Source organism: Synchiropus splendidus, chromosome 1, assembly GCF_027744825.2.
Source record: "Synchiropus splendidus isolate RoL2022-P1 chromosome 1, RoL_Sspl_1.0, whole genome shotgun sequence".
NCBI lineage: Eukaryota > Metazoa > Chordata > Actinopteri > Syngnathiformes > Callionymidae > Synchiropus > Synchiropus splendidus.
In genome coordinates this window covers 66,490,182-66,631,432 of record NC_071334.1, presented here as the reverse complement: position 1 = coordinate 66,631,432, position 141,251 = coordinate 66,490,182, and the positions used below count along the sequence as shown (strand labels likewise).

At 41.8% G+C, this 141,251-nt stretch overlaps 6 protein-coding genes, 1 long non-coding RNA gene and 23 other non-coding genes across 41 annotated transcripts; 13 read left to right on the top strand and 17 right to left on the bottom strand.

The window, feature by feature from the left end:
- Positions 1-29,305: 29,305 nt before the first annotated feature.
- Positions 29,306-31,000, top strand: LOC128752783 (uncharacterized). Its single transcript, XR_008413704.1, has 3 exons — positions 29,306-29,349; positions 30,783-30,836; positions 30,923-31,000. It is a non-coding gene; the product is annotated as an uncharacterized LOC128752783 (long non-coding RNA).
- Positions 31,001-50,898: 19,898 nt separating this feature from the next.
- LOC128746815 (homeobox protein engrailed-1-B-like) lies at positions 50,899-55,200 on the bottom strand. Its single transcript, XM_053844157.1, has 2 exons — positions 54,363-55,200; positions 50,899-51,501 (listed from the first exon to the last, which is right to left on the bottom strand). The coding sequence occupies exons 1-2, from the start codon at positions 54,838-54,840 to the stop codon at positions 51,182-51,184; spliced, it is 798 nt and encodes a 265-aa protein (XP_053700132.1). The 5' UTR covers positions 54,841-55,200; the 3' UTR covers positions 50,899-51,181.
- Positions 55,201-62,072: 6,872 nt separating this feature from the next.
- On the bottom strand, positions 62,073-62,145 carry trnat-cgu (transfer RNA threonine (anticodon CGU)). Its single transcript has one exon. It is a non-coding gene; the product is annotated as a tRNA-Thr (tRNA).
- Positions 62,146-62,589: 444 nt separating this feature from the next.
- Positions 62,590-62,662, bottom strand: trnat-ugu (transfer RNA threonine (anticodon UGU)). The gene has a single exon. It is a non-coding gene; the product is annotated as a tRNA-Thr (tRNA).
- Positions 62,663-62,779: 117 nt separating this feature from the next.
- On the top strand, positions 62,780-62,852 carry trnat-ugu (transfer RNA threonine (anticodon UGU)). The gene has a single exon. It is a non-coding gene; the product is annotated as a tRNA-Thr (tRNA).
- An 813-nt stretch (positions 62,853-63,665) lies between these two features.
- trnat-ugu (transfer RNA threonine (anticodon UGU)) lies at positions 63,666-63,738 on the bottom strand. Its single transcript has one exon. It is a non-coding gene; the product is annotated as a tRNA-Thr (tRNA).
- A 2,014-nt stretch (positions 63,739-65,752) lies between these two features.
- Positions 65,753-65,825, bottom strand: trnat-cgu (transfer RNA threonine (anticodon CGU)). The gene has a single exon. It is a non-coding gene; the product is annotated as a tRNA-Thr (tRNA).
- A 178-nt stretch (positions 65,826-66,003) lies between these two features.
- Positions 66,004-66,076, bottom strand: trnat-ugu (transfer RNA threonine (anticodon UGU)). The gene has a single exon. It is a non-coding gene; the product is annotated as a tRNA-Thr (tRNA).
- A 131-nt stretch (positions 66,077-66,207) lies between these two features.
- trnat-ugu (transfer RNA threonine (anticodon UGU)) lies at positions 66,208-66,280 on the top strand. The gene has a single exon. It is a non-coding gene; the product is annotated as a tRNA-Thr (tRNA).
- Positions 66,281-67,978: 1,698 nt separating this feature from the next.
- Positions 67,979-68,051, bottom strand: trnat-ugu (transfer RNA threonine (anticodon UGU)). The gene has a single exon. It is a non-coding gene; the product is annotated as a tRNA-Thr (tRNA).
- A 117-nt stretch (positions 68,052-68,168) lies between these two features.
- On the top strand, positions 68,169-68,241 carry trnat-ugu (transfer RNA threonine (anticodon UGU)). Its single transcript has one exon. It is a non-coding gene; the product is annotated as a tRNA-Thr (tRNA).
- An 849-nt stretch (positions 68,242-69,090) lies between these two features.
- trnat-ugu (transfer RNA threonine (anticodon UGU)) lies at positions 69,091-69,163 on the bottom strand. The gene has a single exon. It is a non-coding gene; the product is annotated as a tRNA-Thr (tRNA).
- Positions 69,164-69,279: 116 nt separating this feature from the next.
- On the top strand, positions 69,280-69,352 carry trnat-ugu (transfer RNA threonine (anticodon UGU)). Its single transcript has one exon. It is a non-coding gene; the product is annotated as a tRNA-Thr (tRNA).
- Positions 69,353-69,841: 489 nt separating this feature from the next.
- On the bottom strand, positions 69,842-69,914 carry trnat-cgu (transfer RNA threonine (anticodon CGU)). The gene has a single exon. It is a non-coding gene; the product is annotated as a tRNA-Thr (tRNA).
- A 576-nt stretch (positions 69,915-70,490) lies between these two features.
- Positions 70,491-70,563, bottom strand: trnat-ugu (transfer RNA threonine (anticodon UGU)). The gene has a single exon. It is a non-coding gene; the product is annotated as a tRNA-Thr (tRNA).
- A 117-nt stretch (positions 70,564-70,680) lies between these two features.
- Positions 70,681-70,753, top strand: trnat-ugu (transfer RNA threonine (anticodon UGU)). The gene has a single exon. It is a non-coding gene; the product is annotated as a tRNA-Thr (tRNA).
- An 849-nt stretch (positions 70,754-71,602) lies between these two features.
- On the bottom strand, positions 71,603-71,675 carry trnat-ugu (transfer RNA threonine (anticodon UGU)). The gene has a single exon. It is a non-coding gene; the product is annotated as a tRNA-Thr (tRNA).
- Positions 71,676-71,792: 117 nt separating this feature from the next.
- Positions 71,793-71,865, top strand: trnat-ugu (transfer RNA threonine (anticodon UGU)). The gene has a single exon. It is a non-coding gene; the product is annotated as a tRNA-Thr (tRNA).
- A 489-nt stretch (positions 71,866-72,354) lies between these two features.
- On the bottom strand, positions 72,355-72,427 carry trnat-cgu (transfer RNA threonine (anticodon CGU)). The gene has a single exon. It is a non-coding gene; the product is annotated as a tRNA-Thr (tRNA).
- Positions 72,428-72,993: 566 nt separating this feature from the next.
- On the bottom strand, positions 72,994-73,066 carry trnat-ugu (transfer RNA threonine (anticodon UGU)). The gene has a single exon. It is a non-coding gene; the product is annotated as a tRNA-Thr (tRNA).
- Positions 73,067-73,183: 117 nt separating this feature from the next.
- trnat-ugu (transfer RNA threonine (anticodon UGU)) lies at positions 73,184-73,256 on the top strand. Its single transcript has one exon. It is a non-coding gene; the product is annotated as a tRNA-Thr (tRNA).
- Positions 73,257-73,751: 495 nt separating this feature from the next.
- On the bottom strand, positions 73,752-73,824 carry trnat-cgu (transfer RNA threonine (anticodon CGU)). Its single transcript has one exon. It is a non-coding gene; the product is annotated as a tRNA-Thr (tRNA).
- A 578-nt stretch (positions 73,825-74,402) lies between these two features.
- Positions 74,403-74,475, bottom strand: trnat-ugu (transfer RNA threonine (anticodon UGU)). The gene has a single exon. It is a non-coding gene; the product is annotated as a tRNA-Thr (tRNA).
- Positions 74,476-74,592: 117 nt separating this feature from the next.
- Positions 74,593-74,665, top strand: trnat-ugu (transfer RNA threonine (anticodon UGU)). Its single transcript has one exon. It is a non-coding gene; the product is annotated as a tRNA-Thr (tRNA).
- Positions 74,666-74,846: 181 nt separating this feature from the next.
- Positions 74,847-74,919, top strand: trnat-ugu (transfer RNA threonine (anticodon UGU)). The gene has a single exon. It is a non-coding gene; the product is annotated as a tRNA-Thr (tRNA).
- Positions 74,920-80,470: 5,551 nt separating this feature from the next.
- Positions 80,471-83,775, bottom strand: LOC128765103 (complement C1q-like protein 2). The gene is made up of 2 exons (XM_053875561.1): positions 83,004-83,775; positions 80,471-82,129 (listed from the first exon to the last, which is right to left on the bottom strand). The coding sequence occupies exons 1-2, from the start codon at positions 83,601-83,603 to the stop codon at positions 81,950-81,952; spliced, it is 780 nt and encodes a 259-aa protein (XP_053731536.1). The 5' UTR covers positions 83,604-83,775; the 3' UTR covers positions 80,471-81,949.
- A 3,465-nt stretch (positions 83,776-87,240) lies between these two features.
- Positions 87,241-95,256, top strand: steap3 (STEAP family member 3, metalloreductase). 5 transcript variants are annotated; one of them, XM_053862377.1, is made up of 7 exons: positions 87,241-87,355; positions 87,904-88,137; positions 88,390-88,656; positions 89,178-89,705; positions 90,880-91,044; positions 94,042-94,328; positions 94,522-95,256. In XM_053862377.1, exons 2-7 carry the CDS (start codon positions 87,910-87,912, stop codon positions 94,550-94,552), a joined length of 1,506 nt encoding a protein of 501 aa, XP_053718352.1. In that variant the 5' UTR covers positions 87,241-87,355; positions 87,904-87,909; the 3' UTR covers positions 94,553-95,256. The 5 variants fall into 5 exon arrangements, with proteins under 5 accessions (XP_053718352.1, XP_053718332.1, XP_053718370.1 ...); XM_053862357.1 differs by lacking the exon at positions 87,241-87,355 and adding an exon at positions 87,362-87,516; XM_053862395.1 differs by lacking the exons at positions 87,241-87,355; positions 94,042-94,328 and adding an exon at positions 87,362-87,516.
- A 156-nt stretch (positions 95,257-95,412) lies between these two features.
- LOC128757277 (acyl-CoA-binding protein-like) lies at positions 95,413-98,366 on the top strand. The gene is made up of 4 exons (XM_053862445.1): positions 95,413-95,879; positions 96,004-96,121; positions 97,992-98,054; positions 98,127-98,366. The coding sequence occupies exons 1-4, from the start codon at positions 95,874-95,876 to the stop codon at positions 98,198-98,200; spliced, it is 261 nt and encodes an 86-aa protein (XP_053718420.1). The 5' UTR covers positions 95,413-95,873; the 3' UTR covers positions 98,201-98,366.
- LOC128757256 (secretin receptor) lies at positions 98,094-106,021 on the bottom strand. Of its 4 annotated transcripts, none has more exons than XM_053862416.1 (16): positions 105,559-106,021; positions 104,647-105,484; positions 101,822-104,589; positions 101,452-101,532; positions 101,284-101,371; positions 100,848-100,952; positions 100,657-100,763; positions 100,316-100,425; positions 100,116-100,248; positions 99,451-99,604; positions 99,323-99,383; positions 99,192-99,261; positions 99,029-99,120; positions 98,838-98,964; positions 98,731-98,772; positions 98,094-98,658 (listed from the first exon to the last, which is right to left on the bottom strand). In XM_053862416.1, exons 3-16 carry the CDS (start codon positions 101,933-101,935, stop codon positions 98,473-98,475), a joined length of 1,470 nt encoding a protein of 489 aa, XP_053718391.1. In that variant the 5' UTR covers positions 101,936-104,589; positions 104,647-105,484; positions 105,559-106,021; the 3' UTR covers positions 98,094-98,472. The 4 variants fall into 4 exon arrangements, with proteins under 4 accessions (XP_053718391.1, XP_053718399.1, XP_053718383.1 ...); XM_053862424.1 differs by having other exon boundaries at positions 101,822-102,378; XM_053862408.1 differs by having other exon boundaries at positions 101,822-101,942; positions 102,191-105,484; positions 105,559-106,020.
- On the top strand, positions 101,897-120,530 carry cfap221 (cilia and flagella associated protein 221). Of its 5 annotated transcripts, none has more exons than XM_053862344.1 (26): positions 101,897-101,969; positions 102,239-102,433; positions 103,791-103,888; positions 104,036-104,122; positions 104,228-104,323; positions 104,479-104,579; positions 104,711-104,814; positions 105,581-105,706; positions 106,332-106,494; positions 107,701-107,806; positions 107,917-108,043; positions 108,109-108,220; positions 108,277-108,364; positions 108,458-108,547; positions 108,699-108,794; positions 109,390-109,462; positions 109,627-109,724; positions 110,411-110,485; positions 110,562-110,669; positions 110,750-110,881; positions 110,953-111,038; positions 111,158-111,203; positions 111,286-111,386; positions 113,479-113,571; positions 113,645-113,743; positions 115,648-120,530. In XM_053862344.1, the coding sequence occupies exons 2-26, from the start codon at positions 102,298-102,300 to the stop codon at positions 115,781-115,783; spliced, it is 2,577 nt and encodes an 858-aa protein (XP_053718319.1). In that variant the 5' UTR covers positions 101,897-101,969; positions 102,239-102,297; the 3' UTR covers positions 115,784-120,530. The 5 variants fall into 5 exon arrangements, with proteins under 5 accessions (XP_053718319.1, XP_053718310.1, XP_053718307.1 ...); XM_053862335.1 differs by having other exon boundaries at positions 101,897-101,986; XM_053862332.1 differs by having other exon boundaries at positions 101,911-102,060.
- Positions 120,531-141,251: the final 20,721 nt, after the last annotated feature.

The following is a 141,251-nucleotide window of genomic DNA, read 5'->3' as shown; positions in this document are numbered from 1 at the left end:
GCGCGGCTCTGAGAGCGGGGTTTGTGCGCACGCTCCCCGCTCTTTGTCTCCATGAATGGCAACGCTCAAGGGCGGGAGAGGCGACAAGGCCCCCTTGACAACGCAGGCAGAAGGTTATTGCTGATATCAAACGCCCCGCATGCAATTATCTGTCACAACAAATAATTAAGAGGGCTGATAATGAGGAAATTAACATTTCCATTGTGCCCGGCTTTTATTGTCTGCTTGGGTCACTGCAGAGCCGGCGGAGAATAAATTATCCATCCAAGATACACGCGGGTGAGGGTCTCGTCTTCGGAGGATGATAAGCAGACACTGTGCTGCGCGGTGTTTGTGCGTTGGCATCTATGCAGAGCAGCATTGTGCAGGCTGGGGAGTCAAATGTGACGGAAACTTCATTGTGAGAGCAGCTGTGTCTCGCGCTTTGAGGAGGCTTGAAATTGCCCAAATAACAGTATGAAGCGGTGGTCTCCACGGCAACAGTGGGTTCTTATTCACATCAGAGGAGGAAGTGAGGCAAAGAGGAGCGATCTGGCTCCATCTGCAGATGAGCTCGGGGTGGAAGGTTGGGTGGGCACACGGGGGATCACTGGGTGGGATCGGTGTTTTCACAGGAACTTGACCCCCAGACGTACACACACTCACACTCGCACACACACACGCACATATGCAGAAAGACTCTGGTTGCCATGTGTTTTGACTGACACATCTTTGACACTCTGTGCGCAGCCAAATTTAACTCTCCTGTGCGTGTGTGTGGATGTGTGTGTGCGTGCATGTGTGAAGAAATATTTCCTGGCTTTTGAACTCCTCTTGATTGACACAAATGGGTTCTGGACAGACCCCCTATAGGTCAGAGAGAGTGTGTACGTACGCTTGTGTGTGCGTGTGTGTGTTGACACGAGAGACCCCCACTCCCCACCTACTTCACTCACTTGCACCCCTGCAGCTCATATTGAGGCTGATTTTAATACCCCAACATGTTTAGGAAGGAGCAGTGTCACCGCATTGTTCTTCCACAATGGAGGGCAGACAGACAGAGCTGGAGGTCGGGGGCCGCTGGACAAAAGGACATGGAGCACTCGCGGCTCGTCCTCTTTCGGACCGCCGTGTCTAGACTGCCATGTCCATGCAGGGTCTCAGAAAGAGACGGAAAAAGGGGAGAAAGAGAATAAGGAGAAAGGAAGTGTGAGGTGAAGGGAAGGTGGGCGGGGCCTTGTCTGGTGGTCTGAAGGCAGCCTTGACTCAGAACAAGACAGTTCAAAGGTCAAAGTATTAGATAAGAAGTGAAGGTAGGTGATGAAACAGGATGATTTCATGAAGTTATTATTTAATGCGGCTGCTGAACACTGGTGGTTTACTTTATTTATTGGCACTCTGCACTCAAATCAACGTAGTTTTTGCACATGTGGAATTGCAATAGTATTAATAGCATATTGCAATAGTATATTGTGCTAATGGAAGTGCGAATAGTGCTAATAGAAGCCATATTTCCTTCCTGTAATTTCCATTTGGAACCCAAAAGCTGCTGTGCACCTGCCTCAGGACAGGATTCCATTCATGTGCCGGTGTGTGTGACCAGTGCATGTGTGAGTAGATATTCAAGGCAGGTGGCAGCAGTTGCGGTATGGGGCGGACCCCCCAGCCGATCCTTATTTTAGCCCTGTACTAACCAGCACCCTCCCGTAAACCTTTCACCTCCATGGTCATAAATCGGCAAACAACTGGTGTGGTTGGTCCTGCCACCCACTGTGACTCACCAGCACTTGGGCACAGGGCGGCCACGTCGAATGCCATCACAAGGGAAACTCTAGAGTCTGTGGTCATCGTAGAAAAAGGAAGGGAGTTGAGCGGCTCAGAGGTTCAGCTTAAGACCAGCAGTGTTCTGTCAGAGAATCATTATGCCAATAGTCGGCTGTGGTTTGGCAAACATTAAGACTGTTTTAAAACTTAAATAAATAAAAAAATATATAAAATAAAATAAAATTATTGCTTTAACAATTGACATGTCGTAAAAAAAAACAAAACAAAAAACAAAAAACTTTCCAATAATATTTTTGGCATATTTTTATCATTTATTCATATCATTTTGGGGCAAAAAAATAATGAATTGACATGTGGGCATTTATGTGGATGTTTTCAAAATTACCAAATAAGCTGTCTGAGAAGTGTTTTGTCACTAAATAGAACAGCAATGTAATTGGATTATAATAAATGATTTGACATTTGAATCAAAGAAAGAAACCTATTGTAATTATTATATTGAGCTTTAAAAAAGTCTGTGGAAAGTTTTGTTATTAGTAATAACGGTAACATAACACTAAGTGGGAATAATTACTAATAACTACAATGTATTTTCCATCACAAAAAAACAACAACATTGTATTCTTTTGACATGTAGAAAAATAATAATAATAATAATAATAATTTTTTTCCATTTTACGTGAAGATTCTCAATAAAACTGATTGATGAAATTACTGTTTTAATATTATATTTAAGGGATTTAAGGATATTTAAGCCCACATCTGGTTTGTGATGTGTTCTGTTTTGCAAAACATTTCTTATATTGTTTTTTTGTTAAATGCTTTTATAATAATAATAATAATCGTCATCATCACATGGCGATCAAACTGAGGTGAACATCATGAAATAGTAGGGCGTTTCATCCATGAGGTTGAGATCTACCCTGAATGTTTCATATCCAGTAGTCCTGACCCCTGATGGAAACAATGACATCTTACTTTCAACTTTTCCAACGATTCAGTCAAGGTGCCAATCCAATAACAATCAAAATGCGGTCTACTGTTTGAGTCAAAGCTGCTCTCTTCCTGCCATCCTGGCTCTTCTCTCTTTCACACTGTGTCTGCGAGGCCTCTCATTTCCATATGAAAGTGCGAGTGGAGGCCCAATGGTCCCCAGAGCCTTGCAACCAAACTCCATATCCCCCACATTGCACTCTGATTTCCTCATAGACTCCAATCTCTGGCTGAATGGGACGAGACACAGTACACGCTGCCCAACTTTACCTGACCTCCACATCAGTCACCCCTCATGTTATCAGCTCTTATTAGAAGCCAAAAAAGAAGAACGTATCTGAGGCCACTGAAGTGTCTGCTGATCCACGCACACTCACGCTGTTGCCATCTGTCAATAAATAGACGACACTTAGAGAACTCATTCACCTAATTAGCAATCAATTAGCTTGTTACCACCAGCAGTAATTACCTTTTATAGAACCAGAGAGCAGTGCAGCTGCTACCACTAATAAAACCTGGACCCTCCTCCCGTACCCTCCGCTCCTAACAAGGCCTGTCTGACAGAGTTATGGTCACACGCACACACACACAGACTGGCTGCTCTGTGAAAAGGAGAAAGTGTGTGTTTCAGGCAGGGGGCCCGGCAGAGCAAACACAGTCCCCAAGGGGCCCCCTCTTTCTCCCATTCTAACAGGCTCAAATCCTCTTTTAATGAATATAGGGTCAAGCTAAATGGGAAATCCATCGTGATAATAAAAGACGGGTCGACGGGACATTTTGGATCTCATTTATCAGTTTTTGTTTTTATTGAGGTGCTGAGTCGTCCTCATTTTGACATTTTGAGAGGCCCGGTGATGATCCACTCTGAACATTTTTTAGCATCTTATATTCATAGATTATCGTCTTTTTTCACCAGAATCCAGATAAACTTTGCGGCGCCGCAACACCCCTCTGCTCACCATCATATTCCTCAACATCTGCTCTTCAGATTGTCATATATCATCACCATGGCCCCCAGAGGACGAATCACTGACCTTAATAGTAGAAAATTTCAATTTGTCTGTTGTTCATGACTCTAAACCTAATCCTGGAATCCCCCAAGGTGCTGTTTCCAACCAGTTAGCGTTCTGTCGCCTCAGCTATAACTCTCCTCTGTCGTAGGACTATGAAGTGACTATCTGCTGTGTTGCTCATTCGATGAAAAAGAGCTTACTCATTTCACTACAGCTCAGCCAGGTCCGAATGTAATGCTTTGTGAAGAAGAATAAACATCGCTGTGCACAAAAAAATTATTCTCAGAAGAGAATATTTACTTCAGTATATTCTGAAGTATATATTCATAACCAGCATGAGTTGAATTATATCCTATATTATATCATGCATGGTTGCGGTTGGTTGCTTGTCAGATGGAGTCAACTCTGACTGAGCTAATCCTGACTGTCGGTGTGGACAGTTAGTTGTGCTGGCTTGCTGTACTCCTACTTACGCCTCTGCACACCAACATGAAAGCATTTAACAAACAACAATATAAGAAATGTTTTCCAAAACAGAAGATATCACAAACCAATGTGAAATCCAAATGTGGGCAAAGTATGGCCCAGAGGCCACCTTCAGCCCTTTGCATTTGTTTATGCAGCCATTATGAACTCAGCTCAAAAGTGAAAAAATATTTCATTAAAATTGTTTTTTTATTTTACTTATTATTATTATTATTATTATTATTATTCTTATCTGTCTTCGTTGCCCATAGCTAGTAATTGTAATTGTAATACTGAAATTAATGTTGGATTAAATATCATGCAAAAATAATAATTTAATCTAACAATATTAATTGTCACTCAAAATGAATAAAATAAAGAAGAAAAAAATACCTTGAACAAAAGTGCTTTCATGATTTATACAGTATAATCTTCATATAAAATGAAACAATATATGATCAAACAACATATTTTCACTATTGAAATGACACATTTTCCTATTTTCTCCTGGTTTTATAACACTGTAGTCAAAAGTTAAGTTGAATGTAAGACTTTTCCGTCTGCTCTTTTGGCCCAGTGACCACCCACAACGGTCACAGTATGTAATGCGGCTCCTTAGCAAATTTAAATTTAAAATTTGGCCCAACTGTAGTCGAAACAAATGGACGTGACGATTAGAAAAAAAAAAAAGTACAAGCAAAGCAAACAGTTTATTGTGAACCCATGGTGTATGATAGCGCCGCTTCAATTTCCTTGTTGTGACAACCAACTAAAGCAATGATCTCTCGCCTGCTCTGGGTTCTCAACCATCCAGGTCACTTCTTTTTTTAAATTCATCTCTTTTAATCCACCTCAGCATGATTTCACCGCGCGACCATCCAGGCTTTTACTATTTATGAAAACTTTGAATCCTTTAATCCCGAATGCAGGGCTTTATCCCCTGAAGCAGCGGGGAAATAAATCAACACTTCTCGCGGCAGCACCTCTGCGCCGCTCCTGTTTACTTGTAGCAGCATGCGAGCTAACAAAGGCCCCCAGTGACAAGCAAGGTTAATCCTATATGTCGCCATTATGCGGGGTCAAGCTTCCTCGCTATACATTTAGCGTGTCATTAATTTCCAACCTGCTACTGCTGCAGCAAAGAGCAGGCTGCTCTGGTTCCACTCGCTCACACACACACACACACACACACACTCACAATGACTCGCTACATTAGCTAAATGGCCAGACCGGTCTCTCTCTTTCTCTCTCTCTAATGAGACGGGTCTCTGGATCGTGTAGTCTATTCATCATCCTGCTTGTTCCAATCCAGCTCTTCTTTTATCAGGGTTTTGTTCGAGGGCCGAAGTCTTCACAGACGACATAAATCACCTGTCAGCACTGGTCCCTGGGCTCCCATAATGCTCTATTAACGGCTCCACCACCATTATTGTCAAAGCGGCAGCCAGGTATCACAGCCAGTGTGGCAACTAGCTTCCTGCTGGTGTGTTTGTGAGCGCGCCGCGTAATTACCGCTGCTTGTTTCCCCTTGTAACAGTCCAAAGAAGAGCCTGCATCTGAAACTGCCCCAAATACGTGGTTTGGCCGTCAAAGCATTGCTGCTCTTCAAGGTGCAACTTTGGGCTTATAAGTATAAATGTTCAAATGGCCCTTCATCTATATTTCAGAGAGAGAAATAAACTAGTAGCTGATGATCCTGATGTACATATGAATGCACTTGTCATTTTATTAATCGCAAAAGATTTGAGACTCTACCTGAAAAAGCGAGAAACAGGAAAACGTCTTGTGCTGCATCTGATATGACGGAAAACCACCTCCTTTTTAACTCAAAATTCCACATTTCATTTCAGCTTTTCAGTTGGAAAACACAGTGACTCCAAAGCAGTGAGACTCTACTGGTCTTGTAGTCAAGACTAGTAGAGAGCATATGGAGACCCATGAGGTGGGACGAGACTAAGACCAAGACGGAGAACAAACCAGTTCCAATAAAAGGTTTTCAGTTCCAGATTTATATTGGAAAGATGACCGCATTTCTTTTGCAGTCAGAAATAAATGTGTGTGTGTCGATATGACTGATAGACGTGCGCGTCTGTCTTGTCTTGGACTTGGTCTCAGTGTGCTCTGGTCTTGACACAGTCCTGACTGCAACACTGGGCTTTGATTTACACGACAATCAGTGAACAGCACAGGTGCGCACAGCGTCACGGGAAACTGTAACACAGATGGACCTTAAGAAGGGAGAGTCAGAAATATTATTTAGCGGAAGATTATGGGGAATAAACAACCACGCTCGGACAGTGTATGAGGCTCTCCATTTACTAATGTCTTTTCCTCCTAGATTTTTGTTTTCCAAATGAGGTTTTAAACTGAGACTTACGCCTGTTGTAAAGACCCAGATGAGAGGCTGGGGACACCCTGGACCTCAGGAGCACTGTTGTGATTCTCCTCGATGTATTCATCAAATGGAATTCAGAATGTTTTGAGTGCAAGGGTCGGTGTGGAATCTATTTCCCTGAACATATTAATCCAATTTTGAACATTAACAATAAGAGCATTTAACCAGTAACTTAAGATCTGAACTGTAACGTCTGAAAGATGAGCTCAGTCTGGGCACAGCTGCTCAGAATAAACAAGACAGCATTGATTCATTTATTTGACACATGTTCACCCTAAAAGTAACTCAGAGCATTGATTCCAGAAGCGCTCATACCATCTTCCGTGCCGCTCTTCTCTGGATGAACTCTCATTTTCTGTTTGAAGCACTTCCTCAGGTCTCCGTGTCAGAGATGAGGTCATATCCTGTCTCTTCTGATCAGACCAGAGGGACTGGCTGCAGATGTGCGGGCAGAAAGGTCGAGATTCTCTCGAAAAAAAGGAAAGAAAAAAAGAGATAGTTGAGGCTTCCCTTCTTCTTTCTTAAAACTTTCTCAGGGTTGCAAAAGAGGTTAAGCGTTTCCTCGTACTGGTGCTTCTCTCCAAGGGTATGTTGCTGAGAGATGTGACCAAAATGAGACCTCACTTTGTCATGTGAGTTTTCCCTAATGCTAGGACATCTGTTTAATGTCCTGGTGACAGTTTTTAAACTGGCCGATACTGAGTCAAGTGTGGCACATATATATATACCTATGGTAGATAAGTAACAGATCTTCTTTGGCTTGAAAGGAGACTACATGAGTTCTAGAGGAAGCTGGTGATGCCACACACTGACACTGACTTCAGTCGTCAAATTAACACAAACAATTATTATTTATTTCAGACATCATAATGCATTTATATGACTATAGAAGGTTGTATGAATGTTAATAATCATTAACATGCTAATGTTAACAGCATCACTAACTCTAAACAAGCTCTCTTCATTATTTTAAGGTTAAAAAATTGCTGTTTGTAATAATATGTGCGTGCTGCGGCTGAGTTGAGGCAAACCTTAGGGCGCTTTGCTTATACAGCCCTCATGAAGTCCGTGTGAAACTATGAAACTGATCATCCAGAAATGCAGGTCTGATGACCCTCTGCTTCATGACTCTAAATATAAAAAACTATAAAGCTCATTGAATTATAAAACCCTTCAGTGTAACAAGTGAAAATGTGCTGTCCATCAAAATACATAAAAATGAGAATACATTTATTTATTATTCATTTCGCCTTGTTGTGACCAGACATTTACAACTAATACAGATTAGATAATATAATGCCTGATCACACACCTTGTACTGCATTTGATTATTATTCTTATATCAAATATGTATAAACATTTTTTGTGACGTCATGTTTGACAGCCCCTCACAACCCCAGGCCCCTGAAGAAATTGAATTGGTTGCAGACAGGGGCTTCTTAAGTCTTTATAACTACACAACACAACTTCCATTTCTACTCCATAAATTTATCACAAATCACAATACTTTATTATGAACATTTATATCATCTTAATGTAGCTTTATAGATGCATTACGATGCCTTACGAATGCACTAAAAATGCTCAATAGAAGAGAGCTTAAAGCAAAGCGTTTCTTTATCTCATCTTCTTATATAAAGGATCTATGCTCGATGAGTGTGCCTCCACCCTCCTCCTTGGTTTCTACCTGCAGAGGTAAATGCTGAAAATTGCTCCCTCAGAAGCATATTTGGTTCCGCTAACAGCTGCCATTCATCTTGGCTAAAGCCTCCTGTAATGATTGGGTAGTGGACACACACAGATACCTTCCGTTTCTGCAGAGTTATTACTCTGCTTTTATATTTAAATTGCTTTATCTACAGCTTTTTCATACTGTCGAAATAGAGTTTCACCTCAAACCACCTGTCTGTCATTCAGTCTAGTTTTCTTCATGCGTAGTTACACTCCCATCAGCCGCTCGCACTGAACACTGTTTGTCTGGTCATGCTTGGCTGTCTGCTGTGTGTCTGTGTACTTTTGTAGCTGTGTGTGTCATTGCTGCTCTCTAACCAAGACAAAGGAGGATGAATGGGGAATGGCAGAGACTCACAAGCATACACACACACGCACCACACAAATATGGAGTGCGCACACACACACACATTGGCTGGGAGGTAGAGAAGAAATGAGAGGACGGGGCAAAAGAAAGACGGTGTGCCTCGCCCATCAGTCGCTGGTCGGCAGCCAAGTGCACTGATCAGTCCGATGGGAACGCGCAGTCTGGAAACCTGTTCACGCCAGCTGCCCACCAATACCTGTCTCTACATCAGCGACACACACTCCTGCTCCTGAGGAAGAAATCATTTCAAGGGTTTTTTGGCGGCATATTGAATGAATAACAAGATACTTATTTGAACTGTATATAGATGGAGAAATACAATACAGACGGTAACAAATCCACCAACGCACAAATGCAGATTCAAGGTCTTTATATTGAGGTTGTTAGACCTTCCTCCTCTCTGGTTTACCACAGCTGCAATTCACCATACTACTCTTCGAAAGCCATAGCTGGGCATTACATTTGGTGACGTCGAGCTTGTTCAGTAACCAGGCGCCCCTCACAGTTGTACCACTGCTAGCTAATAGAACTTAAATAATATTGTAATAATTATGGGCGTAATGGCCAGACCTTTGGTATTGGTGCAGGGCGTTCGTTCTGGTCAGCACATAGACCGGATGAGTGTTAGAAATAAACTGTCCACACAACTGAGTACAAACGGCCTGGTGGATGCAACAGATCGAAACTGGAGGTGGATCCCACAGCGGCAGTGGCAACGAAGCACAACTGAGGTCCATTGTTTTGAACTGAATCCTCCCAACAGAGTGTGTGTTCCCTCAGACAGAAGAGTGACATCACTGCGGCATAACAGTGCTGAGACACGCAACATATATTAGTGAGTGAGGAGGCAGCGTTGTTCTGATATATTTTATTATTATTCTTGTTGTTTTCTTTTAATGCGTATAAATAATAGCTTTACCCTTTGCTGGATTTCTAGCTTCAAATGTCATATACTCCATGGAGAGCAGGTTTCCTAAATGCTGAACGAGGTTTGTGGTGTTGAACAATTTGATTGTGGACCTTCCTCATCTGATATAGGCTTTACACGAATTGCTGGAGCAACGTGACACTACCTGGAGATGAAGGAGACGGTGAGTGGCTTTGGGGAGGTTGGTAAGATCAGTGGAGACGACCAAATTAAGCTTGAATACTAGCCTGTGTGAGACTTGGATTTTCGAATGTTGCAGACTGGAGCGCAACCCACATCCTGGGAAAAGCCAAATAGTTGAAACACATCTTTCACAGGAAGAGTAATTTGCATACATTCGGTACTTATACATATGAAAGAATTGAGACTCTTATCAGGTCAGGAAAAAATGATGTTGGTCTTAGGTGAGTTGAGCTCATGAATTTTATTATTCTTATCCCTCAGTTATCTCCTAAACCTTACATCTGTGCTTTTGTCGATGATGCCTAATTTTGTTACTGGATAAATAGGATAAAAAGAATAAATGGGATTTGTTCTCTGAATACCTGGAAATAAAAATGAAGAATGGAAATGGGCATAGATTGAGCGGAATGAATGAACCTCCCTCCCCCTTGGCCCCTCCTGTACTCTCTGCACCACAGATGTGCATTTGGTGATAAACGCCAAACCAATTGAAGCGATACGACACCAGCCATCTTCAAAGGCCTAAAAGGCATTTGCATGGTGTAATTACAGCCGGCTGGCCACGTCTTTGTGTCCGCGGCCACCGGGGTCCTGTTCGCAGACGCTCCCTGAATGCATCTCGACCAAAACAAGCATGAAAGGTGAGCGCTGAGACATGTCTGTGCTCTCCATCTTTCCCATCGTATCCTCTGCACGGATGTTGACCCTACATATTCATGCTGCTCTCCTCTGTTCGTCCCCTCGCAGAGATAATAATGTTCTTGACACGGGCTCAGCTGACACTACAGCGTGACACCCACCGCCAAGGCCTGCGTGTGTAAATCAAACTAGATTAGAGGTTTGTGTGCATAAAAGACGGACAGATCAAGACACAGGGAGATGGTGTTTAAACATATTAAAGTGTGGGCTCTTTTAACTAGATTTCTCCGTCATCAGCCAGTTGTTTACTCACACACAATATTGTTCACTTTTTTTACCATGTAAATGATTGGATCGGTCATTTTTCTGGACCAAACAGTCGACTCCTTTCAGGACTTTTTTTTTTTTTTTTACGACAACAATCTGACGTGTCAATCTTAAAAACCGTCAGCTAAAAATGGCTTTATGGCAGATCCACCTGCCAGGCTTTCGCAGCTAAATGTAGTTTTTAATGCACAATGTAAACAACATCACTATTTCCCTGATCAGAGCAGCGATAGCACAGCAATCAGAATGTGTCTAAATGGGTTTTGGAGGATTAATGCAGAAGTCTGTGACAATATTGATCAGTGATGCGTGATATCTTATTTTCTCTGTGCCGTGCAATCTATAGGTTTATCCTTCAGATGTCTGACTCTTCATCAACATTCAGTTATGGTTGGTGGTTCGCAGTTGCAGGATTTGTCGCTCTCACTGATACTGAGCATCAAAAACATAAATTGATGTATCGCATAACTTGTACAGCTCGAAGTCACAACCGATACTGTATGAGGGTACAATAATACTCAAAAGAAGGCAGGCCTACAAGCAAACCACAAACAAAATATCAAAACTGAAGAAAATGACCAGAAGATGATTCATAATAATAATAATAATAATAATAACAATAATAATAATACTACAGTTTAGTTATTACTAATAACAATAATATATTTTCCAACATTTGTAAGTAAAACGCTATAAAAAATATTACTGTAATACAGTTATTACAGTAGGATTGGCTTTCCTTTTGTTTATTTTCCTAGTACTAGCACTAGCACTACTTGCTAGTAATGTAAGAAACCAAAATAAAAAGGCCAATGTTTTGACAATTGAAGAAAAAAAAAATCCAAAGAAAATAAACAAAAAGGAAAGCCAATTCTACTGTAATAACTGTATTACAGTAATAAAAAAATCTATCGTAATTATTTTTAAGTTATTTTTAAACAAAGTTAAGTCTTTGTTTAAAAGAAAAAAAGTACTATTATATTTCTGATTTTTTTTTCTCTCATAATTACCAACTTTGTTTCAATCTTATCACCATTTGTATGATGCTATTCCCCCTAGATCAGTTTGTGATTCTATTTTAGTTATTTCAGTGAGGCCTCATTCTAATAATCTGGTCTGAAGTAGGAAGTCAGCTTGAGGCAACAACTGTCTCTGGATTGTGGGTGTGGCCACATTGCCTCTCTTGAGTGATCTTATCTCAAACTGAATGCTAGTAGACATCAGTTTAGTGATGGATGATGACAGCTTGATGACAATTCTCACATGTAACGCACCTCATGACTTCTGTCGATTGAAGTTCATTACAGAAGATCAACAAGAAGAAGAAGTTTATTTTGATGCCATGTCAAATATACAACAACTGCCATTTCAATGTGGTTCCAGGGATCAGTCAGGTTGTCAGAGTCTTTCCTCTGTTCATTTTTCTGGCGCACGTCACAGGGCATGAGGTCCTGCAATTTGGTGCCAAACTATTGCATCATTTCTTTATTCTTATGGCTTTGATTCAGCCTGCCTTGTGACTGGACTCCATGCAGTCGGGTGTCGGGAAGTAGCCAAACAGAACTGGGTTGCTGCTGGTACAAATGGCTCGTACCTCAGGAGGAAGGTGCGTGAGTGCGTTTATCAAAGTAAATTTTTATGTGACGCGTCCTTCCCTAGCATGCGTGTGTGTGTGTATATAACTACAGTATGTGCAAGTGTCAGCATCATCGCTCCATCTCCCCCAGCGTCTCCTGGAAGCTGACAACTGGATAATAGCTTTTTACTTTTCCAGAGCAGGACTCCGGAGAGAACTAATATGATTATAAATCATTATTCAAATAGAAAGGTGAGGCACGATGCTCAGCATAGCAAGAGAGCATGATAATAGCATCATTACTTTTTTTTTATATCTGCAATTCATAATTTTTAAACGTGGCAACTCGGCTTAACATGGAGCTAGAACGGATTTTTCAGTGTGATATGAGGAGGTGTGCTTGCATGAAACTGTCCTGGTGGAGACAGAGATGAAGATGGAGGGATAAGAGATCATTTTTAAAAGTTTCTCCAGCAAAAGTGTTGGCATTTATTTATTTAATCAGCCAAGTTAGGACACACACACACACACATATATATATATATATATATATATATATATATATATATATATATATATATATATATATATATATATATATATATATATATATATATATATATATATATATATATATATATATATATATACACACACACAATATGGCGCCTACAACTACAGGTGTTTGTCATCCTGTTAATCTGTTGCCTGCCTTTGTAACTTAAAGTTTTATCAGGTTCTGACTTGTAGCTCATAGCTGTAGGAATATTCTGGAGTGTGAGTGACTCACACAGCCTGCGTACAGAAACCAAAATGCTTGTATATGTGCAGCTTCTTGTTCACATCTATCATTGGGAACAAAATTTTGATCTTATGAACAAACTCGTTGTGGTACTTATCATTATTATGCACTTCTGCATTCAGCAGGGAGATATCCCAGTGGTAGTTTTTTTGGCATCTCCAACATAGTACACATACGTGTCATGACTACAAACCATTTAATCCTGGTATTTATAGTGTGGATAGGTTACAAGTCTTATCGTCTCTCAGGTTATAATAATTGTATTTCATATATCACTGTTTATCTGATGAAAAGCAACCAAGAAGACCAACACTACTTCTGACGGCCATCCAACGTGCTGGTCAGAATGAAGAATACTGACAGGTCTTGAGACCAATGAGGTCTGTCTCAGGTGTTGCTTGCTGATAGGACACCAGTGGAAGAGCTGAGTAGTTCATATGTGCATAGGAATAATAAATAAAGGTTGGCATGATAATTACAACAACGGTAGGCAAAGAAACTAACTGGAAAGGAAGTATGGCACAGAATATTTCAGATGGATTCAAGGTCAAGGTGTAGACAGCAAGAGAAATGGAGAGGGCATCATTTTGAAGGGAGAGTATTTGAACCTTGTGGAAGTGAAGATGGTGTTTGATAGTACTGACACTCCACAGAGTGAACAGGAGCAAGAGGAATTCGAGATGAGGAGTCTATTTCATTGGCCATGTTGATGAATGGAAAAGAGGAGATGAGAAAGTGTTGAGCAGGTTTGGCGTCAAGGACAGAAATGGGACTGTTGGTAGAAGATTTTCCAATAAGGACAGGCATGGTGGTGGTGAACACGTGCTTCCAGAAGAGAGGAACACAAGGTAGCTTACAAGAGTAAAGGTGGCTTCGTCTTTGTCAATAGTGCACAGTGTTGTGGTGCCAACCACCAAACCGGGGGCCGAGTCGGGACTGAGACCATTACATATAGAATCCAAGAGCAAAGACCAAGAGGGCTCGAGACCAAAGAATGGGCAAGATCAAGAGCAAGAACGAGACTAAACTGAATACATAAAAAGCACCCAGACATGATTTTATAGTGCATGTCACCCATTCAAATGGGCCTACTGTGCCTCCTATTCGGTAGAGTCGGGAGCGATCATGGTTTATGGGTTGCAAAACATTTTCTTTCTGTTTTAATGCAGCTCGGAAATATCATATTGTCACAAAACATACATTGCCAGATTGGCAACCCTGAATAAAGCGAATGGCTAAATGTGGTAGCATATGTAGCTACTGATACCAAATACATCACGAGTGTGCAAATAATTGAAAAGCACTGCTGTTAGCCTGATGACTGATTCAAACAAGCTCGGGAGCTTTGTACCCCTTTTGCTCCCAAACCCAACCTTAGACCCATGAAAAAGGATAGTAATAGCATTTTGAACCGACCAGGTGGCACTCATTGAATAGAACAGCCTTTTGTACCAACCAGTAGGTGCAGAAGGAACCTACTGGCCCATATGAATGATAAGTATTTTACAGTAAGTAATACATGGATGTGACTATATGACGAATAGACTTATGATTCTTTGTTCTTCAATTTAGTCTCAGTCTTGGTCTGCCACGTCTCACTGGGTTTGGTATCAATTGTTGATTCTTGAGGCGACAGTTGCTCAGGAGGGCGGGACGTCCAATGATCGGAGTCTTGATGCTTTGAATCCCGGCGCATCCCAGTTGCTGTCATGATGTCCTTCAATCTACACCAGAGCTGCTACAAATGGATTTTGGCTCCACTGGTGTGACCCAGGTATGACTGCATAATGGTTCCTGTGAAGCACTTTGGGTGTCTAAAAAATATGCATATGTAAATCTCAGCCATTATTATTATTATTATTATTATTGACTTGGATCAGGGCCCTCAAAGCCTTGGTCTTGGAATTGGCCCCTGCATGCTCTCGTCTCAGTCTCGACTTGGTCTTGGGTTAGGAGGTCTCGACACCAACACTCTTAGTTCGTACGTGCCTCTTCAAATCGGTGGCATTTTTGAGTGCTATATCATCTCTTTGTCTACAGCTGTTTGACCTCGGTTAACTGGTAAATGAGAGGATACGGCTGAGACAAAAGTATGAGCTTCAACTCAAACTATTAAAATCAATTTCATTCATCCTTACAGAAGTTTTTGTAGTTGGATGATGTAATTGGATTATGCACCATTTAGATGAGCAAGATACTGGTGTGTAATGGAAACCATCCTCCATCGTTCTTGTGTTCTTTGTTTCCTCAAAGCGAAGCAGACGCTTACATCCTCCGCAGATTCGTTTCCATTTGTTGTTTGAACTTGGCTGACCCTGACGTCGGAGTTGTTTTGTGTATCAAAATCATATTCTCTCACCCAAGAAATCTTCTCTACATTGTTTTGACTGTGATTTCGGGGATTAATCCGGTTCTGCACACACATATTCCCCATCACTTTGACAGGGATCCCCTCCTGTGACTTAACTAATCGCTTTATTATTCAGCTGCTGTTGAGGTACGCGCTCTCGATCAGCAGGCAGTGCATCAAATGTCACTAAAATTCAAATGATTTAGCAGCCGATTAGTCATGAAGCTTTGCTGGGAGAGGGAGAATGGAGCAAATCTGTCTTTGTCAGAGCACAAAGATGCGACTTCGCAATTCCCTCGCTGACAATTCAAATCGATGTAAATCAGAGGAAATGTGACGTTACTGAAACAATGTCATCTACACTTTCAGATAAGGATACCATTAAAGAGGACAGAGATTCCGATTTAAGTGCAGATTGAAGATGAGCGTTCCCTTTCAGTGCCAGACAGCTCTTCCGGGACAAAGATAGGTATCAACACATTGATGTGTGTGCCAACAAAAATGTTTCTGCTTAATCTGAGCATATAATGAGACTCTGCTTCTACTCGTGCATCTGCATGTTATGTGCTGGTTACACATCCAGGGGCATCTGGTGCTGTGCACAGTCAAATGTGTGGACAGTTCTCGGAGGCTTCCAACCGAGCAGGAATCTCTCCGTTTGTCTTCCAGCAGATCTCTGGAAGTTCGGGAAGCGAGCCCAGTCACTTTATTTTTAGCCATCTAAGGTCTAACAGATGTCAATCACAGTCCTGCTGCAAATGGGCCTTGACTGGGTTTATAGAATATAAACTGTAATGAGAATTGTGTGCAAAGTCGTTCCCAAAATTTGAAGGAATAACACAGCATGCCTTCAAGGTGTTGAGTTAATATTTGGACTTGGTTATTCCCAGACCTTCTTTTTGATGGAACCAGACTGTCTCTCATCACATCGGGAATCCATTCATGTACATGTGTGTCTTGCTTATTTTTCACAAATAAAATGACACCACATTTGTCGCAACTATTCTTTTTACCTGCCGTTTCCAAATTGGGCCAAAAAAAAAAAATGCTGGCCAATCCACAGAACAGTAGCATAACAAACCATACGTAGAAATGTTAAGGTTATTACAAGTAGGGCTGAGTGATATGGTTTTATATTACAACCCTGATATGTATATTGGCTGAACAGCGATATCCAATATAAAATATTATAGCAAAGCAGATGTACAACTGCATCACACACCATTTATTTTAAATAATCAAAATAAGATAGGAATAACCTACACTTTATTCCTGTTGTCAATAGTACAATTTAAAAATGTTGGAATCAACTTACAAGTATTATATATATATATATATAAATGGATCAGGGATATTGTGAATTTATGATTCAAGTCAAAAATGTATTTGTGTGAACTGCATGAGTGTGAGACAACGCTGCTCGCTGACGCTTGAAAGGAGCAGTGTTCTGAGATAAATTTGGAGTCTGGAGTTTTTTTATCTGCAACTATAACATCACACTGTTTTGCAGTCCCAAATATCACCAGCAAACGCAGCCATTGTTGTTGGAACAAGCTTCCTATCATGTCGTGCCCACTGTATTTTTTATTTGTGGTCAGTGTTCCAGAGAGGCCAGAGATCTTGTGTTAATATTTCCAATAAGCTCAACAGCTGCTGATGAACACTTCTCTGGACACCACCGTCACTGTTACCAGAGAGAGTCACTCAAAAGTTAAGACATCCTATACTGAGTTATAAAATGGGAAACACTGGTGGTTTTCACCGGAGAGACACCAAAAATATATATATATATGCTGCATCAAACAGTTAATTTTGTCATGTCACAGCTTTTCATTTGACTCACAGAATCGTGTCTAAATCGTTGTAGTGACCTCAAACCAGCTCTGCATTGCTCACACTTCTTGTTTTGACTGGCTGTGTCTCCTGACATTCAAGTCCATAATCTCACGTCAAGTTTGACGAATGCAGTTGTTTCTTTTTCAGCAAAATACTCCACCTGTCCTAGAAAGTTTGGACGGCGCAGTCCACCTTTCAATATTTACAGTTGCAATCTATGAAATTTACTGATCTTTATCGCCTGGTGAGGCAGACACTACATGACATGACAGAGGCTGCAATTTGCCCTCAAGCTGGCCCTTAGATTTACCTTCCTCAGACCAGTTTCTTTGGTCTACCAAACCCAAATGTTTCCACTTACCATCACAAGTTCACTTTGGGAGGATCTATAGTGTAAAGTTGCTTATTATATAGGTTTGCTGACCACTTTGTATGCTTCTTATCAGGTTCCCCAGAGCTCATTATTTACAAAATCTACTTCAGGTTTCTTAGCATTGAGGCCTTTTCTAATTACCTGGTTGAGAACAAAAGGTGCAGCTCTCTTTTGGTTGGTTTCTGGAAGAAAATGCAGATTCAGCACATGTTGGTTGAGCTGAGAGTATTTGGACTGGATTTCCTCAATCTTGGTCCTGCTGCTGCTGTCAGAGCTTCAGGCTTCTGCTCAGGAATGATAAAGCGATGTAGGCTGGGAGACTTGACCTTGTAGACCCGAAGAAGAGGGGGGGCATCATTAACGTGGCACCAGGAAGGTTGTACACATGATCTGACAGCGCTCGCTGTCCAGATAAGAGTGAAGGATGGTTCTCAGAGCTTCCTTCTCTTCCTCCTCCTTCCTATTTTTCCAAGTCAGCTGCCACGGTTTTCCACCAGGAACCAGCTACTGCATCTACACTGGAGGAGAAAAAAAGGCAACCAAACGTTATTGCTCACATCCTCGCCACTCTGGCTGCAAGCTTTCATTAACTCAACGTCAATTTTTTTTTTTTATCCTGCTCCTCCTCCACAACCTCCCTCTCCATCCCCGGCGACGCCACACAGCATTGTTAGAAGACTAATGTCTGCCCCAATTTTGCTAATTAATCTTTATCATGTCAGGTTTTTCCTGAAGCTAAGAAGATGCTGGAGTGATAAGGGCCCAGTTCTTGTTCAGGAGATAAGGAAACCGGTCAACAAACCAGAAGCCCCTTCATGAAGCTCAATTGCAGGAATCCTGGACGTTCCTACATGTCAATAACATTGTTTTTAAATGTTCTGAAAACTGTTATTGGTGCAGCACTTGTGATGTCAACATATTTGTGAAGGAAAGAAAAAAGTTTCCTTCAATATTTCATCAAGTAGATTTTGTAAGATAAGATTTCTTACGTTGTCTAAAACATTTTCTTCATAATATTGCATTTCTCCTTCTATTGCTACGCTTTTTTCGTTCTTAGCTTATCCTCTGCTGTAGCGCTAATAATTTCAATTTCAATTTTATTAAAATCATCATGTCTCAGTTGCCTTAATCATGTGACTTTCTTTCTATGTTACTTCTAGTACCATTACTGTGATTTTTTTAATCTTTGATTATCAGGCATTTCTTTTACCTTTTCTTCCTCCAACATGATGTTTGTCCCTAAAAGTACCCATAAAAATATCAATTATTCTGAGTTTAAAAAAAAAACAACAACACAATTTCTGAAATGTAAAATTCACCTTTAATGCTCAATTCTTATAAATAAATGAATAGAAAAAAAAAATAAATGGTTTGGTATCAAATTTAAGGGCGACACATGATTAAAAAAAAAATCAAATCATTTTTCTGTTAATCGGAAGTTTATAATTAAAAAAAAGCATTTGACACCAGAATGATCAGATTTAAGTTGAATCTGTCCACATGAGTTTAAATCACAGGGTGCAAGTTCTTCAGTGATGAGTGAACTCTTTGCAGGATGAAGTGCACAGAACATGGTTTGTACTTTCATCATGAAGTTTTTAAAACTCAACTTGTACAACCAATCTCATTCAGTCTCCTTCACTGTGGATGTTCACGACACGAGTATGACAACCCAATAATATGATGCACCAGGCATTGGTGACTTAAAACTGTTATTTTCGTTGAGGAATTATTTTAGTATGTAATTAATTCATCTAATAATCTCCTTAAGTCCCAGCTCTAATTATATGAAATGTTTTCTTTTGGCAAGCTCCCAACATGAGCCCCCAAATTTTACATGGACCCAGGAGAAAAGCACAAATTGAATAAGAAAGTTTATAATTACAGAAAGAAGATCCTGAATGAAAGGCAAGTGATTTCTCTGTGCAACCCATCCTCACTCCCATGGTGCAGTACAAGGACGTTGGGAAAGTGGACTGCCACCTATACTGATGTGTCCCAAGGCAGCTTTGCATGTTGATGCATAGACGTTTCAACAGGGTAAAATTATATTGGATATCAGTTGCTATATATGTGGTGCCATCAGACACACACAGCCGTTTGAGGGGCTTGAAATTTACACGTTGCTATGTGTAGAACAAAAGGAGCACCATACCATGCCATACTGAACCCTAACCTCTGTCTTTTTCATGTGAGGCGCTGCCCACCACATCAGGATTTGGCATGGAAGGCGTGACATGTGCTTCATTTGAAAGCCTAGCACGTCAACACGCAACACTGAAGGCTGCCTACAGCACAAATCCACTTCTCCAACATCAAAGGTGATAGGAACAAGCGTTTTGACACTTGAGAGAGTCACACAGAGTTTGCTGTAGCAGGTGCAGACTCTGTCCACAGTGGTTTCTGCTCAACCTTCTGCACCTGGAGCTTATGAGTCCTCCTCTTCTGCTCCACCTGCTGCTCTAGTTCAACAGAGAACCGTCTGTTCCTTCACTCAAATGTGATTATGGTGCTCTTGGTTACTGCAATCGCTTCCCATTATAATGTCCCACGATCGCGTATGTGACCAGCCTTCTCTGCTGGAAGGAATGGGCGGTCTCTCAGTGGGTAGCTCCTCCCATATTGGTTTCTTTTGAGTCATTTACTACTGAGATGCATCGTTTTTTTGATGCTCCTTTCAGATGATCCTCCATTGACTCTCGTCGTCTCTTCTTCCTGTCCCAAGATCCAAGGTCTGAATCAGACATTGGACAGCATTATCTAATGAAATTCAGGACCATTTTTTGACCAGATATGAGCCTGAGACACTGGAGGAATTTATTACCTTAGTTTTAAGGATAGATAACTGCATTCGCGAAACCCGCAGTCTGTATCATCCTTTCTACCTGTTGCTCCAAAAAGGCTGGTGCTTACCTTTACCATCATCGAGCCCAGAGGATGAGCAGCAACTCTGCATAATGACGGGACTCGCGCAAGGATGTGTCACTGTGTCTACAAGAGTCCAGCTCAGGCTTCGCTTGAAGCCTCCCCTTGCATGATTTGGTCAGAGATAAACCATAGATGTGAGTAGACAGGCGACAGGCCTGCCGGCCAAAATAGGTGGGGATCCTTTGTTTCAGCAATGAGAATACGGAGACTCCAAATCCCTCATGTTCATCCCGGTACTGTAAAAAAGAGAGGACAACAGTTTATCATGTGTGATTTGAAAACATAACCTTGGCAGGATGAATGTTATTTGAAGGACTTTTGGAAGTCACAGAAGTCCATGCTGAAATGGTTCCCATCTAATAGACCATATTGTCTCCACATGAACCCCTCAGGAATTATTCTCATTAGTTTTTATCACTGTACCCAGATCAGCCTGATAATTTGACTATGATATACAGACAGTATTTGCCACAAAGGCTGTAAAATATGACCGCCAGAACACTCTTCGTTCCCATACAGAAGTTACATTGATGTCTTGTTCATCATAAATCTATGCTGGCTATTTCTGCTCGGCTGTCTGGGCCAGGTAGAAGCGTCTGGCAGCAGGACAGCAGACTGTGAGCTCTTATGTCAAAGCTTCATTAAGTCCTAGTCCACTGATTGTAACCATGTGTCCCGCAGCATTGGGTGAATATGAGCTTCTTGGTTTTTAGGATCATGTAGTCAGCAGAGGTTGGCGGGTGAGAGGCTGTGAGTTATAAGCTGCGCTGATCTAATGAATGTCCTGGAGAGGAGGAAGACAAGATACCCTTCATATGCTCTGCATACCTCAGAAATGCGATGCCAAACAGTATTGCTAATGTTTTTTTGTTCTCTGTCTTGGAGAAGAAAAATGTGATATAGTGTGTGAGCGCTGAGTTTCCCAGGGCATTCAGAGAGGGACCTTTACATCAGTGAAGGTCAATCACAGATGAAAAATGTGCTTTCATGTGTGAGCTGAGCGCAAATGTCAACCATGTCAAGGAAAATAATTGATGTTATGTACATACAGCAATGATTAGTTATTAGCTACTGTCCGACATTTGGCTGCCGCTGATCGGATTTTATGGTATTCCATGTGTGTCTTTCTGTTTTATTTAATAACAATTATCATTTTAACATTGGTTGTTAAAGAGTCCACGCAGAAATATTCAGTATGACATGTCATCCTATGTTGTTTACAAAGTTGGTTCTGTTGAATTAGAACGCTAAACAAGAGTAAAACTGAATTTAGCACAGTGTTGCACCAAGAACCGGAGACATGCCTTGATGACATCATAAGAGTCAGATCATACGGATGCGTCCGTCAGATGCAGGTCAACCAGCTCCTCTCAGTATCAGAGAGAAGATGCCGAACCGTTGCGTGGCAGCTGGATGTTCTCATCGTGGCAGAGAGCATGGAAGCCTGTTCTCCCGTAAGATGGGGGAAACTACTAAGAAGACTGAGGGACAAGTGCCAGTTTGCAGAGTTCGTGTTTAGAAACCGACTGCAATACACAAAGGTTTCAAAGGTAAACAAACAGGAATGCATTATCAAAGCACCGGAGAGGAGCAGCGGTGTCAAAATTAATCTTGGAAAAGAGTCCCTATGTTTATCTACTAAGAGAGTATAACATCCAGTTCATCTTCATCCGACTATAACTCCTCAGTATCAGACCTCTAACAAGCACAAGTCCAGAACTACATGCTTTGAAAATAAACCCACAAACCTGCTCTTCTTCCTCACCGTTGCCAAATCGCCCAAATATTCGCTGTTGCTCAGGACTTCTTCTGCTTCCGTGCTTGTTTGCAGAGTTGGTACCTCCAGTTATGTCACAAGATGTGATTGACCCAGGTATGATGCTGCATCTGCATCACGGTGTAACTTATGACAGTATGCAAAAATGAAATTTTATTGACAGTTTTTCTTCTTTCTACTTATGTCTTTCTATATCAGTTAGATGTCTGTAAAATAATGGAAATGTATCAGGGAGTATATGAAGGGTAATACATTGTAATTGTAGGAATATGTGCCAAATATATAAAATATCATTAGAGTTTTTGGTTTGCATGCAGGTGGGACTAAGAGTCATTCTATAGGCCCTGTCCAACATCAGTCACATCATGTGAAAAGAAGAGGTAAAATGGATTAGAATAACTAATGACCTGTGACTGCCAGCACCACGTGACTGATAAAAATCATTGTTCCGAGGGGTGCATGATGAGCTTGACCTTTGCCCTGCTTCATAGACATTTTAATGGCCTCCCTTGCAGAAAATGAAATGAAGCTTTATTTTCAGTCTGCGACACCAACTGTCAGGCGAGATGGAACAATAGCAAATGTTGGAAATAAAAAGGTTTCTGGTGGAGGCCTTGATCGACGTTGACTGGCCCATGTTGATTTAATAAAAAAAAACACCCCGTCTTCAAGTGACTCTCTCATTTCTGACCCTTTTTTGACTTCCAAAGCCAATAAACAGCGATCACATGCTGATCAAGGAGAAGTGAAACTGTTACTTTTGGCTGGGTATTCCTCACTTTGATGTGAAATCGTGGAAGACCTTGTTCTGATAGACTAAATAAATACAGACATATTTCTGCGTTTTATGTTCCGGCAAGAATTTTTCTTTCTTTTTACCTCGAGAAAGTCTAATGAAAGTCTGCTGTCGACTTTGTGATTGATCGCACCGACAGCCAATTGGAACCCTGCTACTCCCAAAATTGATTTCATGTAAACCAACAGTGGCACTGCTGGTTCTTCATTCCATTAAAGTCCTGCCGCTTCAATCCTTTTCATCCATGACTGGGATCCAATGAAAGCGAGGCGGCCAGTGGAGCTGTGGATCCGAAACCATGTGTGCAACAGCGCAAATAAGGCCACTTTTCATCGCGAGGAACAAGTAAAGAAAAGAGGACCAGCAACCCGAAAACAAAGCATGTGCCAGAAGAATTAGTGGAGTATATATCATGGAAAATGACTTCTTTACAAAGCGGGGGTCATGTACCTGTATGGGATTTAAGAAGCTCCTATGAGTTATCATGTGATCATTCCATGCTGTCAGTGCCTTATTATTTGGAGGATCAGCCACGTTTGTATCATGTTTCACTCCTCTCTGTGTTTGGAACCTTCCACTGCAGCCCTGCTGGGCCCGCTCAGAACTGGGGCCGTTTTAGGACTTCATAAGTTTTCCCAGAGAGAAGCCGCAAGACTGATTTAGCTGTAATCTTATACTACGTCTTTATAAAAGCCAGATCTTGGTGCATCGTGAGCTGCTCAGCCTGCACACTCTGCAGATATAATATGAGCAAATGACAGAGTGCAGAGTTCTATAATAGGTACAATTGAGGAGGCGAGAAATTGAGGGCTTTGAACATATAAAAAGAAACACCTCAAACAAATCGTTTTATCAAAACACTCACACAAAACAGAGACATACTTTTTTATTTTTAACCAGAAATAGTGTTCTTGGCTATTGTAGGAAAAATATGTGCCCGTGAATGAGTGTGGTAATGAAAAGTTCAGAATCCTTTTGAATGGACAACAAAATGCTCCATATTTGACGACTATTTCTATCCTAATTTGTTCTCCAAATTTTTCTTCAAGAGTCATGGGAATGATGTTGATAGCTAAAGATATTGTTGTGTGAAATATTGGTCAACAAGTAGCGGTTGTGTGTTGTGTGTCTGTGTGTGTGTAGCTGCGTGTGTCTGTGTGAGACTCCCTTGAACTGGGAAATTCCTAACTCTGCCCCCTGATGACACTGACTCAGGTTTTCCCATACGGAAGCTGGCAGAGTCAACGGTGAGTAAAGCTCACACAATATTGCATATATTTGACTTCTATTTGTTTTGTTTTTTTCACTATGTCGGTCAAATGCATCATATTGTTTGATGCATATGTGTAGAAATGTTTCTGTGCTGTAACATTACATGCGGTTTATGCAAACAACAATGCAGACCATGTTAACAATGGCTTGCCCCGGTGACTTTGGAAACTGTCCCAGCGCCGAGGTCCGGGTTCCGAGGTAAATGGAACACACCATCAGTCACCTGCAACTGTCCTACTTTCAAACATGGCTGTCATAGCAACACCCCCCCACCCTTCTCTCTCCCTCATAAAGCGCCTGCTGGTTAATAACCCATTGATGCTCCCTTGACGTACGAAAATGTACCCGTCCTTTTCAAACGTTACGATCACATTCTTGCATGCATTCTTTGCACTGGTAGTGTTGTTTACCAACAAGTCCATCGGGAGGGCAGCCGAGGGTCAAAAGTCTGCAAACTCCAAAACCAACATGTCGATTGTGGAAGCAGTATTGATCATGTTCCTCTTGCACAAAAGACAAAAAAAGAAGCCGTGTTTATTGGAGGCAGTGGTCAATGAGGCCATAGAATATATATCGATATAAAATATATGGAGGAAGTAGAATTTCCACCACTGTTACGTCTTCCTCACGTGTCATTACAGCTACGTAAGGGTAGTAACATCAAAACTGACCCCACAGTCTTTGGTGGTACTTCTCCGTTTGGTACATATCCGTAAGCTTTGTGGAAACATGCAAAAATATGGACGAAATGAACGCAGACCACCGACAGAAGGTTCAGTCCGTATCTGGATTAAAGTCTGAAGCCTGAGTCAGACTTTCCAAATTGAGGCGATTCTTGAATTTTTATAGTGGAGGAGTGTGGATACGTCTTGAGCTCCACAGGTAACCTGAGGCCACCAAGCTCCACACTAGAAAATGGCGGCGACTTGGAATGGCAAATGCAGCGTTCTTGGTATCAGTATAACAAATGTGTGTCCAATTTGAGACTTGAAGAGTACATCTTTATTTATTTTCATTTATTCCCCAACATTGTCCATGAAAATAAGATCGGTCAATGTACTTTGGAAACATGTTTTATTTGAAATAAACCACTAAAACTGAACGATTAATAACATCATGGCTGCTTCGTGCCATCAGCGTGGCACATCTACTTATCCCAAACGCAGATGTCAGCGCAGACTTTTTGCCCATCTAATCCGACACAGAACATGGCAAATCCATCCGAGCACGGACCAAGGAATGAACATGATTCTAGCCTTTTCTTTTTTTTCGTTGAAATAGCATTGGTCTGGTCAGTGATCTGTGTTTTGCGGTGGTAAGAGAAGATGCTGAGCGTTGTGGTTTTGCAGTTTTTGAAGCCGGCGTATCCATAAAGGTCAAAATGTGGTTCACAATCCAGTGTAAACACAAAGATCATGTGAAATAAATTGGATGTAACCGCAGTAATGCTCACCATTGTTTTTGGGTGCTTGTTATGTCTCAGATTTGGGTTTTTAGCTGTCACTATATTGGTTTGTTTGGTGATCTGAAATAGGTTTTTGAGGATATTACAAAAATGGAATGGCAACAAAGTAGCTTTGTTGACAGGATTTGACTGTAAAAGCACTTTTAAATATTTTTGCGTCAATGTTTTTGTTTTGATCCACTATTGTTGAAAAACTTGAGTTGGCCTAAGAAATAAAGTGTCACACTGCATCACCTGGTGAACCATGGACTGTAGATGGCGGTACTTTTTTGCGAGTAAATACAATTTTAATGTCGTTGCAACATAGAAAATGTGATTCCATAAATAGAGAAAAATATCAGGTGCCAACTTCAATCCAACGCACGACCCAAATGTTTTTTTTTTTTGGGTTGCCTCGTGAAAATGGACATGATGATACCGTTCCAGACTTTAGAACCCCAGAAACTTGGGTTTGTTAATGTGTTCATATTTCAGGCACATGCTTTTCTCATTAGTAAGAACTTCTACAAAAATCCAGGATAATGTACAACAACTTTTCATATTTAGTTGGAAATAATATTTCAAATTTTACATGCGCCCCTCGGTTTCATCCAAGATGGATTTCAAACTTGGCTTGGGTTTCATTCATAATGCAGTAATTGCCATCTAATTTTATTGTTTCCTGACACAAGGAGGGTTGTAAACTTTTTGGCATTGCAGTCTGGATTCTCAGTAACCAGCTGTTGTGGTTTTTCGTGTTCTCCCCTTCAACCAAGGCCTCTCCCCCATCAGAGAAGGACTGCAGCTGATATGTATATTACCATGTATCTTATTTTATGAGGCAATAGTTATCACGGGGCGTTGAAACACATTTTTGGCTGCAGATGCTCATAGCTTCTCACAATGTAAACCTGAATTATTTGTAAGATGTCGCAAGGTTTAATCTGAAACGCCTTGGCCTGTGTATTTACAGGGGCCTCCTGAGGTCAGAGGGCAAGTGGTTGAAATCTTTTATTGTTTTGTGTTCTGAACATGTCTGTTGTCATATTTAAAAGTTCAGTTCATATTTTCTTATTAGTATTTTGCTGTATTTTCTATTACTATTTTTAATTATGCAGTGATTTTCCTGTAAACAATATATATAATTTAATCTCTTTAATTTATCGTTTTCTAATGAATTCATTTCTTCTTTTTTAAAGAGACAATATTAATTGTTAGTATCGGCATTGAGCTTCTCTCTGGTAGTGAAAACCAATATCACCATTATACGTTATTTGTATAAAAGTGATAATGTGATAATCGGAAAAGTGTAATTATGCTATGACTATGTGCTGAACATGTGATTTGATTATATGTTAAAGGTTCTCGATAAAAATGTTAAGATATTGTATAGTGATAAATATCTTGAGAACACAAAGGGTACAACTTGCTATGATATGACAGAACCTATTTTTTTTAATCCCCCAAATATATTCAATTCATTTATTTTGAGGAAGAAGACATACTGTTAAAATGGGTGTTACTCATTAAGATAATTTGAATTTTAAAGCAATAACATGTAGGGGGAAAATGAAGGCCTAAAAGTATGATAGTTACATATAAATGGGTTGATGAAAAAAATATAATGTTTGTCTCATTAATGCCTGAATGAAATTAAATATTATAAAGTAGGCACATATTTCCATTAAAGATTTAATGAATTGCATCCAAAACCCTCATTTTTATTTTTATTTTTTGAAATGTTTTAGTTAACATGTACCAGCCATAATAATACATCTTTACTGTTTTGTATTTTCCCAATATCATTTATTACATCAATGTTTCTTTTCCTTCTATCGTTATGTAGTTTCCCAAACAAAAGTGTTATTTTGGCAACATCACTCTCACACGGTAACGTGTACCACGGGATGAACTTGAGAAACAGTCACTGAACTCTATGCTTGATGTCCATGTAGAGTTTAGCTAAGTATTTGTGGGACACTTAGAATGGACGGGGTCATTCTGAGTGTCTGGTGCGGCTTGGTCTAAGCTTCAACAATGCAAAGATGCTTTGTATTTGATAAGAGGGAAAAGAGAAAGTCTGCAAGGCGGAAATAAGAAGTAAACAGAGGAGAGGCTGATGAAGCGAGAGCTGGTTAGTTGTTGGAGACATGAACTCTGGCTGAACCTTCTCACTCTGGCTGCCGCCAAAGGGATGAGGCATTTGGGTACGGCTCCGAGTGCCTGACATCAAACCGACAGCGAGACATGATATCTTATTTTCCTGAGCCACACTGACACAAATTCTGCTCTGCACTTATTATTCTCTCATGCTTGTAGTTGGGAGAGAACTTTTGCTCTCAAAGTAAACTCACTCACTCCCAGATGGGAATGTTGCCTCATTTTTAATCCAAATAATTTGCTGATTGCTCTCATGACGGGGGATGAAGACGTTTGACTTGTCAGGACTCTGTATGGAATCCTTGACCCTCAAGTGCCTTAAAATGAAGCTCGAGGAGCACCGCTGCATGTGTGTGCAATTGTGTCTGTCAATCTCTCTGTGAGCGTAATGCGTGTGGACCAGAGCTCAATTGTGCAAGATTCTCAACTTATGAAGATGGAACTCAGTGGGTGAAATGTGTGTATTTGTTTCCCATCTGTCAAGCATTTCGTGTCAGGATTTCTTGATCTGGTTGAGGCTATCTAAAAGTCCAAAAAGTCGGCGGTATCATGCTCGCCATCCAGCCATTCACCTTTAGCAGCTGCGCTTCTCCGCCTGGCTGACAGCAGCTTCAACAATTAAAGCTGAACAAATAAATGGCTATCATGCGACGCGGCGAGGTGAAATTGGCCCACTACAGGCGTATCAATCAGCGCAGATGCGTATTTAGATAATAGAAGGGCCGCAGCAGGGCCTGCATCTCTCAAGGAGCTCTACCTCGGAACAGCTGCTTTATATATCAAAGCAGCGCCAACTCAAAATGTCACAAATGCTTAACATGATTATTGGGGGAATTATCACCTTTTAAGTTAAGCTAAAGAAAAGATAAGATCATTCTGCGTTGGTACCAGCAGGCGAACATTTATGGAAAGATCTTTGTAGTAGTGCTGCAACAGAAAACTGGTTTAATCCAATCGAAGTTGCAATGAAAAAGGAAAAGAAAAAATTTATTTAGATTATTGTAAACATTTCGACTTATGTGTCCTTTGATGTGTCCCATACTTTTTGAGTCGCAATGGTCCCATAGCCAGCGACAGCTGATCATAGTCTACTAAGTCGACTATTCATTGAGGCCCTGCTTTATAGTTTCTTTTTGTTTTTGTCCCTTTTAAATCAAACACCCACTGCCAAGTTCAGACTGTGATAAAGTCTCTGCAGTCCAGCACAGAAAATAAGCACAACCAGTTCAGGTCAGACCCGCCGTATCTTGGAGCCTTCTTTTACTGCCACAACTGCACATTCCAAATACAGTCTCGTCTGGTTGAGAATGCGCAGGGTTCTGGCCAGAAAACCAGTCGAATTAGCATAAATGCCATGTTCGATCCATCAGCAGGGGACTTAAAGCCCTGTCTCGCTCTCTGCCTTGTTTGCGGAGGAAGTCATGAACTTGGAGAGAGACTGAGGGAGAGGCAGCCTGTTTAAGCTGATATTTGCTCTTGGAGTAATTTGGAGCAGATTTTTTGGAATCAGTGAAAGGGTTTCACTGTAATTCTCTTTCATGCTCATCTTCTATCTCTGAAGTCACCACGGGGCCTAAACAGCAGCATACGGATGCCAGATGGATTAGAGGGATTCGCTCTTTCTCCGCATCTCTCCATCTCCTTCAATCACTGCATGTTTTGTGAAGAGAGAACCAGAATGCACATGACAGAAGTCCAAATCACACTGGCTCTTTGTCACTCTCCACTTTCCTCACACTAACGTTCCCTGACGTGACTGGTTTTCTGCTCCTGCAAGAGCCTGCTGAACTGATTTTATCCTCCTCATAGCTACTTCCTTGAAACAGAGTTGGAAGGGGATGACTTGAATGTTTGAGGTGCTGATGTTGGTTCACATTAGGATTCATTTTTTGCTTTTCTGTCGTTCAGTTTTCGGTAGGTGGAATGGAAAGTTGTTTTTTTCCTTCTCACGTGGAAATAAAATGGAAATCTAAATCTGGTGAAATTACAGACACGATCTCTTCATACAAATCTTGGAATTGTGAAATATTTGCAGGATAAAGGCTTTATATTCTTGTGTTGTTGCGTTGAATCATAATCATCTTTTGGGTACAATGTAATATGTGTTGAACACGAATTGCGATTCTGTTGAGCACTTCATCAAGGTTGATCAAAAATATAAAAATAAAAAAAAATCAAAAATATATTCATTCAAGTTTTATTTATTTATCAATTTTTGTTTGTTTTAAGAAATGTTTTTATAAACATCTAGTTGTACTTCTTGTATAAAATGTTTATGTACTTTTTTCTCTAAATTCAAAACATGTTTTTGATTTAGGATTTTGTCTCAACTTTTGACGTATTGACATCAAACAAATAAAAAAATACACCCTGGCTCCTCCTAAGCTCAGTTACCATCTTGATGTTGGTTCTACTTTGATCCCACAGTCAGTTGAAGACGTGTGTGGCGAAAGTGAAGCGTTAATGTAGATCTATTAAATATGACTTTGACTGTGGCCAGATATGCTGTGAAATTGAGATGAAACATCACGCACTAGTGAGTGGAAGAGTGGAAACTGACGTTTGGGAGGTTATGAAAGGAATGATAAGGAGTCGTGTGAGAACAATTGTTTTGGAAACAGATGGTTTAACGGCCTGTTTTGTTTTGTTTCTTTTTGTCGCAGTTTTCAAGTGACAGAGGAAGGAGGAGAACAAGAAGACAGAATGATCTATGTTTTGTATGATGAATCTGTGCAGTGACATTGTTTTAACTGTTTTGATGGAAAAAAATCAAATTTAAATAAACATTTGCCTGCCTTTGTAGGCACTGTCCATGGACGGCTGAGGTATCTCTCAGATTATTTGCTGGGGACCACCAGCCTCTCTTCTCCAACTCTTGCAGGTATGCAATATTTTTATCATAACACACCTTTTTTTGTTTTTTCTACTAGACATACTGCATTCAGCACTTATCAAACTATTCATTTAAGTTAAGTATTGTCAGTTTTATTGTTACAAATGACAAAAAAAATGTCTCCTTTAAATTCCGGTAAATGTTAGATTGAAGAATTATTTCTAATGAAGTGTTTTTTAGTCTTAAGCCTCCTCGAACGACAGCGAGCGGTAACATGTTAAGTGCGATTGTGGAAAAAGCCGGGCTTCCCAGGTCGGCATCATCTCCGTGGGATCTGTCTGGCGGGTTAAGAGGATCCTCATAAATATCTCTCACCAGCTCATCAGCTACACACACTTTTCCAGGCTGAACTGTGGGCTGGCAAAGACGAGCCATGATGGATGCGGTGCAGCGGGGCCACTCACGTTGCTGAGGGCCACGCTGATAACACCAATGTCTGTGTGTGGGACCCCCAGAGATAATGCATTGAAAAACATTGTGCTCTATCCAAGCAGGCAGCCACCTCCTGTGCAGCATCACAGTTTCCTACCTCAAGCAAAATAAGAAGTAGTATCTTTTGACAACAATCTATTGCGCCGTTTTATAAGAGCAATTTTTTCTAAAGGATCACTTGACTAAAGCTCTATTTGCCAGCAAGTGATCACCCCATATGGACTGAATCTTTCAAGAGACTGAGAACCGGTCAAATAAAAAACATGCAAATTTTAAATTTTGCTCTTGACAAGTAACAGCCTGGAGTGTTGCCGCCTGAAATCTGTGAGGCCTTAGGGCGCCTTTGTTTGAATAAAGCATCACAGCTCTGTTCCCAAAGCATGTAGTGGAAACACCTAAATCAGGTCTGTTCTCCCACTGAATTCCCAGCGTAAATACGGATTTCAATTTCAGAATGTGAGAAGCACTACAAGCTAGTGCCAAATTGTATTTGCTGCCGTTATGTCTCTCCAGACAAACGTGAAATCCAGGCGTCGGTTGCCATTTCTGATGTCATGCACCTTGTAAAGACATTAGCCGCTCTTGTCCTTGGCTGCATACGTAGCCAATGCAATTATGACTGTTGACTGTTACATGGCCTTGAGGATCTGCATGACGCGTTATTAATACGATAAGATTTTTGTTTATTATTGTTGTTAACGGTTTTACGTTGAGTAACGACGATTGATGACCAGACAATGTTGAGTCCTGTTTGTGCGCTTATTTCAGAATATTGAAATCCCTTTTATGTAACAGTCAGAACGTAGTGTCTCACAAAACGTTTGGCAGCTCCTGCTCTTTCTGAGCTTTTGGTGTTTTTTGTTTGGTCGACTGTTGTTTTTTTGTTTTTGAGTGGATATGCTGGATCCAACATGGACAGTGACACCTTTGCGTCCGGAGACTCTGCTTGTTTCCATCGTACCACTGTCCGCACTTCAGATTGGCTAGGGTTCCAAAGGTTCTAAGCTGAGAGGGACAAACCAGCGAGTCGTGCCGGGGATGGGCACAGAGTGAGGAGGGGACCACATCATGGGGTCTCTCTCCAGCAAGGGCAGTGGGACGGTGGACGTGCTAGTGGCAGTGGTCCGGCATCGGTGGGAGAGTGTGGCATGATGGAGCCATGGCTCGCGGCGGTTGCGACGGCCGTGTTTCCGTGTCTCGTTCCAGACCTTCTGTCTCGCTCTGGTGACGCTGGGCAGCACCTCTGGAGACAGACTTGTCCAGCCTCGCTGCATAATGGAGCGATTGGAGTATTATGTATGAACAAGATCTATTTTCCTTCTTAAATTTAGTGGGTGCGGCTAACATTCCAGTGCACTCTATACTCCAGAAATTATGGTATATTTCATTATTTGTTCTGCTGTTAATTTTTCTGGTGTCTTTGTTTCTATCGTGTGAAGAGATGACTTTCCATTGCACGTGTTGCTTCTGTTGCTCAGTCGTCACCCAGTTATTATTGCAACGCCAACAAGTGCGAAGCTTTGCAGAAATAGTTGGGTCAAACACCACCGCCATATTGTGCTATAACCAGAGGTACCAACTCTGTGAGGAGTACCAGAGTACCGACAACAATACCGATGGTTACTGAAGTTGCTGATGCTGAAGCTGAAGTTACTGATGCTGAAGCTGAAGTCACTGATGCTGAAGCTGAAGAGCTTGTTTACCTGCACGGAGTCGACAGCAGCTGACTGTTGTGATGCCATCGAGGCACATTTGAATCATCTTAGACATAGTCTTACACTTATTGAGCGTTCAAATTCAACACAACCGACAAGACCAGAAGATCATTTCATACTGCTTCATTATGCACAGCTCAAGAGTCTCTAATAGACTTGTATTTGCATCTTGTCCTTTGTCAACATGCAAGTAGTAAGTAAGAAACAGCTTTATTTTAAGGCTGCACTAATCCAATCCACAGAGCAGGAAACAACAAAGAACAAAGCAGAATCAACAGCTGAGCTCTGGATTTAAGAAGTACCACATGAGCCTCCGCTTCGATCCCAGAACTCAATAATCGCTTCTCATTGGGGCCAACATTCGGAAGCTTGCCGCTGGATCCACTCCTCCGTAACGTGTTTGCGCAGTCACCTCCTCCAGTACCACCTAGCACCTCCTCTAAGACCCTGCCTCACCAGGTGGTTTGACTTTGCAGCCACTTTTCCACTTGAGGACTTAATGCAGTCACACGCAGGTCCAGCTGGAAGCCATTAGAGCCTGAGCTCAGCCACTTTCACCCAAAACATAACACCACCTCAATCAGCTGATACGAGAGGCCTCCATCAGCCACGACTAATACGTGCTGGGACTTCTGAAATAAAAGACAGTAGACAACATATTTAACTTTTTATTTTTTGTTTTTCTGTTGCTCAAAAGGCCCAAGTTTTTAGATTTCTTTTGCAGAACTGACTGGGATATCGATTTGTTAGTAAGGAATGTGTTAGCTCATGCTAATGCTAAATATTTTTTCTGGGTTTGACCTGTTGGGATGACTAGTATAATACCATGAGAGGAGTGTCATATATATATATATATATATATATATATATATATATATATATATATATATATATATATATATATATATATATATATATATATATATATATATATATATATATATGTCGAAGTGGGTGGAGCCTGAATTCTGGGTGGCTGTTATGAAATACCGGCCACGGTCTGGTCTGTGTTTTGGGGTGCAGTGTCTGCTCCAAGGGTCTACAGAGGTCTGTGAGGTCGCTGAAGGCAGTGCTGAGCTGAACAGAAAGACATCTGTCTGGGCCTGGAAGGATTTCACGCTTCTGGCCGTCCAGATGATTTAGGCCCTTGTGGACTACCTGCTGGGAGACGCTCCCAGTGGGTTAACTCGACACAGATGGATCCCCACGCCATCACTGAACACACACATGGAGTCACCCAAATATAATTTCACGGACCAATTAACAGACTTATTTATTTGTTGTTATCACGTCAGCCGCCAATCACAGAGTCTGTATCAGACTCGGAACTTTACCAGCTCAAAATATGACAACCACGATGATGGTTTTGCTTGAATTACGCTTATTACAGCTTGACGTGTTAACAATTCATTGGAAATGTGATTTGCTCTCGTGTTGTGAGAGCTTTCTTTTCTTTGGAATGTTTCACTGTTGATCTTATCTTGTGCAGAGCTCTGAGTACGGGATGATGGGATCAGCAACATCTGGCCAGAACATCAGGAAGCGGCCGTAAAAACACACAACACAGGTACTCCAACTTCGAACCATCTGTTCCTCCAGAGCTTCTTCTACTAGTTGTTTTTGACTCACTGTCTATCATAGCATGGCATGATCTTTATTAATAATTCATAGAGGTGTATTTACCTGATTCTTGATCTTAATCTCTGAAGTTAATCTGAATCGTCCATTTTAGATTTGTCTTTCATCAGTCGTCGCCATCATCAAACTGATCCTTATCATTTTTATTTTCACGTCTTGTAGCAATTGTTTTGAACATTTAGGAAACAAAAATGCAGCGTCCTTCTTTGCCATACTCAGTCTCCACATATGTGTTAAAAAAAAAATGTGTCCAACAGTGCCATTGATCTGGTTTCAATATGGCTGCTTCTATTTTGGCCTCTACTGTGGAACAAAGTGTGTTGAGGCCACTGGGGTCCTGATTCTACACACATTAGTGGTTCATTATTAGCATAATGAGCGCGCATCGACCTGTGGCTCCACAAGCTGCCGGAATATTAGTTAATGGAAAAACAATCAGACTGCTTCTCCCGCTGAGGCCATTTTGCATAGAGTCGATTATTTAGAAAGAAAATAGAAATTTATGTGCGTATTGTTGGGTGGATGTTAAAATCTACTTGTTTATATTTGATTCATTCATGCTCAAGGTCTGATAGAAAACAAATCAGCACTCAATCTAATCTCTTGGATATTATTTAAATTCTGAAATGATACCATAACAGTAATATTAGTCGCCTGAGAAGATTCCGTTTCTCTTGAGCTTGCCAAACTCCTGCCATCTTCAGTCGTCCCCCACAAATAGGTTGGAGACGTGGTCAATATGACGTCTTTTTACACCATCGACAGGAAATAGCGGTTCATAAAAATACTGACTAGGTATGGGCGATATGGACAAAAAAAGATATCGCGATAAATGTTGTAATTTCAGCAATAACAATAACTATCACGATAAATACATTTTTGTTCTATTGCGTGTGTTGGACACACTACTGTAGCTCTTCAAACTGTTTTATGGTGAAACATATTAGTGGACAACATTTTTGTTTATGTTAAAATATGATATTTACCTAAGTGTAGAGATGACAAATTCAATGTTTCACGTCTCTGGTAGAAGCCACTGGTGTCTGACAAACTGCTCTGCCAGCTTTATTTAGGGGTTAAATTTTACCGTCTGTCTGATGTAACTCATGTCTCTTAACAGTTGACTATGACTATGGACACATTTCCTAGATGTTATAGAAGAAATATTAGAAATAATGTGAATAAATTATCATTTAGTCAAATTCTATTCTGGAAATCTTTATACAACCTATCAGTCCTTTGTCTTGTCTGATGAAAAACCTTTTCACAGTTATCTGTCGTAAAATGGTTGTTTTTCATTGCCTTATTGAAGATTTTGCCAACACTTTAAGCGCTTTACAATTCGTTGATAGTCCCTAACTGATGCCGTGCTGTAGCATTAGTGCTGCCTGTGAGAGTGTGTCCACGATCAGTGAACCCTAATCAGGGACGCGGAGGAAGACGCCGCCACCAAAACCGGAGTGGATGTCCGTCCAATATCCAAGTACTTTCACTACGGTGTTTCGCCGAGGCGCCAGCGCAACGGCAGACTCTACATGTGTTGATATGAACCAAGGCCGGCGACCACGTCAGAGAACCTGCGAGGAAGACTCCATCTAATAAAATAAACACAGATCCAGAGACTCAGAGTCGACTAGTGTCATTATCAAATGTTTCCTGTATTAAAAATAAGTTTAAAACTATGATTGTGGACTGCAGTCCACACCAGGCTCCACAACTTTCACACACTGGTGTCGGCTGTCAAATGTCGCGGAGCTGGAGAGTGCGGCGCAAGGTCGCGGTCTCGTCATGTTCATGTATGCAGGTCCAATGCAGCGAGTGTGTCACTTGTTTATTGAATTCATTGTTAGATGCAGAATTGTCATCGTGGACATTGTGTTTGGCGGTATATCGTGTACGATAAGTTATCGCCCATCCCTAGTACTGACCATGTGAATCCATTTCCATTAGTCGCGCCCATCATTAGGCCATTCAAGTATTTTTTTTTTTTCCTCAAACTTACCATACCTGGAATAACTGGTGTATTGTATGTAATAACGTGTTTTGTACCCCCCAATAAATAAATATATTTGTGCAAATGTATTGTGAAGAAAAAACAATGCAACAAAATCACACATACATACATAGATGAAGTCTGTGTCTCTGGCCTGCGCCTGACAGCCACAGCGTGGTCCACTAGACAGGTGACAGTTGTGTCTTCCAAATCAAATCAAATTCAACTGGATTTACTGCAGAGGGCTCCAAGTACGCTGACTTCAATGCAGAAGTGGCAAAGTGTTCCCACGAATGGCGTCAATGTGGACGTCCTTTCTTGCCAGCGCTGATCGGAAGGATGATCAGTGGAAATGGAATGCACCAGTAAAGGTAAAGGTTGTGATGTCTTCTCAACGTGTTATTTTGTACATTTTCCATTTAAAACAGTTTGTAACGTGGGAAACGCCACAACATTCTTTTCATGATTTTACATGCTCATCCCTTTCTGAGTGCATGTGGGGAATGTCGATCGAACGGAAGTTCCATGAAACTTCAGGCTAGCATGTGGTTAGTTTGAAAAGGTGTCGAAAGAGCTCCTGTGCTGTTTACTGCCTGTTGTGAGGCAGGAACATCTGATCAACATGAGCGAACACACCCAAAGGTTACAAGATGGGTTGCTGAAGACAGAAATAAAAAACATCTTTTCAGCAATCGATAGAAAGCGCTGCACAATGGATTTTTTCCTCTTAAAGTCCAGATTATCTTCGTTCATGGTTACTTGCATCGTGCCATTTTTAAGCTTTGTCTTCAAGCTAGATTTCTTGTTTAAATGTCCAATATATAGTTCTGCAAAACAAAATCACCAATCCTGCTGAGTCAGACCTCTGCGAAGCTCCAAACGTGGCCCGACTTAACGTGAAAATGAAAAACTGCGGCTTTTCACATCTGTCTTTAGATACCACGCCGACTGGGAAAAAAGATCTCGACAGGAAAAGAAAACCAAACAGAAGATATCACATGTTGCTCCGCAGTTATGATGGTTATAGAATTTTAATTTGCACTGGATCAAGCTCTTCGCATGTCAGCAGTGATTATAGGAGTCAAAAGTGCACGTCCAAGTCAGATACAGGTTCATCACATGGGTTTATGAATGAGTTTAAATCAGACTTATCAATTTGAAGAGTTTGTCTTTTAGCGTTACAAACATTCTTTAGGTTTTGCTGGGTCATCATTACCTTTGTCTCAAGCGTGGGTGACTCATTCCACATTATGACTCCATGCCACCAAAACAATGTTGTATTCATCTTTTTAATAGTGCTATTGTTATTATATATTTATTATTATTTATTTAAGAAGAGGTTCAGAGACCTTTCATCTGTCTGATGGGAAATATTCAGGTGTGTTGAACTTTAACTGTTGAGCTTTATTTCAGCACCATGAGCAAAGAAATGATTTAAACCAAAAGCCTTTCAAACTAAACTCAGGCTGATGACATTTCTCACTTTTTATAAATGTGGGAGGTGTGACTCATGAGCTCTTCTTACAATAGAGCACAAACACGTGTAACACATGGAAGTGGACTTTCCACTCCGCTGACTGAAAATGTCTGTCATTTTGGGAACTTTGACAGTTGTAATTGGACGCTATTGGTTGTTTGCTCGCTTTTTTCAGCAAGAAATCAAAAAATTCCAATCGAAAAAGTTTGATTTTGAATCCTCAGTCCACTCTTGACCAATGTTGGTTTTATTATGTTCTACAGAATAGGGAAAATGAATTTGCACATTGTGACTGTTGTGAGGGTCTGTCAAGCCAAAAGTCAGGACAGAAGTACAGTCCTAGAATTTCTATCTTAAGTGAATTTAATATAAATGTTGTTAAAAACAAATTTTAAATCAACAAAGTGAACATGGGAAAATGTAGAATATGTAATTATGTATTACACTGGTTTCTGTTTATGTCCACTTTATTCTCAATATGAATACTGGAAGATCTTTTGAAGTGTGAATATCTCGGTCACAGAACTATGTGTAAAATGGGTCTGCTGGCCTGGGACTATTACGGACAGACTGGTGAAGAGAGGCTGCTCAGCACCATGCTCCTTTCTAGACCCACTGGAGGAGATGGGAGGCAGGAGGACTGTGGCCACGCTCTCATCCCTGATGGCCAACCTGTCTCCGGGAACTGCACTGGGCAGCACATTCAGTGGCAAACTGATCCACCCTCGCTGCACAAAAGAACAATTCCAACAACAGTAAACTCCAATGGGACTCTTTGTTCATTGTCAAGCATTTCTTTATTTATGTTTCATTGTCTATATTGGTTGTTTAAATATGCATGGTGGCAGCTTTGCATTTTATGTACAGTGTTCCTTTATGTACACAGTGTTGTTTTGTGTGTCTTCAATGTTGTTACTGTCTTCAGTGTTAGTGCTGCCGTGACATGTTGAGTTTCCCCACTGAGGAACAAATAAGGATATCGACTCTAATCTAGTCTATAACAGTCAAATAATTATGAAATAGGGGAAATTGTGTTTTATTTTATTATTATAATGTTTTTTTTCCCAGACCTAAGAATACTACTGCAACTACTACTACTAGTATTACTACTACTACTACAAATAATAATAATAATAATAATAATAATAATAATAATAATAATAATAATAATAATAATAATAATAATAATAATATATTAATAATAATGCAGTGTATTATTGTTGTTGTTGTTGTTGTTGTTGTTGTTGTTGTTGTTGTTATTTAGCAATTCATTTATTCTGTTCTGTACTGACGTCACAAGGGCCACCTAAATGAAGGTGAACGTCCCCATGTTTTCTAAATACACGAGTCTTTTAAAACAAAACTGCCATGAACATACTTAAATTTGTTCTGCACTAATCTCAGGAATATTACATTGTGACTGACTTTCATCTGACATCTGAACGCTCTGCTGAAATACTCATGATTGAATTGCAAACTAATGCCACACTGCCACTAAGGAATATACCCGACAAAGGTCATCACACAATAGAAGTCGCTTATGTTTTAAGACACTCCAGGATCTTAAGTTATTTGTACCAAACATTTCCATGAGGTCAGCCTTGCACTGACACAAATCTGATCCCAAACCAGCTGTTGAGGACGACTGCTCGTCTGCAAACATCTGTGCTTCCTCTCTCAGTTTGACATGCAGGACATCAGCTCCCTTCTGCTGTGTGTTCCCTCTCTGATGTTTGTTTTCTCCCATCTGCTGCTGAACTAATGTAAGGAAACAGAGGAGTGAAGAGCAGCAGAAACTACTGCTGGGACATCTTTCACGCCGCTCTGCTGACCTTTGACCCATGCGATTGGTCACAGCCAGCACACAGGTGTTTGAGAGGTGGAGAAAAAACAAGACTGGACTCTCCATGCTAACACCTGCAAAGACTGCACATTTCTATTCATAAAAGATCCGACGCTGCCGGCCAAAACGCCGCGGGGCACTTGATTGAAAGCGTCACACATTCTTTTCAAGTGTTAAGCAATATGGGGATTCAATATATGATCGTATTTTTTTTTATTCATCTGTAAGACCCTCTGAACCCAGAGCAGCACTTCTCAGGGGCTTTTCTCTTTTTCTTTTTTTACTGCAATATAAAGTTTTGGACCTCTATTAGAGGCCCCGCAGTATAACAGAGTTATAATGTCATAAATCGACAAGAAAGAAGTTGACAATTTATTTAAAAATGGAAAGATGCATCTGGAAAACTTCACAAGAGTTCAGAGTCCTGAGGAGAAAAAAGACTGGCAATGACACACAGAGCGATTTTTATTTATTTATTTATTTTCCATGCCTGTAAATGGAGCTTTGCAGCATGTTTGTCTGTCATGATGTGTTAAAAGAGTAAAATGTTCAACTGAGTGTAAGTCAGATGTCGCCTGAACAAGAGGAATTTGAACTTTTGGCTCATATTAGATTTGGATCATGGCATGACTTGGGGCAGTCCATTTTCGAATAAATGATTGACATTATTAAAAGATGTCTTGGCCATACATCACGTTTGATTTTGTTGGTGTAAAGGGACTGACTAGTTTACGATTGTCACGATACTAAAATTGCAAATTGGATATAGCTACACAGGGTGTTCCATACCGGATACCATTTTCGATTAAAAAACAAAAAAAGACTCCCCAGAATTAAAACAAAACAAAAAGTGAGGTTTCCATTTGCAAATAAATGCAAAATAAAGAGACAGTGTTGGGTTTAATACACTGATGTAAATGACCAACAGGTTGCTGACTAGCCTGTCAGAAGTAACTAGTATTGTATGGATACAGCTCTGATATCGATACCATGAAAACTATTGATATTTTTGACAACCTTACAATGAAACATGAGCTTCATTGGCTGCAGTTATCGTGACAACCTATTTGATTTAAATTTTAATGTTTCCATATTTTTGAAAACATGAAAGTTTAAACCATCTTACCTGGATTCCTCTTGTGAGATGAGTAACCTAATTCACATCATGAAAGTAACTTGCGGCACTTCATCGGTGTTTCTCACGTCCACTGGGTCGGTGATGAACCCAGTGTCCATGTGAAGGATGGTGACAGATTCATAAGCAACACATGTACACACTCAGATATGCAGACAGACAGCTATTCCTCTGATGGCATGTTACGGACCACACATTGTGCCAGCTGTGTGTTAAAACAGTTATTCACGCCCCGGTGTTCTGCTGCTCTGATCCAGAGATGAGCTGCACCCCGGACCAGAAATTCTTGCCTGTGTGGGTGTGTATCTTCTCACATGTGCTCACGATGCATCTTCAAGTATACAGTTGTCTGTCTTCTAATCAGATAATTCGACTGAGACTAGTGCTAGTGTACTGCAGGAGGCATGTTTCTCCTGGAGAAGGCTTTAGAAATGAGTGAGACTTCCTCTTCTGGGCCTCTGCCAGTGGCTCTTCAGTTTACACCCGAACCTTGGCAGCAAAGACAAATTGGACTGCTGGTCTCAACCCCACTGGGACCCCACCAGGATTAAGGTTCGGGTTTTGCTCTGTATTGGACTGAGAATAATAGTTGTTGCACAGTGTTTGGATAACATGATGTAGGCTCCAAAAACGGACTAGAGAAAACAGATAGATAGATAAGGTTAATGGCGTGAAATGATGCTTAGCAAAGCAGGATTTCAGGTTGTGTTGCGTGCTGTTGTCAGGAACCAGTTTGGTAATCTGTAACATTAAGCAATAGATTTTCTTCAGATAACTCTCTGCCTCTACGAGGGCATGGCAAAATGTCAAACATTCTTATCCCAGGGTGATTTGTGTACTTATTCCATCTGATTTAATTACAGCTTTCCTTGACTCTTGAGCGCATCTCTCACTGGTATTTACTATTATTTCACGCTCCTCCTTCAGAGCCGTCATATGACTTCACGGCACATGAGCCGACTTGCTGCTGGCAGTGCCCTCATTGTGACGTCGCAGCCACAACGCAAGTGAGAGACTTTTGTTCAAGGAAATTATCGTCATCATAAAACCTGCTTTCCTACCTGTTTTGTTTAATCTGATGTCTAAGTCACAACCCTGCACTGTCCTTATTATTATGTCCATGAAATTGGAATTAAACCCTGTGTTTGCTTCCGTTCTTCATAACCACTTGTAATGTGATATTGGCTCAATAATGTTATAAACATACATTTATTTGTCTATATGATTCAAGGCGTTTTCCTTAGCATTGGAAATTTAAAGTGGCTGATTTCAACAGCAGGTGGCAGTAGTGTTCGCGAACTCGCTTGAGCAACACACTCAGAAACAAGCAGTGAGGTGGTGGGGAACCCTTCAAAAAGGTTTTGGATCTAAATGGCTTGACAGTTATTTTGCTCACAGAGACACATAGATCAGACAAACCCCTTGGGAGATGTAGTGAACTATGAATATATTCAAGTCTCATCTTTAGAGCATTAAATATTCACCAGGTTTATAATGTGGAAAATAATATTTTAGCAATATAAATTGATGATAAATTAGAGACATTAATGATGTGGCATTATTTTTTTCAGCTTTTTAATTTCAGTAATCGAATATCTTTGGGTCATTTGTAACGTTTTTGTGCAGAAATCTTGCTTTTCTCTGGTGCATGTTTTGAAAAGCCACGTCTTATGACACATGGCTATAAAGGTGCGGGACTTGGTAAAAAAAAAAAAAAAATAGAAAGAAAGAATTAATGGTGATTTATCACATTTTTATGTTTGACACCAGAATGATCAAACTGGAGTTGAACATCAGGGTGGAAGCGCTCCGGAGGTGAGTGAACTCCGGGGCATTAAGTGCAACATTTAGCAACATTTTGGTGTTTTTTTACACTTGAATTTTCACTCCATCATTGCAGTCTCATTCAGTCTCCGTCAAGGTTTTGGTTATGACATCACATTGTATGATGCGGAGCACCTGGAAGTGAGACTGAGGAATTTTTCAATGTGATGGAGTCTGACTCGATTTTTTTCAGTGATCAATTAATCGAAATTAATCCCGCAAGTTTACAGTGCTGACCATACGAGCCTGTAACTTGACTCGGATCAGTCAGGTCTGAAGTTACAGTACGGCAGACAGGTGGCGCCAATAAAGCAATCTCACTTATCGAACTTGAAAGAGTAGAGAAGAGTAAGATATATAACCCTAGTGTACGGTTGAGTCGAATTAATTCCCAGCAAAGCTTGTGAAAGAACAAGGAAGTGGTGGAAAGGAGTCTGAGTGAGTGTCTGTGTGTGGTCACTGTGATGGGATCTGGTTCTGGGCCCTCACAGATGCAGCAGGAAAAGACAAGAAGAGAGTAGCTGCTCCTCTGAGACCGCAGGTGTGTCAGTCCTGCAGGCCGGTCAGAGATGTTTGGGGGCCACCCTTGTGTCCCGCCGCCTCCATCACTCCATCGCTTTGACTGAGCCAAAATCTGATCCTGCAGCTCTGGCGATGTTGAGGTGTTATTTATCATGTGTTTTTTTTTTTGAGAATCTCCTCTCCAAAGAAACGAATACTCAGATTTAACCTTTTGCGCAAACATGTGCGCACGTTTCACACCTCGTCCAAACACATGCAGACAAAAGTGTCGGTGGACATTAATCATCAGACTTGAGCGGTAATCGTGCCTCCATCAGGGGAAGGTTTTCTTCCCTTTGACAGCGAGAAGTCTTCCCATGTACGCCGGGTGGCCTCCCGGGGCCCCACGCACAGATGACATCAGCGCTCCGACCATGACAGCCATATGTAAATTGAATATGACTAATCGCTTTCCTGCATCACCTCCCGCCAACTGCGGGCCGCCGCGATGAAAGACGGATCAGGCCAATGAGAGAGACCAACGAGAGCTCCACAAGTACCGCCGCGTTTGAAGTTTTCCGGGCCGTGGGATGAGAGGCTTTCCAGATGAACTTACTAGTAATTCAACAACTGTAGCGGATGAAGATCCACCGGGTTATTTTAGAACAATCACAGGGAGCTGTCGCCATCGAAGCCACGGCTCTTTGCTAAATGTTAGCTTTGCACTTAGCCTGCGGTGGAGACTTGTTTACGCGTCGGCAACGATTTGACCAATGTGGAGGACCACAACTGTCCTGTGATTTATAAATGGAGCAGCAGATTGTGTTGCTGGTGTGAACACACACACATATTCAGAGAGAGGCAGCGTGAAGATAAAGTGCTTCCACATGTGGAAAGCATGAAGATCAAGAGGAGGTTCATGTGACCACCCATAGGACGGGGTAATCCCAGGTGTCCTCCCTGGGCTGCAGAGCCTGTGTGTGTCTGTGTGTTTACGAGCTCTATTATACTTTCTCTTTGACAAAGGGCTATTGATACCGAGAAGATTTGACTGGAGCCCTCACCGTGAAATACTGCAAGAATTCAGTTGATATTTGTCCTTTTATTGGGGTGAATTAGTTTAGTGACACATTGCAGTGGCAAAAGAGTGTGTGTCTGTTATTCATTTTTGAATTGTGTGTTTGAAAACAGACTAATAATAAAGGACTCTATATGACTCAGGTCAGTGGTTGTCACCTGGTGAATCGTTGCCACTATTCAAAGCTGCTGCTGCTCTGTGTGCTCACCTCATTAGTGCGTTTGCATGAGTAAATATGTCTGTTGTTTTTGACATGTTGTCATTTGAAGTCCAATATGGAGATTTTGTGGCCCCAAAGTTGCTCTTGTATGTTTGTGTGAAACAAATGAGCATTCATGACAATGACATGAATGCGTGTGTTGTTTGTGTCTATCATTTGTATCTTAGTTTGTGCTTCTTAACTTAGAAGTAGTGTGTGAGCCCACTGGATTAAATATTTAAATATTTAATATTGTATGTATCGTATCTTTAATATATAAATATTCACAAGCAATGGCTTCTTGCAATGCAAATGGTCATGTTCGTCTACTGCCATTGAATGTTAGGCTTTGGTGTTGTCTTATTGCATGATGGTTTTCATAAACACTTTTCCCCACATCAGTGTTTTAACCAGAGCTGACGAGAAATATAGCGTTTTTTTATTCTTGTTTGATGGCATAATAATCTATCTACATTAAATACGTAGAACTGTTTATATAATAATAATAATAATAATAATAATAATAATATATATTACTTAACTGTGAATTAAATCTGCTCCACGCTTTTGTTCCCACTATGATATTTTAAAATTTTAATCAAGAAAATAGGAACACTAATAATCGAAATAATAATAATAATTTTGTAAACGTCTTGTCATGGTTCTGTTTCTACATTTTTTTAAATCAATTTCTTAATCGTTTTAAAACACAACTAGATATTAGCTATATTTATAACTTAATGAACAATGGTTACTACAATGGTTATTACAGATGGTTTTTATTTCCAATATAAAATGTATAATATAATTTTCCAATATTTCCAATATTTAACATCGCAATGTAATATATGAAGTCTTTGAACTGCATTACAAAGATGATGGATTTGTTAATTAATAAATGAATTGATATATTTGTTTGTAATTATCAATAAACCACCTGACAAAATCTAAAATATACATATATATGTATATATATGTATATATATGTGTATGTATTATTTTGTGATCAACCCCTGAAAAAAAAATATATATAAAATATATATATATATATATATATATATATATATATATATATATATATATATATATATATATATAATGGCACATCTAAACAATAAAGAGCAATTAAACAGTGAAGCATTTCTTAACAACTTAACTACGGAAAATCACTTTACAATTCATAATACAAAAATAAATGTTACAATATCAAGCTATGTTGTCGTGGCTTTACAATCATATTATTGTATTTCTTGTGTGTTTGTAGGTCTGTGCGTGCGTGTGTGTGTGTGTGTGTGTGTGTGTGTGTGTGTGTGTGTGTGTGTGTGTGGCCTTCAGCATTTGTTACTGTTACAGACTAGACTTCTGGCTTCTTGTCTACAGCACCTTAAAATCACTCTGTGGAACTTAAAGTGTTTGTTTTTTTCTTCTTTTTTTAATCTTTTCGCTGAACACTATAAAAGAGCATTTTAAGTGAAGTGGTATCCGTTTCAATCCATCTCAGCGGCAAGGAAAGTAAACAGTCGAGCACTGGTGTAGCACATTCAAAGCAATTTAGCGCCCCATGTCTTTATCCTCGCTCTTCCTTCGTCTTGTTTTGAGTCTCCTGAAAAAACTCCTCGCTGTCCTGCTGTCAGTTGTTTGTCAGTCCGTGATGAATGTCCTGGACCTGACGGCTTGTTCTGACGCAGCACTTTCCAAATCACACGGCTGCAGTGGAGCCGACGTGCTTTTTTTGTCGCCATGTTTTGAGTGGAGGAGAGCCGACGTTTTTACTGACACTTCCTTTTTAATTAGCTCAAATTGATTTTCTCTTGGTGCCACACCTCCTCGGCACGTCAATTTAATTTCCACTTCCTTCGCTGCCCAACACACATTCACACTGTATTCGCTCGTGTCAATCGGAGCGGGGGTAGACCAAGGCTGATGTGTTCTCTTCTTATTATGAGTGGATGAAAAAGGCAACGGTGGAGAACTAGGATAAACTGGCGAGTTCCATCAATACTGTACCAATATCTATGTGTGTAAAAAGCACCTCAGGCTCAGATTTAATCATGTTTTGTTTAGTCCCATTCAAGCAGGCGTCGAGCGCCTGTTAATTGAATGTATTTTCAGAGTATAACCAGTACTAATAAAGTAAACACCTCCTTCTGGAAAGATGACTCATTATTAAGCTTTGTAGTCGACAATAATACTGAGGTTGTCGTTGCATGTATCAGTGTTGTGCTGCCTCAAGCAAAGTTCATTTCATCCAAAAGCACTGCGTTCAGTATTTAGCTAAGTGTTTTTGACGTCTGAGCTTAGTGTGTGTTGGTTCACAAAAATGCAGGCTTCCAAGGGGAGTACGGCTGTATGTGCCTTTGGAAAGGTGGCCCTGTTAATATTGCATTTTCATGGTCACTCATTGTTACTAAATGTCAGTTGCGGTTAGAGGTCACGCTGATGGCAGAGATGCCCCCTGTGCCGCCTCCTGACTGGCCCGGTGAGCAAGTGGCACTGCGTGTATCCTCCATGTAATCTGGATTTAGCTCGCTGAGATCATGGCTGCTGGAGCCCCCCTGGACGCTCAGCTGCATTGTGGGAGGTTCCCTCTCAATGCCACCTTTGTGTGTTTGCGTGGGTTGCTGTGATAGTCCCACTGACAGCCCATAATAAGTCATGAGTAAAAGTTCCCCTGTGGGGAGGCAATGGTAGTGGGGATGGGGTTCTGCTGGAACAATAAGATTCACACTAAATCCATCCAGAGTTGCTTTGAGTCTCTCTCTCTCTGACACACACACACACACACGCCATATGTTTTTGCAAGTCAAGTGTACGAAGTAGTACTTGACCTCTCAGTGCTTCACAGACAACAGAAGTGCTGGCTGCTCCTTCGCCCCTCTGTCAACTTGCTATTTTGAAATCCAGATTTTTGCTTCAATTTGTTCTTCTTCTAGTCCGTGTGTTCATCACAGATAATACGATCAGGTGACATCTAATGCTTGTTTCGATCAAAGAAAGCCTCCCTGCTGAAGCTGTGGGTCTGAATTTAGTCTTTTTTTTTTACACCGCTGCTAATAGTTTAAGAATCAGACAATGCACAGATGTATTTGTATCATGATGAAAAATACACTTCAACCTTTCCTGGGTGTCCCCAGCATTTCAACACTTAAGATTCTGAGAACACCACGCCGTCTCATCTTTTAACCGCTACAAATATTCTGACTTAGTGGTAGTTCCTGAACTAAATCATTTAAATTAATGTTGTACATGGAAGTAAACAGCCCATGTATACGAGCCATTCTGTGATTTAGATTTATCATTCAGAGTTCTAAATGGCTCAAGGACATAGGAATGAAAAGGATTTCGGCCGAGGGTTTTGATCAATAAACCCGCTGGTTTGTTTACTCCGCGCTTGTTATATCAAATTATATTCTTTGAGCTAACACTTGAAACTATGAAATGAGGGTAAACAAGCCTGAACGAGGCATGGAAATCCAAAATTCAGTCCCAAATATTTGTATTCTCTATAAAGCATTCTCTCGACCTTGACCTGATTCTAGTTTTGCTCTCTTGCCCTCTCACCCCACCAATGGCAACAAAATATTACCTTAACTGACGGGACAGTAGTAGAGTTAGATTGTAAATTGTTTTCTCAGTTTAACAAATCTGTTTTATATTTCAGGTTTTTCCTCTTCAGCAGTTAAGAGCTGCCTCAAAAAAACGTGTGTATTCAGAAAGTATATATGATGATAAAATGAATCATTTCACCTAAAAAAAATGTGATTCCGCAGAATCTTAAAGAAAATATAAAAATGATAAAATGCTTAAACAACTAGCATAAAACAGCATTATAAATAACCAAAAATCCAGGAGAATTTGAGAATAGAACAGCAATGAACAAAGAACACAGTGCTTCAACATGGAGCCAAGTAATATCCTGCAAACTCCCAAAAGTTGCTCGTGAGCACCTCATAAAGCGTGTTGTCATTGAGTTATGGGAGTTAAAAAGCACCATTTTTTTAAGTCTCAGTATTCCATATTAAATGAGTGTGTTGTGTTATATAACTACATTGTTGTTCGCCTACCTGCTCAGAATCCTGCTCGCCGTCTTTAAACGCTGAGATTTCCAGTGTGTATTCTCCTTTTATTGCCTCATTTGCATATAAATTAAATCCATATTGAGCCTTGGAGGCAGAGCGGCTATGCAAACCATCACAGGCTCTTCTTTGTTTTACAGATAAACCCTCCGCTTCCCTAAATGGCACGATGATCGGGGGGAGAGGAATCCTCTCACTGTTTCATAATTGTATGAATTTTAAATACACTGTCATAAGATGCTCTTCCGCATGCACGGCAGGGAGTCCTTCTCTTATTATCATATCAGGGCGGCGGGTCAGCTGACCATGAAGCCCCCTCATCACTCATGTGGGCCACGTGCAAACAAATTTTCAGAGACATCTGCTTGCTATGTTTCTACCCAACAATGTCAGAATAATCACTAGTCTTTTTAACCCACAAAATATATGTATTCGTTCACAACTGACATCAAGAACACTCGGTTATCTGAGTTGTAAAGATCTTTGTAAAGGGGACATCATATATCTGACATACGCTGTAAAACATTTCTGAATTTCTTTTCCATAGCAAACATCTATTGTTCTTTCAGCATTTTTCCCACTACAATTTCTGAAACATTCATGAGTAATAAAAGTGAATCTGAATAAAGGGGGGAATCAAAAAAAAGAGACTGTTTCAAAGTATTCATTTTAACAAATATTTCATGAAAATGTAGACTTGACAAAATACAAAATTATCACTGAAAAAATTAAAATAACTTTTTAAAAATATATGTTTAAACAAAATTGAACATATATCGATGTTACACCTGATTAAAATTAGCTGTTTATTTAAGAAAAAAGGTGGTATTTCCCCAAATTCCAGTTCTTATTAGACACTTCTAAAAAATCAAAATATATATTTTATGTATTGCAGTAGCTTGATAACAGTTGCCAGTGTGTGTATGTCTCCTGTTGGGATAAATCAGGCCTCTCAAACCATTATTTTTTTTACCACATCTGGCGCAGTTTGACTCCAACTTCTCCTCCACTTTTAATAAATGAATAGAAAAATAATGTGATTTGTTAATTGACACTTAAAACTTGAGCAAAGCGACACCACTCGTCATGACTGAAATCAATTAGGAGCAGCGTGCTCGGCCGAGGAGGCAGAGCAGAACACAATCCTGTGAAATAATTAAAAATTCCTCAGACGCGGAGGCCATGAACGCAGCCGCAGCAGTGCTCTGCAGGCTCGTTAGCTCTGAGCGGATCAGATTATTTAATTAAGAGCCAATACACAAGCAAGAAAGGCTTGGATTCTGCTCCTCATCGCCCCAAACTGTCGAGTTGGGAGAGGAGAGTATGTCTCCTCCTGTGAGTCAACAACGACTGACGCCTATAGACGTCTTCACCGGTCTCTTTTAGGTGGATTATTTTTCTTTTCACTTTGACTTTCTTCATCTTTTCCAGCAGTTATATGTTGAACTAACACTGCTCATGTATCTGAAGTGCCTAACTTCACTGTTTGAGACCAGCTGCAGCCACAAAAGACGAAAAATAATAACAATCACTGAATTATTGTGTCAATATTTGTGTGAAGCTGAACGTTACTGGGACAGCATGGGGCTGAGTTTATCAATAGTTGTTGAAAAAAGGTGCAAATAAAGTACAAATGCATGTATTTTATTGTACAAATGTTTCCTGGGCAGCCATTATCACCTTTGTGACCTCTCTGTGCATCTGAGCCACGTCGACATACAACCCTCGCTGGTGAATACATCAGACACAGAAACAAGCCGATTCCCCCTCTTTAAATATTTAAATATTATTTCAAAATGCTTAAAAACACAACAAACAGGATCACAGTTATCCAAATATAGCCTTTTTGTCCTCTGCTTCCTGTGTGTTTTATGACCAAAAATAATCATGTGAATATTTTGTCTTTTTATTTTGACAGTTATCACATTCACAACGATACTTTAGAATGCAGTTCTTTTTTTTGAAAAAAAAAAAAAAAAAAAAAAAAAAAAGAATTCCAGGGATCTAATGTTGCTTTGTTTATTTTTCTCCAACTACATGTGAACATATTAAAATCTTTGGCTTGGAGGAAAATGGGAAAATAGCACATGAGACGATGAGAAATTAAATATCTGTATACAACATGATAACTGCAGTGGTTATATAAATTTTAATAATGACTGTTTTATTTATAGAATCCAGTCCATAGAGTTCGTAAACAGAAATCTGTGTGTTTTTTTGTTGTTTTTTTTTTTTTTAAATACCCCGCTTGTCCCCGGTCACTCGCTGTCCTCCTTGTCCTCCTGCACGGTGGTGGTGGAGTGGTTGTACAGTCCTTGGGCCATCAGCTGCAGCGCCAGCCCGTTCTTGTAGCCTGTGGCCTTTTTAATCTTGGCCCGCTTGTTCTGGAACCAGATTTTGATCTGGGACTCGTTCAGGTTGAGTTCCTGGGCCAGAGACTGTCTCCGCTGCTCTGTGATGTAGCGGTTGGCCTGGAACTCAGTTTTGAGTCTCTGAAGCTGCTCGGCTGTGAAGGCGGTCCGCGGCCGCTTGTCCTCCTTGCTGCTCTTCTTCTTCTTCAGTTTGCGTGTCCTCGGGCCTGGTGTGCAAACAACAATGGAGACGAACACGTAAATGCCAGTGGGGACAACAGATATCTATTCATCCATGCTTTACAGATGCAACACCCCTGGATTTGAGATCCAGTCCGGCACATCTGGAGTCTGCGCCTGCAGGGCTGAGCCCGGACAGTGTGCAGGTGTCACCTGAAGCATGTATGTTGAAACAGCACAGGTAGTTAAAGTGCTCATCCAACGTTTGGTCCTGGTTCACGAGATACTGAAACTCCAGCTGTGTCACTGTCGCAGTAGGATCACGTTCTACTCCAACACACTCTGAGTGTGTCACAATCATGCTACAAGCACTTTTTATTGTTGTCTGTACACAAACTAGCTGTAGCTTTGTGTCTGATTTAATGCCAGAACAAGAACTATGCGCGTCTTGACCTGTTGTCGATCAAGTCACACGCTCACTCAAAACTCATATTTAGATGTCATCTGGTGTTCATGACCGCAGAGAAAAAAAGCACACTCTTTTTATCAGTTTTAGAAAACAAAGATCAGTTATTGTACAACCAGCTGTTACACACCATGGGTCAAGTCTGAGATTCCAAGAGGCCAGGAAAAGAAAGTCGCAGATTTTTTTTAAATGTCTGAATCAATTCCTCTGGTATTTCTGTGGTGTATTGTGGATCGCTGAGAATAACTGTTTTTCTTCAAACCTGACCTGAAGTAACGACTCCATTATGAAGCCTTTCGACAAAAAGATTGTATTTCTTTGAATACTTTTTCCAAGTCTTTCAATATTTTGTACGCCAGACATTCACGTTTTGGAGTAATGGCCGTTACATGTACACATTAAAATACAAAAGAGATGTGAAAATACAGTTAAAATACGCACAATGGATATATCTTTTTTTTTATATATATATATTTAAAAAATAGTTATCATTACAATATATAGTGATGTGTTTATTTGAAGAAGTTAAAACATGTAAACTATAATTAATTGAGGAAAAAATTAAAACGAATGGGTTTTATACATTTTGACACTTTAACATTCATGATCAGATATTTTACGGCACAGCTGAGACTGGTCATTGATTAAAAAAAAAAAAGGAAACTCAAACTAAAAAAAACAGTAACATCCGCTGATGCTCGTCGCTGGCTTTTGTGTCAGTTTATTTTGTGAATTTCATTTCTTTAAGTTGGATTCATATATCGTCTTTAAAACTCAAAAATGGTGTGGTAAATATGAAAATGAAGTGACGTTCTTACGATCCATTCTCATTCATGTGAAGCACTCGCTGGAATAATAATAATGCGATTTATCATTAAAACGGTATTTACACATATAACAAACGGACCAAAATCTAATCCAAATTAATACAATAAAACAAAACACAATATAAAATTTAGTGTTTTTCTCATTTCTGAAAAGCCTTGAGTAAATTTACAAGCCGAGATAGAATGAGGTATTTTCCGTCCTTTGCCTTCATATTAAATCGCCATTAAATTGCTCCATTTTAATTAATAATGTTGACAATACTAATACTAGCGATCCACAAAGCGTGAGCTAGTCACGACTGATTCTGACCCACTCATACATACAGTAATACCATGATCGTAAACACGGATGATGGCGGAATTGATGGCAATTACGGCATGAAGCAATAATAATTGGAGAAAAACATCGATGATTTGTGCATATTAGTATAAAATTGCTGAGAATATATCGCAATGTCTTTTTTGCGGGGCTATAAAACAAATATAGTGTGTGTTTGCGTGTGAATAAGTAGGTTTAACACACCGCAAAAATACAAACCTATTATTTTTCACACATATCAGTGTTATGTTTAATAAATTCCTTTGCTGATTAGGTGTATGTATTTCCCAAATGTTTCTGTTTGGGACGAGCGTCCGAATGTCAAACGTCGCACAACACGCGTGGGTTTTGCGCAAAACTCAATAAATAAAGGCATTTCACGCTTTTAAAACTGAAGTATCTGCAGCAACGCCACCAACAAATTCTGACTGTATTAAGCCGCCAAAGATTTAAAACAGAAAATCGTTGTGATAAAATCTGAACCCGAGTTCTTGGCGGAAAGTCAAACAGTGATTTTAAAGAAGAGATAAGGAGGCTGCAGACACAGGCACGCAGAGGCATTTAACTTCAGTTAGTGGCCCACTTCTCACGCCGGATTTTAAAGTCATGGTGTGTGTCTGTGAGAGGAAGAAAAGCGTCATATCACAGTAAATGAAAAATGATCTACAATTAGCATAACAAAGGCATCAGACTGGCTTCAAAGAGAAATTAAAAACACACTGGACTCAAACATAGACGCATCAAAAAGCACGTGGCTCCAGAATTAGCCGCTAAACCACAACAAAGTATCAGCTGTTTGTAATAAATAGGAATGTAAAAGACACTGCAGCACTCATGATGTCAAATACAATGTCTTTTTTGTTTTGGTTACATTTAATATAATAACGTCGGGAAAGAAAGGTAGAAGATCGGCCTCACGACCGTGCGGAATTATCAAAATAATGCAGGATATTTTAAGTGGTTTGTGGACCGTTTGGAATAATTGCTAAAATTGTATTTGATTTAAGCGAATCAATCATCGTATTTGCTTAGAGGTTTAATGGAATTGCTACAAAAAAAAAACCACACTTTGCACTACGATTGTCTTTGTACTTGTATTTAAGTGTTTTGTTTATCGATATACAGCTTATTTGATGTGACCGAAAAGAGAATCTGGAACCTCGAGTTCCAATCTAATGCGGACAGGTGTGGAGATGACGCTCGGGTGTAAAAATACATTTGGCAGGAAATATCTCATGTGATATCGAGTTCCCCCGCTCGGTATAACTTTAGTCGGGGACTTGATTAGCGCCTTACCAGATGAGGGCCGGTCCGAGTAGCGGGTGCAGTAGACCCAGGCGGGCCAGAGCAGCGGCTGGCTCTCTTTCGCCGCGGCCGGAGACGCGGCAGTGCCGCCGCTCATCACCATGATGGACGAGGGGCTGTCCGGGTACCGGCTAGTCCCGTTCCCCGCCGCCTCGCCCTGCTTGGACTGTTTGTTAGACGGCGACGACGATGACGACGACGAGGAGGAGGGTGAGGACGAGGTGCTGTCACTGCTGCAGTTCGAGTCCAGACACAGGCTGCCGGCGTGCGGCCGCGCCAGCGGAGCCTCCCGGCGGCAGCCGAAGTCCGGCCGCAGGATGTTGTCGATGAAAAAGTTGGTGGTTCGGTGTGCCTGCTGCGCCGCCTGGTGCGCTAGGATGACGGGCGGAGAGGGCAAGTTGGGAGACAGGGACATGCTTTCCTCCTCGGTCGAGTCCCGGCCACTGCTCGGCTCCTTCTGCTCTTCCATCGCCCGAGAGAAGCGCCTCCACGCCGGGGTCCACTTGTTGCTCCCTCCTGGTCCGTATCCGATTTAGACGAACCGCATGTAAACGGACACACGTGTGTTTATTTCAAATACACGCGGCGTGACGGCGCTCCGGTCATAAGTCCAGCTCTCTGTCCGAGGACCATAATAATGAGAGGGTTGCCGTCTCCACTAAGCTGCTGCCTCCCTCCTCTGTCTTCTTGTCTCCTCCTGCCCGCCGGAAGCACATGTGCAGGTGCACGCGCCCTCCGCGAGCCAATGAGAGGTCGCGACCGTCGTCGTCATCACTGATGGCAGCCAATGGCCACGCAGGATCACTCGCGTGCGCGCAGAGCGAAAAACAATAACAACCGGATGTGAAATATCTCGAGCAGAGAAACTTGCTACAATGTACCGCAATCTGGAGCCACATTACCCGAGATTGGAAACTCTCTGACGCTTCCTTCGTCTTTATTAGCAGTTCACCATTTTATTATAAATCGGCATTAACTTCCAACGTGACTTTTAAGTGGGTTTACTACCGTTATTTTCAATCGCAGCGCGAGCTTCACTATACACAGCAAAATAAACAACACTGTTTTAAAGGTGCTGTTAAAAGCCTCACTTGCGTCTGTTTGTCTTCATTCCTCCGTGGTGGATTTGCAAATCGTGAGTGATGAGACTGTTGAAAATAGGTATAAAGTCTTGGTCCAACGAAAACACATTGAGGATGACGTCACATTTTGTTATCTCACGGTAACGCACGTTCGGCTTCTCCTGTATTTCTTGCAATAATATTGTGTTTCGCCCACATCAGTCTTGTGCCTTGTCTTGTTTTACGAGACTGATATTTTCACACGAGCGGTTCTGCTTGACTTCAGTTCTGTTGTTGTGGACGTTTAATATTTAGATTTGTTTTAAATACATTTTTAACACAAAAAAAGTGTTTGTTTTTTCCTTCCGCTCCTTGCTGCTTTTTCCCCAGAATTGCACTTTGTACCATTTTTGGCTGCTTATATTTAATGCTCTACTTCTTTTTCATGTGTGTAATTGTGTATTCCCTTCTCATTTTCAACTTTGAAAACATTCTCGGGTTGCGTTTTGATTTTTTTTCCATTCATTATTTGGCCCATTATCTCAAACCGGCGGCTTTACTTTGTGTTTCCCCCCTTGGTAAACATGCGCTAATTTGAAGTCCGTCGTTTTCTTAATTTATTTCAGACATGAAATGTATTTTAAATTCTAAATGTTTTCATCCCAAACGACTGTGGACCATCAATCTGGTATCGTTTAACTCTTTTAACACCAACGCTGTCTTTCTCTCCACAGTTCGCGTTTTGCTCATTTCAAAATTTTACTTGTCTTCATGTATTTCCAGAGAAATATTGTGGCATAGTTGGCCCCGCGTTTGGTCGAATTCGTTCTGCCTGTTGAGCCCTGGAGCTCCATTTTTTTAAAAGTCAATTTCGTCGCCATTACGTTGAAACGCCGTCCTCTGTTTTACACTTCCCATTTTTGCCCGTGAACGTGGATCACTGACTCCACCTGAAAGTGCTCGTCATCTTTTGAGCATCTCCACTGCAATTAGGGGCCAATAAAGTTGCCTCCCGCCTTTAATTGGCGATTTAAAATAATAACATTATTAATGATCATAATGGCATGAAAAGTGTGGACGTGTTGATGTTGGATGCAGTGAAATCTTCATCCCACAGGCCGCAGCAGTGTGAAACCAAAGCTACTTAATTAAATTCCAATTAGGACACTATCAATATGCTGAGGAGCCGCGGCTCCATTGTGTTCCGCTCTTATCTGGAGCCGCCTGCAGAAGATAATTTATAGCTTTTAATTAGTCTTCATTCAGGCCTGCGTTCATCACCGGCACCGAGCCGAATAAAAGGCCGGTCAGAGGCGCTGTCAGCGGCTCCTGGCAGGGCCCTTCATCACAGGGGCCGCTACATGGAGCCTAATTTCCAAGGTGCTGATAAAGCTAGTTGAATAATGGCCGGAGCCCACGGAGACTCCATTTACAGAAATGACTTTATTGACGGTTTAACGTCCGTAATTCATTTCACCTCTCATGTATTGGGAGTCGGATTTGTCGCCGTAATAGGATGATAAATGCACTGAGGGATCGCAGCCTCGTTTTTATTGAGTAGCCACTATAGTGGGCGCGCACACACGCGTCCTCCCTCTCTCTCTCTCTCTCTCTCACACACACACACGCACACTCGGGGGCACCTGGCTGCAAGGCGCATGTTCTGATATAGTTTCTCCAATAAAGCAAAGGCTTTACCTTCAAAGGGAAACCACACAGTTGCTCAACTCTCTCCTCCATTTGTGCACTTCTTGGTCATTGTGAGAGTCTCTGTCTGAGTTGCGCAGTGCAGGCCTGTGAAGCGGCTCTCTGGAGGATCTATTGCACATCAGCGCGCACACGCAAGTTCATGATGAGCTGGAGCCGCGTCGCCTCTGAAGCACTTTCTCTGACTCACTCGTGTGTCGAACAATAGGCGCATTTGTTCCTTTCGTCATAATCATGTTTGGGTTTCTGGCCTTAATAACGTTATATGCGCGTGCCCGGGTTTGCTTTTCATTTAGACCGCAGCTTGTGGTCGTCTGGTCAGACACACAGTTCTGCGTTTGATTTGCATCTGCGCTCTTCAACTTTGGATTTAAAAAAAAAATGAAGTAGATTACTTAACCTAGAATATATATTCTACAGAGAAAATCTAAACATTATACTCTTCTGTCTAAGCTCCCCTCACTCCTTCACTCACCCCCTCCTAAATAACGCCTGTCCACGTTCTGGTCTGAACCAGATCACGTCCCCAAGAGAGTCATTTAAACGCTGCTCCGCGTCCATGCTTTGCTTTTCCAACGCAAACTTCTGTCTTCCGCGTCCTCATGTCCTCACTTGTGTTATTATCTGTCTCATGCATGTGTCTACACCGCCTCATGTCCCGACTTGAGTCTCTTTATATTCCCGCCGGTGCTGAAGACGCGTGTCTGGTCTCAGTGAAGATCATCAGTGAGCCGGTGCTGCCCTCTGGTGGTCAAAGTAGATAATATCAAGAACATATTTGTATGGTTTTACTCTGCTCTGAATTAAGGTTGCTTTTGGGAATGTCTGACAAAAATATACCCATGAGTATAAATTAACACTGTATGCCTGTTTTTAATGCACTGATTTATTTATATAGACATTTTTTGGGACAGGGAACTCCTGCTCCACATCCAAGTGGAAACTCAGTATTTTAAGTACTATTCTTAAGTATTATTTCCCCCTTTTCCTTTTAATTTTAATTCTTCCAATTGGTGATTGTAACTGCATTTTTGTCCCTCAAAAATAAATGAAAATGTTGTTCACCCACCGTTTCCAAGATATACAACCCTTAAAAGGATGCTCATATTTGTAATTTATATTGAGCATCTTCCAGGAAAATGTACATAAAATCAAACAATACTAGTCTCAGTACACATTGCGACGCTAAATAAATTTAATTGCGTGTCCATTTTCTATCTGAATTTCGCCATATGGGGATTAATAAAGTATCAATCAATTTATCTACATACTACCTACATGGTTTTAAGTGACGTGGTTCAGTTCGTTTTTCATTTTAGTTTGTTCCCAAACGGTTGAGCGCAAATACATCACATGACTCAACAAGACTCAACGCAATAAATTAAATAATAAATAATTTATTATTTATTATATATAATATATAATTTATTAAATAAATAATTTAAATCTTAAATCCTAAACAAATACTTAACAATTACAAATAAATTCTATTAAAATTCAAATAAAATTCTTTTCTTTTTTTTACTTTGAGGATGTCATCATTTGCAGTACTCTTCCATAAAATTTCAAATGTATTTGCTTCATGAAACAGGGTGCATGCGGGTGTGTTTGTGTCCAACTCGAGGACTGGAGGCCAGATCAGACATGCAAGGTCACTTAAAAGGTTACAGTTAAATTCAACACTCATTTAAAGAGTAACTGAGCGCGTTGATGTAATCTCCATAGATTATCAAGGAGTTGAATCTGTATCATTCATTTGAACATATTGAGGTTCCAGTGGTCAACAGTGATGGGTTGATGACATTTCATGAAACTGTGACCCCATTTTCCGAAGCCACTAGATGGCGCTCTTTGCCCCATACGCATTCATTTCCAACAGTCGCTCCAACTGAACCTCACGACATGTTTTAAACCATCTGGCTTTGGAAATGTGGACTAGGCGTCAACAGTTGTCGGAAAACTTGGGCAAACAACGGTGTCAAAGGAAGGGAATCTGAAGTATATTCGTCATTTAAACTATGAGTCAGTGATGGGGGAGGACTGTTTGTCAATTTTGACATGAATTTTGTAATCACCCAATGTGCCCACTAGATGTCCCCATTGACTCTGTGAACAATCCCTTGGATCAGCTGTGTCGACGCAACTTAATATTTTATTTATTTTTTATGTACACGGACGCAAACGCCGTTCGAATCGGGGCTGGGTGTTGATTTAAATCATATTCATGAATAAAAACAAGCGAAACATCAGGTAGGTTTTGAGCTTTGTCTCAAGCAAACCTATGGGAACAAGCACACATATATACTCCTCTTTGCCAAGCTCGCATTCAACACACGACTTGCTACTACCTGGTCACTGAACACACATTTGTCCATTATTCTTTGTCCATTAATCTTTCCTGGGACCAGAGTCTTTGAAAATTAAATTACATGAATGACATTTTATTAATATTGACTGCAACGTTAAAAAAAATCCTTCCAACCTGAAGGTTTTTTTGGGCTCATTATTTTATTAAATAATATATTATAGAATTGTGGTCTGATGTTTTCATTGTCTGACATTTAGCTAATTGGTCCCATGAATCATCTCTCCACATGAGGGATGATGACCGACCTGTCAAAATTAAAGATGTGTTTTTCACTCACACCTCATTGCTCTGCCATCCCTTTAACTGCCAAAACACCGGCGATGCTGTGAGGACGTGTTCTGCACGATTATCATTCCAAGTTTCCTCACACTCTCAGTGACAGTCTGCAACTGTCTGTCTGTCTCTTCCAGGTCCAGGCCTCAGCAGTAATAATACATGAAGGGCTCCAAAACTCATCCATTAGTCAGGAGGGAAGCACTGATCTTTGGCCTCCACACACACACACACACACACACACACACACACACACACACACACACACACACACACACACACACACACACAGCCGAACACACACACTTGCATGCTCTTGCCTGTCATCAATAAGTAAAGGGATATTAATGCAGATGAATAATTGAGTTTGGTAGGATTGCTCCAGAGCGCTAATGAGAGGTGGGCGACAGATTGTTCCCTCGTCTTATTGCGTCGTGGTGAGAAGTTGGTGAGAGTTTGAGGACAGATAAATGAGGCCATTTAGCAGTGAGCTGGTGTGATCAATGCACGCTTGTGTGAGGCAAAACACAGCAATGGTGACAGGTCTACAATGAGTTCAACAAGAAAAAGGCAACATTTGGGTCATCTTGGGCGCCCAAGCTTGGATCCAGAAGTCCCCCTCAGCCAGACTGACCTTGCTTTGGCTCCTCCTGAAGGATGCCGTGTCATGACCACCAGACTCAACTCTTCCCAGCGTCTGAGTGAAGCATCATGGACAAGCGCTGGAGTGACGAACGAGTCTCCTCATATCTGACTTTCGATGGAAGAGATTTGTCAACAAAACAGAAGTTTAGCCATAATCTGTCAACCAAATGGAACAAACAGTCACAATTCTACATTTGAGAGCTTAACTGAAGCATTGTTGCTGAACCACTTTTGTCTTGCCGTTTTAATATTAAACTCATCATACTCCTTTTACTCAGAAATGTCGTGTTGTGTGTGTTTTATTGAATTGTTTTATTTCTAATTGTCCCTGTGATTCCCACAGTTAATGGGACACACCAGGAACAACTGTGAACTCTGGGAACAGTTACATGTTTCTGTTTTCTGCTCTTGGTTCCGTGAGACCCTCAGTTCTCCTTGTCTGTCCATTGTTTGTAGTTGTGGCGGTGTAAGAAGAGCACCCTGATCCAGGATCCGATCGAGAATATTGACTCTTTGAGCCAGAGTCTGTCTGTTCCAGGACTTTTAGGACATGGCTCACCTGCAACCGAAGCAAGTCTCCACACCAACCTCCGACAACCTCTTCTCATGCCCAGCTGTCTCTTCTCCTTCTCAGCATCTCTAGGAATGATAGCCATCATGGTGGTGGTTGACCACTCTTCTAAGATGACACACTACCATCCGCCTCATTCTAAACATCATAAAAGAGGACTTTGTGTCAGATCATGGACCACAGTTCTTCTTGCAGGTATGACAGATATTCCGCAATGCCCTGAGGGACTTTGCCTTGTTTTGAGCAAGACCTCATGTTGAACATCATCCACATGCATGATTGTTTTGTCACTTTTTGTCACAGTCGACACCAACCTTAAACTAAAGTAGTTTTCCAAATGTTCAACCGTCTTAAAAGTTCACACACACAAGCATAATATCACGAACAGAAAATACCTTGGCCCGCTGAAGCAAACAACTCGAAACGGATTTGGCAGAAAGTGTACAGAAAAAAACACAATACCAAACCAGAGAGAGGGAGAGACGGCATCATGTGATGCTTAGAAACTTGTGGCATCCAATCATCGATTGGCAGCACAATAGACACGCCCCACCAAGTTTCCAGGAACCAGCCACGCCCACTCAAAACACACTAAAAGCAACTGCAAAAAAGAATACAATGCAAAGAAAAGAGACATCACTTGGTCACAACAAAGACCATAGTGATTTTGACAGCCCTATAAGTAAACTTCAGTGTAGACTGTTTGATACAGTAAGTGCACAACTGCTGATCACTTTAAGAGTGTGAGAGAATCATTCATCTTTAAGACTGTATCATGACACCTCTTTGTTCACTCAGTGTGTCAAAGAAACCTTTGGTGTGGTTGTTCCTTCTAAACGGTGTAGTCAGTCTGTCTATGCAGACAGAGTTTGAACTGTTCTATCATGACATCAAGTACGGCTTCCCTTGGAACCTAGGAGTATAGGACTGCCCTAGGGATTTCAAGTTCGACTTGTTGGTGGAAAACAAGGGATGTACAAAGTTCTGAACTTGTGGTCAAGCTGGAATGCTTTCTGATGAGAAGTGGCCACAACGTAAAATTGAGAAAAAAAAGAGAACTTAGCAGTTATGCAGGAAGGCCCCAACGAGAATTGAACTCGTGACCCCTGGTTTACGAGACCAGTGCTCTAACCACTGAGCTATGGAGCCCTGCTGGGGAGTCTTATTGGGGGAAAAAAACTGTCCAAGAAAGTGTGGTGGACCAGTTACTGGAGTTTGGCGTGAACGGAGTACACGCCTACATTTGGAGAGACACTTCCACCAATCCATCGGCTCCATAGCTCAGTGGTCAGATCACTGGTCTTGTAAACCAGGGGTCAGAGTTCAATTCTCGTTGGGTCCTCGACTATGGTTCTTCTCGGTTTCAACACCACATGTTGAATACAATAAAGAGGCCTGATTGGTGTGTCACTCGCTTGATGAACAAATGCCACTCACCCATTCACCATGTGAGGGATCATCAGATCAGTTAGCATCGGGGAAACTTGTGGCATCCAATCATCGAAAGAACACACCAGAGACGGCCCACCAAGTTTCCGGGAACCAGCCATGCCCACTTAAAACACAGTGAGAGCGCCAAGAAGTTATGCAAGAAGGCTCCAACGAGGATTGAACTCGTGACCCCTGGTTTACAAGACCAGTGCTCTAACCACTGAGCTATGGAGCCCTTTCTCTCCAAAGTCCATGTCAATGTGTGATGACAAACACTATCTGAGCAGTTGCACGATGCTGACATAAACGCCATCCACGCCTCAGTTTGGTTAGACACTAACATCCATGTGGAGGCTCCATAGCTCAGTGGTTAGAGCACTGGTCTTGTAAACCAGGGGTCACGAGTTCAATTCTCGTTGGGGCCTGGACTACGGTTCTTTTACGTTTCAACACCAAATGTTGTATACCATAAAGAAGCCTGATTGGTGTGAACAGAGGCCACTCACCCAGTCGCCATGTGAGGGATCATCAGATCAGTTAGCATCGGGGGATTGAATGATTAACCTTTCTTTCATTTTTCATATTGTATTGTAGTGACTGGATTTTATTGTACAAGCAACTGCATTTTTGGAGTGAACGGCGTACACGCCTAGGTTTGGAGAGACACTTTGACCTCGAGATAGGCTCCATAGCTCAGTGGTTAGAGCACTGGTCTTGTAAACCAGGGGTCACGAGTTCAATTTGCGTTGGTGACTGTATAGTTGGTGAGCAAAGACTCACCTGCAACGGAAACAAGTCTTCAGACCAAGCTCCTGTGGGACTTCCACAACATCTTCTCATCGTCAGCTGTCCCTTCTGCTTCTCTGAGTCTCTGGTGACCTGGATGCTATGGATCCTATCAGGCGACCCTTTATTGGAAAAAAAACTGTCCAAGAAAACTTACATTGACAAACCAGTTGCTGGGCGTTGGTGTATACACCTGGAAACAGGGATTCTTGGATTTAGCAGTGAGTGTACAGAAAAATAGCCACAATACCAAGACTACATGCCCATCAGACCAAACTAATGACTGGGGCTGGAGACAGACAGAGAGAGCACCGGCATCATGTGATGTTTAAAAACTTGCGGCATTCAATCATTGAAGAAACACACTAGAGACGGCACACCAAGTTTCCAGGAACCAGCCACGCCCACTTCAAACACACTGAGAGCACCAAGAACAAAGAACTTATGTAGGAAGGCCCCAACGAGAATTGAACTCGTGACCCCTGGTTTACAAGACCAGTGCTCTAACCACTGAGCTATGGAGCCCTGCTGGCGAGCAGTATTGGCTAGAGGGACAAAACTGACCGAGATAGAATGGTGGACAAACCAGTTACTTGATTTTTGGCGTGAATAGAGTACACGCCTACATTTGGAGAGACACTTCCACCTAGTCATTGGCTCCATAGCTCAGTGGTTAGAGCACTGGTCTTGTAAACGGCATGCACACCTTTGTTTGGAGAGACACTTCAGCCATGACATAGGCTCCATAGCTCAGTGGTTAGAGCACTGCTCTTATAAACCAGGAGTTGCACGTCCATTTCTTGTTGGAGCCTGGACTGTGATTCTTTCATGTTTCAAGGATGTGTTGTACATGCCCACAGAATGGTGTTTTGAGCAAGACCTCATGTTGTAAACTATCCACAGATGTGATTGCTTTGTCGCTTGCTTGATGAACAGAGGCCACTCAATTATCGCCGAGGACCTGCAAGGGCCCATGAAAGGAGCATTCGTGAACAAGTCACTCAAGCCTAGTGGTTAGCACTCATACCTTGCAACAATAAAGTTCTGGGTTTGATCCCGGGCTTGGACCACCTTTCAGCATGAAGTTTGCATGCGTGTGGGTGTTCTCCGGTTTCCTCCCAAAGCTCACTAGGTACATTTGTAAATGGAACACTCTAGAATTGCCCCAAGGTGTGTGTGCCCTGCGATGGTCCCTTTCATCTGTCCATACACCATCGGCGTCTCCTCTCTTCTGTGTAATCTCTCTTCTCACCTTGAAACTTTCCATCACTCCAACAACGCACCTCGCCTCTGTCTGTCCTCAAAGTGCCCCTCGCAACTCTCACATGCTTCTTCTTCTGAACCGCACTTTCTCTGTAGGAATTCCAGGAAGCTTCCAGGAAGATCAATGCAACCCCTTCTGACCGTCTCACGCTCACTCAGGTCTGGACTTGTGTGATGGCCAATGTTCTTGGCAGGTCATAAGGCAGTCTGGTCGGGACGAGTGAAGAGGCGGCCTCTCCTATTACACACAAAAATACGTAAGTTATCAAGCAATGGGAAATAATGGGGCTTTAACAAGGTTAACAGTCATAACTAGAATTACCTCTCTATTTCTCGAGCTTTCTTTCAGCATACTGTGAGAAGCATGAAGTCATCATGAAAATGCAGCAATTGATCAGCCTCACATGGGGCACCAATTTATGGTGAAAAGAGAGGATTGAACTGAAAGCACTGAATGTCAGCACTTTGGTGACAAGAAATTTGAGTTGTTTTAAAGACTTTATCTGGAAAAAAACGAAAAAAATTGGCCACCACCTGATTAAAATACAAAATTAGGCAAGTTAAAAAGAATCAAAGTTGGACAGAGATGAGAATTTAGACAGGCAGGTGCCAATGAGGGTAGAACTCATGACAGCTGGTTAGAAGAGCAAGGCTCAATCCACTGAGATGTGGAGCCATGCCTTGATCAAGTAATGCTATTATAAACACTGTCGACGTCTGCCTCCGGATGAGGACCAACCAGCCGATTGACACTGGTTTGGTGTCAACCACCTGGCTGGAATATTTGTCTTTTCCTAACGCTGATTTGAACATGCCCGAAATTTGGGATGTTCAACTCATCCTCCAGAGCTGCATGTTTTTTTTCGAACCCAAGTAACACACACAGCTTCGGCATTCAGGTTTTTTGATGAATGTTATCATCATCTGATTGTCAGTCTGGTGAAGGCTGTTGGGATTAGTTCCCTCCCAGCATGGCCCAAGAAAGAAACAAGACCATACCTTAGGAGCCAGGTGATTGACGTCCTACCGGCTCAGCCAGGGATGAAGATGCACCTCAGGACAGGACAGTATGGGCAACTGAGGTGTCCACCATGACCTTCAAGTGGGCTTGAGCGAAGGTCGATGCAGATGGCCAGGATGCTGCCTGGCAACTGTCCTCCATGGAGGCTCCGCCAGTGCTCTACAATTTATTACTATCTGGTTCAAAAGAGAACTCTCATTCAAGTCTTCACAGCAGCTTGTTGGAGATGCTCCAAAAACCAAAAGACACTTTGGAAGGCCCCAACGAGAATTGAACTCATCACCCCTGGTTTACGAAACCAGTGCTCTTACCACTGAGCTATGGAGCCATGAAATTGTGACTATATTGTCACATATGAAAAGAAAAAAAGCTGTAAAGGCAAAGTTTTGTGAGGATTAAGTCTGGAATCACTCACTTAATGCGTGTGACCTGACAATCAACTTGTTGCAGTTTTTTGGACAGGCTTATGAAAATGAACTCGGAGACAGCCAAAAAGGATATCAGAAAGGCCCCAACGAGGATTGAACTCGTGACCCCTGGTTTACAAGACCAGTGCTCTAACCACTGAGCTATGGAGCCGCTTCTCACTTAAGTCTATGTCAATGTATAATGACAAACAGCAGTTGCACGATCGCGCAACAGCAGTTGCACGATGTTGACATAAACGCCATCCACACCTCAGTTTGGTTAGACACTAACATCCTTGCGGAGGCTCCATAGCTCAGTGGTTAGAGCACTGGTCTTGTAAACCAGGGGTCACGAGTTCAATTCTCATTGGGGCTTGTACTGTTGCTGGATATCACTTTTTGTGTTTTATATTTTAAGGATAATTTGAACAGGCCGTAAATTCAGGATGTTTAACCCATCCTCCTCCACCATCTTTAATCCACCGTCCTCAGCAACTTGAGACCACGCCCTCACTTTGGCGACGTGTTTGAACTGGGCAGGTGACAACTAATCAGTTACGGCGACTAAAATAAAGCATATCACGTAGGCCCTCACGACCTCTGGTTCACAAGACCAGTGCTCCAACCACGGAGCAATAAAGGCCTACTTTACATCTGTCTCAACCTGAGACAGCCGTGGGCAAACCAAGCACTTCTTGTGTTATCGAACACACTGCACTAAGCGCAGGTGGGACTGTTGATAGTGTGCTCAAGTAAACAAGTTTTATAACCAAAGGAGTGACTTCTTCTCCAATGGATCACATGAAAAATGACTCAAACGTCTAAATCACTGTTCGCTACAACTGATCCAGGTGATGATGACGGTGGAATATCATCTTGTGCCAGCGAAGTGTAGACATGTCAGATGTACTGAAGACTTGAAGAAAGATTAGATCACAAGAACTGACTTGTTTTACAGCTTAAACAACTGATAAAAATGTGAACATACTATGTGGTGTATGGTACGTTAACATATATGACCATGTTACTAGTACTGAGAAACACATTTAAGCATCCTTTTCCATGAAACCAATTACACAACAACCAATAGGGTAGGTTGGAAGGCCCCAACGAGAATTGAACTCGTGACCCCTGGTTTACGAGACCAGTGCTCTCACCACTGGTGGGAATGAACCACCAACTTGAAAGACACTTCTTGCTTCACACCTCAGTGGTTGACAGCATTGCAGAACGGACATAGTTTGAGTTAGAGTTTCACTTCTTGTTGGGGCCTGGACTGTTGGTGTCCTTAAATTCTTTTACGTCTTAAGAATGATTTACACAAAATTGAACACCATCCATGCCGTCCAAGCGTCATCTGACTTCAACAGCACAGGAACATTTTACAGCTATTTTGGAGGTATGTTCACAACAAACAGCATGTGCAGTACATGAGTCAAAATGAGACTAATGTGTATATGCTTGTTTTTTGGATATAAGCGTAGTATATATGTTTGGAGGGAGCAGATGAACTGCAGTGCTAACACGGGTGCTAGATGGTGAAAATAGTTTTTCAATGAACTGACTGCCAGAGAAAATGACTTGTTATGACAGTTATGGATGTCTGCTGTTTTTTGTATTGCACTGTCGAGGCATACGGTGAACATATAGCTGGCCAAACTGATTAGCCACGATGCTAATAACTGCGCCAGTCATGTTAGTCAACATATTGTGGTGAAAAACAGTGTACGGCATTCTTTGTGCTTACCACGGGTCTTGGGTGTGTTATCAAATGTAGGGAACTTTTTTTTGAGATGATAACAAACATGCAAATGCCCGGTACCCATTTTATTGTTTATCACAGTATAGTGTAGATATAGCCTGCACAGCCGACAACGGCAGGTAGCTCACAGTGGTCCTGGTGACTGCTCAGAGAGTTTGTGTGTTTGTTCAGACACATGAAAAATGAGAGGGAACATTGAGGTGGACCAGCCATTTGACTTTAACACGTGTCTCCTGACAATCAACTTGTTGCAGTTTTTTGGACAAGCTTATGAAAGTGGAACTCAGAGACAGCCAAAAAAACTTATCAGAAAGGCCCCAACGAGGATTGAACTCGTGACCCCTGGTTTACAAGACCAGTGCTCTAACCACTGAGCTATGGAGCCCTTTCTCGCCAATGTCTATGTCAATGTGTGATGACAAACACTATCTGAACAGTTGCACGCTGTTCACATAAACGCCATCCACGCCTCAGTTTGGTTAGACACTAACATCCATGTGGAGGCTCCATAGCTCAGTGGTTAGAGCACTGGTCTTGTAAACCAGGGGTCACGAGTTCAATTCTCGTTGGAGCCTAGAATTTCTTTCTTTTCCTAAAGATGATTTGAACATGCCCTAAATTTGGGATGGAGGTTCACACAGGCCTTCTAGGACCACTGGCAGATTCCATCTCAGAGTTTATGCTCATTACGGGAGGCTAATCCGTCTGGCACAAAGCAGAAACCTCTTGATGATCAGGTGACTTCTCACAGAGAAACGGCCCAGGCCCTGGAGTCCCACACAGAGGGCGGCCATGAACACATTCAGTGTAGAGGCCGCCCGTCCTTTATCCAGCAACTCCTGGAGAAAGGAAAGCACACCAGAGGCAGGACAACTGGATGGTGTGAGACCTTTAGATCCACACGAGGGGTGTTTTACACAGTGAGGAGTGCCTTCCTGGGCAGAGTCAATCAACTGAGGTCTCAGGCCGAGGCCAGTGCCTCGATGTGGAATAACCAATAGCGGAGGCCGTTAGAGGAGGGAGCACATATGTCATAGAACCAAGTTTCAACAGAACAATCTCTCACCCTCAACCTGAGACAAGTAGTGTGCAGGATGAGGGGTTTCTGAGTCGCCACCGCCACCACCAACAAACATGCAAATGCCAGGTACTCATTTTATTGTGTTTATCACAGTATAGTGTAGATATAGCCTGCAAAATGGATGAGCTGTCACCACAGCCGACAACGACAGGTAGCTCACAATGGTCCTGGTGACTGCTCAGAGAGTTTGTGTGTTTGCTCAGAAACATGAAAAATGAGAGGGAACATTGAGGTGGACCAGCCATCTGACTTTAACACGTGTCTCCTGACAATCAACTTGTTGCAGTTTTTTGGACAAGCTTATGAAAGTGGAACTCAGAGACAGCCAAAAAACCTATCACCAAGGCCCCAACGAGAATTGAACTCGTGACCCCTGGTTTACAAGACCAGTGCTCTGACCACTGAGCTATGGAGCCTCCACATGGATGTTAGTGTCTAACCAAACTAAGGCGTGGATGGCGTTTATGTCAACATCGTGCAACTGCTCAGATAGTGTTTGTCATCACACATTGACATAGACGTTGCAGAAAAGGGCTCCATAGCTCAGTGGTTAGAGCACTGGTCTTGTAAACCAGGGGTCACGAGTTCAATTCTCGTTGGGACCTGGAATGTCTATCTTTTCCTAACGATGATTTGAACATGCCCTAAATTTGGGATGTTCAACTCATCCTCCAGAGCTGCATGTTTTTTTCAAACCCAAGTAACACACACAGCTTCGGCATTCAGGTTTTTTGATGAGTGCTATCAGTTGATTGTCAGTCTGGTGAAGGCCGTTGGGATTAGTTCCTTCCCAGCATGGCAGAGGAAAGAAACAAGACCATACCTTAGCAACCAGGTGATTGACGTCCTTCCGGCTCGGCCAGGGATGAAGATGCACCTCAGGACAGGACAGTATGGGCAACTGAGGTGTCCACCATGACCTTCAAGTGGGCTTGAGCGAAGGTCGATGCAGATGACCAGGATGCTGCCTGGCAACTGTCCTCCATGGAGGCTCCGCCAGTGCTCTACAATTTATTACTATCTGGTTCAAGTCTTTACAACAGCTTGTTGGAGATGCTCCAAAATACAAGTAACAAACCAAAAGAGACTTCGGAAGGCCCCAACGAGAATTGAACTCGTGACCCCTGGTTTACGAGACCAGTGCTCTCACCACTGAGCTATGGAGCCATGAATTTGTAAATGTATTGTCACATATGAAAAGAAAAAAAGCTGTTAATGCAAAGTTCTGTATGTGAGCAAACCAGGTGCTGGGTGTGGACCACACGCAGAAATAGAACTGCCTTGTGACTTTATTCAGAAAGACAAAGTTGTTGATTGTGTGTTGACAAAAATAATGAAGTGCAAGGAAAGATAACATGCAACACCTCTGCCGAACATGCATGTGGTCGTAACGTCACGGACTGTGCTATGTCAGGGTTTCCGTGCTGAATGTTTACGAGACAGGCTGCCTGACATTGTGCCAAGTCGTGGGCAGTTTTGATTGTGAACAGCATCAAGGGATGGGTCTGACAGAAAATGATGATGCCCCAGCCTGTCTCCTCCTGCGCCCCTCTTCAACCACTGAGTTACCTGGGGCGACTAAACTACATGTTTTGTGTCTCTTGATCATGAGAATCAGTTGCATGTCATCAAGTCTGGAATCACTCAGGACTTTAATGTGTGTGTCCTGACAATCAACTTGTTGCAGTTTTTTGGAAAAGCTTATGAAAACGAACTCGGAGACAGCCAAAAAGGATATCAGAAAGGCCCCAACGAGGATTGAACTCGTGACCCCTGGTTTACAAGACCAGTGCTCTAACCACTGAGCTATGGAGCCATTTCTCTGCAATGTCAATGTCAATGTGTGATGACAAACACTATCTGAGCAGTTGCACGATGTTGACATAAACGCCATCCACGCCTCAGTTTGGTTAGACACTAACATCCATGTGGAGGCTCCATAGCTCAGTGGTTAGAGCACTGGTCTTGTAAACCAGGGGTCATGAGTTCAATTCTCGTTGGGGCCTAGAGTTTCTTTTTTTTCCTCATGATGATTTGAACTTGCCCTAAATTTGGGATGGAGGTTCACACAGGCCTTCTAGGACCACTGGCAGATTCCATCTCAGAGTTTAGGCTCATTACGGGAGGCTAATCCGTCTGGCACAAAGCAGAAACCTCTTGATGATCAGGTGACTTCTCACAGAGAAACGGCCCAGGCCCTGGAGTCCCACAGAGATGGCTGCCATGAACACATTCAGTGTAGAGGCCGCCCGTCCTTTATCCAGCAACTCCTGGAGAAAGGAAAGCACACCAGAGGCAGGACAACTGGATGGTGTGAGACCTTTAGATCCACACGAGGGGTGTTTTACACAGTGAGGAGTGCCTTCCTGGGCAGAGTCAATCAACTGAGGTCTCAGGCCGAGGCCAGTGCCTCGATGTGGAATAACCAATAGCGGAGGCCGTTAGAGGAGGGAGCACATATGTCATAGAACCAAGTTTCAACAGAACAATCTCTCACCCTCAACCTGAGACAAGTAGTGTGCAGGATGAGGGGTTTCTGAGTCGCCACCGCCACCACCAACAAACATGCAAATGCCAGGTACTCATTTTATTGTGTTTATCACAGTATAGTGTAGATATAGCCTGCAAAATGGATGAGCTGTCACCACAGCCGACAACGACAGGTAGCTCATAGTGGTCCTGGTGACTGCTCAGAGAGTTTGTGTGTTTGCTCAGAAACATGAAAAATGAGAGGGAACATTGAGGTGGACCAGCCATTTGACTTTAACACGTGTCTCCTGACAATCAACTTGTTGCAGTTTTTTGGACAAGCTTATGAAAGTGGAACTCAGAGACAGCCAAAAAACCTATCACCAAGGCCCCAACGAGAATTGAACTCGTGACCCCTGGTTTACAAGACCAGTGCTCTGACCACTGAGCTATGGAGCCTGCGCATGGATGTTAGTGTCTAACCAAACTGAGGCGTGGATGGTGTTTATGTCAACATCGTGCAACTGCTCAGATAGTGTTTGTCATCACACATTGACATAGACGTTGCAGAGAAAGGGCTCCATAGCTCAGTGGTTAGAGCACTGGTCTTGTAAACCAGGGGTCACGAGTTCAATTCTCGTTGGGGCCTGGAATGTCTATCTTTTCCTAACGATGATTTGAACATGCCCTAAATTTGGGATGTTCAACTCATCCTCCAGAGCTGCATGTTTTTTTCAAACCCAAGTAACACACACAGCTTCGGCATTCAGGTTTTTTGATGAGTGCTATCAGTTGATTGTCAGTCTGGTGAAGGCCGTTGGGATTAGTTCCTTCCCAGCATGGCAGAGGAAAGAAACAACACCACACCTTAGGAACCAGGTGATTGACGTCCTACCGGCTCGGCCAGGGATGAAGATGCACCTCAGGACAGGACAGTATGGGCAACTGAGGTGTGCACCATGACCTTCAAGTGGGCTTGAGCGAAGGTCGATGCAGATGACCAGGATGCTGCCTGGCAACTGTCCTTCATGGAGGCTCTGCCAATGCTCTACAATTTATTACTATCTGGTTCAAGTCTTTACAGCAGCTTATTGGAAATGCTCCAAAATACAAGTAACAAACCAAAAGAGACTTCGGAAGGCCCCAACGAGAATTGAACTCGTGACCCCTGGTTTACGAGACCAGTGCTCTCACCACTGAGCTATGGAGCCAACAATTTGTAAATGTATTGTCACATATGAAAAGAAAAAAAGCTGTTAATGCAAAGTTCTGTATGTGAGCAAACCAGGTGCTGGGTGTGGACCACACGCAGAAATAGAACTGCCTTGTGACTTTATTCAGAAAGACAAAGTTGTAGATCGTGTGTTGACAAAAATAATGAAGTGCAAGTTAAAATAACATGCAGAACATGCATGTGGTCCTAACGTCACGGACTGTGTTATGTCAGGGTTTCCGTGGTGAATGTTTACGAGACAGTCTGTCTGACATTGTGCCAAGCCGTGTGCAGTTTTGATTGTGAACAGCATCAAGGGATGGGTCTGACAGAAAATGATGATGCCCCAGCCTGTCTCCTCCTGCGCCCCTCTTCAACCACTGAGTTACCTGGGGCGACTAAACTACATGTTTTGTGTCTCTTGATCATGAGAATCAGTTGCATGTCATCAAGTCTGGAATCACTCAGGACTTTAATGTGTGTGTCCCGACAATCAACTTGTTGCAGTTTTTTGGAAAAGCTTATGAAAGTGGAACTCGGAGACAGCCAACAAGGATATCAGAAAGTCCCCAACGAGGATTGAACTCGTGACCCCTGGTTTACAAGACCAGTGCTCTCACCACTGAGCTATGGAGCCCTTTCTCTCCAATGTCAATGTCAATGTGTGATGACAAACACTATCTGAGCAGTTGCACGATGTTGACATAAACGCCATCCACGCCTCAGTTTGGTTAGACACTAACATCCATGTGGAGGCTCCATAGCTCAGTGGTTAGAGCACTGGTCTTGTAAACCAGGGGTCACGAGTTCAATTCTCGTTGGGGCCTGGAATGTCTTTCTTTTCCTAACGATGATTTGAACATGCCCTAAATTTGGGATGTTCAACTCATCCTCCAGAGCTGCATGTTTTTTTCAAACCCAAGTAACACACACAGCTTCAACATTCAGGTTTTTGTTTTGTGTTTAGTGTCATCAGTTGATTGTCAGTCTGGTGAAGGCCGTTGGGATTAGTTCCTTCCCAGCATGGCAGAGGAAAGAAACAACACCATACCTTAGGAGCCAGGTGATTGACGTCCTACCGGCTCGGCCAGGGATGAAGATGCACCTCGGGACAGGACAGTATGGGCAACTGAGGTGTCCACCATGACCTTCAAGTGGGCTTGAGCGAAGGTCGATGCAGATGACCAGGATGCTGCCTGGCAACTGTCCTCCATGGAGGCTCCGCCAATGCTCTACAATTTATTACTATCTGGTTCAAGTCTTTACAACAGCTTGTTGGAGATGCTCCAAAATACAAGTGACAAAACAAAAGAGACTTCGGAAGGCCCCAACGAGAATTGAACTCGTGACCCCTGGTTTACGAGACCAGTGCTCTCACCACTGAGCTATGGAGCCATGAATTGGTAAATGTATTGTCACATATGAAAAGAAAAAAAAAGCTGTTAATGCAAAGTTCTGTATGTGAGCAAACCAGGTGCTGGGTGTGGACCACACGCAGAAATAGAACTGCCTTGTGACTTTATTCAGAAAGACAAAGTTGTTGATTGTGTGTTGACAAAAATAATGAAGTGCAAGGAAAGATAACATGCAACACCTCTGCCGAACATGCATGTGGTCGTAACGTCACGGACTGTGTTATGTCAGGGTTTCCGTGGTGAATGTTTACGAGAGAGTCTGTCTGACATTGTGCCAAGTCGTGTGCAGTTTTGATTGTGAACAGTATCAAGGGATGGGTCTGACAGAAAATGATGATGCCCCAGCCTGTCTCCTCCTGCGCCCCTCTTCAACCACTGAGTTACCTGGGGCGACTAAACTACATGTTTTGTGTCTCTTGATCATGAGAATCAGTTGCATGACATCACGTCTGGAATCACTCAGGACTTTAATGTGTGTGTCCCGACAATCAACTTGTTGCAGTTTTTTGGACAAGCTTATGAAAATGAACTCGGAGACAGCCAAAAAGGATATCAATAAGGCCCCAACGAGGATTGAACTCGTGACCCCTGGTTTACAAGACCAGTGCTCTAACCACTGAGCTATGGAGCCATTTCTCTGCAATGTCAATGTCAATGTGTGATGACAAACACTATCTGAGCAGTTGCACGATGTTCACATAAACGCCATCCACGCCTCAGTTTGGTTAGACACTAACATCCATGTGGAGGCTCCATAGCTCAGTGGTTAGAGCACTGGTCTTGTAAACCAGGGGTCACGAGTTCAATTCTCGTTGGGGCCTGGAATGTCTTTCTTTTCCTAACGATGATTTGAACTTGCCCTAAATTTGGGATGTTCAACTCATCCTCCAGAGCTGCATGTTTTTTTCAAACCCAAGTAACACACACAGCTGAGCAGTTGCACGATGTTGACATAAACGCCATCCACGCCTCAGTTTGGTTAGACACTAACATCCATGTGGAGGCTCCATAGCTCAGTGGTTAGAGCACTGGTCTTGTAAACCAGGGGTCACAAGTTCAATTCTCGTTGGGGCCTGGAATGTCTTTCTTTTCCTAACGATGATTTGAACATGCCCTAAATTTGGGATGTTCAACTCATCCTCCAGAGCTGCATGTTTTTTTCAAACCCAAGTAACACACACAGCTTCAACATTCAGGTTTTTGTGTTTTTGTTTTGTGTTGAGTGTTATCAGTTGCTTGTCAGTCTGGTGAAGGCCGTTGGGATTACTTCCCTCCCAGCATGGCCCAAGAAAGAAACAACACCATACCTTAGGAGCCAGGTGATTGACGTCCTACCGGCTCGGCCAGGGATGAAGATGCACCTCAGGACAGGACAGTATGGGCAACTGAGGTGTCCACCATGACCTTCAAGTGGGCTTGAGCGAAGGTCGATGCAGATGACCAGGATGCTGCCTGGCAACTGTCCTCCATGGAGGCTCCGCCAGTGCTCTACAATTTATTACTATCTGGTTCAAGTCTTTACAGCAGCTTGTTGGAAATGCTCCAAAATACAAGTAACAAACCAAAAAACACTTTGGAAGGCCCCAAAGAGAATTGATCTCGTGACCCCTGGTTTACAAGATCAGTGCTCTAACCACGGAGCTATGGAGCCCTGCGAGGGTAGTAAGACTCATCCACGCCAACACACAGCTTCAACATTCAGGTTTTTTGGATCAGGGTTCGTGCTCTTCCTCCCTGATGATGGCCTGTGAGGCTCTTGGTTGGAAACGTTTGGTTTGCAATGAAAGCAGGAGTTTAGGTGTAGCTGCTGTAGTTTATGATCATAAGCCATTGGCATTGTCAGTTGTTTTTTGCATTGCAGCAAAAGGTGTGATGTGTTTGATCTTGGAAACAAAATGAGGTTTTGAAGCTCAGATCTCAGTGTCAAGCTTCAATAGCTCTGGGGTCAAGTTATCTTTATTCAATAAGAAATTCTGGACATCGGACAGCTCAGTAAGGAGCTATAAGACCACACGCTACAAGGCCAAAATATCACCCACCATATGAATTATTGAACTGATTTCACTCTAGCTTGTACAATGTTATGTGTTCATGAACTCCTGGAAAAAAACCAGCATTTCTTCAGTCATTCAACTTATTGTAAATAAACATAACATGAGTAACATGAGTCTGCGTAAAACTCTGCATGTGACTCGCCTGGTTCCAGTTTGGTGAGACACCTGTTGGGATAGTTCTGTATGAACAAGGGTTCCATACCGTTGCTCCATAGTTAGAGCTCTGGACAGGGGTCAATAACTCATTCAGATTTGGTCAAGCCCACTCACTTTTGTAAGCTTGACTTCATTTATCAGGTCTCACATCAACCATAGCTGGTTCCCAAGATTCTCCCTCACGCAGTGCATAGTAGTTACATAAAGGTGCGTTCCTGAATAGATAATTTGGGTTATAGTGTTGTGAGCCTCGAGTATTTAGCATTCAGGAATTGTGGAGGACAACATATTTGCTCATGCAATGACAGAATACATGAATATTATTAATAATAATTCTTGTAATCCTCCAGAAAGCAGTTTGTAAATGCATGACTGATCCAGGATCCTTAGTGTGCGTGTGTGTTTGTGAGTCCTCCCTCCTCAGACTCGCAGCCCCGGGCTGCTCTAACCTTTGCGTCAACTCTCGGAGGATCATCTCTCTCATCTGGCTTCTGCTGCCTGTCACTGCCGCCATCCAGATGAGAGATGAAAGATATGGTCCTCACCGCCTTTGTTACAATAAAATCTTGCTGCTCCGCTGAATTATATCCTCAACCTTTTCTCCACCCTCATCTTCGAGGAATGACGGAACGCTTGTCAGGAGATTACAAAAACCCATCTGAGAAGAGGATGAACACCTGATATTTATGATGGGTCATTATCTGAAAGTGACGACCAGATATTAATACTCGATACTCAATCAAAGTTATTGGCGTCTTTCTTTGGCTGTCAATTGGGTGGTGCAAAGATATTTTGGAGGAAGAGTGAGCCATTTTCAGGCTGCGCATGCAATGCAGGTCAATCCTGATGCAATGACCTTAGACATTTACAGCGGATAACTTCTTATTTGGAATGGCATGTGGATTACTTTTGAATTAGTGAGTATTGGCACAAGAAGTTGAATTTTACGACTGAAGCTGTAAACCTGTTTTTCATATTCAGAGTTGTCACGATGCAGAAATTTAAAACTCGATATCGATTCCCAAGAACGTATTCGATTACAATTTCAGTTCTGTAATATAGACAAAATAGACATTTTTATTGGCTAGAAAAACACAAGTACACATTATTAATGGAGTAAACCTTTATAACAAACAACCAACCAACCCAAACTGTATTCTTAACTCAACACAATGCCAGTATGATTTGCTGTGCTGCAGTTTATCACTCGACATCTGTCTTCATGAGTCAGGACTTGTGTATCATCTGTCCATCTCAGGCTGCTCACTCCGAATAGACTTCCTTTGACCTTGTCACGTCTTAGCAGTGAGTATCTGAAGTGTTTGCTGACCTCATGTTTTACAATAACGCTCTGCTCATATTAACAAATGACTAATAGCTCAAGAGATTTTGGCTCAGAGAAGTAGAACTGTCTCCTGGAGGCCAAATGTCTTCCCTCGGCAAGTGCTAACACTTTTGACAGCACCAACTATTATCAACACTGACTGCTGTTTTCGGTTCTTCTCATTGATGGAAATCAGCTACTAGTTAGGGAAAGTCAATGCAGATGCAAATACGAACTGATGCTTATAGTGAAGATTTTTTTGTTTTGAGATACATTTGGAAGCTGCAGGAGCAACAGAAACATGACACAGAAGAAGAGAACATTTTGCTCTGACCTTATCCTCACTGAGCTACCTGTCATCTGTCTTGTCTGCCATGTTTTTTGTTTGTTTTGAGTTGTGTGACGAGTTAAAAGGCACCCAAAGGGGCGGGGCTACACACTTTCAGCACCGCCAACAGCGGCCTTTTTAAAACACAAATAAAAAATGCTCGTGATTCAACACCAAAAGATATCGATAGGGTGATATTGCCTCAGTTCATATCCCTATCTGTTTCAGCATCAATATTCCCATGATATATATATATATATATATATATATATATATATATATATATATATATATATATATATATATATATATATATATATATATATATATATATACTTTTGTTAACTCTAGAAACAATCGGTTTGATTTTGTGTTATGTGTTATGTTATGAAAATGTGTTATGATCCGCCATGTTAACAGAATTAAAAAGGTGTTTTATTTCATGTCCATTTCATCTGAAATCCTGAAATAATCTTTTGATGGCTGACTACTGCTTTACAGAGGAAAAGGCAGAGATGTGGGAGATCATAAACTCAGAAGATAAAGCCTGGAGGAGAATAGATAGATAGATACGGAGATATCCAGAAGAACATAAAAGCGTGTGATTGATCATTCTCTTGTCCTTTTGCTGCGGATTACGGAGATGAGCTTTTGACAGATTAGGCTTTTTCTTGCCTGCGAGTCATTCCCCGTGGATGCAGATGAGCTCCCATGTCTCTCGACAGTTTTGACAGATTTCCAAAAGGTAATAAAGAGGTTTACTGGTCACTGTAATTCTGAGTTTTACATTTTATGGTTCGGCTGCAGCTTGAGTGCTGGAGTCAGATTTAATGGACTTGTGGTGACCCCGAGGTCTGTGCCAACATGCTGAATCTAAATGACCGTTTTGATGTCCCTCGCTCCAACAATTCCAAAATATAAAAACGACGTAAAATGCCGCTAATTTTGCTACATTAAATCATCAAATCCTAAGGCATCCTTTGCAAACAAAATGAAGCCACAATTTTGACGTCTTTTAGATTTGTCGCTGCTCTGACTGCTGGACAGATGACACGGTGCAGTCAGTGCACTGGAGGGATTCAAAGGATTCAAACGTACTTTCTACCACAGTTGAAACACTTACATTGGCAAAAGATGGTTATTGTCAAGCTGGTCATTTGCCAAGCGTATGTCTGTTCGACTTCCTGGTCTGACGATGGATGCCTCACAGTCAGAAACGGAGAATTCCAGAGAATCCTACAATTTCTTATTGATTCTAAACAGGCAATGACTCTTGGTGCCCATCCCTGGTCATAAAGCACTTTAACTTTGTCTGTGTGACATTGTGCACTTTTGCCACGTCGACATGTTTTGTTACACAGCACTTCCTGCAGGTTTAAAGATTTGTGAAGTTTCACCGCTTCATATACTGAAGCTGTTTGGGTCAGTGTCATTTTCTGCTCGTGCTTCACCAAAACCATGACATGAGCAAACTATGATGTTGAATATAAATAAACATATGTCAATTTAAATATCGTCGTGATGTGATTTTGTTACGGAGTATTTGGACTTGTAAAGATGAAAAAGGAAAAACGTATTGTCTCCTACTTGTTTTACAATGATGGCGCCTTCGAGACAACATTGTGAAAGTGGACTGATGTATTCAGTGAGTCAGTGTTCCACTTATTATTATTCCATGTTTAAACATGCAGACACACCAGCAGAGACTCAGCCTCGTGTTGTGTTCATGCTGACGGATGTGAGAAACCACCTTGTCATTAACTTTGGTCTCCAGCAAAGCAAACGGTTGACCTGCTTCATTTGAACAACAGGACAAGGAGACAACATCTTAATGGAGGTTTATCTCAGCAGATGTGCCAATATTTGTTTTCAATCATTCCCATTTAAATTGACAGTCTCACTGTGTAAACAGATGTTTGCCGTGTCCTCAAGTTTGACGAAACTAAACAAACGCATCTTAATTAGAGGGTGGCTTCAGTGTTTTAATCTGCTGGAACTCAGATCACGTTGATGGTGAAGTCGCTGGCATTGCTCTAACTCTCACTACTAGATATCAAAGGGTGTTTTGTAAAGCAGGATTAAATATGACTGGCATTGCCGTATTTGTCCTGTATATACAGTATATTGGGCAGGAACTAATTTTGATTTGTTAATTTCACACAAAAATCATTAAGGCGAACAACAGATGAATGAAATGTTTCTCTCATAGGGAAAATTTTCACAACTTTTTGGTGCACTTCATTGTACAATGTGACTAATCCATAGGGACCTGATGTTTACGCTTATGAGCACATACTCAACTAAAATTTGAACATTCTGGTTTCAAATATTAAAATGTGATTTATCAAGATTCATTTATTAACAGTTCTCTGACTAATTAGACAATATTTAAACCCAGCACCACAAATAATAACAAATAATAATAATGATAAAATCTACTGGTGTATATACACCCAGTTTTCCCAGTTTGCAATTACACTCTCTTACCAGCGGCGCCGCCAAAACCAATAATTTTTAATCGACTCATTGCTGCGTTAATACTGAAATTTTACCAAGTTCAGAAAAATTGACCTGCCATCCTTATGCTTCTTCCATTAGTGTGTAAGTACTATTTAAATGTAATGTGCACTACTTTTATGATGAATTAATCTTACCTGTTATATTTGTCGCTGCATATACACAAGTGTTGAATCCTCTTTTCTTTCTCTTCAAGTAGCCCCGCAAGCATTACTTAAACAGATTTATTGATTCACATGATAAATAATTCATCCAGGCGTCATGTCACACATCGAATTACACGTGTATACAGGAGACACAACAGGGTTTGATAATACATCACGCTGGTTAGCTCACAAAGTTCTCCTCAGATGATTAAATTAGCTAAACGGAGAGTAGATACAGCAGAGTGAAGGGTTGGAATGCAGAATAGAAGTGACAATGGCACGATCAACTCTTTTGTTGCTACTGGACACGTTCAGTTAGTGGATGATTTATGGCCACGGCGCCTTCCTGCACCCTTGTCATCTGACTGTTTTCATGCTACATGTCTGGTTTGGGCTCACTTTATCATAGTTTGGGAATGTTCCCTGGACAATGGACTTGAATATCACTAACACACATACCGTACTGACAGTCCAGGTTATGGGATGGCTGATGACTTTAAACACAGCTGATATTCCACAGAGACTGTCTGAGTCACAAGTCAGCATTTGTGCCCCGTGTGCAACTGAGACAACACAGAAGAGGGACATCAGGACTCCTCCTTGGTCATATTCCAGTCTGGACTTTTTTATTTGTGCATGGCGGGGAGTTCTGACATCAACCCAACACTCAGACTGGAGCTATGTGCAGGAACAAGCCAAATAATTGTGTTTTGGATGTCTTGTCTTATGAAGGGTTCCATTTTCGGAAGGAGGTCTTGATGGACTGGTCTGGTTTAGGAACACATCGGAATCTCAGAGGACAAAGGGAAGTGTAAAGGGCCCAAGTGTAGTCACAAAGACACGAGACTGAGAATATCATTGCAGACTAGCGTCTCTAAAAAGAGATGCTTCACCATGTACATTTGTGGTGGCCCAACAACACACTGGTTCTATGCATCTTCATCATCCGCCTATGGAGACTCCCTGATCTGAGACTAACCCGAGACTGAGAGCAAAGCATACAAGTCCATGACTGGGCCTCGATAAGGAGGCTAAGGAAGCTGATGAGGATAAGGAGGCTGAGTCCAAGACTGAGGCCAAATTGACAACAGAATAGTGATGCACAAGTCTATTAGCCATATGGACACACAGTTATGTCTTACTGCAAAAGAAACAGCTTTCAGTGAGGCAAATAAGTAGTTTATTCTGTGGTCAGTTTGGTCTTGGTCTAACTCCTCCTCAAAGGTCTTGGTCTTCTCTCTGTCTCTGTGTGATCTGGTCTCAGTCTCGACCGAAGTCTGCAATGATAATCTTATTTGAGTTGGTTAAGATTCCAATGAAACCGAATTTAATAGAATAAAGCTGGTGAAACTATCCTTTTCAGAATCTTCATTTCCAGTATTTTTCCTCCTTGCCTGCAACAATATGGCTGGATGAGTGACAGAAGTTCTGGGTGCGATGGTTACAGCTGCCATGGAGGATGTGGATTTTTGTAAGACAAAACAAGGCAGCTTGTGTTTTGCGGACATGATAAAACCATTATGTCTAAACCACATATTAAATATTGTGTATCAGTGAGAGTCCGCGATCCGTGCTGCTGGTTAGTCGGGGTATAAGATGAAGCCCGAGAAGGTGCTGTATTTGTTGTTGTTTCCACCATGAGCTTTCCCGCCATCCAGTTTGACGTAGACTTCGTCACCAGAGTCCAAGTGCAGCACGGCGCTGTTGCTGGCGTAATCGTAGTTCTGGTCGGCATCCTGAGCGATGGCGCTCGCCCGGACCTGGAACACAGACTCGTTTCAGTGATGCGGACAGAACAGTTGAGGTGCTGGCTTTACAGGTATAGTAACAAGATTAACTAGCATCAGCAATAATTCAAATTCAGTTCGAGCTTCTTTGCAAAGTGTATTGATTGTGCCATTTAAACTTAGCTTGATGAGAGGGATTCTGTGGCCTGGGGGTCTCATATGAACGTAGATGTAAGAAAGTGACCATTATAGTCCATTGTCAACCAATATCATCAGTGTTTTACTAATTCATTTTATTTGTGTATTTTGTGTCCTGACTGAGTGCAGAGAAACCCACTTAAACTTAAAAAAATAAAATAAAATACACACCTGTGAGACAAATAAATTATTATTTTTATTTGCTCTATAAGATGTTTTTTTTTTAAGATAACTTATATATCAACTCGTTTTTTCTATAATTTTTTTTTCATATTTTATTATACAGTCTTTATTTTTAAAAAGCCATTTTCCCTTGTACTTTTTGTCAAATTATTCACTACAGTTTAACTGTTTTGATTTTCAGTCTTAACACATTTTGTCTCATGCAAATCTTATTTGGGCTGGAGTTGTATTGACAACTTCACTTCAAAAAATATTTAAAATATCTCTTCATTGTGCAACTTTGACACACCTTGAACAAAACATATTTATTGACTCACTGAAAGTTATTTATTTATTCATGACATTTGAATATCGAATAAAATTGTCATTTTTCATTTGTATAAACGTTATTCCTTCGTCGAAATTGAATGATGTTGCGTAAAATATGAGAGGCGCGTTTTGGCAAAGCATTTGCACCAGACGGTCCGTCTAGCATCACCATCTGACATTACAGTACCATTTACTTCATTACGACTTCAGGAACTACCTGTCCGTTTTTGCAGAGGTCGGCCCACATGCTGGTTCCGTCTCCTCCTCGCATCAACACGTGGTAGGTGAAGTAGTAGATCCCGGAGACTTGGCATGTAAACTTCCCGGTGCTGGGGTCATACAGGTTCCCTAAGTTTGTGATCACATCGTCGAACTTCAGCACCTCGTACCCCTCGTGTGGGTTCTTCAGACCCACGTAAAAAGCGATCCTGAGGCTGCTGCTGCCGGTGGAGTTTTGCGCGTCCAAGTCCGCGTCCTCGGCACCGGCTGATCCGGTCAGAGCCGGGAAGATGATCTTGCCATTGCCGCGCTGACCCGGGGGTCCCCTGGGTCCTGGGGGTCCCGGCTCCCCCGGTGGTCCGCGGGGTCCAGGTTTGCCTTGTCGCCCTGGCTCTCCGCGGCTCCCCTGAGCCATCGGCGGCAGAGGATCGATTCCATTTCCGTTCTGAACCTCTACAGAGACGGTTCCTCCTGCTTTCGGACTGTAGGGGTCACAGATCATCCTACAGGTTCCCATCATCTCATAGTAGTGGGCTGAGGTCTCCGGGGGGCGCAGGAGCAGCACGGGGACGAGCACGACCAGAACCAGCAGCAGCATCGCGACAGCTGTCACCAGCAGGACCACCGACCACTTCCTTCGGGTGGTTGTTGGACCCAAGGAGGACAGTAAATCCGCGGAGCCGTTGTGGGGGGCAATGGTGGCAAAAGTCTGGTGGACTTTGGAGAGGACCCGGTGACTTAGGAGAGCATATCCCGGACAAACCAGCCTCCGCTGCAGCGGCTCTGACCAGGAGAGGAGGCGCGTTTGGATGGAAGGATGCGCGCCAGAGACGCGTCCATTTATCAAGCGAACCGAGGACGTGACCGGATGGGGGACGAGGAGCTCTTCAAAATAAAAGACAGACAGGAAACGGTAAACTGATGCTTGTGTATTAAAATTTTCTGTATTTATGTATTTAACAATTTCAAATTCCAAAAAAAAGGTGAACACAGATTGATTGGAAGAGATGTGTAGCTTTTCTTGTATATAAATCCACGACTGGGTTTGTGGACCATTGTCAAATGGTTGATTAAGCATTATTATGTTTCTATTTCATTTTTCCAAAGCCTCTACAAACCACATGCTTTATTTCTAAAATATTCAAAAAAATGTCCCCAGGCACATCTCTGCACATTGAAATTATTTAAAGGCTTGTGACTTTCATTGAATAATACCTACCTTTTATTATTGATATACCACCACAAAGGTCCCCCATAATAGAGTGTGTTATCTTTACTCCAAACAATTACAAAGTCATGCGGTAGATTGTCTTTCCATATATTTATATACACTCTAAACAAACATTCTACAAACACATTCTAAAAAAAATGGAGTCTGTCTATGCTATGTTTAGTTTCCGTCCTTCTTTTCAGCGCCTCAAATGCACCCGCACATCTCTCCTACAGCTCTTGATAGAGAGGGCTGGCAATATCTGTCAGGGTTTTGACACGTCTGGGTCCGAACGGCCTGGCTGCAGGGACACGCCTGATGTCTTGTTTTTCTGAGAGGGAGACCAGCGAGCCATGAATTTAGATTCTGTTTCGGATTAAGATTCTGTGCCTGTTCACAGGTGATCATTGTCTTCTGCATGTCAATGTCTTTGGTGCCTCATTAGTGTCTGCATTTTTTTTGCCTGCATGAATATGAAGTCTCTTGAAATCCTCTGTTAAATAGTTTTAATGGGAGCACAGGCCTCCATCCCCAGCTTCGGCTTGAGAGCTCAGGGCCGTGTGGTGAAATCTGCAGAGGTCGAGGATGAGGCTTTAGCCGAAACCCTGTGGTGACACTGTAGACAACCCCCCTGCTGCAATCCCCCTTTAAGCGATTCCAACTTGTGCTCAGCTCGGCTTTAACTCTCCACAACACCAGTCTGGCTGGGAGGCTCATGTCTGGAGGGGAGCGAGTGAGAGTCAAGTCATGCAAGGACGGTCAGGTTAAACCGAAGAACCGCTGGAAAAGATACAGACGACGGAAATATAAGAACAAACCTTAAATCTAGCAATACATTTATTTTTATTCTCACTCAGACTCCATGACCTTTACTCACGGACAGAACAATGAACCGAGGCTGCAGGCGGCAGAACAAACACAGCACTGTAATATTCGGCTTCCGTTGTACCAGTTGTAGTTGTTACTGTTTTATCATTCTACAAATGAAGGATGCTGCATCGGATCAGGACACGTATTCTTATGTCCGTTGTTGCTGACCTACTTTACACTCTGACTAGATTAATCTAACTGTTTGAGCACACAAACGCTGGCCACGAGTCAAAATCAAGGCCTGGGGAGCACAACTGGCCTGCTATGCCTATTTTGTCCACTAGAGCATGACCTGCTTTAAAATAGGCTTGAAAAGTGGATGGCTAAAGGCGTCATCTCCAGGAATTAAAGTGTGTTTTATGAAGTGACGCGACACCCTGTGACTCCAGATTTTTTTTTACCACCATTAAGGGGGTTGTGTGATTGTCGTCCTAAATCTCAGTCAAAATTTCACTAAAACAGATGAATTTCAATGAAAATTTCTGAATATATTGATAAAAGGGAAAGGGAAAGGGACGGATGGTTACATGTTGAAGCCTTGTTGCTGCAGGGGTTTCTCATTGTTCTCCCAAGTGTGGTGTGCAAGGTAATCCAGAAGTCTACCGCCACCTGCTGTTCCTCTGTTCAGGCGCTCTCGCGCTACCAACAGGGTCAGGATATGCAGCGTCCGGTGGTACAGGTGCTTCAGCTGTATCGTCATGCATCAACATGCAGTGCAAAAAGCAGACTCCTGCGTCATCATAGGATGCAAAAGGAACTTGACGATACTCAATGTTTGAAACCTTGGGAGAGAGAATGTGTGGCTCAAATGCTGAGACGACGCTTGGTCAGTCTACCGAGACTACAGTTGTGTTGCGGCATCCTCAGTCACGAGGACTCAACCTCTCCTTAGGAAGAAGGAGCTGAGCCAAAATGCAAAGCTTTTGACTCGCCTGCTGGACGTCTCTCTGGAGAGGTATCCCCGTGGAGGTGCTGCAGCAGGTTTCTGAGCTTCTGTGGTGTGGCTGCTGCTCCCACGATCCCACCTCAGTATAGACGGACGGATGTTCAGATTAGTCGGATCTGTTGGATTTTAGATTTTAACCGTTTGTTGGTTAAGACACCCCTAACTTTCACTATTTTGCCTGGCACTTTTGGTGCTTTTGCTTCTAAACCATGGGAACTACATGCTTATTTATAAAATACTTAGCTGTAAATATATCAGTGCAATATTCCTTATTTATGCATGTTTTTGTTACTTACAGTAGCAGTTTGTTTGACTAATCCTCAGTTCTGGGAGGAGTTGATGGCTTGATGATGATGTCTGTATCCAGAGAAGGTCAATCCACAGTGTTAAATGTGAATCAAATGTCACATGATGTTATTGTTGGTTAGACACCAACGGGACAGAGGGGAGAAGTTGCAGCATCAGCTCCTGTCCTATCATGTGACCCTAATCCCATCTGAAGCCACTGGAGACACCTCGACCCTGAAACTCACGAGGAAGACCGTGTTACAATCCGACAGTCCGGTCCCGTCACATATGAACATCAGGCTGTTAAATACATTGCAAGGAGTACGATGACTAAGCTTTTTATTCTGAGTCACAGTGGTTCCCTGCAAACCCCAAGATGCTGCAGATGAACTGCACAGGAAACTCATGTTTGATCTGCCTTCATTTTTATGTAATTTTTAGAAGCATGCCACATTTTGCATATAAATGTTAATATTAATATTTATGTGAAATTTTGCTGAAGACAATTTAATACATTAGGTTTACCCCCAAACCCACCATTTAATAGCAATGAACGAGTCACAAAAATGAGGTTAGAAAGTATGCATGGATGTGTGCGCGTGTGACTCTAATGCTGCAGTCGGAGCCCTGGGGATTTAACCTTTTGCAAGTGGCAAAGGCAGATATGATAAAGTCATGTTGACAGTCTGTAACCTTGAGTCACATGACTTTTCATGTTATACACAACACAAAAGTAAGCGGTTTATCCTCAGCATATGTTCTGCATGTGGAAATAATATCATAACGAATGCATGACTTGAATGAACTCTGACGCCTGTGGCTGAAAGATGACGGTTGACATGCATTTCGAGAACACAACCGCTGTGTGTATTTTGTGTGTAGACACGCTGCGGTTCCTCAGAGAGCGCGAGGGCAGTTGAATGGAGTCTGTTGGCGTTCTTATCTGTCTGTCACACATTGGGGGCGTGGTGAGGGCGTGGTCTGGCCCGTGACGTCACGTCACCAGGAAGAAGCGTACGTGCGTCGAGGTTGAGAGGTGAGTTGTGCGTGGGAACTCTCCGAAAAAGTGTTCTCATTACCTCGTATATATTTTCTTAATTGTAACGGGAAGTTGTTTGTGGAGAAATACAACTTTGAGCTGCGAGGAATTGACTTTTATAGAGCGTTTTAAAAGTTCCGCTCAGGACATAAGGCAAGGTTGTTGATGTCCTACTTTGGTACCTTCGTTAAAATGTCTGTATGTTGTTATTGTTACTATTATACTATCCACGCGACTGGTTCCTGCATAGTATTATACACGTCGTCAAATCATCTTAATTTAACGTGTGTTTGGGAACAGTGCAGCAGAGTTTTGATACAGTTCAGTGTTTTATTTAGGATTTCCAAAAACACTCTGGTGCATTTCATTTAACTTGGATTTTATTGAATAGCATGAATATTTGTGTGGTTTCACACGTGTGGTCCCATTTCCATGTTAATTTTTAGGTTAAAACATCTAGGTTAGTACCTGTACATGTATCAAAAATATTGAGTCTTGACCTTGAGCAACTCAACAACGGGTCTGATTTATGGAAACATTTCCAGGCAGAGATGCCTGATCAGATGTCCCAGCGTCTAATTCGGGGGAGGGATGGCGTGGGACTCTCCAGACACTTTGAAGCCTCCACGTCGGAGCCTGGTGATCCAGTGATCGCCATCATCGGCTCAGGGGATTACTCCCGCTCTCTCGCCACAAGGCTGGTGGCCTCCGGCTACCAGGTGGTGGTCGGGAGTCGAAACCCCAAAAGATCTGCGTCTTTGTTTCCAGAAGAAACAGAGGTAACACACACATTCTGCCTTGATTCTGACAGTCTATAATTGGTGTTTTAGTTTCAACCGAATGTTGTCGCTATGGTGTTGATGTCTGTGTCTTCAAATCTAGATAATGACTTGTATGTTTAGGCATGGGAACTGAGTAAATCCTCTCATCACAGTCATCGCATATATTCATGGACGGCTATGACCTGTGTCATGAGATCATTCATTTGAAATATAAAATACATGAAGACTACGTTTATTCTGTTTCATCAGGTGACCTCTCAGAAGGAGGCAGCTAGCCAAGCAGACCTGGTGTTTGTGGCGGTCTTCCCCGAACACTACTCAACGCTGGTGGAACTGAAGCCAACACTGGCAGGAAAGATTCTTGTTGATGTTAGCAATGTCTTATATATCAGAGAAGCTGGACCGTCCAGTGCAGAACAGCTGGCTGACCTGTTTCCGGAGAGTTTCGTCGTAAAAGGCTTCAACACTGTATCTGCCTGGGCACTCCAGATTGGTCCCCGCGATGGAAGCAAGCAGGTATGTGGTTTTATAGTTTGAAGGGTGGAATGAAAGATCCTGGACTGAGCAGTGGATAACTGATTATGTACGTATGACACAATCGAAACCATGGCATAGTGAATTCACCAATCCCCAGCAAGGGGTCTTTGTTGGACAGTTGATAAACAATGTAGCTTAATATTAGTGATGACCCAGTGAGGCTTCTTGAAACCGAAGCTTATTTTTAGAGATCAGTAGCACTGTTGGTTTAAAAATGATGGAAGTTTCATTGAGCAGAGAGAGCCATCTGGTGGTCTCTGAAAATAAGGACACTGTTTCATGAAGCCTCACCAGCCCATCACTACTTAATATGTACAATGATGCCAGGGACTGGAGTATATTGGGGCGTACTTGTTGCTAGTGGATGAAAATACCGATTATATTCTGACAATAAATCTTTGTGTGATGTACCTTTCGAACATATTTTTTAAGTTTTTAAGACATTTTGACATGAGTATTGTCATGCATCTAATATGTGTCCTCTTGTCATTTGTCCTCAGGTCTTCTTGTGTAGTAATAGTTCTTCTGCTAAAAGCGCCGTCATGCAGCTGTGTAGAAGAATGGGCTTCACTCCTGTCGACATGGGCTTCCTCTCCTCCTCCCTGCAGATTGAAAATCTCCCACTCCTTCTCTTCCCCTCCTGGAAAATGCCCGTCTTCTGCACCATCTCCCTCTTTGTCGTCTTCTACCTCTACAACTTTGTCCACGATGTTTTGCATCCTCTCATCACAGCTGGCAAGAAAACTTTTTACAAAATGCCCATCGACACCGTCAACATCACCTTACCATGCGTGGCCTTGGTCCAGTTGTCTCTTGTTTACATACCTGGACTGTTGGCAGCTTTTCTCCAACTTTATCGAGGCACTAAATACAATCCTTTTCCCAACTGGCTGGACCTTTGGCTCACAAGGAGGAAGCAGTTTGGACTTTGCAGTTTCCTGTGTGCAGCACTGCACGCAGTCTACAGTCTCTGCCTGCCAATGAGAAAGTCTGCAAAATACAAGCTACTTAACGCTGCTTTCAAACAGGTGAGCGAGAGGCTGAGGTCTCACCTCAGTCAATTATTTTCTTTCTAACGTCCAGCGTCCTTTAATATTCAACCCATTCAACTGTTTAGTGGCATTTAAATTCTGGAAGAGTGGTTCACCTAGTCAAAGGTGAATCATTCAATATTTCTACTCGGCAGCGACGACAAGTAATAATAATGATAATAATGATAATAATTATCCATCTGCTTAAGCTTCAGGTCACAACATCATTAACATGTGACTAAAAATAGAATTAAAGTCAGACTGTTGACAAAACTGTTAGACATGACACACGACCGACAGCACAGTGTAGTATAAAAGCATAAATGTAATATAACAATAAATCAACTAACCCAGAAATGATCAATTGTCACATCAAAGTCCTTCAAAAGATCACACGGAAAAGCCATCCTGATTTCCTCAAAGGACCTAATGGAAAAAAGCTCCATTCCCTTTTCACCTGTTGTTACACTGTAGCAAGTTACAATGCTAATCTGTGTTTTAGGAGCAATAGTTTAAATGACACTCAAATCCAAAGAGAAAACTCAATTGTATAAGATATTTTTTTAGCGTCATTTATAAAACATTGTAGCAAATTTGAGATGTTGTAATGAGGCTTCAATAAAAAAAAGTTTTTTTATTAAATTGGACAACAATGTAATATATTACATTAAATTACATTGGATGACCGTGATCTTGTTTGATATCAGAATGTTACACAACAGGGTGGACGTGCTCCAGTGATGAGCAACATAAAGTGCTTAGAACAACCATGTGCTTCTATCTTGATTTCTGATATACACATTGTATAATAATATAATTGAATCCCGCCCATAATTCTAATACATAATAATCAATGTAAATCATCCTTCACATCCATCACAGGGAGTCAAATTTGTACCCACTGTTTTCATAAATTATTGGCGCACAGAAGAGTAGTGTGCAGTTCAAGTATGTCCAGTAACTTTGCCTCTTATCTCTTCTTCTTAACTGTTTTTTCTTTTGATAATTATATAAGAACAAATATATAGAAATCTAATGGTCACCAACATGCCATTGACAAATACCCAGAATACGACTGTGTCCTTGTAAACATGGAAACATTGTTAGTTAACATGCTTAGTTTCGTCTGCTAGATATCTAAGTTGAAAACTTAAAATCTTGTCCACAACAGGTGAAGGAAGGTGTTGAGGACTCGTGGGTGGACGAGGAGGTGTGGAGGATGGAGCTCTATCTGTCTGTGGGCATCATGGCGCTGGGCCTCCTGTCTCTGTTGGCCATCACCTCTCTGCCGTCAGTGGCCAACAGTGTCAACTGGAGGGAGTTCAGCTTCATTCAGGTAAAGAGTGACACACTTGACGCCTGACACGTCCAGCAAGACAGTCTTGGTGAGACGTAAACAGGCTGACTCAAAGTGTTTGCTCGTCTCCAGATGCCCCAGATTTCATGCTAAACTGTGACAAAGACATCAGCAGGACTGTGACTCACCTCATTTCCATCCTCTCTTCCTCTTCTTGTGTCTCTCTCTGTCTCTTTTTTTTTTTTTTTTTTACGGTCCTGTTAAACTAATCGGCTGTATGTCACGTTATGAGTCTGTCATAACTGTCAGCCGCATGAATCATTATAAAGCATCAGCTCCGAATGATTCCAGTCTCCGTGGGCTGGGTGCAGTTCATGAGCTGTGGAAGTAAAACACACAAGACGGAAGCTCACTTCACTTGGTCTTGCAAAGTGCTATATGAAGGAGTGACATTCATGTCTCACCAAACCACGCCACAGATTCATTTGTTTTTATTTGTAATGTGATGAAGCTCAACAGGATGAACACAGAACACTTCAGTTTAATTTCTCACAAAATTGAAATTGTATATATATATATGCAGATTGTGTAAATCACAGGTAGCTGGCAATCATCAATCATATTTAAAAATAAAAGTAGGTTCCATGTAGCTACTCTGTTATAGTTGTCAAGCTTTCGCTGATAACAAGACTGGTGGGAGACTGTGTACTCTATGATGCACCTCAGCGTGATGCTTCAGTATCTCCCCATTTATTCAACTGATCTGCTGTTGGGGGTAAGACTTCTCCTCAGAGAACCATGAAGATACTGTATTACTTCTGGCCATTTAGACAAAACAAATTGTGGGCACATTCACCTTGGTGCTTCACCCAGTTAATAATTTCAACCTGTGTCAGATAGAAAAGACTCACATGCTGTGCTGGACTCGTAATCGGGGCCATGCCGGGCAGTGGTGGGGTCGTCTCATATTTTCGGCCGGAGCCAACCAATTAAAATTCAGTGCAAATTGACAGCGCGTTGGTTCAAGCTGACCAATCAAAGATGGACCTGGTGGTGGTGGCATAGTAGAAACACAGTAGATCAAATAAAAGTTCTGTAATTCAGCGTGGTTTCCACTTGGTGGAGTCAGAACACACAGAATGAGGTCACTCCCAACCCAAACCCGGGTCATACTGCATATTTTGAACTCATTTTCCAGCTGCTGTACAGCTATTTGAAATGGTGACATCAAAGTCAAAATCATCCAATTCAATATCATTAAAAAAAAACCCTAAAGGGTTACTCAGCTTAATTGTTCTTTGAAAGAGAAAAACCACTAACTACCACCTGTCTATCTTGTTCAGATTGTCAGTGCTATTAAAGAAAATACTGTTGTAAAAGTGGTATTTTTTAATGGCTTGTAGTCTGATCTGATTCATTTTTAATTTCCTAAAAATGTTAAAATAACACCTACTTTGGCCCTTGTTTTCACCCCATTACAGTCACTGTCTCCATGACTATATATTGTTAAGAAGGTTGCAGTGTTTGTATTACTACTGAGGATCCTTCCCAGACCATGTAGGCTACAACTGAGCCTAAATAAAACAGATCAAACAAATCAATTCAACACAGCTAGAAAATTTAGCTCACATGAGCCAATTTGAGATGAATGAATTTTGCACATCTCCTTCAAATGAATGATAAGCACTGGTTTGTAGGTTTGTGAGCAGTTAGTTTCTGTGCCAATTCTCATGTGCCCATACTGCCTTCACGTGTCAATACCTCTGTGCCATTGCATTTTTCTGTGTTGTCCTCATGTAGAAGAGTCGAGTCCTGATGTCTCAGAGTTGTCCACGTCACATGAAAACTGCTGAACATGCTCTTCAAACCTAGGTGCAGCAATATCAGAGAGGAGGTTGAGGGGAGACTGTATTGGGGCCCTTCATCACTGTATCAGGGAGGAAGAAATGTTTGCGATCAATGAATGGCCCACGATGAACAGATTTTTTTTTTTTATGAGGAAGATAACGTGAGACTTGTCACAGTAGTGACACAGAAACAGCTTTGCATTTGACCAGGAAACGTCAGCATGTTAGTAACATATTACACTTTTTATGAGTTAGTATTGGTGGGGGGGTTATAAACACTGTATGATGACCGAAAAGTTCTTTCTCTTGAATGATTTTATGACATTTGATTGTGGAAATGTTTGTATTTTGAGTCATCATATTGTATTTTAGATCATATTTTAACACCTCTCAAGATTCTGCTGCAGTCATAGGTGCCATCTCTAGTTCTGACTGCACCAGTGTGAAGAACCACATTAGTCGACTTAAATCTGATGAAATTTTAAACATGCAGTGATAAAATATGGGTTACATTTTAGATTAAATAAAATTAGGGAACATATATAGATTATTTATAAGATGATTGCTTGCTTGTTTACTGTCAATAGTCAGTATTTATGATGTTGTTTAGAGTGAGCTTTTGATGACCATTCCTGAATGAAATGCAGTCAAGTATAACAAGACACAAATACTTCACAATGAGTCTTTAAAGGGTAACTGCTGGTGCACATACAAGTAGTTTAGTTATGGTAATATATGTTCCCTAATCTAAAGTCTGACCACAATATTGGATTTTTAATGGATCAACAGCTCCTGAAGCACACATCTGTGGCAACACCACTGTTTTATGTCATGTATTCTCTGTAGTCTGAGCTGCATACAACAACTCAGTGTCATCCTTGCAATTACGCTTGTTCATGTTCACAGTTCGTCACCACTACCGTTAAGAACTATTTCAAGTATTAGAGCAGTATCAAAGGACCTCAGTTGAAAGGCAGTCTGGAGCTGACACTGCACATATATAAACACAAGGAATTGTAGGACTCCATAGTCTAGTATTACTGGCCAAACTTTGTGATCCAGCGTCCAGTGCTTTTCTTTAAATCCTCAATGACGACCTGTTTGAAGATGTCCGTCATGAATTTAGAGTCGAAGATGGTGACTTTTTGTTCGAAAGAAAAGAGGCCTGACTGTCCCCTCTGGCCTTCAGTCCTCTCTAGGCTACTGTGCTCTGACCATGGCCACGCTGCACACACTTCTCTTTGGATGGGACCGAGCCTTTGATCCAGCGCACTACCACTTCTACCTTCCTCCCACGTTCATGCTGGTCCTGATCCTGCCCATCTCCGTGCTACTGGGCCGGCTGGCTCTCCTGCTCCCATGCATGGCTCTGAAGCTCAAACGGATCCGTCGCGGCTGGGAGAGGAACCACCACATCCGTTTCACCCTGCCCGCCGACGACGACTGCATCAACGGTCTGGAGGACATCAGTCAAGTGTGAGAACTGAGTGGCACTAACACGGAGCCCCCAAAGACGATTTGTTTTGAACTGGAAGTTGCAAGTCTGACACAGTCAAGTGCCTTTATAGTGTATAGTTTACCAGCAAACAATTGTGCTCTTTTGCATAAGTGAGTTGGTCGACAATTTTAATCATTTGTTTCTGATTTCTACTTTTCTTTCTCATCCTAGACATGAAGAAGTGAAGAGTCAAGAAGCATAACTGTGGCTTATTTTAAATTTGTGAAGACAGGTTTTTTTTTTTCTAATCAAAATTGCTGTATTCCTGTTGTACTTTAAATGTATGCTATTATGTTGGTGTAGTTCGCTGCCTTGTTGACAGACACGTCTGGAATGTTCACTTGCTCTTGTCGGCCAACGTTCCTGATTAGTAAAAAGATTGTCTTCCCCCACTGGAACAGAATCACCCCAAATATGTGCAGAACTGATGCTTGGTTTATGTGTGACTTTATTTAAAAACACAAGAGCTAAACTAAGCTGGAATGAAAGTGATTGTGGAGAACAACTTTCATTCACATGTCCGTCTGGACTGGTACACTGGTGATTTAGATAGATTATTTATGCTGAAGCCTTGTGTAATGTATTGTTGACTCTCTATATTTATTATAAAATGTTTTAAGAAAATGCTCAAATTCCGAGACGCTCAGAATCGCAGTGTTGCTCTTGGTGAAGAGCTTCAGTCTCACAGCAAGTTGGTCTAAGATTCAAATTCTGCACGTGTTGAACGCTTATACAGCAATTTGGAGGGCGGTGCAAGTTAAGAGAGGTTAAGAATTTGCTCTGTCTCATTTTCAGTTCGTGACATCTTTGATGACAGTGATGGATGAAAAGTATTATTATTTCTGTTTGTGTACCAAAGTTTATTTTATATGTGCGGAAAAGATTAAAAAGAAAATGGATATGAAATGAATTTTTGTTTTACTAATTCCAAAATGATGCTTGTAAATTGCATTAAATTGTTTTGTATTCAAATTATCGGAACAGTCAGTGACGTAAGCAACTTCTCATTCCACCAACTGTGTGCTGCTGCCATCTGCTGGTTTAAAAAGCTTCCGTTCCTAGTTCTAAGGCAGTGAAACCAACTAAGTCCGAAATTGTCTTCAAAATAAACGCACTGTAAAGCATGATCTTTTTTTTTTTTTTTTAACAAAAGAATGGCGTGGCTTTTACTTCAGTTTAATGTGCCAAAGTCAGAAAATAATTTGTTTGACACGTTAACGATATTTTTGAACAGCAGTTTTATTTTTCTGAAATATGCGTCGAAATTGTGCGCATGTGCCACAAATTTTCCATTATCAGCATTTATACAGCTTTAAAAAATAATGAGTTCAGATTTGTTTCCTCTAATAATCTATTTGACTTTTTTAAATTCACATTACTTGAGACTTTTTTTTTTCCATCTAAGCAGGGCAGTTTCCACGCCTATGTAATTCCTATGTGTTGCCCAAGAGAGTTCACCTGCCTCCCCGTCCTTCCACTTGAATCATCACCTACTGTACACACACACAGGCGGGTTTGCAGTCATGCAGGTAAGAACAACGTTTTTAAAACCAAAGGTACAATGTCTTTATCCCCCTATTTGCAGTGACATGAATGGAAAGTGGTGTGTGTGTGTGTGTGTGTTACTTGTTGACAAGTTCCCTCACCTGGCAGGAAGAGTTCGAGAAAGCAGCTGAGAAGGTGAAGGTGTTGAAGACGAAGCCCAACAGCAGTGAACTGTCTGGGCTCTATGGATTATACAAGCAGGCCACAGTCGGGGACATTAACACTGGTGAGTCTGCGGAGTACCGCACTGCGTGGGTGTGCTGGGAGTCGTGTGAACGTGAGGGTGCGGCTGTTGGGAAAAATGAAGCCCGTCGACTTCAGTGGTGTGTTTTCATCGTCTGTTTGAGTTAAGACAGAACACAATACCTGGAAAAATAAAGATAGCGCTGAGTGACTGGATTCACTAGAATGAAGATGTTCCAGTTTTGGACGGCTGTTTCAATGAGGGTCGCACTGACCTTAATCAAAGCATTATTTTTAGTTAATTTTGAGTTAAAATATATGTAAACTAAAATAATAACAATAATAATAAAATAGTCGACTAGCCATGTATGTAAAATGTACATTTGAAAAAAAAGTGGTACAGTGTTAAATGTTCTTTTGAAACATGATAGTTGAATTGTAATATGCTTAAACTGTGGTTTTAAACGTTGTTTAACGTGTTTTTGGTCCATCACTCTTTGTCCTTTGAGGTGACCATTGTGAAATTCCTACACATTTTGGGTTGCAATGGTCCCGTAGCCTATACTACACCTCGTGCTGTGGATTGTGTTAATCCATGCTCATGTGGAAAAGACCGTGGTCACGTCACAACTCGTCGACTCATGACTCCATTGGCGACTAATTTAATATTAGTTCATAGTCGACTAGGGGTTGCAGCCCTAAATGGCAAGGTTTAAGGTATGAACCTTTCAATAAATTACGATTAGCTCCCTGACAGGGACGGTACACAGGCATGTAGGCAGTACAGGCCAAAAGTTTGGACACACCTTCTGATTCAGTGTTTTTTTCTTTATTTTTACTACTTTCTGCATATAATATACGTACCGAAGACATCAAATGTATGAAGCAGAATATTACAAATGTCGAACAAGTCTAAATATGTTTCATATTTTACTTTAGTCTATTGCTTTGTTGACAGCACTGCAAACCCTTGGCCTTCTGAATGAGCTCCATGCTGTAGTCACCTGTTGGAAAACCTGATCAGGTGACTACAGCATGCAGCTCATGGCAAGAATGCCAAGAATGAGCTAAGCATTAATCAAAGCAAAGGATCACAACACTCTTCTTTACCTTCTTCTCTGCCACACAATTCCATACGTGCTCATTCACAGTTATGATGCCTTGAATGAGACTCTACAATGTAAGTAGTTGTGGAAATCAAGATGACACATTGAATGAGAGACGTGTCCAAACTTGTGGCCCGTACTGTATTTTGACACAAGTTAACCAATCAGACGAAGTGTTCAGTGCTGTCAAAAAGGACAGTCGCTAGAGCTATATATATATATATATATAATTTTGTCCAACCCCTGTATACATGAACTCAGTTACGGTGACCTAAACAGTTCCCAAGATGCTTTGCAGTGGTCGATCGCGATAACATGGCTCCGCCTCTACAGGCAGTCAGCTGAGTAGCGTGGCGCTCCAGGAACAGAAGTGAAGTGGGAAGAAGAAGTTGGAAAACATATGGACGAAAACAGCGTTTTAGCACTTAAAATACTTATAAAACGCCTGTAACTTCATTGGTCTGATGTGACAAGGCACAATCTTGGCAGCATGAAGGTAGATTCCTCGCAAAACGCCTGGCTCCTGGTTGACTGGGCTGCAGAGCATCATGGGAAGTTGTCGTAACTGAGCTGGCTGTTCAGGATGATCGCACCTAACATGCGACTCTATTTATAACACTATGTTGGAAATTGTTACTTTTGACAGTATTGGCAGTGTGATTCCATTGAAAGAGCAAGAGTCCTTGCAAGCGATACTTTTCCATCCCCTGGTGTAGAAGTTCATTTGTGTTTTTTATTTGAGAGGGCACTTAAGAGAGGTGTTCCCTTGACAAGCCTGCGCTGTGTCTTCAATGTTTTGATCCACAGATCCACCTGGGCTATTGGACTTCACAGGAAAGGCAAAATGGAACGCATGGCATGCAAAGAAAGGTCTGTGACAGCTCAAATAATGATAAAAAAAACATTCCATCAGACGGTCATTGGTTTACTTTTGTTCGACAGGTATGTCTACAGATGAAGCAATGACTGCCTACATTGCACTAGCGGAGGAGCTGAAGGAAAAATATGGGATCTAGCCTTTATTTCGCACATTTTTTCGGAGGAAGTAGCTATCAAATATTAGCTTAGCATTGTCTTCCAATGGGTCAGACTTGTGTAGAAATCCAGAATATGCTTTCCTGACTGATACAAAAATAAAAGTTTTTAAAAAATATTTTCCGATGGAATCTTAGCAGATGCCAAAATTACATAATATTGACTGAGTTTCTGTGGTGTGGGAGCAATTCACATTTTTCTGAACTACATTTCTGTGAAGGACAAAGTGCAAATCATCCCTCCCCTTGAAGAGTTACACGACCACCGTATCTGTTGGGAGCCTGCCGGTTGCTAGGCGACCAGTTGAGCAGGACTGGAGCAAGACTTGTGTGTGTGGAGTGCTGCTGTGGCTGATGGAACCCTGGTGCTTCCTGGGTCTTTTTGGAAGGTTCTTAGTCAACCTCCATCGTTTCCACCTCCTCAGAATCTCCTGCTGGACCTGCAGAAACCAGCTCTGTGTTAACGCCTGCGTCTCTCTGAGTTAGTGATAGCTGTTGCCGCACGTCCTTACTTCTCCATTCATGAAGGCAAAGAGAACAGCCACCACAAAGCCCTTGAAGTTAGGAGAGAGACATGTTGGCTTTTCATCAGCTGTTGTTACAAGCACTTCTGACTCACCTGTGTGGACAACAGAGCTAGCTCTGCAAAGGTCCAGAAGCTGCTCACCTGGACCGGCAAGAAGGCGAAGAGGATGTACTGCAGGCCAAACAGAGCCACCAGGAAAAATGTGGATTTGATCAGCTTCCTGTTGGATGTAAACTGAAATGAGCTCCTCACTGGGCTCTCTTTGATAACAGCGGTTGACGTACTTGTACTGGGTGAACTCATGCTTCTGTGCGTCGGGCAGCTTGAGTTTGCTCACCAGAATCTTCAAGATTCGCAGGAAAAAAACAAGATTCATCTGGAAATAAGAAGTCAAAGTTCCTATGGCATATAAGATCTTGAAAATGAGAACGTTAAAGATGCACTTACACATAAAGTCAGCATAACAGGCACTCTGAGGATCCACCAAATCCATTCATGTCTCCTGGTCTCCCAGCAGCTGGATGCAGCACAACATTAAAGCTCTTATCTGGTATTCCTGACCAAGTATAAACGCCTACCCTTCATCCTCATAAAAATATTTGGCACATCCCCAACAGATGATGACCGTCCACGGCAGACCTGTGTAATGACTTAAGTCAGCGTTTGCTCACGGGAGAGTGTGGAGAGCATCTTCAACACTTCCTACCCCAGCTCAGAACCATGTACCAGGTGAGATGCTTCCTCAGGGAGAAGAAGGAGCGGCTCACCAGGGTGAACAGGAAGTGACCCTCCACTAGCAACCAGCTGTAGTTGGCCAGGATGGAGTAGTTGGAGAACATCAGCACCACTTTACACGACACCTTTAACATGTTTGGAAATGAACATATAAAAATAAATAATTAAATAGGTGAAGAGAACAGTTATCTTTTATAGTATAGCCATGTTTGTTTTGAAAGACTGATCGAGTTTTTGCTTGAGGCAGTTAAAATGATGCTGAAGAATAATAACATTATTATTATTATGATTATTACCAATAATAAGAATTTATTGTTGTTATTATTATTAGCGCACAAGACCTTTTTTTTTCTCCTGCGCTACATAAATCAAAATTTTAACACCTTTTAACAATTTTGACGTGTGTATATATTTCAGATGAATCCTTAATGTTCGTTCATTTTGGGCAGCACACTGGTGCAATGGTTCGCACTGCTGCTTCTCATAAATTAGAAAATTAGAAAAAGACAAGTCCTACATGATAAGAAGAGAATTACAGTCGAAGAATTCTCTACGTATAGTGTGAGGTGAGTGTGGAGGCTTGAACGCCAAATACTGCAGTCATCACCCTGTGAGATGTAAAACAGAGTAACTTACCGGGTAGTAGTCGCAACGATGGAACTCGCCATTGGTAAATAGCAGACTATCTCTGATGAAGATGAAGACCGCCTTAATGATGAAGGAGATGAAGAGCTGGATGTGGATGTAATTCCTTGTACAATGCAGCTTCCTGACAACAGAAGGATGAGGGACACTAAATCTAACCAAGGCAGGTGCCAATAGTGATGCGTCCTCACCGAAACAGGCAGAATATGGTGATAGCAATGATGAGGGAGATGGTAGAGATTGTATATCCCACCGTGTACATCATCCTCACGTTGGAGAAATGCATACGAGCATCAGAAGACTGTGGAAAACGAGATTACTAAAACACTTGAAATGGCCGGCCGATATATATATATATATATATATATATATATATATATATATATATATATATATATATATATATATATATATATATATATATATATATATATATATATATATATGTATTGATATTTATCTTTGAATATTATTCATTAGTTATTGGACTTTCTTAAAGTGTCAGACAAAAGATTCAGCAAACTTTACTCACCTCTACAAGGAAGCGAAGTGTTTCATTAAAGGCATATCTGCATGCGTCTTCATGTGGAACAAGTGGGTCAGACCAGCCACCGATTGTGCAGTTCCGAAACACTCTTCCTGAAGAGTTCAAGGTGCTTTAGACGCCTTCATTTCCACTCTATCTGTAACAGCAACTGTGCGTGCTATGCAAGTTACTCTCACCACTGAAAAAATCTGGACATGGCTGAGAGACAGTTTCACCCACAGAAGCTGGGGGCCAACAGTTCAGGTGGTCCCACATTCCCTTGCAATGTGTGCTCCCGTTGTCTTTATTCAAAAGATGAACATAAACAATATTGGAGTGGAGATTACGTGCTTTTTCTACAAACATTTGCGCGTTCACAAATTACGTTTTTTTTTTTTTTTTTTTTTTTCAAATTTGAAAACAGAAGATTAAATGCCGTTATAGAACATTCAAAAAACAAATTGTGCCCGTATAAGCAGCGCGTTTTATAATTTGTCCACTAGATGTCTCTGAAATATAGTCTTAACTATGAGACGCGAATCGATTTAAATTCTACCAATATTTTAAGGACTATTTTATTTATTTATGTTATTTAACATTAACAAAATAGTGACATATTTTAAAAAGACGTACCTGATTGAAAAACCTCCAGCTCTTTCATGCACTTATCTTCTTCTTTAACCAGCAGAATATGCGGTTGACAGCCAAGTTTCAGCTTCACCTTTGCACAAATGTTGAATTCAATAAAAGACTCAAATTTGAGTGAGCGACTGTTTAAATTTAAATCCACAAACAAGTCACCTGTTGAATCAAAAGCAGTCCAATTATTCCAGGAAACGCCATCTCATCACTTAGGATTCTCTTCGTTATCTGATCCAGGAGCTGCCAAATTGAGGATATATTGGATGTGAAAATCAAACAGTGAAGATAACGTTTTTCCCCTGAAAAACTCCGGGCAAGTCGACTAAATCAGATTTAGTTTCCTGTGATGCCTTTCAAAATAATAAAACACGCACATTAACGCGAAAGTGGCTATGTAACCTAAATGTAATTCGTGCTTCGATTACAACCAAAACATTTATGGAAATAATACATTATCATTGAAAGTTCAATAATTAGAACTATAATTCCTGAATGACCTACAGGTTGATTTTATTTTGAAAAGTATTACGTGAATTCCAGTTGCATCCGCAGCGGCCAGAGTTCGACGGAACTGCGCCCCGCCCCGACAGTGCGCGAGGGCTGCCATGGTAACAACATTGTTTGACGACGGAGCGCCATCCATCAACGTTCTGCACAGTTTTGAGAAAAAGAAGACGGTATTGATGGTTTCGATGTCAGTGCTGTAGTGACCTTACGTCAGTCCTTCTGTCGTATATAGTGATCTTATGTTGCAGACTCGTGGGAAAAGTTAAGTTTCCTCTTGCTATTGAAAGGTCATTGTTTGCTAGCGATGCACCAAAGTTTCAAAACATCATCATTTATTTGTAGCTTGTTACCTCCCTCGAAGAAATGTCAGTCATTTTCTTTGTATATTTACCAATACAAAGAGGCAAGTTGCTGTCAGCTATCATGTTGTTTTCCACAGAATCTGGATGGGGACACTGTTTTCCATCACACACAACTGAGTGTCCGGAGCCCTCTGTCATGACCCTCAGTGCCAAGATGGAGGAGTGGCTCTGTGCTCCAGGGACACCAAGGAGGAGGACGCCGCTGCCTTTGGGTCAGCTGGTGGAGGAAAGCAAGAACAGAGCGAAGATTCCAAACCATCTGCTGGAAACCAGTATGTTTTAACCAAAAACAACACGGCATTGTTTGCAGCCAGGAGCAACTACCAATGTTATGTGCAAGCCTAATCGCAATACCGTTCTGGTTACGTGACAGGTAAACATAGCTGAGATCAGTCGATTCAAATGATATTATTAAGAATAGCTGCAGATTTTCCCATGAATAGAGTGCAAATTATTTGAACCATGTTTTAGCCTAACCCCTCTAATACCTCAGCAGTTCTCACCAAATATAACATGTTCTTTTAGCTCCATGCAAAACTGTAAATCAGGAGATATGAAACCAAAAATGTTATGTTAACACATTACTCAATGTGATCTCCAGATGTCTTATGAAAAAAAGTAATACATTTGACGATAAGATTGAAAAGAACATAAACACTGCTCCATCATCACGCACGATTTATGCACTAATTTATTTATCTGTAAATGTATGTGTGTGTCTCAGCGATCCTGAAAAGCAGCGGCGACGCCCCCTACCCCTGTCCTCACTCTATGCCCAAACTGACGCGTGATGGAGGGGAGAATGGCTCTTAGAATTAAATGCTTTTCCTAACTAACTAAACTAAAAACTGTTTGTGAACTAGAAAGGTTCACACCGTGTGAAAGAGCATTGAAAAGCATTGTCATGATAAAATCATGTGATATAACGCCTATGTCTGAGAAAAACAAATCAATTCTATTCTTCTACGTTAAATAAAAACATGAATAAATAGAGGGAATAGAGGAAGTATTGTAATTGAAATATTATTTGGCCAAATCAACACTGTTTTGTGTGTACGAAACTGTCATCACTGCATCACTTGTCATAATAAACCCAAGATTGACTCCAAAACTTTTTAAATACAACGTCATTGGAAATCAAGACAAAATCTACTTAACAGCTTCCCTTGCGTCTTCAATAGCTGCGCAACTTGTTGGTGTTGCCATGTGCGCTGCATCTCTAAAGTTGTCCGTGGCAATTGAATTGTCCAGTAGAGACCAAGATGATGGTTCTTCGCTCTCTAGGAGAGGATGTGTTGTGTTCATGGCACATTTAAAATGCCTAAGTACCGAGTGTACTGCTCATGGAAGACTTCTCTTCTTTGTGAACCTGCTAACCGTAAAATTTCATGAATCTGCTGATATGGTCTGCACATGGATATGAACACACAAGGATCAAATCTGACATAGGGAATGTGTGAATGTGTCCATAAATTCAAGATAAACAAGAACAGGAGTCCAGAACAAAAGTGAAAAAAAAGTTTAAAATATAATATAAAATATTTTTTTATTTATTGTTCACTTTCTGGTCCCATGTTAGTATATGTGTCACACGTTCATTAATAGCATACATTTTTTTGTCCCTCACAGAAATCTATGCCAAAATGAGCAGCGCATTGATCCAAGCAGAACCTTCTGAACTTCACTTCAGTGGGTTTCAGCCCGGAAAGGAGTACCTCAAGAGTCTGGTGAATGACAGCCGCCATATTTACTGATTTGAAAAAAAAACATTTTGGATACAAATCTGTCAAAAATAGCTGCACCCTAATATATACTTGATTTGTATGAGTATGAATAGCTGTCTATCAAATTGAATGGATGTCTCTCCACTTCAGAAACTCATCAACATCTCATCTGAAGTCATGAATATTCACATCATCCCAACCCAGACTGAGCACTTCCACACCACCTACACCAAAAAGGTACTTCCCGATGATACTGAAAGCTGATTGACAGACCATGACCCACTTGTCCTTGTCGCAATCAGCTTCATTTTTTTGAAGATTCTGTTTCATGTTGTCCTCAAGTATCGACTCATACCAGGCCTCGCTTACACCGTCAACATCCATTTCTGCCCGGATGAGTGGCGCTACTTTCAAGACTGTGTTCGGGTTCACTGCAAGGTCAGTATGTGACTTTTTTAAATTAGGAGCCACCTAATTGAACCACAAAATTACCCCAGTTAGCGAGGACCTAGTTGATGAAGCATGTCATAGTTTCATAAATCTCATTTTGTATTTCTTGTTTGTGTCACTCATGCCCTCGCCCGACCTCCCAGGGGGAAGAAAACCTGTTAATTCTAGTTCATGCCTACCCAGTCATCGATGACCTGCACATCCCTCCGCGTATCGATTTACCAGCCGTGCCAATTGGACACCGGTGTGTGCGTCTGTGCCAGCAGAAGTGTTTAGCTCACCTGTCTCTCTATATATGTCTCAACACTCACCCATGCGCCTGTGGACATGAGGACAGATGAGGACAGAAAAACAACCCTCTCTTTCTATCTCCAGTGTAATCCATGCCATTCCTCTGAGATGTAGCTGTCCCATCGACTTTGAGTTCCAGCTGCGTGCTATCCAGCCTCATGAGGCCTTTTCCATTCACCTCATGTCAGGTAGGAACATGTATATCCATATGTTTTCACTCAGATCTTCCTCAAATATACAATGGTGGAAAAAACGTTTTCGGACACCCCATGCATTCTGCTAGTGGCAGGTCTTCTAAATATGACTCTAATGATGCAATGGTTTGTTTATATTTTGTTCAGCTTTGAACACGTTCTCTGTTATTTGTTGACTTTGATACCAACAAAGTTAAGAACTGACACATTGGAAGTGCCAAGAGCTAGTTTCCATCTTAAAATTGCCATTTGTATTTGTTCTCTATAATGCAGCCACACATTGTGGTGTTTTTGGAAGATTTTTTATTTATTTTCCGCTACTTTATATTTTATCATTCAGCTCAAGCTGTATTCAGTAACACATATGTAATCTACGGCCATGCAACATATTGGAGTGGCATGACAGGGTTGTCTTGTCATTAAGAGGGACATGCAACTGAGGAGCAAAACAATGAAGAACCCACGCACTTCATGGCTACTTTCCCACAAGGCGATCTGTTGAGTATGAGGAAGCTTTTTGGGAGTATTTCATTGAAGTGAGAGAAAGGACCTTTTTAAGATGACATTTAATCTCTAAATACATGTGGGAGAAGGAGAACACACCTCGCTGTTTACATGTGACTTCAGCGCTTCTTGGCATCTCCTTTGGTGGCAAACTGACAAACTGAAAAGATTTTCCGTCACACAGGAAGCACACACACAACACAAAGTATTGACTGCCCACTGTAATGTTTTTACTTGAACAATGCTTTATCCAAAGTGGATCCTCCTGCTCAGCCCGGACACGGACATGACAGCATCAAAAGGTCGTCCATCCATGGCATCGATTCATGTGCAACTATGAAGACACTCAAGGCTGGTTTTGGCTCTTCTGACCCTCTCACAGGTGGGGAACATATGTCAGAGAGCTAATAGTGTCTTCTTATTAAATTCAAAGGGCACTTGTATTATTAACCCCCCACCTGCTGCCTGTTCTCACGATCCATAGTCAATTCTTTGAGAGACATTAAGAGCATCCTCCCACCACCTTGACATCCCAAATGCAACTTTATTTTCATTTTAGTACTTTATTTCTTTTCCGCTTTACTTTCGTGTGTCAAGTGTTCCTTTGATTCTCTTTGCTTCTAAGTTCTTTATTTGCTTTGGTCTGGCTTGGCTTTGTTTACTAAGTGACCGTCTGCTTCAATGTATTTTTGTTGCCACGTAGCTGGAATTAAGTTATGGCCTTTTGGACAGTTTTTTCGGAATCATGCTTTTTTACAATGTTAACAGGACTGGATTCGTGTTTGCTGTCAAGATGAGCTATAATACTCTTCGAAGTAAATATTTAGACATGGCAGCACGTAACAGGATTAGAAAAGGGTACCAGATTTCTGCTTTTAATACAGTTAGTACAATTGGTTCTGTACATTTTGTGGGGGTTCAGCAAGGCTGAACTTTTTAACAGTCTGTTTTTTTATGGTATATAAAGTGATGAAACTTACTTACTTTTAAAAAAAAATCCCTGTCAGGTGTCATTCCAGCCAATGGGGAGGTGAAAATCCTTGTGACGTTCAGCCCAATCCAATATGAGACTGCACAACTCACGATTCAACTGGTGATCTCTCAGTTCAACTCTAAGCCTTACCTCTGCACCATCACAGGGAGCTCCGCCCCCTACCTCACCTCCTACAGGTATTGTTTCATATACAGCATAAATATATATATATATATATATATATATATATATATATATATATATATATATATATATATATATATATATATATATATATATATATAATATATATATATATATATATATATATATCAGTAACAGCTTATATATATCAGTGATTGTCTTCTGTTTTAGTTTATTTTTTTTATTTAGTTCCCTTGAGTGTGATGATCTGTCACACAACAGTCCTCTTCATGGTTGTTACCTCGGCTTAATTCATGAGAAATACCTCATTTGCTAGTGCAGCAGAGTAAATCAACCAAAGAATGTTCAGTGAGCAACTGTTTTGTTTGCTTTTGAACAAGCTAAATGAAAAGGTAATTTGTTCAAAGACCTGGCATCCAAGGGCTGCTGTTGTAGACTTACTGAAAACATTGAAGAGATGTTGCATACAATGATGTACCCGCTATCCCCCGATAGCTTTGACTATACTTGGTCCTTTAGCCATTTTCGAACCTTTTGCTGTGTAATAACCTGGATAACTGATCTCTTAGACTTTGATAAGGCTTCATTGATATTCACTGTTGTCCTTGTGTTTTTATACACATTAATCTTTTTAACCATGACAAAATGTTATCCTCCTGCATTCGCCTTCAAATTGAAAGATAAGACAAGACGACAGGATAAGAAACAAGAGCACATCCAGGTTCAAATCAGAGTTGCCTCAAGCCCGGATTTGACTTTGACACTACAGTGACACAAAATCTTCATTACACATTGACATATTACACTTACATAACATAACACATTATGATGAACGGATTGTAACTAAAAAATGAGGAGTGAATGTCTTTGTGAGTCATGGGACATGATAAAAAAATATATATATGTACATATAGTGTTGCATTATATATTTATATATTTTTACTGTTTTGTATTTAGATCAATTGATATTTTTTGTCAGTCATTGATGAATCAAAATCAGTCTCCTGAAGTCCCAATTTTTGCACAAGTGCACCCTAAGGACATCACTGATGATGAAGTCACTCAGCCGTAGGATGAAAAGAGATGTTCTGTCACAAGGACGTGCAAGGGTGGGCGCTTCAACTTGACACCCACAAACTCTGGGCGTGTTCACTGAACATGCCAGGACTGAACCATCCGCTGCTGTGATGTTACTGCTCCAGAACACCAAGGATGCAACATGTTGTTCTTTTCAACAGAGAAGTCATGCAGAAATCAATGGTCCCGGGTGACTGCAAAGGTTCGCCACCCAAAACGTCCTTAGCTAATAAAGTGAAATTCAGGGCACCAAAGGAAGCTTTACAGGTAACTGTGATGAAGCCTTCATTCACTATCAAAAGACTGAGTTGGTCATCTATAGAATAGAATATTTACGTTCTTAAATTGGTGATGAATGAACTGTTTCCATCCTGTAGACGGGTAAGAGTCAGGCAGATGTTAAGTCAAGTTTGGACCCCAAAGTGGATCCCTGTACCCCTGCAGGAGTGTCAAAGATGCTTATTAAAGACAGTTGCAAACTCACCTCCAAGGACCTGAGAGACGGTAAATGAAGCCTCTTCCTTGTTGTGGATAGAATACACCTACTGAGGAGTCTTCCGTTTCTGCAGTCATATCAGGGGGCAGCATGGTGGGTCTGAAGAACCGCCAGATGAAGGAGGCGTTCTTTGTCAAGCAGGTGCAGCAATATATGAGAGACGAGCAGGCCAACTCCCTGAAGCGGTAGGAGGTAAATGCAGCACGCCATTATCCAGTGGTGACATTTGGTTTTCTAACAGACAAGTTCATCTGGGGAAGGACCCCGTGTCAGACCGCTGCAGGAAGCAGATACTGAACGAAAGAGAGATTGCTCGGAAAGAGTACATGGTGAGATGAAGGATCCTGTGATGAGCACGATGGCAAGACTTGTTCATTAATACCATTTTGTATTTCTTAATACACCCTTGAAATACCTTGCAGGCAAGACGAGGCATTGTGCGGGACGGTCAGGAGTTTGTCTTTGGGCAACCTCGACTTTCTTCAGTCAGGGTGCTTTGCGACGCTGGACAGGTTTGCTGCTGCTATTGCCTCTACATCTTGTCCCTGACTGATGATAAACTCTATTTTTGTTGATGCAACCCTTTCCTCTTCAGGTGCTAATATAACTGATTCACTGATGTTATCGTGAATTTTCTTTTCGTGTCTCATAAATCTCTTGCAGACGCCCACTGGATCTCCATCCTTCCAGTATTACTCCAGCTTCAACTGGGAGCTAAAACACAGAGCTCTTAGACTCTTCCAGCAAGCAGCACGCAAGGTACACGCATCATGGCACAGTTGTTGCTGAAGTTGCACAGGCATTTGATCTCCAAGTTAAATAAAATATGAAGACTTCTCCGAAGGGTCCCCTGGGATTCTCCCACAGTTCAGCCATGTGAACATTCAGAATGCTTGCATGTATAGCTTCTCTGTGCTACGGTTGCGCTCCTCAGTGCTATAAAATCCTTGAGCAGTACTTATTTTTATAAGTAACACAAAGCACTTTGTGTCTTATCCACACTTCTTATCAAACATGTCTTTGTCTGTTTATATTTTAAGTTTCTATGTTTCATCTCCGCATACCTTTACTATTTTGTCAGGGATAAATAGAGTTTGATCCCAGACTAAAATACCATTTCTGTCAACTGAAACTAGACAAAAATAGCCATGGATGACAAAAGTGAGATTAAAACACTAAAATGACAGCTTGTTGCAAAGACTGGACTAAATCTAAAATTAAAACAACACCGCTGCGTGGTTGTTTTAATGAGAAAGATTCAACTGAAATTATTAGTCCCGATGTATCCATGTGCCGCTAACCTTTTGAGGCAACTGTATTACATATAGTGATGCGCTCTCTGTCTATTTTGAAGGTTTTAATCCGATGTCGCATGAATCGCAGGCTGGCCTTGTTGAAGCACAGGCGCCCTCCCTCTGAGCAGAAAGGTTTGGATATCTCGCATTACCCTTGTTTACAAATGTAATCTAATGGACCCAAAAAAGTAAATCCTCAGTGATCTAAAAAGACATGCTAGCACCTGGATGTGAGCGGCTCTCTTTATATAGTAGGCACAGATTGCTCATTCTCTTTCCTTTTACCCCTCCGTCAGTTGCAGAGGAGAAGCTGTATGATTGGACGATATCCCCTGACCAAGTCTTCGCTTCCTCTTTTCCCATTTTCTCTGAAATTGATGACACCGATCAGCTGGTGGGTATAACACATCTTAGGTTTTTCAGGAGGGGTCGAAAGCCAATTCTGTTGATACTTTGGATAAAACAATTTATCATGTAGTGAAGGTATGTGTTCTCTGACTTGCAGTAAAAAACTTTGTCATACACCCGTCTTATGCTGAAATCGCCCTGATGATTTCAGAGAGCGTCAGGTTTTTTTTTTTACTGATGCTGTGCTGAATAATGAATTATTTCTTGTCTGACCCATGACACATAATACGACGACTAACATGACGTGTCATCTCAAACCTTTATTTACACTTGCAAGACATGAAGGTTTACATCATTGTTCAGTAGTTGGCTTTAAATAAAATTGTAAAAATGTAAAAAAAACAAAAAAAAAATGGTCTGGAAACTCCTCAAAACTAAAATAAAATTTTGCCAATTAAATCCATTTCAGACTGTGTGAAAGAAGACAAACAGTCATGTCTTACTCAGGTTAATGTTTATGGAAAGCCACCTTTCATATTGCAAGATTGCACTCATACTTTGCACAAAATACATGTCAGGTTGAGATAAGGCCATTATTTTATCATAAAAAATGATCATATCCAGCCTCCACTAATTCAACATTTTGTCAGGAGCCTTCATGTCCAACATGTACGTCGCCATTGTGATTGAAGGTGAAACATTTGAAGCTATTCATGGCCTTCATATCTTTAGGTTCAGGTTCCAACTACTCTTGAGACGTTGCCAGTGGAACATGTCACCATGCACATTCCTTACTTTGAGCTCCAGGTCAGTGGCAGCAGCAGTGTCTGAATATGTGGTGATCAAGCTCACCATTATTGGATTTCACGTTTGCCCTTCTTAGATTCCAGAGCACTACAGGGTCATGGGCTATCGGCCTGTCACCACATGGGATGCATTCAGCACTTACATCCCCACTACTCTCGCCAGGCCACTGCGCACGGACAATCTGGTAACATTTATTGACCTTCATTATGCAAGTACAAACTGTAGCCTCTGATGAAAAACCTGAATGTGGGTTTCTTCCTTTAGGTAATGATTGCTGTGGATCTGAAGCAAGGCAAGCAAGAAATGGAGGAAGAAGAGGTACCTTCACTGGATCTGAATGTCACCTTTCCAGAAGCTCTCCTCAAACCTGTGTCAGCGCACCCGCTGAGAATATTTGTAAGCTCTTCTGTTGATTCTATTTCATCAGCTTGGAAATGTTTTTCTTTACTGAGAATGATTTCTTGAAGAACCCTGCTCCAGGACTGCAGACTTACAAGCCAACACCTAAATATCTGGAGAGTGATTTGGAGTACCACCTGTGCCCCTTGCCCAGGTACACTCACCCCATTTTATACAGTGTCTTTTGTATAGCACACAGTCTTAACAGCCTTAACAATGACATGGTATTGTACAAGATCAGTCTACAGACTTTGGAATGCCATCTATGTGCAGGTACCCACCGGTTGATAAAAGCCCTGGAAAATGTCAGGAGCGCAAGGTAACTGATTTTCTCCTTTAGAAAGAGATGGATTTACAAAGATAGTATTTAGCGGAGTCAGTTGTTATGATGATTTGTGCAGGTGACGATTGAAGAGATATTGACGTGGAAGAATTTTGACTCAATCACCACACACTACCTGTCAACACGTCAGACACAAACAACTGACTTTGCAATGCGGAGGTGAGTTTTCACTTTCTCAAAGGTGTTCAGTCCTATGTTTTTGCTGCTAAACTTCCCTCACCTCCTGATGTGCGATGTACAGCGTGCGTGCACCACAGTCAACAAGGAGTTGAGCGCAGATGTTGGGAGTGGCTGACCCCTCCCTTTCCTCGCTTCATTTAAATATGCAGATGATATTTAAATGAGTTGTGCACCTGAAAATTCCCCTCTCTTTTACAACCAGAAATCCAAATTGAATTGGAGGCATTAGTCGCTGTATTGGTTTTCAGTTTGTTCATTTTAACAGCCTCAGCCTGTTAGAAAATGTATGGTATGTTACAGTGGTACATCAACCAGCAGTTTTCCTTGTTCACTCTGGCTGCTGTTTACATTCCTCTTCAAGAGAGCAAGCTGTCTGATCATGTCACGCACATAGGGACACAAAAACCCAGACTTGCTGTGCACTGTTTTGGGGAATGTGAGCTGAGCAAATGTCGTGTGCCCCTACACATCCTTTTCTGTTCTCATCACAGCTCAGAAGCAGTTTTGATGCTATCTATTTCGATATCCCATTGTTTGCAGACATGTACTCAGATATTTTGGGGGCCTGGAAAAAAAAGCCAGAAAAAAGGGACGCCACTGCAAAAAAATATTGTTATTAATATTGTTGTCGGTTCGGTTCATTTGGATTTAAAATCATTCTAAAATTTGATGTTATAAATCAATGAAATGGAATCACTGAAATATAAAAATGTAATGTGTCTATTGTGACCAAAATATGTTGTTGTTTCAGCATCACTTCATCAAAACTAGAGCTGATATTGTTACAATTCCACAGTGGCATAGTTTTCATTGCGGTTGCAGGTGAGCAAAATCAAACTTTCAAGGTCACTCTGTGCTTTTTAATGACCAACTAATACAAATGACAGTCCAAAACAGCTAGTAAAATGTATTAATACTCTGAAGTGGATTGCACAAACACTGTGTTTACTTATCCGATCCTGCGGGTGGCATGAGGGGGATGGGCCACAGCGCAGCACATGATATATATTAGATTTTGGGGCAGAGTTGATGAAATAACTAATAAGAATAATGACAAAAAAGGGTGCACTTTTCTCATGTGGCAAAAAAGGGCTGGTGCTGGACCACCACTAGGCGTCTATCTGTGCGCGTCCCTGCTATAATGGCAGGTTGTTTGAACAAGAGGTGCGGTACATGATGATGATGATGATGATTTATTTGGTCACATATGAGACTATGAAACCTGGATTTATTTATTTCTGTGCCCAAATAGGTTACATGGAGATAAATCGAAATACATGATGCGCAAGCTGCCATCATGTGTTTCTGCTGTGAAACTGTTGACAAGATGTAGCACCTATTTTCTGACTGGTGTCAAGAACGTAATGTGTGATAAATGTGTTCTGTTTGACGGAAATTGTAAATATTCACCACTGATGCGAGGCTGATGACAGAAGTGTGTTTGTCCCTGGATGGCCAGATACTGACCAGCCTCACACCACCTTCCCCCCTCATCACAGTGCAACCATACAGCTCCTGTGGGTGGTTAACTCCGTGTGTTATCTTGTGCAAAAGAAAGCGACCCCTCTCACTCGTCTGGATTTTTTTAGTACTACCGCTCTAATCCACCACTTACCAGAATAAAAACTATGGCTTGTGACTTTAGCAGGCCTGACCTTCTCCCCAATCTCTTTATAAAACGCCCGAGGCAACAATCCAAAGTGGTCAGCAGTCACACCATCTGCAACAAGCAGAGTTTGGATAAGGTCAAAAAAAGATGACGTTCTATTTAATGCCATCTTTTCACACACTGCTATGAAAGTGTACTGTGGTCCCTGATATCTACTACTAGCAACGCAACCTTTTCCCATCATGTTTAGCTTTTTAGTGACATCAATTGCATGTTTTATTCCACTTATTTTTGGTAGCTAACCCTTCAACTCAACTGTTGTTGTAATGTAATGTATGTACTTGCTTTCCATTGTACACCGAGTTAAATAAGCGTGTCCTTGACTCGTGCATCAATTAAACAAATGTCCTCCCTGTACATTTAATGGCTGGTCTGGTTCTTATCTATCCCTTTTTTTTCAAGCTGTGTGGACTACAACCCAGATATCCTTCCTGTGGTGACCCCTCCTGCACTGAGCAGCCCCCTCGCAGACATGCCAGCACCCGAAGACGACGCGTAAGACACTCCTCACTATGGATGCTTAATTCAAGTTCAAACTGAACTTCCCTCTCACTGGTTTCATCCGCAGGTGGGAAAACGCTGCGATCCAACTGACACCTCAGATGATCAGAGCTGAATTCTTGTCTGGGGAAGTGGGCGCGCACCTGGCCGCAACACTGGCTGGATGGTAAGATAATGAAAAGATGGTTTACATGATGTAGCAAACCTCTCTCAGGATAATGAATTCTTATTTACACAATGAAGCTCTTTAGTTTCTATAAATAGGACGCCAGATGCTTCATATACTGGTTCGCGCTTCTTGGAAAGGGCAGTAACGGTGATGTACTATTAGATCAAGACAGGATGTTTTCAGGGTAAACTAAACAAGAAGATAATGACAAATGGACAGGATGTTTTTTTTTTCAGTCTGTGCTTCCTGTGATCTGGAACTCACTGCTTCATAAGCTCAACAAAATCTACTGCTTCATGTGTAGCCTGTATAGCACTGTTGTTTTCATTGAAGCAGCCCTAAAAAAATGATTCAAAAATAACAATAATTTGCAGGTTTTCACTCCTATAGTTGCTGTCATTGAAACTCATTGAAACTGTTTCACTCTAATGATCATTTCGAAGAATTTCCAAAGACGTGAATGGAGGACACAAAGTATCAAAACACATCACTGTAGTTAAATTCCACAATTTTAATATCCCAGTTATGATATTTCTAAAATTGATTTTATTCCAGCTTCAATGTGGAGCACTGACAAACCCAAAAGACAAATGTGTTAAACATCAAACATAAAACATTCACTTCATATAAATTCACTTGTAGATTTGGAGTTAGTAGGCTTTGCTTGAAAAACATTTCTTTCTCTGGCATATTTTTTTTGTGACCTTTAGCTCAGCCAGTTGTCGTAATTGTCGTTTTTTTTTTTGCCTAATACTGTAATTAGGTATTCCTGCTCATTATGAACACCTGTGGGTGTTACTCAGATATGTAGTGCTGAAATTATCCAACACCAAAACCCAAAACAGAGTTATTTTCTGTGAATAGTGCTGCCCTGCAAAACTTAATTTGGGTGCCAGGGTACCACTTCACTTTAAGCTTCCATCTATAAGCCATTATTTGTACTCTGACAATGTATTTATTAGACAATGTTTACAAATTAAAATGAACTGTGGGCGTAGCTTATTCAAGTTGCAAAGACTCAAGCACCCCAAACCTTAACCACCTGGAATAATGTTAAGACCGACCACATTATTCTTTTAAAGTTTGAGCCTTATATATAAGAAACCTTGTTATAAGTTGTCATGCATGATTCTAAATATTAATAAAATGTATTATGATGTATAAGAATGTGCTGAAAATGCACAATAGATGAGATGTTTATTTAAAGTTATATAAAAATGTCAGTTGTTTTGAGTAAATATTTCCTTAAAAGACTGAAATTATACATAAAAAGGTACACTCACTATACATTAAAAGTAGTGATGGGTAGATACGGTATCGTGAAACAGTATTGCAGGGTTCATATAACTGTGTCCTACTTTTTAGAGGCCACTATATGGCGCTCTTGGTTTAGAAAGGATGTGAGGTTTTATTGAATTAGCTGTTCAAGTCCAAACAGTTTACAGCAGTGCCATCTGGTGGCCTCTGAAAATCAGGACACTGTTTCATGAAACCTCATCAACCCTTCAACTACTGTCATGAAACCTCATCTACTCATCACTAATACCAAGAAGAGCGTTGATTCTTGCGTTAAATGCTTGATAAACAACAACATTGTACAGTTAACTCGATTAGTTGTTTCAGTGGGAAAAAATGACAATTTTTGAAAAGGCTCAACAAACGCAAAATGGAACACAAAATGAAGGTGAGCTGTTAAAGAGGATGTAAATGTGAAGACTATCCTGCCCTGCTACTCTGACTGTGGTGAGCCGAGCTGCGTGCCATTATTGACTACACATCGCTCATTTCACTGAGTAAAATATGATATAACTCAGACTCACCACTCCCAACACTTTGTTAAATCCGCTCAAAGCAACCACAGTTTTTTTCTGGGACTCTCATGGTAAATGACTCTGTCACAGGCAGCTGAGAGAGCATCAGATTGAGGCGACCTACAAGCCGAAGTTCAACCAGATGGGAAAAAGAGTGATGGCCATGCTGAAACAGCTCGGACCTGCCGACGAACCTCCTCCTTCATTATGTCAGAAGCCGGATTAGGTGCAAAACACCCCACGTTCATCCATCATCAGGTGGGCGTGTGCATGCAAATGCACAGTTCACCGATATATGGAGGATGAGCGGCATATTTTTAAGCATGCATTAAAATGTGAAAGGGAAAGTGAATACACAAGTGTCACTTCTGTAGCAGTTAGCTCCCACCCACGCCCACCTTTAAGCCTCACAACCACCCACCACTAAGCTTCCTGCTCTTATGAAGCCGGAAATTTGTTACGCCACCACCCACGCACACACATTTATAAACAACATCCGGCGTCCCCCAGCTTAAAAATGCCATAAATAACCATCACTGTCAAGTCAAACTGAACTTTTTTACCTTTGCATGAACAAAAAAAGGTGTCCATCATCTGTCAGATGATGAAGAAATGGAAAAGGCACACACATCCGACCAGAAGAGGGCGCCCCAGCTCTGATTAAATCACATTTATTTAACAGCATGCCATGGAGAGTAAGCTTCTCAAGCACATAGGAGTATTCTTGGATGTCTTTGAAAGGGTACGTTGCTTAGACACCAGGACTGACCCTCATGCCTGCAGCAGCTCTGTGACTGCATGAAGACGCAGATGAAGACAGAAGAAGGTGCCTTTCAGAGGACGTTAGTCCATCGCCTCTGTTGCTCATGAAACCCATTCTCCATCATTAACATTTCATTTTATTTAGGTCCACATGCTGGTGTTGTGATCCAGACAATCTGTTTCCAAGTGCAGTACTGTCACATATATTTCATTAAAGCTGTGGCAGTGATATACACTAAATAAGTCATGGACAGAGTAAGAATAGAAGCAGGATTGTGTGAGAGACTGATGAAAGGGGGACAGCTAACAGCCACTGTGTATAATTCATTCAGCCAGCTGTTCGCATCTACGGTTCCATCTTTAATGGTTCTTATAATCTACACTTGACTTTAACGCACAGGGGTTTGCTCAGGACATATAGGATTCCACACATGCGCAGCCCAGGTTGTGGTTTGAACATCAACGTTCCAAAGTCGTGGTGTGTATGAGTCAGTTTGGACGGAGATTCGGGTCGTTTTCTTCTTTGATTCACCTCTGCACAAAGAGGTGGGTCACTGGACTTCAACTTCAACTGCCATAAACAAATCAGAAAAACATTGCTGACATTATCCTCGACTGTTTGTGAGGTTCCGCCGAGGAACACGCAGGAGTCGGCGCACGTCTCATCCCTGCTGGTAATAGCCGAAGTGGTGGCAAGGTGCCCTGAACCATTTGCAGAGCGAAATCACCATCTAAATTAAAGCAGTGGCACTCGTCTTCTTCTATCAAAATTGGGTGCATTTGAGTGGGAGGAACTACTGAGCCGGCGCAGCATGGTGTCTGAGCGTTGCCCTGCCAAACAAGGTTTTAATAGGAACGTATCAAGGAAATGAAAGTAGGTGAACTGAAACTTTCTGTCATGTTGCTGTTGCTTTTATGTAGTTTAAGTCCAGGTCTGTCTCATAAATAATCCATTGTTGTTTCTGGGATAGAGTGGGTCTACCCCTGATGGTGGCTGCCCTCCTCCCTCAAACGCCTATGAAAGATTTTTTTATTTTATTTTGGCACAGATTTATTCATATATACCAGTGTTTTGTGTAAATATTTCATACAAAATGTCCTTTTCTTTATTAAATAGTCATTCGAACATAACAAGGACAATGTCAAATGGAACCAGTTAAAGCACAGTGAGGTCGTCGGTGTTGTTGAATGTTATTTTAAAAGCATTCAAATGAGTCCAGTTCTGCTGTGGAAGTCAAGATTATTTATGAAGCACTTTAAAGGCACGCGAGCTTGCTCTTTTCATGGGCTGGCAAATTGATATTGACCCAAGTGGAACACTGTGGTGCCATGGTACTCAATAGGCGGCCCCCGGGCCACATCCAGCCTGCTAGTTGAGCTGCTCGTCCATGAACCACCTCTGGCAAGCGCATTTTAAAGGTCAGTGTTGTGTATTGCTGAAGGCCCGCCTCATGTTTGAAGAGTTATTTTGGCTTCTCAGAACATAAACTCCTGAGTGGTTGGTGCGATTACAAAAGTTCAAATGGTTCCTGAAAGCAGATGATGCATATTAAAGGTATAGACATCACTAAACACTCCACCATTTCAGCAGTGAGTTTGGTGAGAAGGAGCGAGGCAAGCAGACAGCAGCGCTGGTTTGCAGCACAATATATGGAAGGTTGATTATGTCAGAAAACTGTTCGAGGCGCTCCACAGGGGGCCACAGTGGGTGCAGGTTTTTGTTCCAAACAATCACGAGGACGCAATTTCACCAGTCAGGTGTGTTAGGAGTGTAATCAGTTGATTGTCAGTCGGCCGCTGCATGTTTCAGTTTAAATCTCATGCGTCACTGGTTGCAACAAAAACCTGCACCACCTTCGACAAACAAAAAAACATAGTGTTGTTGAATAACTGACAAATATTGATCAAAGATTTAAACTGGAGGACAATTATTTCAACAGTTCTCAACAATTGACAAAAAAGTGTGTATTCATTCTTCTTCTCATCCAGCACAACACTCATGCTTAAAATGAGGGTGGATACTACGTCAACTGGGAATTGCTTTGCATTTAAATCACTGTATCCTTCAACCATTCATGCCATTTGGTCATGAGACATGAAATCTTTTTTTGTTAAATCTGCTGAAATAATGACTTAATCCTGCAGTATGTTCATGCCAGGAAAACTGTCATGCCTGCTGTTGCAGAATCAGTTAGTTTGCTTGTGTATGTTCATGTCTTTCTGAAAATATGGCATGGTGGTCTGTTCTGTTCATCTGCCCATCACTCTGACAGTTGGTGCAAAAAAAAAAAAAAAAAAAGAGCCACGACTTGTGATCGACTTATGAATTCACCTTTTCAGTTTGTGCAATAAGATTATGTGGCTTTTATTGTGCGCTTACTTTATGGTTTGTGATGAAACGCTGCCATAAATTCCTTGTTTATTCACTCTGAGAGATTATAGGATTTGGAATGGATGTACTGTTTGTGCAGCTGGAAGGAATTCATTCTTTTACCAGCACTGTTGATACTGAAGTCATCTGCGGAAGTTCAAAACCAAAAGAGGCTAATGTGCCTAACTTGTTGGTGAGATTGAATGCATCTATATCCAAAGATAACTGTTGTATACTAACAGCTAAAACTGAAAGAAATCCTCGACAAAAAAAGCCCTCGCCAACATTTTTGAGCTCAAAGGTCTAGCTGCTTCTTGGTCCAACAGGTGGATTGAAAACTGAATTTTTTGATTCCCTCTCTGTGTAAGCCATCAGCTCTCACATATTCTCCTACAGCGAGAAAGATCTTGCTGTTAATGACCTTCAATGGAGACACCCTTATGTTTTCACTCCTAATTCATTGTATTTTCAAATGTCACAGCGCTGCAACCTTTGACATAGCCTCAAGCAATGGGAAATGATCTTGGAGGCTTCCCCGAGCAGCGCTGGGTTGCAGTGTTGTTCATCAATCTCTGCTGCTGGCTGAGTTAAATAATTGTTTTTTTTCTGACTGATGTAAGCTGATGTGGTAATGGATCATGAGAAGCCTAAATGAAAGGGCTGGTTGGTTCTTTATCACCCGAGAGTTGGCACATTAGCAAATGTCCACCTTCTAGAGAGGAAATGGTTTCCTCTGACATCACATTAAAATGGTAAAACGGCGTACTGGCCCTCAGGCAAAGATGTAATGGAATAGATTCCCTCCTCCTTTAGGGAGTAAGACCAGACACTGTGAATTGTGTAATCAAATTTGCTGAAAAGGATGGCTAACTTAGCCCGGATTAGCCTCCTCACAGTAGCACAGGAAAGCTTTGCCAGAGGGGAGCAGGTCCAACTGATGCTCAATGACCCCAAACTACATGGACAGTGAGGGGACAATGTTTTGATCCTTGTTGGCATGGAAAGCTGCCATTTGCTTATAAGGATATATCAAGGAACATTATTGGACATATGAAGCTGTGGGAATCATGATATTTTACTTATGATCATATTTATCAAGTATCTGCGATTGAATAAATGCTTTGTCTAATGAAAAACTGAATCCAACAGACGCAGTCATAATGGGTAAGGTAACCTCAGTTTGATCCAGTATGAGAGGCGTGTATGATAAGGATAGTGGGGAGAGATGCGTGGATGGAAGAGTGAGTCATGAAAGGCAGGAACCACCGGGTACCAGGACAAAGGAGGAACCCAGGAGACATCTAACCCAGAACCGGTCCAAACAGCTTGAGCTGAGCCTGAGTTTGTGGGAACAAACATCTACCTTCCCCCAAGTGAAGGAATGTGGAAGATAAGGAACCTCTGGCACAGCGATGGGTCAGGAGGATGAATTATGGACCCAGGCAGAGCCAGGCAGAGATGGGACCAGCCAGTCCACCAGCAGAAGCAAGCCAATCAGAGGAGGGGACTGGATTATCTGTTTACAGCTTTCCACCCAAAAAAGGCCAGGAAATGGGCAACAACAAGAGGATTCATCAACGTCGCTCCAAACCAAGGGGTGTCGAAACCAGATCAGGAATGTGGCGCCATGGCAACGGGGACCCCAAGAGCCCAGGACCAATCAGTGGAGACTACACCCCAAGATGAACTGAAATGTGTCATAAAAGGGTCAGGGCCAGAGATAGTCTTTGTCACTCTACACCACTGGAGCTAAGGCTAAGTCAGGCGTAGTTGTGGACCCAGAGCTCTGTTAGGGTAATTAGACTCCTCTGTCAGGGAATAAATTCTTTTGGATTTTAAGTTGTGGGTTTTTGGTAGTCATTCTCGCGAGTAAACGAACACGCGGAAGATACATTAAAGGTGTAGATTCCTACAGAAGCCTACACATTCTCACTCCCAGGGTGTCAAATAGTGACTGTTCATGGGACGTTTGTGTCCAGTATTGAGGCTGATTTGGGCCTTCTGCATTGCATAGGTGTTCCATCAAAGTGAAATATCTGCCTGATGTTCCTGTACTTGCGGTGCCTCGTGAGTAAAAATCGGCGCAACATTGGAGCAACATCATAGCTTTAACTCAACCTCCATCTTTCTTTTTGAGGATTGCTCCGCCCACAGCATCAGGACATACAGCGTGAAAGGCAGACCATGCGCTTCAAGTGAAAGCCTAATGCGTAAACATGAAACACAGTTGATGTCGACATTACTCTGGGACACAAAAGTCCAGTTGAAAATATTTGTGACTGTAGTGAAAATGTGTTCTAACGTGAGGCAGGACTATTGACTGGAGTTTTTGTAGTTTCTGGTCCATTGTGTTGACCAGGTCTTTTAAGCTATATTTCCACTTATTCCCATGGTTTGGAACAGCCTGAAAGTGCTACCTGGCCTTTAGTTTGAATGAAATGGCTTCTGTTCATTAGATCAGTGGCCATGTCATGTGCACGTAGTGGGGATTAAAAGAAACTTTTTTTCCCCAATAGCAATAAGATGGTATTTTCGTTTTCTACTATCTGGAACATCACTTAAAAAGCCTATTTGAAGCCCAAGGTTGCAGAGAAAAATACGTATTTGCCCTTGAAACGCAAGAGTTATCATCTATCATCGGAAGCCATCAAAACAGACAGAATGTGAAGCATAGAAAAAGGATATAGCAGAAACATTTTGGCCTCGGTTGGTGAAAACACAAATTACGCTTTGTATTCATTGATATCATAAGCGATAAATGCCCAAGGCTGTGCATCATTTCGATCATCTTCCTTTCATCTCAAGCACTCACATCAGCGGTAGGACTCTTTTTTGTGAGGGGTGTCGGTGAGGGGGCGTTGGGGCGGGACGACTCGTGTGTGTGCAATAATAAAGTCAAGCACAGGATCTGAAATAACACATCCTTGACATTTGCATAAGGACAGGGGAATACAAATTTTATTGTATTTATGTTTTGAATTTCTACATCGTATAGTTAAGTAAGAGAATGCATCTTGCCCTTAGACTGAGACCAGTACCAGCTGCAACCCTAACACATTAAAATAATGTTTGTAGTATCAACTGTTACCCTTCTTCGCCTTTTGTGACTCAAACGCTATAAAAGTTTGTGGATTTCTTCCTCTGTCAGTCTTTTCCCACACACATGAAGTGCAGGAAGAAATGACACCCTGGCTGTTAATGCATGAAATGCAGTCAATGAATGCAAAGATCTCTCCTATCACTGTGAGAAGTGCCTCAAAACTTGAATCTTCAAGCACCTCATGAATGGATCGTGATTCAGCTGCAGAGATTTGGTTCTGAAATGACCATCTATTTTTGTCACACTTCCATTATCTTTTGTCAAACTGATGGAAATGTGAAAACTGTCCACTTGTTCACAGATGTAGCCGATGTAGTGGTCAGTCGTAACTTTCTGTTGCCTTGGAAGTCTGCAATGGGCACAACAGTACAAAGTACAAAGTGAGTACAAAGTTCTTGAGGTTTGATTTATATTTATTTAAGTTGTGTACGAAGTGCGGGCGCTGATGTTTCTTTAAAGACATTAAATTATGCCTGTTTTAAGAGTTAAAGCTGATCGGACTAGACCAACCAATTGGGTACTTGCAGTGGTACCATCTGATCTAACTGATCTAAAAGCACAACTTTTTGCTTTAGATGCTTTAGATCACGCAGAACCTTCTGAGTTCCAATCCAGAAACCTATTTATTATTTGTTCCTGTCTATTTTTATATGTCGTGCCGTCCGGGTCTGAGAGAATAGATATTTCGTCCATGCTATATGTCTTGTACTGTAGCATATTTGACAATAAAGCTGACCTACCTATCTACCTACCTAACCTGCTGAAGGAAGCATGTTGATGATGGTGGACAACCGTCGCTCTGATGCGCTGATTCTGGCTCTGAAGTTAGACTTGATCAGTGAGCACGGCCGCAGCGTACAATAAAACAGTCTGTTTGCTCTGAGTCCTTCTTACTCTCCGGACAGTGGAACCAGAAGGATTGAAGAGCTCACGACGCCACCCCTCATGACGTGGGTTTTCTCTCCAACTGTAGTCATTGTTCTGATGTTATCCCGAGCCGGATGGGGATCCAGGGAAGTTTTCTGCTCATGACTCAATGAGTTGATGAGGTTTTAAGCAGCAGTGCCCTCATTTGCACGGCGCAGTAGGAGGCGTGAGCTGTTGAAGAAGCCACTTATCACAGATCATATCAGAGGGAATGATACCCCCGAAGAACCCTTCTTAGAGGATGCCATGACGAAGCTCACAAAACACGTCTTGATCTGACACTCAAGATGTTTTGAAGCACCTTATGGAGTCCAGCCGTTTCCTTGTTGAGAAGCTCTTGTTTCTGGCTCAAAGCAGAGATCTCCCTGGCAGAACCCTCATTGAGAGGATGAACTGAGGAAACTTGTTCCAGCTGATCTTTGATCCTTGTTTTGAAACTGAGCTTAGGACCTGAAGAGTTACACCAGAACTGAGTCACTGTAAAGATGTGGGCATCGCTCGCAACAGTTCTTTAATCTAAGATCTGGAAATGAGACAGTGAAAGTGTGTCTGTCCACATTCGGAGCATCAGGTGTGTGTGCGCTGTAGCATTAAACAGGCCACCAACAAGAAATCAGGCCAGTGTGAATCCCCAGACTCTTCTACACACAGAAAAAAAAAACAAATATTCCTTTTTCATGTGTAAAAAGATGCAATTAAATTCCGCTCTGTTGTGAAACGGCTCGACTTTGCACTGGAGACTCCATTAGGATATTTGCTATAGGCCCCGTGTCTGGCCCTCTTGGTCAAAGATAAAGGAAATGTTCATTAAGCCGTCTGCTTATCTTGATGTGTCTCATGCATCTTTATTAAAAATCTTCTTCCTGCGGAGGAAACCGGATCTATTTTTAGCCCTTTTCCTGTGAATGTGCAGCCATGTCAGTCTGAGTAGAAGATGGGAGCTATAGGAGATTTACAAGATGCCGAGGTTGAGACCCAAATCGCTGCATCTCCTCGACAGGTGCAGCAATCCCTGCTAGCTTTTTTCAGACTCTTCTGTCGGCCTGTTTCTTTTTTTGCCGCTCATCTGAAGTGTCCGCCCCTGAGAAAAGCTCTTATCTTTTTTTCCTGTACTTGGCGAATGAAGTGATCGAGCAGACGCGATGTGCTGTCTATAACAGATCTTATTAACGGTTAGAGAGGGACTGGCAAGTGTTGAGACTGATACCGAAAATGCAGCCAGAGCAGAAAAAGATTAGATAGAAATTCTAAATGATTCGACGGCTTCAGAGGCACCATATTGAGGGCAGGTGCGCTTTTGAATGTTTGGAAGTGAAACAATTTGGAAAGTTCATGTCAACTGTTACCAAGAGTTTATATCTGTGTTGAGCAATGTATGTGCAGTCCAGCTGTTTTGGTGGTCTGGCATTACCAATGAATTTAAAAATTGTTTTGTGAGTAGCTGTTTGGGTATTACCACAGGGTTCTCCCCTGCGCTTTAGCAGCGTGAGGCCCCCCCATGCAGGGCGTTTCACTCCCCTCACTGACATTTGCCCAGGGGTAGTTTTCCACTGTTTTTGTCAAGTGTGACTCGCAATGTCAGGACTCCCTTGCTGTCAGTGGAGGTGAACTCCTCTTTGTAAGGGAGACTGTTGAGGTAGAACTTTAAGGATGTACAATACGCTCTGCACGTCCTAACTCTCCCTACTCACCCAAGAACAATAAAAGAACTTGAAGAGACGAATATTGATAAATAATCTGTGAGTCCATTTCGTGGACTTGACATTCTCACTGTGGAATTCTCAGCTAGCTTCTCTTTATTCTCCTCAAGTCTGATGGGAAGGGTGGACTGCAGCTCCAGGGGTGTCTTAACACAAAGGGTTAAACAGTGTGTGAGAGACCGATTTAACTGCACAACCAGGATCCCCAATCCCATTTCTATAAAGACAATTCTTGAGTAGAATTTATATACTTATTTCTGCATTGAAGTTGTCTGTCAGAACCTGAATTTACAGACATTCCAGAAGGCCTGTCTTACTGTTTTCATGGGTGATCAGCGACAGGTCCAGCGATCATCCTGGGATCCCACTTGGCTATTTTTACTGGCAAGAAAAACGGTCTGATAGAGAGAATTGTCTTCATGAATATACATTGACAATGAGAGTACGTGGAATAAAGATGACGCTCTCACTGAGGAATTTTCAACAAGCATCCATTTAATTCTCCTCATGCGTGATGGGAAGGGTAGACTACAAAATAGCAACAACAAAATGGGAATCTGTGACAAACTTAGTGCGATGAAAACAGAGGAGGATTAGCTAACCAGCACAGTGATACCCCCTAGGTTGAGGAAAAAATCCTGGAGAGAACCTCGTACTGGATCGAGCAGAGATGGCCAAACTGACGGTACATTACAAGTGGAATCTACCCGAGATGGGGTCTCCGACTTGGACTCAAGCTGCACTTAACTGGCACCTTTCAGTGAATTGAGACTTGACTGGGATGCAAGACTCGTCTCAGACTCGAGATTTGTGACTCGTGCACAACATTCAGTTTTATATATTTCCATTCAGATCGCCTGCGTGGCCGACAACGTTCCCTCAACGGTTATTCGTCGTGCACACGGTCATTCATAGTGCACACATGCCAGCAGCCGCCCACCCGACAATTACCATCAGCTGCCGTGGTAACCCTTTGTTTGGTGACGCCAGCGATAGGGGCGAATTACAGAGTGGCTAATTGCAACGTTAGCGGCTGTAGAATCACAGATGCTGCAACGACTATGTCAAGTGTATCAGACATCTCAAAACACTTCCAGACTTAGTTCCGAAACGGAGTGCAGCATTAGCATTAGCACCTGCCAACTCTCAGCTAACTTGTTCCTGTCCATGCGGAGGTGGAATCAGTTTATCCACACAGGTTCTGTGTGGCATAGAACTTGGACCCACGTAGATCGGGCGTTTTCAGTCCCAGTATCTGGAACCGGAGAGTCACTACCCCATCTGTCTCAGCTCTCAGCTCAAGGCTGCCACCTCACGGACTACTTTGTCCAGCTGTTACGTGACGAACATGCTTTTATTGGACAGCATATGTCACTTGTTGATGGCGAATGGTCAACCTCTTGAGTTACAGTCTGTGGTCCTTCTGTTTTTTACAAATAACTGGAAACCAAGAAGTACTTTTTGATGTAACCCTTTTGAAATTTTCATAACCCACCTGTGCCCATGGTCTTTATTGATGGGTCAAAGGTTCTAGACCTGCTCCTCACCTGTGAGCTGTGGTATGGAGGGTCCTCTATTGAAGTGTTTGGAGTGAAACCTCCTCAGGGATTTTGGCTTTCCTTCATGTGTACCACAAGCACATTGGACTATCATGTGTATCATGAAGAAACAGCTGGTTTCCTCGAGCCACCAGCCTGAAAGATGAATAAAAAAAAATCCCTTTTATCCCATTTCCTTTTTGGTGTCCTCCATAAAGCGGCTCCCTATCTGCTTCACTGCGGAGGTGATCTTCAGTTCACTCGTGACATGCAGACCAACCAACTTGAGGAGCTGGATCGAACTCTGCCAATATTTTATTTTTTTCATATTTTGAGTTCTCTGACTGCAGTTATCCAGAATTCACTTCACTGCCTGTTTTTTCTCCTCCCTGGTTAAAAAAAGTACTGCATCAAAATATATATACGGCGGCGATAAAGTCCAGTCAAGAACACCATGTCAGCACAATTCAAATTGCATCATTCTGATTATTCGCCCACTAGGATGGAGCTTATCGCACGAAACAGAAGTTAGCTGATCATGATATTTTAGGAAAATGTAACCAGACACCCATTGCTGTCACCAGGTTCCTGCAGCCCTAAAATAGAATGCTATGACGTGAATTACACTTGTGATGTGAGTTTGGTTTGGTGGCCACGGTTTTTCCACAAGTCATTGTCTCACACCTGTTGGTGTTCTGGTGCCATACTTTATTGAAGCAGCTGACCAGCTTTGTGTGGACTGTCATGTCCGGGGACAGAGATGTGGTCCTTCCACAGGTGGAGATGGAGCAGATCAAGCAGTCAGACTCCTTATGAGCAATTGCATTTATAATGTTTTATCGTTATTGTAATCCTTCTGTACCATAGTAAACACCCTGGTAAGTACAAGTGTATGGACGATGAAAATAATTTTGGCGCTTACCAAAGCTCTTATTTCCCTGAAAACATCTGCACTGAGGGGAGAGTAATTTCCTCCAAGTGTTCATGTCAGCTACACATTTGAGTTGACTTTTATTAATTTGTCACAACTCGAATATTTCCGATGCGTGTTGGGAAAGCGAATTAATTTAATGCACCATCTACCAGTGACGGTGAAGGCGCAGGGTCAAATCCCTCGCAGGAGTGATTGTAATTGCAATCGCTCAGGCTGAAAATGATGTCACGTAACACAAAGTTGTCGGCACATACATCCTCGTTACACACCGGCTGCCAAAGCGCCGTCTAGTTTTGGATTTGCTTCTTCACTCATGTCCCGGTTCGCTGCCAGAGGAAACTCCACTTGCTGTTAATTAGAGCATAAATTCTTCATAACCTGGACCAACGTGTTTGTGCTGGGGAGGCAGGATGTTTCAACATTCCTTTCTGCCTCATTTGACTTCTTTATCAGTTTCACTCGCAGCTTCCATTTCACTCGGAGGAACGATTTATTTATCCTCCCGAGTTGCCTACCTCTTAAATCAATTCCATGTCCCCGAAGGGGGTGTTTGTTTCTATCAGATGATTTCAAATCTTCAGTTTGAGAAACGTCAGAGTCGGCGCCTGTGGCTTCCTGGTATGTCAGGGGACGACGGCAGATGGAGTTCTTTCGTCATAAAGAGCAATTATGTCGGCCATCAGCGAGATATCGACCAGCTTTCTGATTCACACCTGCTGAGTCCGGACAGGTTGTCAGTAGAATAAACTCAGCCACCAGCCTACTGGATTGTGTCTGTCCTGGATTATTTAATCCTGAAGCCTCTTCATCCTCGATGCCTTCTCTGCTACAGTAGCTGCTTGTTCAGTTGGGGCGACATCAGACTGAACACGGCGAGCGTATTTCCACCCCTGTCTAAATTCTGAGGCTGGGCTTCAGGCCCGATCTCGATACATGGGAGCCGATAAGATTTATATTGCAGTACTGGTTTTGATTTGTGTATCTTAAAAAATATACAAAGCAGTTCTTGTGCAATATCAAGGTGCAAGAACACCATCTGTCAGTACAATTGTTTCGGAGACTGAGAGCCTGGGTTATATAGAGCTCTCTCAGCAGCAGACAGAGCTGAACATCGAACCCAGGACAAACCTCGATCACGCTGGTGCTGGCAATGAAACACATCTCCAACTTCAGAGGAGCACACCCACTGCTGGATTAGCATAGGTCAATTTGTGTTTTTGATTGGCTGCTCTGTTAAACCTGTTTCTCAGCTTGCTATCCGTGATTCATGTGTTTTCCTTTTTCTTATATGGCTTACCCCTCCCAACCCTCCGTGTTATGTCTGCTATGTTTCGTGTAACAAAACAGCCTTGAGCTCCAAAATCCCAAACTCACCCCTATGGCGACTGCTGTGCGAGCAATTGGAGCATTTGATCAATTTCTTTCAATTCTTGTCACTTATTTTTTGAGACTGCACCTGGTCCTTTACTGCTGACTTTCAAAGAAAAAAAACCAAAACGCTAAACATGGTCAACTTCTCAAAACGACAGAGAGAAGCAAGTCAGTCAAATCTCAACAGTCATTTTGTTTAGGTTTTACATGGTGATTCTAATGTGCATACAGCGAGGCAAAAGAATTTGGGGTATTTAGCAACAAGCGGAAAACAAGAAAATAATTACATTTTTTTCTATCATGGATCCTATATATTTATTAATGTGACATATATCTCCATTCAGTGTTATGAGGCTGACGTGATGCCCATCACTGATCCTTCAGACATGTACGAGCAACGCACTCCTCTGCATCACAATGTCATTTATGGTTGAATGTGGAATGAAAATCTCATAGACAATATCTATATACACAGATTTAAAACAGTTTTGTTCCCTTAGTAGTGATTTCATGGTTGAATCTGTGTCATCCGTTGTGATTTTGTGATCTTTTGTGTGTGAGGGTAGTGAATCGAACATTAAATTCGTATTCCACAGTCTGTTACGAGAGAAATGAGACACTTTAATGGGGGAATAAAGAGAGAAGCAGACAAAAAATGGTTGAACTTCAGTGTTACATCATGACAAGAAAACTGTATACACCGTGCATCCATATTATACACTGATATTTCTCTCAATCTTTTTTACACTACTCTCCCAGATTAAAATGATTCATGGGCAGCAGCAGAATGTCACTTACATGCTAACACACTAATTCATACACACACAAGATGAATGCGACGCTTAATAAAATCGCTCAAATGCGTAGTCACGAGAAAGCCTTTTGACGCTGCTGCAGACGACGATGAAAGAGATTCATCTGGTTGTTGTGGGGAAGCGGTCGCAGCCATTGTGGCAGCAGTCAAACATGTGTGTAATTTCCCTTCGACACTCATATTATCATGTTCCAGGTGACACATTGATGGAATGATATTATCCTTCCAGTCCACCGTGCGCCAGCAGATGTAATCAAACCCTTGTTGTTGCTGCAGAACAATTTAATAACGTTTGATTTTGTCACAAATGTTTTTCTCTCTTATTGGGATGTTTTTTCTTTTTATTGCGTTGGTCCACATTACCTCTGGTCACAGCGGGTTAGGAGCACATAAGTTTCATTTTCATCGCGAAGGTGTCATGTTGTGAATAATGGCGTCATATTACTTCCAAACTGACACTGAAGTTGCGTGTCCCATGTGACAGTGTATGAAATTGCATTCTGCTCTGAGCTGCCTTGTGATTCGTTTAGAAATGCGGTGGTCGCTGGCCGCCATGGCTGCAGGCGGACGTCTCTTCGATCCAAACGAAAACCAGGTTTTCAGCCCGACACTCAATTTCCCCATCATTTAATCTGTGGAGTCAGGTGATGATGGGAGGCTCCGTCATGTGAGGAGGCGGCGTTAACTGTGTTGTTGTTAATGGCGACCTGCAGAGAGACCAACGTGGATGGGGAGGTCGCGGAAAGGCCGACGTGTAAGAGCTAGATGCAGTGAATGGCTCAGGAGAGCGAAACACAGCCAGGCATTGTTCAAAGATGAGTCACGTGTCTTCACTGAAGGTCATCTGACGGTGGCCTCCGGGTTGTATATGGACGACTCCCTTCATCACCCACTATTCTTTGTATTACTCATGTTGATGAAAAGTCCAAATTAAAACATTGCTTGCGTCAAGCTCGCTCTGATTTCAACATGAGGGCCTCAGATCTTAAACCTTTGATGCTGTGTTCTTGAGTCACGACACTAACTTCAGACCCCTGAGAATCATGAGCAAGACGCCTGTGGAGGATGAAACCAAACAAGTTGAAGCTGCTTTGGTGGTGGATATTGTTGATCAGTTGACGTGACATACAAGCACAGCATCGGCCATTGTTGTGGTCCGTGTTGCTCAGTCAATGTTCAACGCAGCCTTTGAAACAAGGTGGCCATTTTGTAAACTTGAACTTGTGTTGATCAGTTGATGTGACATACAAGCACAGCATCGGCCATTGTTGCAGTCCATGTTGCTCAGTCAATGTTCAACGCAGCCTTTGAAATAAGGTGGCCATCATGTCAACTTGAACATGGAACTTCTAGCATCTAGAATTGCTGACCACAAGATCCATCTGTCTCCATGCTGTTTCTTACACTCTACACTCCTGTGTTACCCTCTAACCCTGTGTAACATACCACAAGTTAATGTTTCAATTTGCTGTACTAATGAGCGGCTGAACAACTCCAGTCACACACACACACACACACACACACACAAACATTCCCCACCTTTGCCTCTTGGGCTGTGCTCATCCAAACATCAGTCAGTCTTTGCCCTTGTGAAGAGCCCTACACTACACACAGAAAATCATAAGTATCTATTTATTTTTTATTTAGCATGTGCAGTCATTTATTTTGTTGTTAATTTAAAAAAACCCTTATGACCTGTCATGTTGTCCAGAATCATTACAATGATTACGAACATCTTTGGCAGCAACAACAAAAATAAAAAATAAATCCAGTGAGTCAGTCCATTTCTGGCTATATTGTATTACTGTATACTGTATTTTAAGATTTCAACCCATTTCATGCATACACAAATGTTGGCTTTCAAGCCAATAGGAATACTAGGACTTGGTGGTGGTAGTCCACGTTCATAAGGAAGGATACATTTATGAGCAGGAAACATATTTAACTAAATACTGTGGACCCTGAAGGGAAAAATGAGCACATATTTGCACAAAGGTGCCCCTTGTGTGTCATCAAATTCGCTTGAGAGAGGGTAGAAAGAAAGTGTACACCTCAGTGATCATTCATTTGCTTGGTGTTATTTTTCTGGCCCCACTGACCCTGCGGTAAGAACAGCTCTTCCTTGGCAGTTTATAATGTCGTCTGAACATCCATACAGATGCTACAATGCTTCAGAGTGGGAGAAGATGAACTATCACAACTATGAGAGTTTGGAGCCTCTTATGGTATTGACCCTTTTAAGAGGTTGGTGTGGTCTCAGAGAAAAGCTGTCCGCCAGACAACCAGCTCTTGAAGGGAAACAGTCTGTCTTATTGCAGATGTATTATTTATATTCTGCATGAATAGATTGTCTTGAAGGTTGTCATGGAAATGATTGAAATGGCGATGAAGTTTCTCTCAAGGTTTGATCTTTTTTGGTGGATCTTGATCAGTTGAGATGGATCTCATCATGTCTGAAAAATTGCTTTAGCAGGAAATTATGTTTTGGAATTGAAAAAGATTTTTGCTCATTTTTAAAAATGAGTCTCAATAGTCTGGAAAAAAATTAGAAAATCTTCAATTAAACTGAATATTCCTGGAATTATTACAGGGAATTATCAAAAATAATGCAACACTTATGAACCCAGATATTATTTCTCAGTAATTTCTCTCATATTTCCTGCACATATGCCTGTCCGTCTCCAAAGTGTGTGCGGTTTCCAACCATCGATCAACTGGAGTGCTGTTTTTGTCGACGTCCCTCTTTTAGATCAGCTCGATTTCCTGTGAAAGAAACACTAAATGTCAGCAATCATTCTCGTCTCCAAGGCACAGACGCGCACCTTCGTTTCCTGCTGTGAAAATGACGTCTAATCCCTGCATGCACACGCTCAAGCGAGCGACCTGCCCACAGTGTTTTAGCCACCTTCTAAATAAGTGCAATAGTTTCAATTAAAGTGCCTTTCACAAGCCTTAGTGGGATTGTTGCTGCAGGGAAGGATTAAGGCTCGTAGCTCGGGTTTAATCACAGATTAGGAGGTGACTTTCAATGAAAACTATGGCAGCGTAACAAACCTTTTGATATGTATAAATCTCGAAGAATAAATGAGGTATGGTGAAGAGCCCTGGCATCCTGAGATGACAGCCAGATTACAAAAACACCAAATGACTTCACTGCCTGTTTAACCTTATTAACACCTTCTCACCAGACTCCAGTAGCTTCTCACCTTTTTTCATCATGTCTGTGCTCAGAATAATGCCACCCTGAGACCATAAAACCCAGAGTATTAACGTGTACTAAATGGTAGTTCTATGTTTTTTGCTGGAGATCAACCTGCTTATGTAGATCAGTAGTTTTGCTTCAAGCACGATGAAATACATTTTAAAACAACAGCATTAAAATGAACGTATAATCTGACATCAGATCAAAATCTGATTTGAATCACATTCTTTTGTTGGCATGCTACTGCAAAGAGAATACTATAGTCGCAGATGATTCACCGTCTGTTACTTTATTCTGAGAATCTGTCACTTACTTGTTAGAGAAGTAGGGAGTGGGAGTCACCATGTGCAGGAAAAAAAAAACCCAAAAACGTGTGTGTATTGTTTGTTCTTCTGATCTCTGCTTAAAAACACAGCACACATCAAGTGGATTAACCTGAAAAAGTAAATGTCCCTGAACTGCTCAGTTTCTATTTGAAAAGTGTGAAAACTGTTTTTTTTTTGTCTGTGTTCTAATGCGTCTCAACAGCCTGCCAATCTATTTGTTAAACCATTTTTTTCTGGATTAAATACATTTAATCTGATGATAAATGTCACGCCTCAAGTGTTGATTCTTACCCGTGTTTTAATTCACATACCTACCGGGACTCTGCTGCCCCGGTGGGGCCCCACCATCGTCCCGACACCAGCCCACTTTTTGGCCCCCTCAGGCTTCCACGCTTGATTTCCTGATGCGCTTCTATAGAGATTTGCTGGTTGGATAGAAGCATGCGACTCAACAAACCTCCACAGCATCACAGACAGCAGAACTAATGGTTTGTGTGATGAGCCGAACATGACGGCATAACTGCCTTAAACGATGATGCACATTTGAGTTCTCACGCCTTATTCATCTCTCGAGGGACGGCGATGCATTTCTGTTTTCTATCCAAGATTTTGAATCCTATTCTCGTCTTCGGTTTTATCCAGACTTCAGCTGATAAAGGTGTTAAAAATACCTTCGCAAATGTAGCTTTCAACGACCTCCCCAGGATTTTTTTCTCTCCAATGAGGGTGGCGATGTATCAAAGTTTGATGGAGGGTGTGTGCGGTTGTTCTCCACAACGGTCTGTCTCAAAAGGAAGAGTCCTCCTCAACTGACAAGAAGGTGGTGCAAGTCTTACTTCATTACATAACCCCCAAACCTCTTTTGACCTTCACACTGAAATCCCAGTGTAGGGCCCCCTGTTGTGCTAAAGTGCTGCGGGGAACCCTGCCATTCGCTTCTGTCTCCAGTAGAGAAAGCTTGTGTGCACAGGTGTGCAAGGTTTCCCACTCGGGTCAGTACCAGGAACTGTGCTGGTCTTGGGCAACGCTCGAGAGGAACTTCACTCTCTTGTTTGTGGCGCACAGAAGATGGGAGATGCTAGACAGACAGTGGAGCTGACTTGTGATGGTGTGAGAGGGGGGGCCTCACTTTCCACTGTGGCGACAGGAATGTGTCTAATGGAGATCTCTGGTTCATGAGGGCCACTAGAACCTGAAGGATGGTGCTTTGATGTTGATGAATATCAGACAAGACAACACGTATCTCTCTGACAATAGCCTGGTTGTCAGGAACTTCTCTCTGCAGGACAGCAGCTGTGTGTTCAGATCTGAGACCCTGATGATGTCCAGAGAGCCAGAGGTTGATCTCCATCCGGTGAGGTCTGTGCTGCTCAGTGCTGTGATTGTCATGAGGCTGTGTGTCTGCAGGAGCATGAGGATAGAGCAGCTCCCTGCAGCCGTGGAGGAGCTGGACATGTCTCAGCTGTCCCCAGAGTCAGACTTGCAGGAGGAAACTCCAGTGATGCATGTAAATAACTGATGAACTTTGACCTCACTGATGATCAAAATGTACACTCTTGTTTGGCTTCAATCACTGTGACATGCTTCAGAGCTTTTTCTTAACACACATGTCTGTATATCTATCTTTGTGGGGACCTCTCATTGACATAATGCTGTCCAGAGCCTCTCATCCTCAACCTAACCTAACCATCCAAAATACATGGCTAACCTTAAGCAAACTTAAACCTAACTATAATGACCCAGCTACTTTGGCGTCTTCATCCTCAAATTGAAGGTCGGATTTGTGGGGTCCAGCTAAATGGTCCACACATTGGCGTAAGGTCCTCACTATCAAGAATAGTGTTTTGTCAAGAATTGGGCCCCACAAGTGAAGATCAACCAGCTACACAAACACAGCATCCCTCCTCTTCTTAAACACTTCATTTCATCAATTCTGCGTTCCTCGTGTCACGTTGAAGATATTAAAAATGCAATATGTTCCTTAACAACCAAAGGTTAAGGTAGTCTGTACTCTAGAGCTGAGATTTTCAAATTTCACTTGAGTTTAAAGAGATAATAGCTTACCTGCGAACCACTGTTCTCTGTGCTGAGACCCCGAACTTTGGTCCTGAAGGCTCTGCCTTTGTGGCAGGTCTATAAATAAATGACAGCTTGACATTTGGGTCCCTCTTGCAGACACCCGGGTGAACAAAGCTTTCTTGTTTCATTCATTATTCTGCAGTTGTCTGGCAGAGTAAACATGCTCTACAAGTGAGGCTTCATACACATCAATTTCATATCAGGCAATGCAGTCTTTGGTTCCAGGATTCGGTTAATTCTCTGTTGACTATCTAGATGGCTACAGGAGGCTTCCCGCCTCCACCTCCTGCTGTGGCCGCAGATCGCAGCCGCTAACGTCTTGCTAATGTGCACATGACTCACCCGCACTTTACACCAGTTGACAGATTTAGCCAACAGACTTCGGCTCCCTCTTTATTACTGTGATATTCACTTGCAGGCATCTGGTCAGACGATGTGTTTCATATGCTGGCCCTTCTATTGAGTACAGTCGAATCAAAGTTCCTTGAACTCACAACTACAGATATAAAAAAAATCGCTTTAACAACACGATACTGTTTAATTGAATTTAACTTGGTGTTAAATAAAGTATCACATAGTCTGCTGTTGTCTTTAGAATTATTTAACGCCAGAGCAGCATCACCTTCTAATTCACAGTCATATTAGTTCCGGCTTGAGTGCAGGTTCATAAATTGACAATGAGATCACATTGTTATTGTTGTAATTTCGGCTGGCTCATGGTGCCCCTGCTGGTCGTAACCACCACTGTGAATGACATTTCCGGAAGCCAATATTTCATTTTTGTTACGTGTAAATCTAGACAATAAGAACATAATTCAGTACAGTGGCAGTTCATGAGCCAAATGAACATTAAAATGATCAAGTTATTTTATGTTACTCTTTCAAACTCAACCCAGAACTAATAATGTCAGAATCGTACTAGTCTCAACGGAATAGTGTCAGTTACATGAGTTGGGACACATTTTGCTGCATAGTTTTGTTGTTAATTTATTCTGTGGTTCATTGTAAATGTGAGTTTTGTTGTTCAAATATAGCTTTGTTGTTGTATTTCAATGTGCCTCTATGACTGAACCTCCACCTTGGTCCCCACAGTAGAATTTGATCTGCCGCTGGTTCAGCAGACTGGTCAAATCTGGTCCTCATTGAAAAAGGTTTGGCCCCCAGCAGTGAAGAGTCGATTTTTCCAAAACTGCGACAATGTGCAACGCTGCACTCGCCATGCGACGTGTTCTTTTCCGCTCCTATGGTGTCGGATCCTGCTGATATATAGAGACAAACATCCGGCCTGTGAGGAGACATGTTCAGGAGGCCCTCCTGGACGCTGAACTGAATATCAACGGTGACTTTATGAAACATAAATAAATGAGTACTTTGCAAACAGATGTTTGAGCTCCCTGCTGATTTAGCCGGTGACACCACTTGTTCTTCAGGTCTACTGAGCTGTGGCCCAGTAACTGGTGTCTCGACGGGCATCCTGCTATTTTTGGGCTGCACAGAAATCTCTTGTGCTCCTGGGTGGAAAGCAGCAACATGTTGCAGCGGTCACACTTCTCTGTTAGCGCTTCCTCGGACAACGTCACCTGTTAACAGGTTTTTCTACACAGCAGCCCGACGTCTTGCTGTTTACTCGTGTTGGCTAAAGTTCAAATCAATTTCCCCTGGAGGTTCCAGGGGCTTTATTTCATGAGTTTCTGGATTTCGACTCGTCTGCTCTCTTGTGAGCCGTCCGCCTTCTTGCGTTACGGTTTGGTGCATCACTGTGAGGCAGAATTAAACATTCCCGAGCTCATCTGACTGCTAACTCCCATTGCTGTCGGCGTCAGCGATTTGTCCTCTTGGTGTTGGCTGGCTTCTGATCAGCCGCTTGTGGGATCTGAGCGGTGAATGAAACACCAGCTGATGCCTCTGTGATGCAATCCTGACAGAAAGTGTGTAACCAGCTCGACAGCAGCTCCAACACACTCTAAACTCAGCAGGTCCGCCCGTGGGCGTGTCTCGGCGTGACTCGGAACCTGCAACTATGACCTGTCGCCTCCACTTCCTGTTTGCTTTGCTAGTGAGCTGAAAGCAGAGGCTGGCTTTTCTTGCAGCCTGAATGCGGTGACTTTTTCTCTTGCTATTCATTTTATACAATGTTTTATTTATTCCCAACAAACTGCAAATGTAAAATGCATTGCTCCCTATCAGCCTTTCTGGAGCAACCGGAGGCAGGTAGTTTAAAAAGACCGACTGGAAAAGCTTTTATGAACTGGATATAGAGCAGATCATTATTGTTTCATAGCATGGTAATGGAAGAGCGTCGGATGAGAGCGTGGGGGTGAGAGCTGCTGTTCTGTTTGCTTTTCCATGTCAACATGGGCACTGATCACCACCAGGTGAAGTAGAACTGGACAGCCTCGTCTCATTTGTAGCTTTTAGAGACGACATTTTTGACGTTTGCGTCATTCACTTTTAAGTCAAACATTTCAGCCACCGACCTTCCAGCTCATTTATCCAACAAGAATTTTTCTTTTTTTTTTTTTGGTTTGCTTTGAGGCTGGACAACAAACACGGGTAATGGTTGAGGTAGGTGCAGACCCAGACTCTGTACCGTGCTCGTGCTTGTGTTACATTTTATTAAGATAAAGTGTCCATATAAAAAAAAGGAATACAGCTGTCACTGCAGATGCCTGTTAAGTCCTTTTCCCCTGAAAAAAAAGTCTCACTTTTTGTAGTGTCATGAGGATTGACACTAATGGTGCTATTAAAATGTATATTACTGCAAAAATGATTCAGCTTGAATGGTTCAATCAGGAAATAGTTCACAATAGTTTGAATATAATGTTTTTAACATTCATGATTTTGGTGGTCTTTCGAAGTCGGAAGTACCCAGAAATAAACGTAGTGCAAAGACAAATGTGGATCGTTTTTTATTAAAGCTATGAACTTGAAGATAAATGAAGAGAAGTAGGTCACTTCTCCCAACTCAGGATCCGAAAATGGCTCTTCTAATCGTAAACTCTTGATGAGTTTTCACACTTCAGGAGCGTTGCTGAAAAACATCAGGGGGACTCTGCAGTTGTGGATTTGAGACCGTTTGCTCTGCATAGCAACACATCTGCAGACGTCACCACCACGTGAGCCAATCCTGAAAAAATATCTTCATGTTTTGCTGTTATTTTTATGATCAACAGACAAACTGTTTATCTTACAGGTAATGGATATCAGAGGGATCATGAATATTCAAAGAAGTTTAGGGTTTTTCACTCAAAACTGGAATACATTATTGGCGCGTGAAAGTCGTGAAAAATGCATAGCAAACACCTGAAATCTGTATTTTCAGGGGGTTGATCCGGTTTCATGAAACATTGTCCTCATTTTCAGATGCCATCAGTGTAGATGGCACTATCTGCTCAATAACCTTAAAACATCTATTCACTATTCCACTGCATGAAATATCATCAAGACGGTAGCAGGAGCAGTTAGCATGTGGCTAACTTGACTGGTCATGGACGTAACATGAAAGTGATGTCAGATTACAGCACGGGTTTAGGTCGATAAAGTCGTCATCCAGTGTTTGATTTCCAAGTCAGAAGGTGGGAGAATTCGACCACCATGAGTTTGCCATCCACAATGGCTGTTGGAGTGTCAAAACAGTGAGTAGGGCTCCTATGTATATTCGACTTCTAACTTTTTTTTTCCCCACAAAATCTGTCAAATACGTTGTATTGGTTGACACGTATGTAAATGAACGTTTCTGCAGTGCACAATGGCATAGTCTTGATGATGCATCAACGACACGTAACAACTTACTGGCACCTGTAGCGGAGGGTATGGTAGCTGCTTGGTGCACCCTGAGCGTAACACATGACCATGTGACACCAATGATCATTCAGAGCGGAAGTAACATCACCCTATGGTTTAACCCTAAACCCACCTCTGTCTTTCTTTGCTGCCCATGACGCCAGAATGTGCAACGCTTAATATGTCAAAATGTAATGTGGTCAGCCGACTATGGTGTCACTCTGGGATGCAAAAATCGAACTGAAGAGTTGCTTTTTGTCGCATTAGAAGTGAGAATGTTTTTTTTTCTTGGGGCAGCGCGCACTAAAAGGGTGCTCCGAGGACAAACATTTCAAAAAAAGTGATTTCTGTAGATGTCCAAATGTTAGGATGCCAATAACGTTTCCTATTACGCTTTTGAGTTTTTACAATTGTGGTAAGCTTCTTCTTTTTTTTTGGTTTTGGTTTGAGCATGAACGTACACTCTGGTTTCTTCCCAAAGTCCAAAAGCATGCAGGTGCCAATTGTTGGTATAAGTGGGGGCCAGTCTCTCTGCATGTCCTCAGATGGATTGGTGCCCTGGTCAGGGTCTCAGGCCCAGTCGCTGAGATATGGCACCGCCCACAACCCCAGTGAGAGTTGTGGAAGAAAATGAATTACATTTTTGTCGTAGAGCACAGGCACAGTGGAAGAGGCAGAGACGACTGTCAGGTGTGATCTGTGACAGATGAGTCGCAGCAAGACTGAAAGGGAAGCTCTGAGCCGTCTAGTACTGAGGCATGCCGTGATGTATGGTTTGGAGGCAGTTGCTTTCACCCATAGACAGGAAGCAGCATTAGCTGTGGAAGAATTGAAGATGCTCAGGTCATTAGAGTCGCAAGGAAGGAGATGATGAAAGATGGGTGTATCAGAGGCACAGCTCATGTGGAGAGGTTTGAAAGTTGGAGAGGCCAGAGTCAGGTGGTTTGGACACATAGACAGGAGCCAGATGTTGGATTTAATGCCAGGAAGAACTGCTTTTTCATGTCAAATCGCAAGGAGACATTATATTCTTTTTTGCTTTCCATATTTTTTTTCCATCTAACTGTGCTGAAATGTAACAAAGCCACCCTGCACCAAACTACTACAACTGTTGAATTTGTGATCAGCCTTTTTATTTTATTTTATTTTATTTTATTTTATTTTATTGACAGCACTTTATTCCAAAGCACTTTCCTAGTTGGTGGGATCCCCACTGACCATGGCAATAAATTGGATTCTGAGCTGAAAATGCTGAATAGGAACAGAAGAGTGTCTATTGTTGTAGTGCCTTATGGGACTTGTACAAGTGGTATTGTAGCTGGCCAGTAATAATGCAGTATGGAGCTGAGTCATATACCTGTGTCACTTTTTAGACCCCACAACATTTGAGCACCTTCAAGACTGGACATCACACGACAGTATAACTGGGTGCGGCTCCTCTTCAGGACAAATGGCAGACTCTATTTAAATATGTACACTAAGGTTTTCCAGCCAATCTTGTCAACGTGTCTTTACAAATCCCAGGGTGGTTTTCGAAACAATTTTAGCCGAAAATGACTAAAGAAAGACTTAGCGGAGCAGCCCGGCTTGGAAAGCAAATTAATTGGCATTTACTTTTCCCCGAGCAGCAAGGCAGCATATGAGGGAAACGTGGAGCGCGCCCAGTCTCTGCACCATATTCCGAAAGGTTTCCAAATGGCATTTTCAATTCGCGTGTTTCTCGGTGCCAACAAGAATGAGCAATTAAGGCTCATGTTGCACTCAAGGCAGACGGGCGGCGTTTGGCAAAAATCAAAGGCTGGAGCAGCAGTGGAAATAAGCAATTAACACCTGCTCTTGCTCAGCCCTCCTGGCTTCTCGCGATTATGTATTTTAAGCCAATTACAGCCAAAAATATTTAATCCACACTGTACACGCCCGTGGGCCCTTTCAACTCTTTTGGTAAACAGATAGATGTACAAACACCTTTCTTCATGTGACACTTCTGTGGTCATGTGATCGAGTGATTTCCTCATGAGACCAGTCAAGATGACAGCATGAACTGAGCAGATAAGCACCAGGATGGTACCTTCAACTATCACACATGTTCTTGAAATGTTGAAGGTTCTCGTGGTCACATGCACATTCCAGATCCTACACAGATCTAAAATATGGTAAAAAGGCACAATTTGGTGGTGAATCGTCCGTTAAAAAGATGGTGTCTTTGACACTAACCCGAAAGATCGAATCATGCACTTCTCACTCAGGCTGGCTTGTTGAGATCACGGCTAGAAATGAGGTGGTTATGAAGGGACAGTATATACAGTCTTTCCTCAGTCAGGGAGATTATATGATTGTCAGCATTCGACTGTCCATCCTTCTGTCAACAAAGTAACAAAAATGCAGGTGGACTCTATGAAAGGTCCAGGAGTTGTTTATTATTATATTATTATTACGAGTGATGGTTGATGGGGTTTCATGAAACCGTGTCCTAATTTTCAGAGCTCTGAAGGTTGCTCTCTTGGTTTAGAAATGATGTGAGGGTTCTGAAATAGTTGTTCTAACACTAAGCATAACATTACCCAGTAAACAGTGGCATCTGGTGGCCTCGGAAAATGAGGCTACTGTTCCATGAAACCTCATAAACCCCTCACTAATGACTACATTTGAAAGACTAAAAAGACATCACATTAATATTACGTTAACACACAATATGGCCATGACTTTAAAGATGCTTTTTTTTTTTTTTGTTAATAACACTTTAAAATAGAATACCGTCCTATAGATAGAATGTGTGCTACTCTTAAA

Bases quoted from the DNA above. Each gene is read 5' to 3' on its own strand.
- LOC128746815 (XM_053844157.1), bottom strand. From the start codon at position 54,840: ATGGAAGAGCAGAAGGAGCCGAGCAGTGGCCGGGACTCGACCGAGGAG. The intron at 51,502-54,362 runs GTAAGGCGCTAA...TTTGCACACCAG, and splicing joins CTCGGACCGGCCCTCATCTG to GCCCGAGGACACGCAAACTG.
- LOC128765103 (XM_053875561.1), bottom strand. From the start codon at position 83,603: ATGCTGCTGCTGGTTCTGGTCGTGCTCGTCCCCGTGCTGCTCCTGCGC. The intron at 82,130-83,003 runs GTAGTTCCTGAA...TCTGTGTTCCAG, and splicing joins ACCTCTGCAAAAACGGACAG to GTCCGGGCGAGCGCCATCGC.
- steap3 (XM_053862377.1), top strand. From the start codon at position 87,910: ATGCCTGATCAGATGTCCCAGCGTCTAATTCGGGGGAGGGATGGCGTG. The intron at 88,138-88,389 runs GTAACACACACA...CTGTTTCATCAG, and splicing joins TGTTTCCAGAAGAAACAGAG to GTGACCTCTCAGAAGGAGGC. The intron at 88,657-89,177 runs GTATGTGGTTTT...ATTTGTCCTCAG, and splicing joins CCCGCGATGGAAGCAAGCAG to GTCTTCTTGTGTAGTAATAG.
- LOC128757277 (XM_053862445.1), top strand. The intron at 96,122-97,991 runs GTGAGTCTGCGG...TTTGATCCACAG, and splicing joins AGTCGGGGACATTAACACTG to ATCCACCTGGGCTATTGGAC. The intron at 98,055-98,126 runs GTCTGTGACAGC...TTTGTTCGACAG, and splicing joins CGCATGGCATGCAAAGAAAG to GTATGTCTACAGATGAAGCA.
- LOC128757256 (XM_053862416.1), bottom strand. From the start codon at position 101,935: ATGGATGGCGCTCCGTCGTCAAACAATGTTGTTACCATGGCAGCCCTC. The intron at 100,426-100,656 runs GTGAGTAAAGTT...CGTTTTCCACAG, and splicing joins CACTTCGCTTCCTTGTAGAG to TCTTCTGATGCTCGTATGCA. The intron at 99,384-99,450 runs GTAGGAAGTGTT...GTCATTACACAG, and splicing joins GTACATGGTTCTGAGCTGGG to GTCTGCCGTGGACGGTCATC.
- cfap221 (XM_053862316.1), top strand. From the start codon at position 102,163: ATGTCAGTCATTTTCTTTGTATATTTACCAATACAAAGAGGCAAGTTG. The intron at 105,707-106,331 runs GTGGGGAACATA...AATCCCTGTCAG, and splicing joins CTCTTCTGACCCTCTCACAG to GTGTCATTCCAGCCAATGGG. The intron at 108,044-108,108 runs GTAAATGAAGCC...CCGTTTCTGCAG, and splicing joins CTCCAAGGACCTGAGAGACG to TCATATCAGGGGGCAGCATG.